This window comes from Hakea prostrata, chromosome 4 (genome assembly GCF_041222555.1).
Source record: "Hakea prostrata isolate BN-2017 chromosome 4, UWA_Hpros_2, whole genome shotgun sequence".
NCBI classification, from domain to species: Eukaryota; Viridiplantae; Streptophyta; class Magnoliopsida; order Proteales; family Proteaceae; genus Hakea; species Hakea prostrata.
This window is the reverse complement of record NC_142603.1, coordinates 18845471-18948152: the sequence shown is the minus strand read 5'-3', so window position 1 is coordinate 18948152 and position 102682 is coordinate 18845471. Positions and strand designations below refer to the sequence as shown.

The 102682-nt window shown below is 36.6% G+C and overlaps 9 protein-coding genes across 16 annotated transcripts; 3 read left to right on the top strand and 6 right to left on the bottom strand.

Annotated features, from left to right (window-relative positions):
• The first annotated feature begins 11774 nt into the window (after positions 1 to 11774).
• On the top strand, positions 11775 to 17488 carry LOC149018339 (glutathione hydrolase 3-like). Its single transcript, XM_089152634.1, has 7 exons — positions 11775 to 11967; positions 13779 to 14101; positions 14193 to 14711; positions 15355 to 15590; positions 16032 to 16296; positions 16420 to 16557; positions 16654 to 17488. Exons 1-7 carry the CDS (start codon positions 11850 to 11852, stop codon positions 16933 to 16935), a joined length of 1881 nt encoding a protein of 626 aa, XP_089008760.1. The 5' UTR covers positions 11775 to 11849; the 3' UTR covers positions 16936 to 17488.
• A 502-nt stretch (positions 17489 to 17990) lies between these two features.
• Positions 17991 to 23207, bottom strand: LOC149018338 (AP-4 complex subunit sigma). Its single transcript, XM_089152636.1, has 4 exons — positions 22904 to 23207; positions 22582 to 22668; positions 18688 to 18756; positions 17991 to 18513 (listed from the first exon to the last, which is right to left on the bottom strand). Exons 1-4 carry the CDS (start codon positions 23042 to 23044, stop codon positions 18379 to 18381), a joined length of 432 nt encoding a protein of 143 aa, XP_089008762.1. The 5' UTR covers positions 23045 to 23207; the 3' UTR covers positions 17991 to 18378.
• A 9275-nt stretch (positions 23208 to 32482) lies between these two features.
• On the bottom strand, positions 32483 to 37982 carry LOC149018337 (ATP-dependent 6-phosphofructokinase 6-like). Its single transcript, XM_089152633.1, has 13 exons — positions 37685 to 37982; positions 36928 to 36974; positions 36761 to 36800; positions 36379 to 36441; positions 36126 to 36263; positions 35406 to 35564; positions 35176 to 35229; positions 34877 to 34945; positions 34652 to 34781; positions 34058 to 34317; positions 33858 to 33906; positions 33592 to 33746; positions 32483 to 33049 (listed from the first exon to the last, which is right to left on the bottom strand). The coding sequence occupies exons 1-13, from the start codon at positions 37784 to 37786 to the stop codon at positions 32843 to 32845; spliced, it is 1473 nt and encodes a 490-aa protein (XP_089008759.1). The 5' UTR covers positions 37787 to 37982; the 3' UTR covers positions 32483 to 32842.
• Positions 37983 to 50557: 12575 nt separating this feature from the next.
• Positions 50558 to 56676, top strand: LOC149018336 (NAC domain-containing protein 75-like). 6 transcript variants are annotated; one of them, XM_089152629.1, is made up of 7 exons: positions 50558 to 50705; positions 51908 to 52057; positions 52288 to 52468; positions 52867 to 53423; positions 54215 to 54493; positions 54667 to 54771; positions 55810 to 56676. In XM_089152629.1, the coding sequence occupies exons 2-7, from the start codon at positions 51935 to 51937 to the stop codon at positions 55888 to 55890; spliced, it is 1326 nt and encodes a 441-aa protein (XP_089008755.1). In that variant the 5' UTR covers positions 50558 to 50705; positions 51908 to 51934; the 3' UTR covers positions 55891 to 56676. The 6 variants fall into 6 exon arrangements, with proteins under 6 accessions (XP_089008755.1, XP_089008756.1, XP_089008754.1 ...); XM_089152630.1 differs by lacking the exon at positions 50558 to 50705 and adding an exon at positions 50792 to 51105; XM_089152628.1 differs by lacking the exon at positions 50558 to 50705 and adding an exon at positions 50792 to 51505.
• A 4014-nt stretch (positions 56677 to 60690) lies between these two features.
• On the bottom strand, positions 60691 to 71854 carry LOC149018335 (phosphatidylglycerophosphate phosphatase PTPMT2-like). 3 transcript variants are annotated; one of them, XM_089152626.1, is made up of 7 exons: positions 71744 to 71852; positions 71226 to 71428; positions 70959 to 71081; positions 66726 to 66819; positions 65389 to 65471; positions 65090 to 65179; positions 60691 to 61376 (listed from the first exon to the last, which is right to left on the bottom strand). In XM_089152626.1, the coding sequence occupies exons 2-7, from the start codon at positions 71418 to 71420 to the stop codon at positions 61113 to 61115; spliced, it is 849 nt and encodes a 282-aa protein (XP_089008752.1). In that variant the 5' UTR covers positions 71421 to 71428; positions 71744 to 71852; the 3' UTR covers positions 60691 to 61112. The 3 variants fall into 3 exon arrangements, with proteins under 3 accessions (XP_089008752.1, XP_089008750.1, XP_089008751.1); XM_089152624.1 differs by having other exon boundaries at positions 60693 to 61376; positions 71654 to 71854; XM_089152625.1 differs by lacking the exon at positions 71744 to 71852 and having other exon boundaries at positions 60693 to 61376; positions 71226 to 71645.
• Positions 71855 to 75622: 3768 nt separating this feature from the next.
• Positions 75623 to 77683, bottom strand: LOC149018334 (acid phosphatase 1-like). Its single transcript, XM_089153879.1, has 3 exons — positions 77679 to 77683; positions 75941 to 76150; positions 75623 to 75800 (listed from the first exon to the last, which is right to left on the bottom strand). The coding sequence occupies exons 1-3, from the start codon at positions 77681 to 77683 to the stop codon at positions 75623 to 75625; spliced, it is 393 nt and encodes a 130-aa protein (XP_089010005.1).
• A 1916-nt stretch (positions 77684 to 79599) lies between these two features.
• LOC149018333 (acid phosphatase 1-like) lies at positions 79600 to 82921 on the bottom strand. Its single transcript, XM_089152623.1, has 3 exons — positions 82412 to 82921; positions 80126 to 80335; positions 79600 to 80003 (listed from the first exon to the last, which is right to left on the bottom strand). Exons 1-3 carry the CDS (start codon positions 82810 to 82812, stop codon positions 79826 to 79828), a joined length of 789 nt encoding a protein of 262 aa, XP_089008749.1. The 5' UTR covers positions 82813 to 82921; the 3' UTR covers positions 79600 to 79825.
• A 1890-nt stretch (positions 82922 to 84811) lies between these two features.
• LOC149018332 (uncharacterized) lies at positions 84812 to 87398 on the bottom strand. The gene is made up of 2 exons (XM_089152622.1): positions 86643 to 87398; positions 84812 to 86180 (listed from the first exon to the last, which is right to left on the bottom strand). The coding sequence occupies exons 1-2, from the start codon at positions 87236 to 87238 to the stop codon at positions 85499 to 85501; spliced, it is 1278 nt and encodes a 425-aa protein (XP_089008748.1). The 5' UTR covers positions 87239 to 87398; the 3' UTR covers positions 84812 to 85498.
• Positions 87399 to 94951: 7553 nt separating this feature from the next.
• LOC149018331 (profilin-3) lies at positions 94952 to 98914 on the top strand. Its single transcript, XM_089152621.1, has 3 exons — positions 94952 to 95221; positions 96124 to 96261; positions 98600 to 98914. The coding sequence occupies exons 1-3, from the start codon at positions 95090 to 95092 to the stop codon at positions 98732 to 98734; spliced, it is 405 nt and encodes a 134-aa protein (XP_089008747.1). The 5' UTR covers positions 94952 to 95089; the 3' UTR covers positions 98735 to 98914.
• Positions 98915 to 102682: the final 3768 nt, after the last annotated feature.

The window sequence follows — 102682 nt, the reverse complement described above, 5'->3', positions numbered from 1 at the left end:
GTCAAGACTTAATTGATGGGGTTCAACATTTTTTTAATGGTGGCCATATGTTTAAGAGCTTCAACAACTCAAAAAAAATATAAACCCAAAGAAGTTTCACATTTAAGACCTATTAGTCTTTGTACCATCCCATATAAAGTCATTGTTAAGTGTTTGACTAATATACTTAAACCCATCTTAGGGTCCAAAATTAGTCAACTCAAATTGTCTTTGTCCCTAGAAAAGCAATTTCTAATTAATGTCTACTGGATCATAAACACCTTCATTTCATCAAAAAATCTCAATCTGAAAAATGAGTATATGGCCTTGAAACTTAACCTTTGCAAAACTTATGACAAGCTTGAATGGTCATTCATTGAACATACTCTTAAATACTTAGGTTTTGATGAGAAGTGGGTTTGGTGGATTATGCACTGCATCACTACTGTTGAGGTTCATATTAAATTCAATGGGGCTCTTTTTGAAAAAATTATTCACAAAGGGGGTTTAGGCAAGAATGTCTATTGAGTTCATAAATCTTCATCCTATGTTAGAAAATACTTTCCCAGAGACTGTCTAGGATGCGTATTTTTCATCATGCTCTCATTATTAATCACTTTTTTTTTTTTTTGTTGATGATTGCATGTTTTTTTCTCCTGCATCCTATTGAAAATGCATCAATGATTAATGTTTTATTGTAGAATTATGAGTTGGTTTCTGGTCTTCATATCAATGCTAATAAATCTACAATCCTTTTTAGCCCTAGGACTCCTTCCCATCTTAGGTCTGACTACATCATACCCACATTAGATATTAAAGAAGTCCAAACCCATGGGATCTATTTGGGTCTACCTTCTTCCTTTGGTAAATCAAAAATCCAAACTTTCTCTTTCATCTTAGATAGACTAAAGTCTAAATTGTCAAGGTTGAAATCCAAACTTCTACCATAGGCTGGAAAAGAAATCTTGATCAAAGTTGTGGCTTCAGCTCTCCTAGTGTATGCAATGTCTTGCTTTCTTCTACCATTGACCTTTGCCATAAAATGGAACAAGCCATTAGATGGTTTTGGTGGAAGAATGACAAAGGTAAAGGTATAAATTGGGTAAATTGGTGAACCCTTTTTAGTAAGAAAAAACTGAAGGTGGTCTCGAGTTTCATGACATTAAGAATTTTATTAAGGCCCTTCTTACAAAACAATGTTGGCAAATTCTCACCAATCCTACTAGTCTTTGGGCCTGGATTGTTACAGCCAAGTATCATAGAAATCACTCTATTCCTGAAGTCACAGCTACTTCAAACTGTACCTAGGGTTGGAGAAGCATCCTTGCAGGGAGAGATCTATTACTCCCTAGTATAATTAGACACATTGGAAATGGCTTCAACACTCGGATCTACAAAAATCCTTGGCTACTCATGTCACACCACACCCAGATGGATCCGGTCATACCCGAATATCTGTGAGAATGATACACTACAGAACCAAGGTTCGGTGACAATTCCATACAAATATAAGATACAACATAAATCCAAGGACAAGAGTAAATCAAGTTTAAATATCAAATCATGAAATCTGAAATATTATGATTACATTCATCCATGTCTAAGATCAATTAAATAAACATCAAAGTTTAAAAGAATAAATAATTGTTTGTAGCTGAAAATGTTTAAGAATCTTGATAAAAGATACCCTTGCAATTCTCAAATGATATCAAAGTGTAAATATAAAATAGTACCATAAATGACACTAGAAAGTTCTTAAGCATGGTGAGGTCTCTACTAGAATCCAACTCCATAGAAGCAGTCTTGGCATGAGCACGAAGCTTCATGCACTTCCACTTCCTCTCTAGTTTCTCCCTTCAAATAGTCTCCCGACGACGGATCCTTCATTTGAAAGGAGTCCTCATAACATCATGAATAATCTCTCTCTCTCTCTCTCTCTCTCTCTCTCTCTCTCTCTCTCTCTCTCTCTCTCTCTCTCTCTATTTTTTTTTTTATATATATACATATATAAAGGAGTGAGTTCCAAAGAACTCAGTGAGGTCAACTAAACATTCATGTCATCCATTTGATCACAATTTTCACATCATATTCATAGGATGATAATATAATAAATGACAAAATATGATAAATGCATGGTTATGATGATGTACTGCTAATTCTATTAGGAAGTCTATATAGTAGACACACATTAAGTAAACACCAATCTCCTTAGGTGGTCTCAATCACTCTCTCACAACAAGATACATCTATTGGGTGATAAAGTCCTATCAAGCCATGGTTGGGGTATAAGTCACCACTCTCTCACATTACTATTTGGCATGAGATTTGGCGCATGTCAAAGGGTAACTCTAGGCCCAATGCAAAGTCATACGGTCTTATACTACATATGGTCTAGATATCTCTCCTCATGCCTAGTTCCTTTTTGGTTCGATACCCTCTCACCTATGAATGATATCCTCAATGGGAGGATCTGTTGAATCCCATTCTTTAACCTAATAGTCATCTACATATAATGGACATGATGCTCTCCATGTTCTCTCATGGGCTGGTTACCAGTCTTGAGCACCCATGGGCCTTTACTTATTATATGAAACACTACCATTCTATGATGACAATGGGCCTGCTTAACACACAAGACCTAGCCACTGACATCACTAGTTAACTGCTTTAATACCCCTACCGGAATGGTAGTAGCACTCATAGGGATATCTAGCCCAACACTTCTAGATACTTAGCATTCATGTACCTAGGTCTAGATGCATTCATATAAGGTCACTAGGGTAATGGGTATACCCACAACTCTAGTTACTAAGATAGAATAAGAGAATCAAATCTCAACCAATATCATTCACTCTCATTCATTCTCATATCATTTTCATATCACCAATATAAGATTCGAAAAGAAAGAACAATAATCATTCACATATTCTTACCTTTCACTAGGACAAAGTCACACACAATCACACAATAGTAGATATCAAAATAAAACAAGATATCATCAATGAATTTGAAATAACAATATTAAGCATACAAGACATGGTTAGTTTATTCCTCTTCCCAATTTCACACTCAAGAGTCGGTAATTATACTCAAAATAACATATAAGAGAAATAGTAGATATTAATTTGGGAACAAATTGGGTTTCAAAAGGGGTCAAAAATCATGCTTCTTGAACACAAACTGTTAATTAATCTCAAACCCTTCATTCTCAACTTAGTTTCCAAAAAAATCAATATTTTGCCTCCGATTCGAAGTCGAATCAAAACGAGACTTTGGGAGCTTCTAATTAACAGTAATAGGGTCCTAAAAGTATTAGCAATTCATCTCATTTTGGTCTCAATCTAAAAGCCCAAATTTGGCTCTCGTGAGTGCCCATGGGCGTCTCTAAGAGGCAAAATGCGAAATCGTTCACAATGAATTGCACAAACAACTTCCAACTAAAGGGAAACATGAATAGAATTCATTGCAAGCATTCAATGCATCTATTATACCCAACTACTGAAATCTATCATTTATTATGAAGAAAACATTACAAACCTAGGTTTAGAGAAGAGAGGTTGAAGAACACTCACTTTTCTCAACGATTTTGTGATGATCCGAGTCTCGACGAGTGTTAATGTGGATGGAATCCGGATTTTCCTTGGTTTCTCCTCCTCTCCAAGTCTTAGTTCCACTTTAGCATTAAAAAAATGAGTATTGGGGGTGAGTAGAGTCATAAAATAGGGTTTTAAACCCAAGTTCCCGAAATTGCCCCGAAACTAGGGATGGGCAGTCGACCCAGACCGGTCAACCGGTCCAATCAATCTGCCCTTGGTTGACTTCTCAACTAAGGTTTGATTTCGGTGTTTTTCGGCTTGAATGATGGTCTTCCAAATATCTACATTTGGGTATATTTATCTCGTTGTTTGGATTCCCCATCATCAATTTCGGACGTGCCAAAATCTCATTTTAATACCTTCGTGATTTACCTTTTCTCTCCTCTTAAATTCTAAGAGACATGTTGAGCCATCACTAGGGTCATCTACTAACACTGGGTTTATCTCCGAACCTTCGATCTAGATTTGAATGGCCACAGTTGTCACCAACTCGAGTTCCGGGTTCGTGGTCCTGAAACCATGGGTTAAAGGGTTAGAAATCCGAGGGATTTCACAACCCATGTCCCCTTTCAAGGGAATCTTGAGTCCTCAATGTCCCAATAGCCCTAATATGGTGGCTGATCTTATTGATTGGCAGTCAATGAGCTGGAATGTGCCATTCATTAACAATCTTTTCTCCTTGCATGAGATTCAAACAATTCAAGCCATCCACTTCTCACCTAAATACCCTAGATAAATGGGCATGGAGCAAATCAAGAAATGGGAATTTTACTATTAAATTTGCTTACCATTTGTGCCTCTCAATCTCTAATTGTCAAAGACATATAGCCTCTACATTTGTTGTCTCCCACATATGGGAAGAGATCTAGACAATTAATACCCTCCCAAGGATTAAACACTTTCTATGGAGCTTTGCCCATGAAGTAGTGACAGTATGTGACAATTTCTTTCTTAGTAGAAGTGCATTTACTCTATTGTACCTTATTTGTGCTTCAAATCATGAATCTTTGACTCGTGCTTTCTTTCACTATAAATATGCTCAAAATGTGTGGAGGTTATCACCTTTAAGAATTGATATTGTACTTTGTCATGGTAACAAAGCTGCTGATTGGATGTCTAGGGTGCAACTTGCCCTAGACCCATGGGCCCCCCGCCCCGGGTTAGAAGAAATCTTTGGTGGATGGGTCTTGTTTAAGTTAAGTTTTCTGTTTGTTCCTTTGGGTTGTTTAGCCCCGTCTTTGTACCGGAAAAAAAAATACTAATGATTTACCTTCTGTACATACTCTATGGAGCTCCATTTTATGGGCAATCTAGAAAGGCAAAAATGATGATTTGTTTAGGGATTTGTGTCCATCTGTAAGCCATATACTTAATTTGTCATCTATGCAGGCGATCGAATTATAAACTCTTAATCAAACAAATACTCCACAACAAACACATATTGTTGAACCTCAAGTTGCTTCTGCTGAAATAGAGGAGTATCATCCCTTATTTACAAATGGAGCATGGGAGAAAGAAGATGGTGTTAAATGCAGCCTAGGGGGGGGGGGGGGCTAAATATGTTGCAACTAGTGATTTTCCCAATTTTTTTTTTACTTTAATTGCAAATACAAGATTAAATATACAAATTTAAATATAATTGAACTTAAACAAATTTGTAAACACACAATCCACAACACAAGGATTTTATAGTGGTTCGACTTTACAAGTCTACATTCACTCCTCTCTTGGCCTCAAAAGAAATTTCCACTAGTGATTCTCTTTCCTATGGTAGATAAAGAATCAACCCTTACAATCTTTGTTATGAAGCAAGAACACCCTTTTACAATCTTTGTTCATGGGGAAGATCACCTTTTACAATCTTTGTTCACAAACAAGAGAGCACCTTCTATAATTTTTGTTCAATAGGGTAAGAGCACTCAAAACCAATTCTAATCTACCTAGACTTAGAATTGAAAAAAACCAAATACAATAGATGGAAGAATATTACTTAGCATGGGATGTGACAACCTTCCAATAAAATCCTTCAATCACCTCGAGCTTTGTTCTAATGAGCTTGCTTAAACGCCTTGGTATGTTCTTCAATGGTGGTGTAAGAGTGAATGACAATACAAATGATTTCTTGTAATTTGAGAGCTTAGGAGTATTTGGGGAGTGGTTGATCAATTTGCAAGGTTGTTGCTCTCATGGGGAAGATCACCTTTTACAATCTTTGTTCACAAACAAGAGAACACCTTCTATAATTTTTGTTCAATAGGGTAAGAGCACTCAAAACCAATTCTAATCTACCTAGACTTAGAATTGAAAAAAACCAAATACAATAGATGGAAGAATATTACTTAGCATGGGATGTGACAACCTTCCAATAAAATCCTTCAATCACCTCGAGCTTTGTTCTAATGAGCTTGCTTAAACGCCTTGGTATGTTCTTCAATGGTGGTGTAAGAGTGAATGACAATACAAATGATTTCTTGTAATTTGAGAGCTTAGGAGTATTTGGGGAGTGGTTGATCAATTTGCAAGGTTGTTGCTCTCAAATGGGGTGGATTGCACTTATATATATGGCATTCAAATGCCTTAACCCAACCCCCAATGGATAGAAAACAAATAAAGTTTAGCCCAGACGGATAACCATTTGATTCAGACGAATATATTTCTGAAAATATAGTCATTAGAAAATTTAGCCGCTATTGCATTTTTAACCAGATGGATCTCGTCTACTCAAACAAAAAATTCGTCTAAGGTTTTGTGTCTAGACAAAGCTCCGTCTGAAATTCGGTCTACGGCTCCGAGGCAAAGAATATGACTTTTAAGGGACTTTTAAGGTTTTTTAATGTCTTCTAACCAACCCTATGTTGTCATACAAACTCATATATAATTTGTCTTAAGTCAATCTAATGACATGATGCACATGGTTATGATGCAAATGAGTGCAATTACATATAAATGTACATGGAGGTGTCCTAAGTCCTAATTTGCTAAGTCTTCTTGTTTGAGCTTGAGTTAATGTTCTTGAATCTTTTTGTACTCCATTCTTCATGCTCATCTTAACTTAGATTTCACGTCTATCTTAGTTTGGTCTTGGGCTTGAGCATTCGGCATTGAGTTGGATTTGGTTTGCTTGCTCTTATAGTGAACAAGATATACTCAAAATAGCCATTGGTAATTCATGTTTATCATCATCAAAACTAACGGAGGTTGATGTGGCAATACTAACATGGCATTTTTCAATAGATCGCTCAGGTGGTAGTGGAAGCATTTGTGGGATTCATTAGGGTTTTATTGTTGCACAAGCAAAACAAGTCATGGACTTTCAACCACATTATTAGAGATTGAAGCACTTCAAGATGGTTTATATTTGGCTTTGTCTTTATAGGTTACTCACATAGTAGTTCACTGTGATTGTCTAGCAATAGTTCATGCTTTCCAAGGACTTCCTAGCTATCTGGACTGGGCTTCTTTGATTCAGATTCAAGAAGTCCAAAAGTTAGGCTCACATTGTGCTACTATGCATTTTCAGTTTGTAAATAGGTCTTTTAATTAAATATGCTGACTATATTCCTAGGGGTGCCAGGATTTTCTCTTTACACAAGTGTTGGTGGTGGCTTCCACCACTGTTTATGTTGAACTCTTATTTCTCTACTTCAAGGGTGGTCATCTTGGAGAGTTTAATCTAAATTTTAGGTTTTGAACCCAAAAAAAAAAAATGAAATTTAGATTTAGAATCTCAATTAACTCTCTTTCACATTAACCCTCTAAAATTTAAATCAATGATTTTTTTCTCTTCACCTCAACTTTCTAAACCAATAAATGACTCTTATAAACCTCAAGGGGTTGGTTAAAAGACCAATGGTTCGTAGTATGAAATCAATGATTTGAATCTCTTTAGGATCAAAGACAAAGCCTCATATATTTAAATTACATATAAAAAACTATCATGAGGATGTAGACTAGATACGCATAAGCTGCTCCAAATAAACCTCTAGTCCACACAAAAAGAAAGAAAAAAGTATACAAATGGGTATAAATCTCGCATTCATGAATCCAGGGATTTGAAATCTTTGGATTCATGTAACCAAACAGGCCCTATAGGAGCAAATGTTTATGATTTTTATCACTCCCTTATACTTAGGCTCTATTTACTGAAGGATAAATTTCTCAGATGGATTGATTTTTGAAAAATATTTACCTAATAAAATATATTTTTTTGTTAAAAATATTACTCAAATAGATTTTAGTTTTTGAAATTTTTTTATTAAATTCCAAATTTTGTGATAATTTGTCCCACCTAACTAATTTTCTACAATGAACTACCAAAATTACTTAAAGATTTTAGTTAGTCTTTCTTTTACCTTTTTAAATTATTTTCTTTTTCTTAGTTCAATTCTTGAAAATAGTTAGAAAATTGGAAGAAAAAAATCCCCTGCAATGCACTTAGATGCCAAATAATAAGCTGAAATTTAAAGCATGATTTCAAATTTAAGAAGTCCGAAATAGACTTGTAATTTTTTTTTTGTTTTTTAGTCTATTGTTTGGCATCTAAGTGCACTGCTGTACACAACAGAGAGCTGTGTATAACAGAGGATGTTTTCCCTAGACAATTTCACCTTTGAGGTTTTATATTAACTTACTCGTAAGAGTGAGTTAGTAACAATCAAAATTAATTTTTTTACTAATATACTCTTAAAAAGTAATCTATAACTCTCTCTCTCTCTCTCTCTCTCTCTCTCTTTTATCCTTAAAAAGGAATTGAATTAGGAAAAATTTTAAAATATAAAAATTATCACAAAATTTTGGAATTGTTATTTCTTTTCAAAAATAGAGTTCATTTGAGCAAAATATTTTTAAAAACATCTTATTAGGTAAATCCTTTTTTAAATCAGTCAATTAAAATTTCCCAAATGGTATATATATATATAAATTTACCCAATAAGATATACTTTTTTAAAATGTACTTAAATAGATCATGTTTTTGAAAATTGAAATCTTGTGATAATTTTCCTGCCCAATTAATATTCGACCATGAATTGTTGAAATTACCCTCAAATCTTTCATTACAAATGATGAAATTCACCAAATATAGGAGGACTAAGAGCTACAAAAGATAAGACATTGTCCACCCAAGAATATCAAGAGATTGAAGAAATTGATAAGTGCTTCTTATGGTAATATTAGTTAGGCAGGGAAAAAAATTTTGGAATTTGACAATTATTTTAAAACATAGGATCCATTTAAGTATTTTTTTTTTGAATATCTTACTAAATAAATCCTTTTTAAGATCTGACCATCAGGAAAACTTTCCTTACAAAAATCAACTGCTACTTGGGAATTTATAAATACGAAGGGAGGAGAGGTCAAAGTTTTTAGATTTTTGAGAATTAGATCTAAAAGTTTGAATAATTAAGGTTTAGTAAAATGAGCCTAAATACGGGGAGTGAGAGAAATTTGCTCTTCTTTCAATGCTTATATATGAGCAAATATCCCTGACACCCCAAAATGGAGGCCTTAAACTACTGACACCCCACTTTATGTTTAAAAAGCACAGAGACCCCAAAATTGGATTTTTATTTGATATGTCTGTCAAAATTATCATTGAAAACAGTTAAATCACTATTTATTTTAAAAAATATTCCTGTAATAAACACTGTCTGAGAAGTTTTCAATGACAAATTGGACAAATATATCCAATGAAAATCCAATTTTGGAGTCTCTATACTTTTTAAACATAAAGTGGGGGTGTCAGTGCTTTAAGGCCTCCATATTGGGGTGCCAATGCATCGGAAAGTACCTAAACATTTGAAGTTTTGACTAAAAGGGCCTGTTTGGTTACATGAATCTAGAGATTTCAAATCTTTGGATTCATGAATCTGAGAATTATACATGTTTGGTTGTAAAAATCTCTAGATTCATGAATTCTATAGATTCACCTTTTTACACTAAAACGTGAATCTGTAGATTTATGAGTAAGGGGTGAAATTCAAAGATTTCAAAAAAGCTATAAATTTGCACATTCACAAAAATCAACATCGATCAAAATAGTTTTTTAGGATGAATCCACATTTTTCATTCCACAACCAAACACTTAATTTTATAAATTATGATTCCATAGATTTGAAGTCTATATATTTGAAATCTCTAGATATTTGAAATCTTCAGACTCTCGTAACCAAACAGGCCCTAAAGGATTTTAATATTGTTGTACAAATTTGGATCAGACCCAAATCGACCAACAAGTTGGTCGAATCGAGTGGATTGGGGGTTCGATCCCATGTACTAGGAAAAACGGTGGCACAAGATCGAAAGAATCCATTGATCCCATAACAGGAAGTGATTCGTGAGATTGAACTTGTTGAATTCCTAGAAATATTGTGCATGATAGGAAACTACAATCCACTACATAAACCAGCAAGGATACCATCTTCACAAGGGAAAGTACGAATATGGATTAGGAAAGTAGATATCAAAGCCGTAACCTACCCCTACTAGGACTCTGATGTGTCAAGATTGGGACGAGTCATGAAGGACCCAATGACTAGGGTTGAACAGGTCAATCTACAAAATCGTGAACTAATCTCAATTTACTGATTTAATCATTGGAGGTGACTTCCCGATATTCAAAATTGATTTGCTCTTATATTTTGCCCAGTGAACATGTCTAGACCAGATGCACGGAGATTTATCCATGCTTCACCCAAATTATCAGTATTGGACGCAACAAACATCTGTTTGGCGCGATATGGTTGATTCCACTCAATACTTGTTGCCTTGCCAAAAAAAGTCACCTACAACTACAATGTTATGCAAATAAAAAAAAAAAGATACATTAGTCTATGTATAATTATGCATTATTTTCAAAAAAAGAAAAAAAGAAAATAAATTTTCTTATTCTACCTATTTTGATTCTCTATTATCTTGAGTTTTGTCGTTATCTGCCATTAATTATTTGAGATTGTACCACACAAGTAATAGAACTCATTTAATAATTGAACGAAAATAGGATAATTTAAGTGACATCTCAATGGTGGAAAATAGATGGCAACAGGTCAGGGCAATGGTGGTGTTTTTTGGGTGAGTTTTGCTCAAAGGATACCTTCACACTTGGTGATTGAAGCTGAGATGAGTGCTATAATTCATGGAATAGAGGTTGCGGTGGAGAAGGGATGGCAGCCCCTTGTGGTTTTGTCTAACTCTGTTAAGGTTGTTGCTCTCATTGATGATGATTCAAGGTGGCAAGGAACTCTTACTATGCTGATGGCAAGGATTAGGGTGTTCATGAATGTGGATGGAAGCATGTGTTAGCCGTGTATGCAGATCGCGAATAATGCTGCTGATTGAATGTCCAAGATGCAGTTCTGACAAAATGTGCAAGATCTGCATCTAGAATTGATGGGATCCTTCAGGCTGATCTAGCTTTATAGTTTGGTGTTGGTTTGCTTTTCTATTGAGCTTTAGTTGCTCGTGCACCTTACATTACACGGCCCAGGCTGGTATAAGTACAATACAATGCTCATACTAGACTGTAGGTAATATTCTATATAATTTTCAATTCTATAATTGATGGGGAAAGATTCTTACCTGGATTCGCTTTTTTAAATATAGAATATCTGCAGCGGAAGTAATCTGGATTCCATGTCCTCGTTCCTCCACCAAAGCTTCACTGGTGTGATTTTACAATCAATGGAATAAATTCCACAACCCAAATGCCGTGGAAGGATGGTAAGGAGATCTAAAGCAAGAACTCTTTTCCTGCATTTCTAGGAGAGGGAGAAAGAGATAGAACTGCCTTTTTCTGGAAAAAATCTCACGCACGAATAATCTCGTATCTCTTAATTATTTCAAATATATAACCCTATATTTTATAACTGACTTAATAGTAAATTTCTAATATCACCCTTGAACATATAATTAAATTAATAATTATAAAATTCCAAGACAGAAGATATCTTAATATCACCTGACCAAAGATAATTATTGTGTCTGACAGTACAATCCAAAATACAATATTCGATACACCATACCTTAATATTAATGCCACACCATGCCAATATTTTAAACGTTGCTTGTGAACACGTGCATGAAGAGCAGTAGTACTCCAGCTCACCAAGACACCAACTGCACTATCCAGTTGTTGGTGAGTACCCTTTGGTGTCCCCATTAATTTGCTCTAATACCTTTTTCTCTACATAATCAAATAGGCCTTCATTCTCTGGTTCTACTATTCTCTCTCTCTCTCTCTCTCTCTCTCTCTCTCTCTGTGCCTGCTCCGAGCCTCATATGGATCAACAGCAGTCGAGAATGGAAGAGAGATTGCTTTTGAGAGATCATACGACGGCAGACAAGAAGATTGGGAGAAGAGCTTGTTGGGTGCCCGTTGCAGTTATAGCATTTACAGGTATAACTTCTCTTTCTATTTCCTTTGCTTAACTTCTACCTCTGGGGTTTTCCTTCAACAATATGGAATTGTTTATCTCTTCCACACTTCCTCTTGTTCATCGGTTCTTAATTGTTTAATTCATATTCATTCCAGATGTTCAGAAAAGAAATGTACTTTTATTCCAACTGTTTGATTCACTTGCTTTTGATTAATTCTCCAGTTAAGTTTTTAAGAATCAATAGTTCTTGGATTTCAAGAACCATAAATGTTTCTGAGGTTTCGCTTTTCCAAAGACTCTTGATCGATCTTTGTTTCAACTTTCAAGTCAAAAGAGTTTCATCAATTCCAGACTCACTACCAGCAATTTCTTTATAAATCCTTTGCCTAAACGTGGGAATTCTCAACCGTCAGATTAAAATCTGAAAGACTCTCAACAGTCAACGCAACTCGTTTTCTAATTTACGAAAATACCCATACTATTTAAATTTTGTGCAATTGTGCTCATCCAACTTTTGATGAACTGCTAGCTGGCATTTGCTTTAGTTTGAAAAGAAAAAATAAAACCCATGGAACACGTGACTATTGAATTTTGCTTTTTTCTTTTTAAATAAAAACCCATTGAACACTGGATTATAGAATTCTACTTTTCTTTTTACTTTTTCATAAATCTCGGAATCAGTGATCAGTAACTTATAAGATTCAATTCCTTGTAATATTTTAATTTAAAAGATAATATTCATTAGATTTATCCAAGCCCTTGGGATGAAACAAATCACACGAGGGAATCTTACAATTAATAGGACACTAATGTAAGAGTCCTCTTAGAAGAGGATCCAAATTCAAGTTGGGGGAGGGTTGGGGTTCAAAGCCGAGCTACTCTTGAATCCAATGGATACTTGCAAGGTTGCCAATAAGGTTCAAAGTATCGGTATCAGAATATTCAATTAAGTGATTTTAAGATACGTATTGTCTCGTATAAAGAATTGTATCATATCCGTTAATGTATTGTAGTGCTATCTAATACGTGCCCTTTAAAACAAGAGAGACATATCGATATATATCACATCTGATATGAATACATATCATCAACTAATATTGCATAGTACCATTGGGTGCTTTATTGTTACTTATGCATTATAATTCTGCTAAAGAAAGAAAGATTATTGCCTTCAATACAGGACTATTGGAGCTACTTGCAAGTGGATAAGAGTTGATTCTAATTGAATCGAACTGTAAGTAGGTAAGTAGGTATCTTGAGGGTGAGGTACAACTACTAATGACATTGGAGCCCTTGATTCAAGATATGCACTATCTAATTGATAACTCTGAGTATTTAATTGATAACTCTGAGTATTGTTTCCTTGCTTATATTCTTAGAAGTTCTAATATAATACCAAATCTATAGCTAGGAAAACCCTTTCAGTTTCTAGTTCGAAAGAATGGCCGATTTCCACTCAGTTTTTGGTGGAACTTTGCTCACTCCCACCTCCCGCCCGCTTTGAATAAAGACTCTTTTGCACTCATTTTACGTATGTACAATCATGGAAAGTGCAAACTTTCTACTCGATCTTACCCCAAGATTTTTTTGCGAAAATGCTACTTTAATATCTTAACCTCAAACTACAAGTACGGTCTACCAACCATTATGCCAAGGCTTGCCCCTAAATATTGAAATGTTATATATATGAATTTTTCTTTTCTTTTTCTTTTTCTGTTTTTTCCTCTTGTGTTATTGTTTGTGGGGGTTAGAAATATCAAAATGGGCACTACATGGTAAAGAAAAACACTCACGAGGCCTTTGGTGGTGGTACCCCATATTATACTTGTAGGGCTTGTAGTATTCTACGGTTCAGCTCACTGGGGACTGAAAGAGGAGAAGTATGAACAAAGGAGAGAGACGAACGACGTTGTTGAATCGGAGCATGGCATCGTTGCAACAGATGACGGCCGTTGCTCTGACATTGGTGTATCGGTGCTTAGAGATGGAGGCCATGCAGTTGATGCTGCAGTGGCAACAGCGTTGTGTTTGGGTGTTGTATATCCAATGGCTAGTGGGATTGGAGGTGGTGGCTTCATGGTTGTTCGATCTTCATCAACCTCACAAGCTGAAGCTTTTGACATGAGAGAGACAGCTCCCTTAGCAGCTTCAAAGGTATGTACTTGTCTGTATTTCAACTTGTACAAATCAATGTAATTTACAACATTTGGACGACAACAAATTTATTCTGATTCTCTATGCACAGGACATGTTTGAAAAAAATCCTAAAGCCAAGTACATGGGTGCACTTTCAGTGGGTGTCCCGGGTGAGATTGCGGGCCTTCATGAAACATGGTCAAGATATGGAAGATTGGCATGGGAGGCTCTTTTCCAACCTGCCATACGGCTTGCCAGAGATGGGTTTGTAGTTTCTAAGTATCTTGGTTTAGCTATTGAGAAGACTGAAAAGCTGATCATGGCTGACCCTGGTTTAAGAAAGGTGTTTGCACCAAAGGGGCATATCTTGAGAGCTGGGGATACTTGCTACAATATTGAGCTTGGGCACACTTTAGAAGCTATTGCAGAACATGGGCCGCAAGTACTCTACAATGGGACCATTGGAGAGAATTTTGTGAGGGATCTGAAACAAGTTGGGGGGATTTTGACAATGGAAGACTTGAGGCATTACAAGGTGGAGATAACAGATGCAATGGTTGTCAATACGATGGGTTACACCATACTGGGGATGCCACCTCCTTCAAGTGGAACTCCAGGCCTGGCTCTTGTGAGTACCTCCACTATCCTCCATTCCTGCAGTTCTCTTCGGTGTTCTAGAGTCTCGTTCATGCAATAAAATATACCTCCTTTCCTCAACCATGGTCACAATGAATTTTGAATGAGCAGATGCTAGCCAGATTTGAATCAACTAAACTATAATACAATCCTTCCTATTTGGAAGGGTTCCTCCACCAGATGAGGTTTTTGGCTTTTGACACCATCCTTGATGAAAATACACAATTGTTTCCATAGTCTTATGAGGATTGTTAGTTGTTGCTAACAGAGATATCTGATGGTAAATTTACCTTATTTTATGGTCTTAACTCTCAAATACCTTAATCTATGCATCTTTTTTTTGTGTTAAGATGGTAACCTGCTAGTTTTTTTCTGGATGAATATAACCTGCTAAGTTGGTAAGTGCACTGGGACTGACTGTGATTCTTGGTCCTAACTTGTTATTACCAGCTAACCACACAATCAACCAGTAACTATTTCTAATGACCCCAGACAATGTCTTGATCGCATCTCATAAGATCTGAACATGAAAATGTTGTCAGCTTGTATAATATCTTTGGTCATTGATGTATATGTATTAAGAGTTTTTGCCTCTCTGTGCTTATTCTCTGCTCTTTTTTATCTTTTTTAATCAGGTTTTGAACATTTTAGATAGCTACGGATCATCAGAGGCTGTAAGGGGACTGTTGGGATTGCATCGCTTGATTGAGGCAATGAAGCACATGCTTTCTCTCCGAATGAACTTAGGGGACCCTGATTTCGTTAATGTAACTGACTACATTACTGATATGCTGTCTTCATCCCTTGCCAAGAGTCTTCAGAAGAAAATATTTGACAACACAACATTTCCTCCTGATTACTACATGAACAAGTACGTATTAACTAATGAATATTTAGTAAAGTAAACTAAGGGTAAAATACATGCAAAATACATGCATCTGCCATCACTTTATATCTCTCATATTTTCTTTGGCTTCGAGGAACTCTCCTCCATATCACCCTCGTCTCTTTGAAGGCTTAGAATCTAATTGTAAACTCATGTTTCAAAGAGTGCCTTGAAACAAGCATTGGATGATCACTTCCTCATCCGAACCCAACCACCTATTGCCCTTCCCCTACCCCCCCCCCCCCCCCAAAAAAAAAATAATAATAATAATAAATAAAGGAAAAGTTCTAATACCCCAATATTGACCCTGTGAGCAATATTTGGGTGCTGCATATATTTCTTCCCATGCTGGTCTTCTGGCCATTGCTTTTGTTGTGGGCTAAGTAAGTTTTGAGTCTTCTGACAGTTTGCAACCAAAATTTTCAGATATAGTCAGCTAAGAGACCATGGAACCAGCCACTTCTGCATTGTTGACTCAGAGAGGAATGCAGTATCAATGACAACAACTGTAAATGATTATTTTGGGGCAGGAATACTCTCTCCTTCAACTGGTATTGTAATCAACAATGAAATGGATGACTTCTCCACACCAACCAAGATCACTGTGGATAAACTCCCTCCAGCACCTGCAAATTTTGTAGAACCCAGAAAGAGACCTTTATCCTCCATGACACCTATTATCATTCTCAAGGTATTGTCAAATGTGAATCATTTGTTTGATTCGAGAAATAAATTTTTTTATTTTCATATAATCAATGCTTGAGCATACATGCAGATCAACCCCATTAGTAGAACTACATAATTGTACTTGCAGGATAATCAATTGGCCGGGGTTATAGGTGGGAGTGGTGGTCACTTCATCATTCCAGCAGTGATTCAGGTGTTTCTCAACCATTTTGTCTTGGGAATGGAACCTGTTGCTGCTATTGAATACCCAAGGGTCTACCACGAGGTTCCTTCTATGGTTCAAAGCTTTGATTTTGTTTCACTTGATCAATTGATAACCCTTTGTACTCTTAATGGCTGATACCATCAATCTGTGTTGCAGCTAGTACCAAACCAGGTCTTATACGAGAATTGGACCATAATAGATGGTGAGCATATTGAACTCTCCGATGAAAGAAAGGTCTTCCTAAAGGAGAGGAAACATGAATTGAAGGCTCAAGCATATGGGGCCATCTGCCAACTTGTTGTACAATCCTTTGCAAAACCCTTAAAGTATACCACAAGAAAGAGTACTGAGAGGCACTCTGACAATGGCCAAGTTTTCAATGGAATCCTAACAGCTGTTAGTGACCCCAGGAAAGATGGAAGACCCGCCGGTCTCTGATTGTCTTTGGGTAGGTGACTTTTGGGATCCCAACATCTGGTGTAATTCTCACCTAGGGGTACCCAATGCATGGAATTGTATCATTTGTGATAGATCACGTCCACCAGCCAAATCTTCTATCCAAAGTTGTAAGCCTCTCTCTCTCTCTCCAAACAATGAATAGGGTAACTTACTACGAATGTTGTTAATTTATTCAGGTCATCCGTTCAGGGTCTTCTTGGTATCAACATTGAAACTCATCCTTTAAATAAAATAAATGCAAGTTTGCTGGAAATCATAGTAAACAGGAAATCGCTAGCACACAAGAACACCCTATATAAATATTACTGAACCAAATAGAGATAAAAGATAAAAACAAACGTACGAATTTGAATGATTTGCTAACGTTAAATTATCCTGGAGAAACTTCAGGACCTCTGTGCCACACTTACTACCCATAATCTCAACCTTTAACTTACATTTTGGCCTGAACAGTACTTGCGATGTTGGTACATGAACCCACTTGAACCACTAGAACCATAATCCACCAGTTCCCAGCAGTATCATTATGGAATCCGCCCCCAAAAACAATGCCAGGCACATTAACACAGCTCAGGCACCCAAGCAGCTGTAGGTGGAAACTCTTAGGCATCAAGTACTTCCCATATGAGAGCCACTGAAGGTTCAGGTGTTCTGCTCATTTTTGGAGGGGCTTAGTAGATGTCTCATCTAAGGCTACATACCATCAGATCATATGATTTAGTGCAGCCTTTCCCATCTGGTTTTCGACCAACAACAGATGTGATCAGGCACAAATAGAATACGTCAGATGGAATGAAATGATTTCCTCACCCAAAAGGGAAAACTCCATCAAGTCAAAGAAAACAAAATACAGCCTCGGAAGCTAATAAACAGCATAAGAAAACAGAGCACGAGACAACCAAGCCTATTGAAGACCACTTAGCAAGCAACCAATTGACAGCCCAAGGAACCAAATAGCAAACATCAACACAAGGAAAACAAAGAGAAGCCAGCAACATTCTTCAATAAGCCAAGTAACAGCCCAAGAAGAACCATTTGTAAATCAATGTTGAAGCGATTACCCAAATGCAGATCAAGAGGAACACAATTATCATATACAAGTCCCTACTCATCCATTACCAAAAATGAAGGCGATGGTACGGTATATAGTTCCACTGTCAAGAGCCACATTTTGCTCCACACAAACGGTGGGGCAGAGGACAGAAAAAAGGAAACTTTACTCATGGGATACAATATAATTTTCATAAACAACTGTGAAGAAAAAAGAGTTGGTAAAGAGGGTTTTGCCTTGTTTGTGATACATCATGTGTTGTGCAAACATATCACTGTACACCATCAACAAAGGTAAAGGGAGTAAAAGAAAGTGCCATTTAATATCCCAAATTTGATGAATAAGAGCCAATCGTGACTTGATTGGAATCGCTAGGAACTTTTGTCCAACAACTGAATTGGCGCCAGAATGTTTGACTTGCTTGTTTCAACAATACACCCATTCATGACCATTTCTTCTAACACAAAATGTGCCTTCTCCAGATGCAACATTATGTCGAGTTCACACTGAATATTTTAATTTTCAACAAAAAAAAAAATTAGAAACCAATTAACTGCACAAGTTTTTTGTATGATACAACAATAAAAGGGAAGCATAGTAACTAAGAAAGAAAGGGGGTTACAACTTCCTTATCATGTGAGGGAGCTTATAACTTAATGGATTGAATTTTGGGGCCTTACCACATTACCAAAATGACGGTCCATAGTTTCCACAATCAGATGAATGAATTCCAATATAGCCAACTCATTCTGCACAAATGTGAAACGAGAAGGTTATTTATGCAACCACCATAATACTGTATCATTGATAAAACTGATAAAATTGCTAAATGGGCCAAAAAACAAAAAAACAAAAAGAGGAAGAAGAAGAAGAAGAAAAGAAAGAAAGAAAAAGAAAAGCATTGGAAAGTTCCTGCAGATGCTCAGAACACTACAGGGAAATGCCTACTGACAAACATTCAAACTAGTGGGAAAAAATTAAGGCATTAAATAAATGATTTTGCAGACCAACCACCAAGGCAGGTTCCCCTGGATGGATTGATCTCTTTGTTGGTATAATCTTGCATCTGGATCCCCCTTCAATGCCTTGGGTCTTGTATATGCCAAGACAACTATGCTCCAGATATTTACATAGGAAGCTTTGGTTCCACCTCCAAGACTGCAATGCCATTTAATTTGGCACTATCAGGTCTTCTAGGTGATTTTGGGCATCCAATGAGATGTCCAATATCATACTATATTACTAGTTCAACCATTAATCAGACATTGATCCAGCCCACAAACGCTATCCTGAAACATTAATGAACTCAGTGGTGTAGCAATCAATACTTGAATAAAATTTTGACCAGCAACCTTGTCCAGAATTAAAACCACTAGATCCGAAGGTGCAAATTAATTCAGTGTCGTGGAAATAAAGAGTTCAGGCAATAACCTGCCTTGCACCCTCCAATGCTAAGAGGTGAGATCATTCACTAGTATAGTTTATAGTTAAAATGGATTTAAACAGCGTATAAGTGGTAGCCAGGTGAATATAATGTTCTTTTGCAATGGTAATCCAAAAAACATGGATACATGTTCCTATCATGCTTTCAGTGCCAGGAGATCACGATGATTCTGGAAAATCTTCTGAATGTTAAATCTGCTCTGACAATGATGATGATATTAGATCCACAGGATTAGTTTAGCTTATAAACTGGCTTCTCTAGGTAGGGACTAGGGAGTAAGGGTGTCAATTCTGAAATGGATCAGATCAACCGAAATGAAACCATCTGTTAAAACAAAACAAATAATAATTGGTTCAGTTTTGTGTTAAGTCTAATAATCAGTTTCTTTTAACCATGATTCTGTCCATTGTAAACAGACTATATATTATTCCATATCAAGAAAGAAGCTTCCAACAGAGTAAGAGCAAGTAAATGAAAGTGCTAGGCTGGCTGCTATCTTGAAAGTTATTGGTGTTCAAATAGCCCCTTGTCTGTACTGGCCCCAACCTCTTGCTGTCCTTATTATTTATCTGTAGGAAATTAAGTTTCTCCATACTCCACGAGTCCCTCTATTATCTCTGTGACATCATGACCATCTTCATCCAATTCTCAAGAATGGGTGGGGTAGAGCACCTTAAAGCAGAAAAGGAGAAGGGGGGAAGGGAAGCGATCAAGAAAGCTCCAGCTTCAAGTTTACATTGGACAGTGAGCTTTGTTCCTGGAGGCTACAGATTGCATTCATGAGGAGATTATTCATCTCCCGTCATGAAGGAAATACACGTCCATGAAGCCATGAAAAGAAAAAAGAATGGAAGGTAGTCATGGCTCCCATCCCTTCATGACAGAACAGATACCGATTATATAGAACTGGAAAACTGACTGTGGGTACTTTTATAAGAATTAAATTCTTACCCTTCATCCAAAACACATTAATTTGATACACCTCTCCCATTAAAGCAATTAGACCATAATCACCAAAGAAACCCAGAAATACTCAAATTATTAGAAGCATATACTGATGTAGTGTAATATTGAAACAGAAAGACCCAAAACATTAGCCAATAGAAAAGATCATTAAACAAAGAATAATTCACGTTATATAGGACAATCCTGGCACACCTAGGAGAAGGTTATTAAGGTGATAATCACCAACGATGAACTGGAACCCAGAGTAATCAATTCACAGTAGTTTTTATATGATCTTAGTTTCCTCAAGTCTTCTATTAAGATATTCCTTGCGTGGTGTTGGTCTTCCCAAACTGAGCTAACCCCATCCAATTAAGCCTTATTTAAATTAAATAAACTTATTTAATGATCCAACTACATGAAACCTTTTCACTGAGATATACAAAAGCTACTGAGTCAACTATAAATAGACTTATCATGGTGGGACTGAGTGAATAGTATATTCAGGCTCTGTTCTTGACAATTGCCACAAAAGGAACTACAGACAATCAACCTAGATCCTCTAATCGCCCAACTGGATAACAAGCAACTGCCTTCGAGACCTAATCTTCAAGCTGAACAAATGCAAGATCTTCGAGCCAGTATTTACCCTATGTCTTTCTTCAGTGCGAATGCACCACAGTTCATAAGCCATGAAAATACTTGATGACTCAACCAAACACCAAAAGTCCCATAGTGCTGTATTATCAACTCACCTCTTTGCCATCCTTAAATGATACTCTTCTATAAAAGTCAATAGTTGGCATTGTTCTCATTTCTGCTTCAAACAGATACATTTAAACATGAACCATGTTTTGCATAGCCATATTATATCTATCTTAATGGCAACTCTACATTTCCGATAGATATATCATGGAAGTAAAAAGTCCAATAACATCATTCAAATACCTAATTGAAATGCTGTGCCAGCAAACTCATCTAAGGAATAAGGATAATTCTTAACAGCCACGAAGTGACAAATGAAATAAACAACACATGTCACAGCTACAATTCTCAAAATACAGGTCCTGAACTTCTTTGGCCTCTTTGACAAGGAGCACCTCTTTTTGATGGCAAGACTCCATCAAGCCTCCTTGTTCGGGTGTCTCTATGAGAGTAATTACCCCAGCAGTTTCTTCCTCTCTTATTTCTTCTTTGTCCCATTTTGGGATAGTTCCATTAGAGCTCTACCAAGTACTTTATTTACCATTCCTTTTGACAACACCCATCAGTGTGGCACCATCTCAATGGAAAAAATCCATGCAAACATCATCATTAAACAGATTAGCATACAAAACCTAGATGGAATCCCAAAATTTTACATAATTCCTTCGCCACATCTTGTTTTTACTATTTTAGAGACTCACCCTAACAAAGTGCCATTAGTAAATTCAGCCAACATAGATCATCCTTCTTTAAATATTAAACAACCATCATAGAAGTTAGCAAGTAGGAAGCCATGCATATATGCTCATGGATGTGTTTTAATCAAAAGGACTTGCATCACCTTAGCTGATTAATATTTATGCCATTACAATGCCCTCGCAGAGCTTTAAATCTCCACTAACTTCTATTTTCAGGGAACATAGTATTTCTTTGGTGAAGTAAATATGTAGTGATGATAACCAAACAAAGCATGTATGCCAAATGTGCTAAAGATTAATATCATAACTATTACCTATAGAAACCTGGGTTGTCTCTGGTACAGGGAACCTTCCTAAGGCACACCTTTCATATGCATATAATTAAGCCTACATGAAGGCCTTTTCAATTCCCATGGTCCATGAATCTCTTCTGCTACAGCATGTAATGCTAATATCATATGGATAACTGAGTTTCTTTAGCATCAAGGCTGAGTGTCAGGGAATACTTCCCATTCCTAGTAGAATAAAGGGTTTAAATGTTCTCGTTTGTAATTCAGATGCGCTTCCAATATGCTCTGGTGCTACACAACAGTGATAGACCGATTAACATCAAACAGAATTTAGTATGTCAGACAAGGGAGTAGAAGTGGCACAGAATTCATGGCGGATCAGACAACCACATTAGATCTCTTTTCAACAGCCAGTGCTTAGAAATTAAACAGTGTGGCTGAAGATTTCATTTTCCCTTTTCTTCTGTTGGGGAAGGAAGGAGAGAAACGTACCTCATCGTTGTCAACCCCAACCAAGAAAAACAGTGATGCATAGCGCCTGTAGACAATTTTGTAATTCCGATGCTCGACAAATGAACACTGAGATAAAGACATGGTTTGGCGTCAAAAGCAAAATGAGGAAAACAATCCCAATGTCAAAAGTAAAAACTCTAAATCCAAATTAAGGCATAGCGTGTCGTGTCCATTACAGAGAATTACCAATAACAAAACCCTCATAAAATTCAAAACCATGAAGGATCATCAACAAGGTGGAATACAAAAGGAAAAGCAAAATGAAGAAATTGGGTCAAACATGAAAGAGAGAGATAGAAACCTGTTGCTCATTACGGGCAAGGCATTTCCGGACGATTTCACCCTCAAGAGCTCTTCTCTGATCGATGGTGAGGTACTCATAGTACTGGGCAAGGCGGGTTTGACCTTGCTTGTTCACTAGCAGAATGAATCTGATCCCCATCTACCTAACTCCCTTTTCAGTTTCAGAGCTTTCGCACTCACCAGCAACAGAAACAACCGCTGTTCTTATATCCTATTGCGAACGAAACTAAAACCGTGACTCAGTCATCGTCTACGTCTACGTGCTTGCCAACGTTCCTTGATTCCTCAACAGTAGCGATCGCTGTCTGTCTGCGCGATCAGATCATGGTTCTATACATCTGTACATATATAGTCTGTATCGGGAGATACGTATCAGTTTTGGATCTCACCGATATTAATTTGATCCAATACCGTATAAAAGTTGCAGAATTCAAAAAATAGATGACGGAAATCCATTTAGGATCTGTTTGGTTACTTGAGTATGGAGATTTCAAATCTATGGAGTTATGGTTCATAAAATTAACTGTTTGGTTAATCTGAATTTGTGGTTCAGAGAGTTCCGTCAATGTGATTTTGTGAACGTGCAAATGTTTAACACTTTTATAATATGGGAGAGATTTCACCTCGTACCTATAATTCTACAGATTCATATTTTTAGTATAAAAGAATTCCTAGATTTATGAATCCAGAGATTCACAAAACCAAATAGGTATAAATTTCTCGTTTATGAATTTTGGGTTTAGTGATGAAAATCACTTTATCTTTGTTTTGAATTCAAATTTTGAATTTGGTGGGTCCCACTTAGTGTTTAACATGGGTAGGTGTTTGGTATCATTAAGAGGGCCTTGGGAGTAATGGGGAGTGGTTTCTAGGGACTTCTAAAGGGGTTTTTGTCCAAAACGGGATTAGCTTTTGTAAGTCTTCTTCTTCTTGTGGTTTTGCAAGAAAGGGTTTCTTCTCTCTTGTGTTCTTCTCCATTGCAACTCCATTGGCTTGGCTTGGATTGAGGGTTTTCTTCAAGGCTTGGTGGAAGGGTATTCTAAGGAGCTTTGAGAGGTTATGTGACCGGTTGAGGTAACATTGTATCACACTCAAATCTTGTACTATTTTGAAGATTAAAATAGTGAAATCCCTCCCGTGGATGTGCTAATCTCGAATATTTGGGATTAGTGAACCACGTAAATTCTTGTGTGTTGTTTGCATTTCCTTTTCATTCTTGTGGTGGTTTGTTGTTTATTTGCTTTGTGATTGTCTTTCAATTTATATTGCACAAGATCCTTGGTTTATTTTGTTACTTTGGGTGATTTGTTTAATCATCCGGTTCGTGGATAGGTCTTGTCTTCTACAATTGGTATCGAGCTGGTTTTGTGCATTTATTTTGAGACAATGAGTGCTCATACATTTAGGGTGGAGCCATTTGATGGAGACAAATTTTGAATTATGGAAAATGAAGATGAAAGATTTGTTGATTCAAAATGGTTGTCACAAAGCATTGTTGGGAATGTAGAACCGGAGGGAATGAAAGATGATGATTGGGAAGGATGGATCTCAAAGCCATGTCTACTATTCGGTTGAGCTTGTCCAATGAGTTTTGTTTAATATTGCACATGAAAATCGGCGCGGAGTTGTGGTCAAGTTGGAGCATCTACCAAACAAAGTCTCTCCAATGAATTTTCTTGAAGAGAATTATTTTCTTGTAGAATGAGGATGGTTCAAATATTTCTAATCATTTGAATGAGTTCAACAATATACTTTGTCAATTGGAAAGTGTTGAAGAAGATGAGGATGAAGACAAGGCGGTGATTTTACTTTGCACTCTACCGAATCTTATGATCATTTAGTACGACCCTATGTTGTAGTAGGGGATTCTCTTGACTTTGATTCGGTTTGTAGTACATTACTTGCCGATGAACTCCAAGGCTTCTTTGGGAGTTCTATGGAGGTGGGTTCGGGCTATATGACAAGGGGTAGAGCAAGACGTCTGATTCTTCAAAGGGTTCTTCAAGGCAAGTCAAGACATCGATCTAAATCCAAGGGGCATGTGGCAAGTACAATTGTTGGTTTTGTGGAGAGGTGGACATCTTAAAAGAATTGTTTCAAAAGAAAGAAAATGGTTTTAATTCGGGAAATGAAAAAGGTAAAGAGATTGTTGGTGAACATTCTAAGGAGGCAAATCAGTTGTGGCTACCACATCTAGTGTTATCGAAGATGAAGTGTTGATAGTGGGTTGCAATTCGAATTTCACCAAAATTGGGTTCTTGACACCGGTGCTACACATCATATGTGCCCACACAAATCTTGGTTTAGCACATATGAGCCATGTGAGGAGGATTGGTGAAATGGGGAATAACTCATCTAGTAGAACACTTGGCATTGGGCGGTACACTTGAAGATGTTTGATGGTATTGTTCGCACACTTGAAAATGTTAGACATGTTCCGGATATGACAAGGTTTGATTTCTTTATCTACTTTGGAGAAGGAAGGTTGTAAATTTTCGGAGGAGATGGAGTACTCAAAGTTTCAAGAGGTGCTCTTGTTATCATGAAGGGAATCCGGGTTGGTCTCTTGTACAAGTTGTTGGGTAGTTCCATTGTTGATGATGTTGCAAATGTGCGGTTGACAAAGGAGATGTTTCTCTTAGGTTGTGGCATCGAAGACTTGGGCACATGAGTGAAAAAGGTATGAAAGTTTTGATGGAAAAGAAACTTATCCCAAATCTGAATTTTTTAGAGAAAGAATTTTGTGAGCATTGTGTCTATGGAAGCATCATAGAAGGGCTTTTAAAGCGGGTATGCACACAAGTAAGGGATTGTTGATTATATTCACTCGATGTTTGGGGTCCATCACCGGATATGTCTTATGGTGGTGCTCAATACTTTGTTACTTTCATTGATGATTTTTCAAGGAAAGTATGGGTGACAATTCTCAAGTCAAAGAGTGATGTGTTAATGGCATTCAAGAACTTCAAGGTTGAGGTGGAGAAAACAACCGGTAGGAGCATCAAAGTTTTGAGGACGGATAATGGGATGGAATATGCAAAGAATGAATTTGGTAATTTTTGCAAGGAAGTAGGAATCGTATGGCATCATACGGTTGTGCATACTCCACAACAAATGGAGTGGCGAACGCATGAATAGAACATTGATGGAGAGGGTTCCTATGCTTAGCAATCAAACTTGGAGAAAGAATTGTGGCCGCGTGTTACGCATGCTATCTTGTGAATAGGTCTCCTTCAATGACTTTGGGTGGAAAGACTCCAAATGAGGTATGGCATGGAACTCCTTGTGATTATTCGGATTTGAAAATTTTTGGATGTGATGCATATGCTTTAATTCCAAGTTGTCAAAGAAGCAAACTTGATCCAAAATCCAAGAAGTGCATTTTTGTAGGATATGCTAAGAATGTGAAGGGGTATCGTTTATGGGATCCAAGTACCCATAAGATCATCATAAGTCGTGATGTACATTTTGATGAATCCTCTATGTTGATTAAGGGGGTGGAAAAGAAATGTGATGAAGAAAAATCAATTGTTGAGGATACCCATGAATTTCACATGCAACCTACAAGTTCTTCAAATGAGGATGCTCATGATGAAGATGTTATGGATCTTGATAATCAAGATGTACAAGGAGAAATTCAAGAAGAGACACCTTGGTGTTGAAGAAGAAATTGTGGTACCTTTGGGAGGAAGGCCAACAAGACAAACTCGCTTGCCGGAAAGGTACAAGGTTGTGTTGATCCAAATACTCTTAGAGCTTTGGTGGCTTTAAATGAAGAACCAAGTACATTTCTTGATGCCATCAATGCGATGATGCAAAGCATTGGAAGGATGCAATGAATGAAGAGTTTCAAGCACTTCAAAAGAACAAGACATGGGATTTGGTGGAATTGCCAAAGGGAAGAAAAGCCATTGGTTGTAAATGGGTGTACAAACTCAAAAGAGGGGTGGATGGCAAGGTGGAAAGGTATAGGGCAAGGCTTGTTGCCCAAGGCTTTCACAAAAGAAGGTATGATTTCTTTGAAGTCTTTTCCCCGTTGTGAAGTTGGTGACTATTAGATTGGTGCTTGGACTTGTTGCCATGCATGACTTGGAGCTTGAACAAATGGATGTAAAACAGCGTTTTTACTGGTGATCTTCTTGAAGAGGTGTACATGAGGCAACCAAGGATTTGTTGAGAAAGGCAAAGGGAAGCTCTGTGCAGTTGAAGAAGTCCTTATATGGACTTAAACAAGCTTCAAGACAATGGTACAAAACTTTGACTCCTTCATTTTAAGTCTTGGTTACAAAAGAAGTGAATATGATCATTGTTTATACATTAAATTCTTTGATGATGGATCATATGTGATTTTAGTTTTATATGTGATGACATGCTCTTGGTGTCCAAGGATAAAACTAAAATTGAAGAGCTCAAAGGATGTTTGACAAGAGGTTTGAAATGAAGGATCTTGGTCAAGCCAAACAAATTCTTGAGTTGAGATTCAAAGAGATAGATGATGGGACTTTATCACTTTCACAAAAGTCTTTTGTGAAGAAAATTCTTGAGAAGTTTGGCAAGTGTAAAGAAAAGGCGGTTTCAACTCCATTGGGATCACATTTCAAATTATCTTCCAATGATAGCCCAAATACGGAAGATGAAAAGACCAAGATGTCTAGATACCCTTATGCAAGTTTAGTTGGGAGCTTGATGTTTCTAATGGTGTGCACTAGGCCGATATTGCTCATGCGGTTGGTGTGTTGGTGGTTTATGGCAAATCCCGAAAGAAGCATTGAGGCGCAAATGGGTGCTTGATATTTGAGGGCCGTGACTACTCTATCACATTTAGCAAAGGTGGAGAGCAAGTTCAAGGCTATGTGGATGCTAGTTATTGTGATGATCGTGATAGGGGCGATCTACAATGGGGTATGTTTTCAAGTATGGAAATGGTCCAATAAGTTGGATGTCTAAGCTTCAAGCGACGGTGGCATTATCAACTACCGAGCGGAATACTGGCGGCAACCGAGCTTGTAAAGAAGCGGTGTGCTTCAAGGTTTGATGGGTGAGATTGCATTGAATCAAAAGGTATGCATTTGTTTTGTGATAATATGAGTGCAATTTACTTGGCCAAGAACCCGGTACATCACAAGAGGACAAAGCATATATTGGTACAATATCATTACATTCGAGAAGTCATTGAAGACGGAAGGATCCAATTGTTAAAGTTGGAACAATGAGAATGTGCGGATATGCTTACCAAGGTTGTCCAAGGAGAGAGTTGAATTGGAGTTTATCTTCTCTTGGTTTCAAGAAACATGACAAGTAAGTGATTTCCATCAAGGTGGAGATTGTTGGGTTTAGTGATGAAAATCACTTTATCTTTGTTTTGAATTCAAATTTTGAATTTGGTGGGTCCCACTTAGTGTTTAACATGGGTAGGTGTTTGGTATCATTAAGAGGGCCTTGGGAGAGGTAAATGGAGAGAGAAAAGTGAGTTTCTAGGGACTTCTAAAGGGGTTTTTGTCCAAAACGGGATTAGCTTTGTAAGTCTTCTTCTTCTTGTGGTTTTGCAAGAAAAGGGTTTCTTCTCTCTTGTGTTCTTCTCCATTGCAACTCCATTGAAGCTTGAGCTTGGATTGAAGGGTTTTCTTCAAGAGCTTAAGGTGGAAGGGTATTCTAAGGAGTTTTGAGAGGTTATGTGACCGGTTGAGGTAACATTGTATCACACTCAAATCTTGTACTATTTTGAAGATTAAAATAGTGAAATCCCTCCCCGTGGATGTAGCTAATCTCGAATATTTGGGATTAGTGAACCACGTAAAATTCTTGTGTGTTGTTTGCATTTCCTTTTCATTCTTGTGGTGGTTTGTTGTTTATTTGCTTTGTGATTGTCTTTCAATTTATATTGCACAAGATCCTTGGTTATTTTGTTACTTTGGGTGATTTGTTTAATCATCCGGTTCCGTGGATAAGGTCTTGTCTTCTACATTATTAGATTTAAGAGCATTTGCATATTTCAGAAATGAGCATGAAACTGAGGTGGAAGAATAATTATAATTCTGAGATAAATTGGATGAAATGGAAAACAATGTTTCTTCCAAGAAAGGAAGGTGGTATTGGGTTTTGAATGTGTACCAGTTCAACAAAGCCTTCTTGGCCAAACTAGGATGGAAGTCGCTCTTCACTCAACCCAATTTCCTTTCGGCAAAGAATATGGAGGCAAAATACTTCCCCAATTCCTACAGTTGATAGAGAATTCCTACAGTTGGGGCTGATATAGGGCATGAGGAATGGACTATATACCCACATTTTTCTTGATCCTTGGATTCCTGGCCTTCCCCATCTATCTCATAGGACCTTCGCCTCTGAGCCCCAATTAGTGCATGATATAATTCACTGGCAAACCAAGAGTCCTTTCCACTCACCCCTCAAACATAAATGCTTTATTTTGGGGACAAATTTGGAAGATCCAAAATTTGCCAAGGATGAAGAACTTTTTATGGAGGAGTAGTTCATGAGGGTAGTCCATGATGTATTACCCACAAATAATTCATAGAAACAACTCTTTTTCTCCTATGTGTTTTTTGTGCTTATTGGAAGACCTCTATATTAAGAATTGATCCCATAGAATTCCAAGGGGACAGGTATCAGCATTCCAACCAATTGGAATGGATACACTCCATCTAGAGTTCTATGATGTCGGTTATATGGAACACAGGAAATCAATTCTTATTTCGTGGTGTAACTCCTAGTATTTCTTCTTCTATGAATTTTCTTTCTAAGTTACTAGATGAAATTCAAAAGTTTTCTTCATTTCAAATGCAGAGGTACCCAACTTAGGCAATCACCTATTCAACTTCCACAACTTGATCAGTTAGATTCTTGCTATAGATTTCATTGTGATGCAGCATGGGAATCTGATTCAAAATCTGGAGACCAAGGCAGGATTCTGTAAGATGCCTAAGGCGGTTTTGTGATGGCAAGATCAGTCTCATGTCAAGGACATTCAACTTTAGCATTGGACTCTTTCTATATTGCAGTTTCTCTTCAGCTCTCTTGAGTTCCAGATTTCAAAGTTGTAATATATCCCCTTAATGGGTTTTCTCAATCGTTAGACTAGGTTGGCAGCAGCATCTTGAGAGAAATCAATTCTACTAGAACTCAATTTCAGTTGATCTACTTTTGTTTATAAGCAGGTCAAACAGTACATATGAGGATTATCTTGCTATAGGGTTAGGAAAATTTTCTTTGAGTCATGTTTGGTGGCTTCCCCCCTCTCTCCTTGTATTGACAGGTTTTAATACCTCCGGACTTGCTCTAGAGTGTCTAATATAAGTGTATTGTTGGCCAAAAAAGCCTTCGCATCTCTAATGACATGACTAATCTTCATTGCCCATGGTTCTTTGGTTTCTTCAATTTCAATTTAATTATTTTTCAAAAAGATTCCCATCTTGAATGTGGTTAAATGCTTTTATGTAAGTGCAAACTTTTTAAAAAAAACTAATAGGAGTTGAAAAGTAAATATTAATGTAGTAGGATTCTAATTAGAATTGTAGAAGTGCAAAGTAGTAAATTTCTAAACATGTTTGACTTAATGGTATACTTTATACTATCCTTGATTTTCATGCTTGCCAAAATCGCCCTTTTAATCCACCTGGGTTGGCTTTCTCTCTCCTTCCAAAATCATTTATGGTGGTCGGATCATCTCATTCATTATTCATGTTTATGGGTTCAACTTTCGAACCCATAATCTCTACTTGGATGGCCCACTGCAGCCTTCTACTGTCACTCCGGGTTCGTGGACCTGAAATGAAGGGTTAAATAATAATTACATTAGAATGAGATACAAATAATACCTTATGAATTGATTTCTAGTTATAAATTTATAGATTTAGTCAACCTTACTTTATAATTTCCAGAGCAAATTGCACTGGTACCTCAAAATTGAATTTTCATTGGACATATTAGTTCAATTTGTCACTGAAAACCATTAAACCACTATTTTTTTTTTTTTTTTTCATTCAATTCCAAAAAATATCCTTATTAGAATATGAAGGAATTCTAATTTTGGGATGTCTGTTTTTTTTCAAAATATAAAGTAGGGGCCAATGCTTTAAGGCCTTCATTTGGGGATGTCTGTGCAATTTGCTCTAATTTCAATTACGTTTTTGTTTCTAATTGTAACAACTTTACATCATTTCAATTACATCTTTGTTTCCAATTATAATTTCAATCAATCTTATTGATTTTTAATTATGTATTTCAAATTTTTAATCAACTTTACATTATGTTAGGCCGGTACAGAGTCCGGAGATTCAATATCTAGAGATTTCAAATCTAGACTTCAAACATGGAGTTAAATTTAAAATTGTGTTGGTGGGAATGAAACGAACATCCTAAAATTTATTGATCGCGTTTTGGAGACAATTGAGCTTTTGAAACCGGATTACCATCCATAATCGTTCCCTTTCACAAACGGAATCGGTTTCTGACGGTTTCCCCGGGTCGTCTGTCCGGTTGCGTTGCCGCCTTATATTTTATTCAATCAACTTTACCTTTCACTCTAATTTCGTACATAAATGACAAAAAATCGCTGAAAAAATTGTTTGACCAAAAAGTAAAAAGACAAAAAATAGACAAGAAATTGACTGTTGACGATGTATCAACGACTTTTGGCAAAACCCATGTCGGCCATCGGTTTCATGTCGGATTACACCAAATATATTGCCAATTTTTTGTACTGTGGTTTCATTAACCCTCGTACCAAAAAAAAAAAAAAGGTTTCATTAACCCTCACACATTGTCATAGCATGATTCATTGAGTTACCTCTTTTATAGTCATCGCATTTATGAATATCAACTTTGTTTTTGTAAATCTGTACCACTATGGCTTTCCATCAATTTTGTTTCTACCTTGTACTCATAATCTTACTTGGTTTGGGTGAGTCAACAGATAAACACATTCCTAAACTCTTTCTCATAAGAATGCAACATTGCAATTCTCCCCCTTTCTTTACTTAGTGGGATAGTTGAACAATGTTCCAATTCCGTTTGAGAGAGGTGATACTCATTTTCTTTAAACATCTCTCATGGTTAGAGAGTGGCAAGATTTCCCAAAGTTCAACAACTGTATTACCTTTGTTTATTTTCCCCTCTTGAATCATTAGGCGAGGTAGGCCCAAAAAAATCATTAGAGAGTTTTGGGAAAGAAAAAAAAGAAAGAATCATTAGGCGAGAAGGACCAGGATTGCTTGCTTCATTTTTGGGTAAATAACTGCTTTCATTATTAAAGCTAATTTAAAGGCATAAACATCAGGCCTAACCCAAAAAATAAAAGCACAAACAACAACTAAAAAGAAAAGGAATCTGCCCAGTATAGCTGGACCTGGTGGTCCTCATAGAACTGCTAAAGTGGAAGAATGTAATTAATTGTCTAACCCTGTAGACTGTTTAGGTTGTGTTTCATCCGAAACCATTACAACTTTTGTCCGAATAAGCATTCATTAACTTAAGAAACCAATTTGCAAGCCCTTTCCTCAATTTATGGTTTTGTTTGTTGGGGGAAAACTCCCACTCCCAGTACAAGACAAGGCATAGAGCTGATACGGCTGTGAATAAACAAAGATGGGTTCTGATAAAAGGTAGAAAACAAGGCAACTAAATTGAAAGACTATGGCATTAACATATTTCAAGGGCATTTGTATTATCTTGATTCAGATGATGTTTACATAGTGAAACTCCAAGGGCAAAAAAGTATAACTAAATAGAGTAAACCTGTGCAGGCAAATACAAACATCCCTTTAAATGTTACAAAGCTAGATTGATAAAAACAGCTCCACATAACATTAAAGAAGAAAAACATACTCACAATCCCACCAAAACTCAGGTGGAGCATTGTAGATGAATTGAACAGCTTCCTGAAGAAAAACAAAAGCAGCTCCACAAGATGGTCCACTAGTTCCTACAGATGGTGGTTCTCTTGGCTCTCAAACTTGTCATCTTTAGCCGCATGGCATTCACCTTCCAGGAGTTGTGATGGTTGTTCTTTGACTTTCTTGACTCGTTGAGTATCTACTGCACTCAAGAAGCTTGGCTGGTTTGTTGATGCCAACAATCTTGCCCACATCCTGTCAGTTATCACCACCTTGTTCTGTCTCTCAATCACACGCTGCATCAAACCAACAAGGAGTATTACAATAAACTACCATTATTTACTAATAATATTGTGGCAGGTATTTACTTAAGTCACTGGATGAACCAAGAAGACCCTGCCTACTGGCTAAAAGCAACTCACATTTTTACCTGCCACTATCTTCAAACTCCAAAATTTTTATTTTTTCTAATAAAAATTTAAAAAGATGTACAACAAAAAGAAAGAGGGATAGCCCTCGTGTAGGGAGACGTCTTTTTCCAAATGCAATGGTAAAGGTAAAGGTAAAGGCAACCAACTTCATGCTACAACTAACAAACATCATGGACCAGGAGCCCAGTGGTGAGTCTTCAAATGGTCTAATATGATGAAAAAAGCCCAATTTACTCAGACCACACTCCAGCAATGGCTCACTTATATAGCATATATATCCTCCATAGAGTATCAGGAGAAACTAATCTGTGTACTTGCTATTTTAAGTAATACTGAGTTTTTTTCAGTATAAAAAAAATGATGAAAAAAGCCCTCTTAATGATTATACGCACATAAAAGGTACCCACCTGGAATGGTATGTAAGCATGTCTAGTGTTTACAGGTCCAACTGTGAAGCCTGTGTACCCAGCCATTGCACCATGGATGGCACTCTGAGCAAGCAGTGTGCAGTAGACATTGTCGGATGCATTGCTAGGAATGGCACGGATCATATATGTAGGATCTGCCAGAAAACAGAGATACCACTTGCTTACATCAGACTCTTGTATGTATAGGTACTATAATTAGAGAAGACATTGTAAAAGAGAGAAACAGAAACTCTCACGTCACCAACCTATATATTTGAGGTTGATGGGCATCTTTTGTGTTTTTTTGAAATGATCCTACAATATGAACAAAAAGAAAAAGGATATAAGCCAGTCTGATTACTTAATCAAGAAATAGATCTAAGATCAGCAGCATGTACATGGCCACTCACATTTGTCAACAATGGGGATGGGATAAGACAGCAACTTCTTTTCAGAATAAACAAACCTTGATTTTCTGAGACATCCACAAACCAACATCTTGGAGTAACTTGTTTCCTGAAGCATCCTTCTGAGAATTTACGGCTTCAGAAAGAAGATCTTGTCCAGCACCTTCAGCTATCACAATAACCATGTGCCCATTTTCTTTTAGACACCTCTCCATATATTCAAAAAGCCCACCTGATCCATCTAGATAAAATGGTGATTCTGGTATCAAGCAACAGTCTACATCTCGGCTGGCAAGAGTTGCATACATTGCAATGAACCCTGTACCAAATAAAAGCATGTTCAATTGCAGCATTGGTTGTAAGATTACTTGGAAACAAGATCAGTAAACCACAAACTCAAAGTGCATAATTGTGTATATGCCTGGATCAACAAAATAATTGTGAGCTCTAAATCTTTCGAGTCGCATGAGCAACAGTGTTGTTACAAACTTCACTGGCATTTCATCCTACTTCAAGAGGTCCAAGCATAAAGGCCTCTTCCTCCCACAATTCATACTACAATGATTTTTTTTCACAATGACATTAATGGAGATGGTGACTTCTGGTGTTCCTTGACTTGAAAGTGGACGAAAACATTACATATCAAAACTCACCACTATAGCGACCCATCAACTTCACAACACCAACACCATTCTCCATACTTTCAGCTTCAACATGTGCTGCATTAATGGCACGCTGAGCTTCTTCAACCGCAGTGTCAAAACCAAATGACTTGTCAATAACCTGAATTAAAAAAATTCGACCATTGTTATTAATGATGACAATAAGGAGAGACCTGGAAGAATAAATTTCACCAATTGGCAAGGCAAGAGAAGTACCGGAATGTCATTATCAATTGTCTTCGGGATTCCAGCAACAGCAACTTTGAGACCACGCCTTTTAATTTCCTATGTAGCAGAAAACAAGGATATTAACCGATAAAATAGCCCACACACCCCACCTAAAAAAATAATAAAATAAAAATAATCTGTGCTAGCCTTTCCAAATTAGGTCACATATGCCAAGATCCTCATATAAGTGAGCCTAGATTGGGAAAGCAGGAGATATCCAAGCAATGATATGGCGCACCTTTCATAGCTAATGGTAGATGAAATTTCAAGTTTATCAAAAAAATTACCTCAAAAATAACAGAGGCCCCCTTTTGAGTCCCATCCCCTCCAATTATGTACACCTGGAAAACAGAAAGGTATCAACTAAAATCCAACACATAGCCCAGTGAAAAAGAAGTATCACAAATGAAAAGCTCTTATCGTCGTGAATGAAGAAACTGATACATATGAGAAGCATTGATCATCATGAATGAAGAAACTGGTAAGTGTATACAACAGACCCATATCCTCTATGTACCTGATTAATTCCACGGTCCTGAATGCTATCCACGATCTTTGAGGTATCATGGCCTCCTCGTGATGTTCCAAGCATGGTGCCACCTCGTTTATGTATGTCATTGACAATCTTTGGTGTTAAGGGAACAGTATTTCGAGAGTAAAAGCCACTGTATCCTCCCTACATACAGCACCACTTCCATTAGTTGAATACAAGCATTCACTAATTGAAGCTACAAAAGTATCTTTGGCAACGATGAATGCACCATCAAAATATATATGTTCTGAGGTGTGACAAAGTATCTACCTTTAGTTCATATGTTAATACGTAACACAGATGCGAGTTTAAATCCAGCTTTATGATGCTTCAGATAGGTATTTAGGCAAGAAGGAAAAGAAAGAAAAAAACAAATAAATACTCTTTAATAGTTCTTCTTTCGAGCTTCCAATATTAAGGAGTTTAGTAGATAATGCAGAACTATCATCGCAAGACAAAGCCAGTTATAAAATAAAATTGATATCTTTGTATATGAACCTGTAGCTAATCAGATTAAAAGACCATCCGCTTGTATCTAATATTTATGATTTAGCTTTCAGGAAAGACAAATATATCCAACTGCAATTTAAGGTTTCATTCACTCTGTGTGTCTGAATGTGTGCAGTATTCAATATTAACCATGCTCATCGAACAAGCAAAAGAATATGCCGTGAAGATGGAAATATTAAAAATGCAATGACTCACCTCTATACCAAGTACTTTATTGACACCATACATGTGGTAAAGGCCACACACTATTTCTCTGATCACTGTATTTAGCCCCGGGCAAAGACCACCACATGTTACTATACAAGCATGCACTTCATCTGACTCAAAATACACCTGAGCAATTGAAAAGAGTCTCAGCAATGAAGTGTTTCATAATTCAAAATTGCATGTAAGCGAGTGAATAAGACTTATCGTTAAAGGTATGTAACTGTTACTATACAAAGTATACCTTTTGACGTGGTCCAGCACGTCGAAAATGTATTCCTCTTGGACCATCTTTGTGAACCACAGCCTGCATAACAGGGAATGTTAATCTTAAATAACAGAATCAAGGCCTTTAATAAGTCAACATGCCATATCACTAATCAGTACTAGATATGACCTCCCACCCCTAGTGGAACTAACTATCACCAAAACATTAATGCGAACATGAGCATCATGTGATCAGGCAGCTTGTGCTTAATAAATAGTAAAAACTTTCCCATACTTAAACAGGCAACTAGTTAATTAATGAATCAAACGATAACCCAAGTGGATCTGCCTATGAAAAACAAAGATTTGGTGGGAGAGGGAGGCTTAGAAAGTGTGCCAGTGATCCGAAAGAGATTCACCTTCTCGGGAACGGTATCATCCACGTTAACAAAGTATTGCCTGTTGAACCCAGAAAATGCTATTAATGAATCATCGTTTTCAACAAAGATCATTCAAAAGCAAATTGAATAGAATGTCCAGCAAGAAGAAGAAGAAATTAGCTAGGAAGACAACATAAGAGCCTTACTTAACAACCGAGTACGCAGGATTGTCTTGCAATGGATTGTGAAAGGTCTGTAAGACAAAAGGCATACGAATAAAAGATTATGAGAATTTCCTTCCAGTTGTTCCAAAAGCAAAAACAAAAAGTAAGGGATTCATCTGCTGATCCATTCCAACATCCATTTCCCCAAATCTAGTAAAACTAGATAGTGAACACATTTATTTTAGGACAATTTCGTACCAAAGTAACAATACAAAAATCACACTAACATACGAGTTTAAAATATGAACAAAAACTAAAAATCTTCTTCAAAGGAGACATTTTTATGGAAACAGGATACAACTTTTCCAATAAACAAGTTCAGAAATCCGTTAAACTAGTTCAAGCTTGCGATGGAATAGAAAAGACGGAAATGGGGAGTGAAGGTAGTTAAGTTCATGCGGAACTCCAAATTTTCACTCCAAAAATAGCCTGCACGTTCCTTCTGATCTAAAAATACTTTTTTCCAGAGGAGATTTTAAAAAAAATATGAATTAGAAGCCTAAATCTACGAGTTCAACCAAAACGTTACATATTAAATCCATCCAGAGTAAATATATCTAAAAAGGAAATCAATCAAAAGAACATCTTTTCAATGAAGAAGAATACTCTTGACAGAAGTGAAAAATAATAGTTAAGGAGTGAAGCATTTACAGAATCAAAGTTAAGTGCAAAAGCAACAAATAGATCAATCACAGATTAGATAGAAAAAACATAGAGAAACAGAGAAAGAAAACTGTACAGGGAGATCCGGGATGTAATCACATAAGTGAGGAACATCTTCAAGAATGTATCCGGCTGGTCCGGTGACGATCTTGGTTTCCAAATCGCAGGACAAACCCATGGAATCTCCTGGAGTTTGAGTTTGAATGAAGAAAATGATTTGGAAAAAGCTGCGTTTCTGCTAAGCTGCGTGTCTGAAAACTCTTGGGAAGTGATTTCCTTCCATTTCGCAGTTCCTCAACTTTCGGGTTCGGAGTTTTGGTTTTCTCAGGAACCAAACGAGATCTGAACTCCACGTGGCTATTCTTAAAGATATGTTTTAGGAAATAACTAATAAGCGGTTTCGAGAAATGAAATCTGTCAAAGTGGAAAGCGGCGCAAGCTGTTTTCTGAGATCCGGTGGACAATGTCGAAAACCGCTGTCGTGAAAACTGCTGCCCAAACGCGGCATAACTGAGAACACCCACTGGACCGGGTGTTAATAAACAACTAAAGTTACATGGGCCAGAGCCCACGGCACAATCTAGAAATTTTGAGGTCAAATAGCCCATTGAAGTTGACAGGTTTGTTGTGTTGCAGGGCATTCCATGTCACAGGTGCATTACCTTATCCACTGATCTTGTTTTGAATCGTCAGATTTAAATTTTGGATAAAAAAATTAAAATTTTCTTTTTGAATTAAATCTATTTTTATAAGATGTGAATTGGGTGCTGCTTTGCTATGCACTATTTATGACGCTACTATAGAAAATACTTTATTCGAAGATGGTGATAGTGGAAACACATTCCGTGCTTTTAACCCGACTCAAGGTGGAGGACTTATTCCATGGTTACTGCTAACAACTTTTGGTCCCCAAATCTTTGAGGTTGTTTTTTCCAATAAACGTACTACAATAAAAGAAAATAAATAAAAGAAATACTTACTTTTGCCCTCTTATTCTATAGCCTAATTACTCATTTATCCCTTATACTTTTTTAAATTATTAATCCAATTTTAGGCTTTTCCTGTAAATATTGATGCCTCCCCTGCCATTAAGCTTCGTTAGTTAAGTAATGATATAGATTTTTGGGTATGATATTACTTGCTTAGACTTTATATTAAATTATATTATTTTCCTTAGTAATTAGGGAAAAAAATTAATCTTAGGCTCTCTTGAGCATAATTTATAGAGATTTTTATGACTTATTTATCAATAATGGATAATGATGATAGGTTATGAGTTATAAATAATAATCTTATGATATGGGATTGAGTAGTTAAGTTCTGTATTTTTACATTTTTCTTTTTTTATGTTTTTGAATATCAATACTCAAGTTGTAAGTGATTCTCCCTATTCATAAATGGGGTTTCAAGCTTGTGTGTTTTCGTGATGTTATATATAAAGAGCAAAGAATCATTTCCACTACCATTAATTTGAGAAATATTTTAGTCTTCAACTGTATGAGTTCTGTGAGAGATGGCATTAACTTCTCACTGTAAGATGTAATAGGAATCCATGGCATTCCCTTTTTACAATTATGTGAGAGGCCTAAGATATCTTCTATCTTCTTTCACTCTCTCATTTATAGGTCAAATGTCGAGTATTTCTCCATCTTATGCATTATTTTGATGTTTTTGTTTTATCCTTCGAATTGCAATTTCATTTTCTAACTATTATCATTGTGATGGGTTATCAATGACAGAGTCAGTAAAACTTAAAGAAGAGGTGAGAAGGAAGAAATGAGCATCAGTTAGATAGCATGTCAACTTGCACACACAAATCATCAGAAACATTAAAAATAATAAAATGATATATATATTTAAAACATAATAACTTGCAATTTAAACTAATAATGAAGTTGATCATTAAGCCATACCATTAAAGATGCATAAAAAGTATGGTTATAGATTTTCAAAGTGTCAAATTTCAATCAGATCTTCAGTTCAAGAATGGGGATTCTTATCCGCTCAAGTACCAGAAGCTCAAGTGCCTCCTTTGATGATGGACATGTCTCCATTTTCATCCTACGATCGATTATTTCCATTCCCTTAACCTTAGTATTTATTTTGATTTTGATGGCATGTATGTGTTGTTCATGGTGGCTTGATTTTGATTCACAGGTTCTTACTCCAAATGTTCTTGATATAAAGGTTGTTCTTCCAGAGGTTGATGAACACCACCATGTAATTGATATAATGGCTTTGCATGTTTTTTACGGAAGGTGTGCTTTTGAGCAAGATATAATGGCATATCATCCAAAAGCATTCAATTCTACTAGTAGTTTTCTATTTCACTTGTTTTGTTTATGATGAACTTTGGCAGTGTGTAGAACTTGAATGGACATTAACAGAACCCCAGAAAGATGAGTGAATATAATTCTTAGGTTTGTATCATTAGAAATGAACAAGATAAAAGAAGCCATGGATTTGCTCTCAGTAATGCTGATGTTGCACGTGAGGTATTGTTTTCCAATTAAAGCTTGGATTTCATGGTGCTTGGTTTGACTCCTATTAGTGATGGATTCTCTTAGGACATGCCCCGCGATTATACATGCCCTACTTTCAATACTAACCACCTTACTTGTCCATCTTGCCCCCCCGTGTCCGTGTGTGTGGGCTCTTTTTTCCAAACCCCAAATCCCTTTCTTTCCTTCTTTTCCCTTTGCGTCGGTCCCTTCGGGGCTCTTCTTTTCTTACCTCATGGTGTTTACTCTCGTCTTCCTCTTGGTTTCCCTTTTTTCTGGACTTTTTGGGTTTATGGGTTGTTTTTTTTTTAAGAGGCTAACTTACTTTCCTTGGCCTTCCGGGCCGTTCCTCGGTTTTTTGTTCCGGGCCCCCCTCTTATTATTTAGTTTTTTATTTTATTTTATTTGTACTATTTATTGTTGACATTTCAATTTAACACTACTTTGTTGACATTGATTATATTACCATTTTCACAAAATATGCCAAGTGCATATCTTTTTCCCCTATTAATTACGTTCTTAGGATTTATGTTCTATCTTGGCTCCTATATTTGCTTCCTCTTACACATGCAGATTTTTTAGGTTGTTACTGAATCCTTGACACATAAGGAGACCCCAATCCCTTCAAAGTTTGCAATACCCATGCCTGTTTTCTATGTATTCCGTAAAAGTAATGCTCCCAAGAAGAATGCATCTGCATACCATACAAAATTGGAGGCTATATTACCTGACATGATAGAGTGCTTCAATGATCCACTGCCAAGGCTCTTAAGGTATATACCTTGGAAATGTCTGCTTGTTTTTGTGCCAACATTTTCTTTGCCATATATATATATATAAAAGACACCAAAGAAGACAGATTTGAAATCCAATCCAAAATCAGTAAAGGATCCATCCAAAGGAGAAGAAAAACAAGAAACTGCAAGTTGTAGTTGCACAAAACTAAATGAAAGATCATGTTTTGATTGATTCGAATATGTCAAGTCACACTAAGATGATTCGTATTGTTGATCTCGACTTACCAGCGGAGGAGAGGGTTTGGCTCCTCTCCAAGGAGAATAGCTATCAGGGAGTGCCCAGTGAATTTGAGAGCTTGCCACGTAGATTATTCTGATCCAAGGGCTAGGATAAATATCTATGATTTACCCAAGTGAAACCCATGACACTCGTATTGAACTAAAATCCAATTAAGCTGCTCCAATGAAGACATAGCTGCAAACAAATCCAAATATGCAAAGGCATTGCAGATCTACGGCTCATTCTCCATGGTCTACCTTAGGTGTCGCAGATAAGATGAGACCCTTCCAACTTGCTTTCTTCTTCTTTGTCATTAATGGCATTTTCAGAATCCTTAGCTGCTCAGATTGATACACATGCATTGGAAACTAATATGTATATTATGTTACAAGGACTAGGGATGGGGGGATGGATTAACCTTTGATGGGTATTCTTTGTTTTTCCTTTTCATGATAGATTAGAGTTCTTATGTAGTTGTTTTTTATTTTTCGTTTTTGGGTGGGTGGAATAGAATAAGAGATTCAAGATAGTTGCAAGAGCAAAGGAAGAATAAAATGGCTATCCTTCTAAGGAGTATGGAATCAAAGACATCAATTTATTGAGACAAAAAGATGAAGACATTGCAAGAGCAAACAAAAGACAATGGAGTTAGAAGAATGACTCCATAAGGTTTCAATTTAACTCGAGTGTCATGGGTTTTTACTTGGGCAAAATATTGGTGTTTTCTCTAAGCCTTTGGATCAAAATAATCCACCAAGCTAGCTCTCATAAGTCATTGGGCACTCCCTGGGAGATATTCTCCCTAGAGAGAAGTCGAACCCCATAGGAGGAGATGGGGGTGTTTGATGCAGTTATGCTTCCTAATCGGACTGGAAAGAGGCTTGACTTCAAGAGAAAGAATTAACCCTGAGAAAAGGGCACACGGGTTCACGTATATTTGTGTTTCGTATTTTTGTTTGGTTTTAGGGTTTGCAACACCCTAGCAGCATTATTCCACACGTGGGAATCTCTTTTGGATGCACTTTAGAGTCAAAAGGGGACTAGCATGGAAAATTTTTCTTTTCAAAATTTTAAACCAAACAAAATATTGGTCATTGATCATTATATTTTCTTATTCATACATGCATTGTTGGTACCTTTAAAGGTGGGCAACGCCCATGCACTTTAATAGGACCCTTTTCTTTTCATTTTTTATTTTATTTTTAATCTGGTCATCATCAACCAGTCATAATGGCTGGGGGTCTATAGGCTCGGGAGGAGATTTGAACGTGTGGTAGAGGCAAAGGTCTAAACTCATGACTTCCTTGGACTTACTACCTCTTCTACATAAGGACTTCTAATAGTGGTAGTTTTACACCACAATTTGTAATAAACCCAATATGATATCCAATCCAAATAGGACCGCTTAATGAAACCATTGATTCGTCTATAAACCATATCAACAACAAATGGCAAGTTATGTCATTAGCACTAGTCAGGATTAGAAATGCACCTAGGTATAAGTGGGGATAAATATTCTTCCTTCATGGGAGTATGGGATCCACTAGATCTTACTTGTGGTGCATCTGACATGGTGGTGCTTATGGTGTCAACTGTTGGATGTACGCTACGTGGATTTTGTTAAATCCCAACCGCTCAAAACATGCTTTGACTCATGTTAAAGAAAAACTGGTTTTATTTCACTTAAGTTGGTTAAATGTATACATATTGTTTTGAGCGGCTGAAATTTAATGAAGTCATGTTACATGCATCCAACAGTGGGCACCATAGCACCACAATGTCAGATGCACCACACAAGCATGATCCAAATCCATTAATTTGATGCAGAAACTCATGATCTTAGGTGTGGGATTTACACCCAATAGATGGTTTAGGTTTGTCCCCTCACTGGCATTCATGGGGGAGCATGTAGAACAAGAATGGAGAAGAAGAGAGAGAATTTATATCATGGCTTCATTCCTCTTATTTACAATATATATTATGCTCTCCTCTCAAACCCTACAATTTTGATCATATCCTTACCCAGCATACCATGCCAAATCCTAACAGAATTCCCCTTTCTCCCCACAATTATTCACACATAACATTGCGGGTTGGTAGGCTGCATTCAATGGTGGGCACCATAGGCACCACATTTCAGACGCACCACACCAAGCACGATCCAAATCCCTTAAATAGATGCAGAAACTCATGCTCTTAAGTGTGGGATTTACACCCAAAACGTGGTTCAGATTTGTCCCCTCACTGGGCACTCATGGGGGAGCATGTAGAACAAGAATAGAGAAGAAGAGAGAGCATTTTTGCAATAGGTTCTCAACAAGCATTATGCTCTGTGTGAGGATGGTAGCTGACATGGCCATGGTGGTCTCCCTTGTTGCCACATTGGTTGCTGGTAGAGCCTTTGTGGTTGCAACTGGCACATCAGTCATAACAGGGATTTTTATTTGTTGCAGCGGTTGCAACATGCAGCCAACGGTTGAGATTTTCCACCTGTACAAAATACGATCAAACAGTCTCAATCAAAATTTCAGGGGTTTAATTATAAATATAATTTTCTTATTTTACATTTAAGGGTTTTATGCATTACAAATTTACAAAAGGAAATCCCATATTCTACCGACTCTAATCTCTCAATTCGCAAGCCCTAGATTGGGGCTTCTCGAGTACAATTCTTTCGAAGATTTATCTTTATTCCTGACAGAAGAAACAAAGTTCAGGCTTCATCACTACACCTAGAGCAATCAAAGTTATGATCTTTACAGTTCCAAATCCGTGGGGTTTTGGGAGAAAAATGGCCGGAGTTTGAAATGATTTCTCCGACTATAGAACAAAGCTAAAAATTCTCTATAAAAGGCACATACCCACTTTACAGAACGACCGAAACAAGTGCAGCTTGTACAAAACCTACGATAGATCCATCATGTCAAAGATCTGAATCCATCTTTGACCAGTATCCTCTCCCAAATCAAGGGCCAAGTTCCATAGACATAGGCAATAGTATGGCTTTGTCCTACGACGTTGTGACAAAAGCCTTGCTTATGGATTTTTTTTGAGTTGGGAAGGGATGTATCATATGGAATTCAATGTTGCCATTCAAGGAAAAGGAAGGCATTGGACAGTAACTCTAGCCACATTTTGCATATCTGAACCATGATAGCCCTAAAGAAAAGGGTTGTCTGGCCGTCGTTGAGAAGTTTCCGTTGCCGTCCAGTTGCTTTGTGTTGAGTGAGAGAAACCAGTGGAACCAGGAGTCATTGTTGTGTAGAAAAGCTAATGCATCACTGTTGTTGCATATATGTTTATATTTTTAGAAGATTTGGTGCTTGTAACTTGGGATATTTGGTGTTTTGATGATTCAACTTATATTCTGGAAAGGATTGGGTATGAAAAGGCAAGAAGTTTGAGTGGTAGGTTATTGAGGGGTACATTCCATGGTGGGAGATTACGTTCAGATTAGAGGATTCTTTGCAGTCTTAGAGGATGCTTTGTTGTTGCATATACGTTTCTATTTTCATTATGATTTTTGTATTATTTTCAATAGAAATAAGGCCATAAAAAATCATACCAAATATTTCTATTTATGTTTATTAGTCCAATGATCATAAATCTAAACTATACCAAAGAGAGTCTTATTCTCTAATCAAAATAAAGAGAGAAAAGAAAAAGAAAAAGAAAATCTTGTTTTCCTCTCTTACCTTGCTAAAAAAAAAAAAAACTTTCTTCCTCCTCCTCTCAACAACCCTAAACCCAACTCCTTCCCTTCTTCCTCCCTATATGAAAATCGAAATTTTATTTACTTACTTTATAATTTTGTGCTATTTATCAATTTTTTTTATTTACTTTTCAATTTGATGTTATCAATTTAAGTAGTTTTTACTTCCAATAAGTTTTTATGCATTTATTTTCTAATTTAACATTATAAATGTTGATAATATATATTTTTTTAATTTCTTAATTCTAGAGGGGTAGAATAGACATTAAACATCTAATAATCTCAACACTATTAGAACTAAGAAGAGCAACAATAATTTTATAAAGAATAAGGTCTCTTTAGTAATTAAGCTATAGTACTAGGGACAATAGTAATTATCCTTAAATAAAAATTTGGCCCTATGAACTCAGGTTTGTTAACATGTGGAACAACAATCCCAGGTGGGCCAGGCCTCGGCTGAAGTCTTGGAATTGCCCAGTTTACTATGGACTTAATACTTGTCTAGTTCAACCTTAATTTTTTATCTTTTAATTCATGTAATATTTTAGGAGTCCCAATCCCAACTAATATTGAATCTCGAGTGAGTTGTACTCTTCTCACACATTTACATCATATATTTAGGAGAGCATCCATCTCTCTTTTTTTATTTTTTTTGTGGAAAAGGCAATTCTTATATATTGAAGATGGAGGTACTCTATAATATACCACAAGTCAGGATCGAACACATAACTTCTTTACTAAGAAGTATTGGTCTTATCAACTAAGGCACCCATGGTGGTAAGGCAATCCTATGGTGGTAAGGCACCCATCTCTTAATATTAATAAAGTCAAACATAAATGTTCAAAGATGGACCATCTCCTAAATATGTTGCTAGAGAAATGTGAAAAAAGGGAGGGGAGAGATTGGGGATCCCACCTCATATTTTAGGGCTTCAATATAGTATGTTATCTAATGCCAAAAAAAAATAATAACAATAAATAAATAAATAATGTAACATGTTATCAAAGCAAGGCATATTTTAAAGAATGTATTGGTACACACCTTGCCCCGCCCTTAAACTCAAACAAGATTTGGATTCAAAATTTTGATAATGACTAACTCCGGGTGGCCTGATTAAGGTTAGGGAGTGTGCCCATGCGAGAGGTATATATGGTAGACTTTTGAGTCTAAATTTAATAAGCGACCTATCTAGAGTATCAATATGATATATGCAGGGGTGCCAATCCTGATCAGCCATTTTGGATTGGTTTTGATTTGATTTACTTAGGGATTGAGTTACTTAAGTGAATGAGAGGGCATTTTAGTCTTTTTACAAGTATAAGGTTATATGAGTCATTTAACCATCAAACTTAATAGTCAATGGCTGACTATTAATTTTTAGGTAAGTTGCATTTTTTGAAGTTGAGCAAAGTGGACGCCATTCAATTTAGCCCACTTAAGTGGGCAATTAGGAATTTGAGGCTCACTTAAGTGGGCTCTCTCCAAAAAAAACTCTTTAATTTAACGAAATCTCTTCCAGTGGGCGGTGAGAAACTCTATCCATAGATCCAATAGAAAGTTCAAATCTAGTGGTGGGCATCTTGTGAACGGACCCTGGCCAAGGTTTATGGGAAAAAGCCCATGCTGAGTCTAACCTGGCTTGAGATTTGGGTTTGGCTAGCCCAAGCCCAAGCCAATCAGAACAGTTTAGGCCTGAAGATGGGCTTGGTTTTCTTGGGTGATGTTGGGCTTGTTAGAATGTATTAGAATGAGACATCAAATCCTGATAATATCATCATATCATCAATAAACCCGCATAAATTCAATATATTGGCTCTTGGATTGAAGAGTTGTTAACGTTGGTCACCCAGAAGCTATCAATCTAAGCCCATTCCAAATTAACCTGTTGATATTGTGAGCCCAATAAGGGCCCAAATTAACACCATAGCCGCCGGCAGCGATTTGGAGATGATGGCCAAAAATACCGGTAGAGTAAGGGAGAAGCAACTAATAAAGCCTGCGTTAGAATTAGATAAACCTAACATCATCTAATTTTGGGGGCCCACCTGATTCGTATAAATATGTCTCAAAATCAATTGAATAGACTAATAAAATTATGTGTGACCGCAAGTTGATGCGTGTCAAACAAAAATACAATCTCTTTAAAAAAAAAACGTGGTCCTATGAATAAAAAAATACATCTATAATAGAAAACTATTAAGGGCTTTTTTTGTTTGATGGATAAAAGGAGAGGAAAAAGTGGTGAAACCTTGTGAGTTTGTGAGTATAGATCTTATATATTGTTGGGGAAGAAATTTTACGTGTCTTTGATCCGAGCATCTTTACTCCTATTGCTCTCCTCGATCAAATAGATATTCGGGAAAAAATCACCTAAATTAATAGGCATTGCATTTCATAGGCTTGGGAACCATTTTGATGAGCAATTACTATTCTTTTTTATTTAGATTTTGTCTATTTCTTATCTTAATGTTTCTCTTCTAAATGTTGTTATGTTGAAAGTTGCGTTTTTAACGAGGGAAGGCTCTTCGTATTGCAGAGAGGTATTTGCATAAGCATGCAGTTGATTATAGTATACTTCAAAGTACTATTAATTTCGTATGAGATTTTTGCATATCTGAAAACACATTGATCATTTTAATCATTGTAGGAAGTTTTGGCAAATTTCGGCCGAAACTTGGCAAAATTGGCCCTGTTTGATAGGTAGCGAAATAAAAAATGAGGCGAAAGAATATTTGCTAAAGTTGCTCGAAAATCGGCGAGTTTTTGGCGAATTGATAAAACACAAGCGAAAGTCGCCAAAACTTAACGAAAACTGAGATCTAGTTGCCGAAATCATCGAATTCTTTCTTGATAAACCACCTCCTTCCTTTCTCTCTCTATGCAATATCTCGTGGATTTCCATCACCCAACGTCATGTTTGGCTGCCCAAAGTAGTTGTTGCCATTGCTACTGTTGCTGCAATTGTACTCGAAGGAACTGTTACCGATGTCTTCTTTTCATTCTCCTCCATATCTGATGTGGCTTTGACGAGATCAACGAAGAGATCAACAAATCAATCCGATGTTTCTTCAACAAAGCTTTGTCACCAACTACCTTCTCCTCCAACAGCTCTCTTACTCGGAAGCATATAGTACAATAAACTGCTCAAAACCTTGTCTCATCCCGTGAGAATTAAGCACCTTGCACTTTATATGAGTTACCGAAAACGTCAGTAAAATCTTGCTGAGATTTCGCACCTTGATTTTACTCTGAGTTGTTCTAACATGAAAACCACACTGCCAGATGTGTTGTTTTTCCTTTTTCTTTTCATTGTTGAGCAAAATTGCATTCTAAAAGATGATACTTCTCTGACAAGAATGAAAAACCGTATTTTAGGAGAAATTTGCTTTTCTTATTGTTTGAAAAAAAAAATAGAGAGCCTTAAGAAATAATTTATGTAAAGCAGCTTTCATTATATTGCTGACCCAATGACCATCTTGCAATGAGAATCAAAGGGTTGATTTGTTTTATATTTCCAGTGAAGATGGCCATTTCAACATAATTAATTAACCAGAAGTAAGCTTTCAGAATCCACCTCAGATGTTGATTCCCAGATTTTTCAGATTCCACAAAGAAGCTGAATTTGTTTGTTCATGTGATGCTCAAAATTTCCAAAAAAGGAAAAATCTTCAAATGGATCTCAAAGACTCACAAAGTTTACAAGTATCTAGCCATCTGATACGGTTTTCTTAGATTTGTAGTTTGACTCTTGACACACCTTCAAAGAAAGTAAACAAAGGGAGGAAGAGTAAAGGAAAAGAGAGAATGAGATCTACAAACAAAAGGAAAGATTGAATGGGTGAGAAAAATCTGATTCTGTGGATATTTTGTTTTGTTTGTACCCTTTAGCCTTCTCATCTCATCATGACCATCCAACTGGTGGGCTTAATTTGTTCCACCTCCATCAATTTTTATTTCATTTCAGGGATCCTGATCCAGTTTCTCATTAATTAGAATCTCATTGTATAATCAATGAAGTTAATTTCTACCCATCAAAGTTTAGCTTATCCTATACTCCTCATGTTTTTCAGCCATGAAAGGGTTGAGTTGTCTTCTTGTTTCTGTTCCATTCTTAAACGGAAGGTGGTGAAATGTTGATGTAAAATTTTAGACCCTTAGAATAGAGAGGAAGTTGGCAGATTTAGAAAGAATCTTGCATATCAAACCAATAGAGATCACAAAATAAGATGGATGAATTCAACATTGAAGGCTTCGTATAAACAGTGTGTGTTGGGATTAACAGTTTATCTACACAACCTTACCTCACCAATTTTCATTGAAAGATTGTTTTGATATAAATCATATCTAAATCTATAAAAAACAATCTTTTTGGATGTAGAGTCATCATGAATGAGAGCAGCCACTTAAGTCATTTTGTCTAGACCAAAATCATATCTAAATCTATGCTTATATTTTTGAATCAGTACCTCCATGTGAGTTACAGTAATCCAGAATCATCATCATCAATTTTAATCTGAATTGCATTTGGGGACCCTATAAGACCTATGGTTCGAATTTGTATCCAAACCATCAACAACAAAACCAGCTTCTATAAAGAAAAGAAAGACAAAACTATAGGAGATGATCTGATGTGCTCAACCATGATAGATTCACACTGTAAGGATCAATCTTGGGATGTGCATGCTTTTATTTGTAAACTTGTAAATACAATTTTAATATAAAACTAGAAACCAAAACGTCTAGATGGATAATTCTCTCCCAACTCCTCTTTAACTCTACTAGAAATTAAAAGATGCAATAAGGAAACCTACAATAAAATACTCCCCCTTAAGTTAAAATTAACTAGGGGTATAAGTTTGACCCTAGTAGTTAGAATCTATCTTGGATCCAAACAAGACTTGGGCTGAGCTAAGATCCGATTCCTTGACCCCAATTAAGGCCAAAGTTGTGATCACCTAGGGTTACGATCTTGAGCTAAGCCTAACTCACCCTATCTAGGGTTTCTCCAAACTAAAACCTTTCTTCTATCTGAATTATGAATTATGGTGCTCAGGCAAAGGTGAATTTTGGACTGCGCTGAATCTCGAAAATTATAAAGATCCAAAGAACCTACCCTCTCTCTTGACAAAGAGTACTATTGGTACATAGGTTTCAGTATTCGTATCAATGCATGTTTTGCTGATACTTATACCATATATGGATCAAAAAGAGCATATGTTAAATAATCAAATCACTTTTTGGTCAATACCATATTGAATATTTGTAGCATACGTTTCTCTTTTTCTCTTAATGTGTACGAACATAATTAACCAACATCCAATGAATTCAACTAAGTACATTTGATTCATTCTTAGGTGCGGGGGCCATAGGATTGTGGTCATAAAAAAGTCATGCATATGAAAATAAGGAAATTTTTTTCTTTTTTGTTTTTGGGGGAGACGTCTTAGGCAACAGAGAGGGAAAGAAATGACTGGCCAACTCTCTGAAAGGTGAAAATCCTAATCCAATGACGTTAACAGACTCTCTCTTATTGACTCCAGTACACGCAGAAGCCACGGAATCCATAGAAAACACGGAATGATAAGATTATAAACAAGAAGTTTCGAAATGATAATCACTTTTCCTAAATTAAAGAAGTAGAGCTTTTCTTCTTCTTATTTTACCTGTTAGTCTTGGAAAAATGGTGCTTCCGACCTAAGTCATCTTGTCAATACTTATAAGGAGTGTTGGGGGGTCCATCAAGTGTCTGCTATTTTGCCTTGCATATCAAGCAACTTTGTAATTCACTGCCCCTCTCTCTCTCCCCCTTCCTGCAACTCTCATGGCAAAAGAATCATGATTTAAGCAGCACTCTCTCATAACCCATGTGAGTTTTTTTAAATCTCTTTCCATCTATAGTTTTCTATTCTCGCATCCTCTCTCTCTCTCTCTCTTTCTCTCTCTCTCTGGTAAAAAGAAACAAAACAAAACTTCCTCAATAGGGTTGATTTTTTGATTTGGACTCAATTATTTTCAGTGGTTTACCAACTTAAAATCATGAAGTGGGGATCCCTCTTTGAAAAGAATAAAATCATTTTTATAAGGATTGTCTCCCTTCATTTATGAACTTCTTTCTAATATCAATACACACAAACTGTCGTTTATTTTTTCAATATGGTTATTAAATAGGTTCACAGATGGGTTTGCTATGCTTTTGAATGTGTCTCTATGTAACAGCTATGAAGGCCGTTTCTTGCTTTTGCTTTACCAGTCAAGCTAAGACAAAGGTGTGTGGGAGCTATACACACCTTTACAAAACGGAATAGTTTATCTAACTTTCTCCTTCTTTGCCCTCTCTCTCTCTCTCTCTCTCAACCGCCTTCATGAGCTCTACTTAAATTAGCAGACTTAAAGGTGGTATGTTAAGACAGCTTTTCCTTTTTTTCTCATTTGCTTCGGTTAAAGTAGAGGAAATTCTGGTGATTTCCAAGGTTAAAGCCGTCTATAGCTCAAATCCCACAGTGACAGTTACTTCTTTTCTCTCTTATTTGCTTCACCTCGTCTTCTCTTCTCGTCTTCTTACTCTCTCTTTTGCTTTCTTAGATTAGGTTTGTCCTCTTATTAATGTTTCTTTGTCTCTTCTCCTCACCGCAGTTGTGGATTGAATTCGATGTACAGAAGTTGAAGGTTTCAACAATTTCTTCTTCTTCTTCTTCTCCTTCTTATCTTTATTAGATGCTCTGGTTTTTTCTTGCTTGATTCATCTTAATTTCAACATTAGAAGAAAGAAATATCAGTATTCATTTGGGTTTTTCTATTTTCTGGTTCTGATTCTAAGTTTCTAACCTACCCAACAAAACTATTTGATTTTTCTCCCTTTTCTTGTAGTAGTTCACTGAACCACCGAAATTCTCAGTTGGGTTTTAGAATTCTATTTCATGGTATTGCTTTGAATGCAAATAAGTATAAGATTCAGTTTTTCTTCTTTCCTTTATTTTCTCCTGGAAAACTTGGACCGTAGAGAGCTGCATGAGGACATGAGTTAATATATATAACAGATTCTCCATTTAATTCTTTTGGAAGGAGCAGCAGCAGGAGAGAAAGTAAGGAGAAGCCATGAATAAAGGTCAGATGGGTTCCATCAGTTGTTCAGATCTGATTGATGCAAAGCTTGAAGAGCATCAGATGTGTGGATCAAGGCAGTGCCCTGGTTGTGGACACAAATTTGAAGGAAAACCGGTACGTAAGAGAATTCATGAATGAAATAATATTCTTATTGGCTTCAACTGCAAGATTGCTTTCTGGGAATCACACATGATAAGATATTCTAGCTCTTAATTTTTTGTCTGTTTGATAATGTACAAGCTTTTTTCCTTCAACAATAACATGAGTGCAAGTGAAGAAAGATTAACGAAAAGTATATGTTTCTCTTATTATTAGAATCTCTCGTATTTAAATATGATTTGCAGGACTGGTTGGGTCTTCCAGCAGGAGTAAAATTTGATCCAACAGACCAGGAACTGATAGAGCACCTTGAAGCCAAAGTCATTGAAGACAAAGACTCTAGATCGCACCCCTTGATCAATGAATTCATCCCCACCATTGATGGAGAAGATGGAATTTGCTATACCCATCCAGAAAAACTTCCAGGTAATTACAAGCCTAGCTTCCAAGTCTCTCTCTCTCTTTCTCTCTCTCTCAGAACTTCCAGGTAATTACAAGCCTAGCTTTCAACTTTCTCCTCTCTCTCTCTCTCTCTCTCTCTCTCTCTCTCTCTCTCTCTCTCTCTCTCTCTCTCTCTGTGTTTTACGATCATATAAAGACAAAAACATATACAATCAATTGGATAAATTAATGCAGATATTTATTATAACAATGAAAACTGTTTTCCTAGTAGCTTATAAATATATGCTGTTTGCTTCTATTAATTTCTTCTAAAATGAAGCTCAGGAAGACCAAAATTCAACTATGTGCGTTTGTTATTTTAGTCTCATCTCCTCCAATGGTTGTTGCACCTAAGTTAACCTAACTTTGATTTTGAGCTACAGGAGTCACAAAAGATGGATTAAGTAGGCATTTCTTCCACAGACCCTCCAAGGCTTACACCACAGGAACAAGAAAGAGAAGGAAAATACAGACCGAGTGTGATCTGCAAGGTGGTGAAACTCGGTGGCACAAGACCGGAAAGACGAGGCCGGTGATGGTGAATGGGAAGCAGAAGGGATGCAAGAAGATACTAGTTCTCTATACCAATTTTGGGAAACATAGGAAACCAGAGAAAACCAACTGGGTCATGCACCAATACCACTTGGGTCAGCTTGAAGAAGAGAAAGAAGGAGAGCTTGTTGTATCAAAGATATTCTACCAGACACAACCCAGGCAATGTAATTGGTCGGACCGCAGCGCAACCACCGGGGAAGGGAGCGGAGAGCCTAATAGAAGAGATAGTGGCAGTGGAAGCTGTTCTTCTAAGGAAGTTAGTGCTCAAAGAGATGATCAACTCTGTGGTGCTGCGACTGCAATTTCTAGCTTCACTGCCATGGACATTCAACACATGAAATCTGACCATTTCAGCTTTGTTCCCTTCAGAAAAAGCTTTGATGAGGTACACATCAACTCATATTTTTATCACTATTCAGTTCAATATGTTTTCATTTTTTGCATGTATTTAACAATATTAGATCAATTTAATACTATATAGTAAAGAGATAGCCACAACAATATAGAATAGGGTATGATTTAAGTAACCCTAGCTGACTGGACACCATAAAATGTGCAAAAAGAGAGATTATTGCATGGTCAAGCTGCTGCTTCTCTTCATGGATAGGACTACGAATGTAAATTTCCGTGTTAAATTTTTAATGAGAGCGAGCAGACGAAATAGCTCTATCAGAATTGCTCCATTTTCATTATCATCTAACCTAAACTGTGGTTTTTACCCACCTAAACTAAATGTGGTTTTAACTCCTTTAGTGAACAAATGGAAGAGATATTTCCATATTAAGAGAAACAAAGGGACAATTAAAGAAAAATTAGGTAAAGGAAAGAAGCTCCATCATCACTGTCATCATGAAACCTAAGCTAAACTTGGAATCAACCTATTCAGTGATCAAATGAAAGAGATAAACCAAAAAAATAATAATAACTGAGAGAAAGAGAGGGAGAAAGAAAATGTAAGGTAGGGAAAGAAAGCTCCTATCAGGATAGCTCCATTATCATTGTCATCCAACCTAGACTAAATTTGGTTTTTACCCATTTAGTGACCAAATGAAAGAGATATCATGAAACCAATTTAAGTTATACCTAAGAGAACCAAAGGGAGAAACAAGGGAAAGAAGAAGGAAATAGACTTGCCAGCAACTGATTAAAACTGACAATATTGTTTGTTTGTTACAGGTGAGGGTCGGATCAGAAGCTTTAAAAGCAAGAGAACCATCCACATCTGGCGAACATGAGGAACCTGATCACCAAAGAGCAAATCGCATGACCCATGAACCACAACATCATCATCATCATCCTCATCAGCACCAAATGGCAGCGACGGCCTTCCACATCAGCAGGCCTATTCATCCAATTTCTACACTAATCTCTCCTCCTCTTCATCACTCCTCTATTGTTCTTGAAGAAGACCCATATCAAGTTTCAAGAATGATTCTCCAAAATGAAAAGTTTCAGGTATAATTCAGTTACAAATCCTTTATATATCTGTACAACTTCTTTTTGAGTTCAAGGTCAAAAGTTTGGCTAGCTGAGTCAAATCGACGTGGCTGAGTTGTCCCATTCCGAGTCTAACAATGACTCATAATTTTCAGTTTGAATTCGTCTTGCTAATGAATGAATGATTTTAGCAGCAACAACAACAGCAACAGCAACATCCAAAGCTGGGGGGAAGGTCTCCTTCTGGTTTGGAGGAAATGTTGATGGGTTGCACTTCATCAGCTGACATAAAAGAAGTAAGCTCTCCACCTTTTGCCCCTGAAATCCATGAATTATGTGCTCTTTTTCTTTAGCGCAATAAAGGATGTAGTAGTGGCGCCCTTGTGTCCCAGGCAATGTTCGGACTTTTGAGTTCGAGTTATCCAAGCATGGCTCCGTCAACATAGTCCCACCAGAGGCCTAGTACATCCATAGAAACCGGTAGTGATCCCATTCCGAAGTCAAAAAGCACACAACTATCCAATGTGAGGAACCGATGAGTAGAAAAGATTCGAACCTGACTTAAAATGAACTAATGAGCTTGAGACCACTAGACCACTACCTTCAGTGCTGAACGTTATGTGTCAGTTCACATGTTTCATCAAGTCTGGAAAAACAGAAAATTGGCTTCTTTTAATATTTTTATCCTAAAAGATGAGTTAGAATACCTTTTTTTCTTGTGCTTGTTCTTCTTCTTCTCTGCATGCATAATCTTGGTTTGAGGAGTAGTGTGATATCAAATAAAATAAGAACAAAGAAAAGCAAAAATATACAAACATAGAGGTACCCCACCAATTTTGGCCTATGAGAGAAACAGAACCTTCCTTTATTTTTATTCTCAAAGAACCAAAAGGTGAAAGCTGTGCTTTTAGCATGCACAGTATGGCTTCTTTAGACTCAGAAACTCATCATAGATCAAAGACTGAAACCAACTAGCTACTATTTTGAATGCAAAAGAAAAAGAGAATGGACTGGGGGAAGCTTTTCACCATGAAATTCCAAGGAAAAAGATGAAATTGGAACACCCAAACATTCTTTTGAGTTGAGAAAATCAAATTCAAAAGAGAAAAGAAGAGTAGGAAAATCTTCTGTTAAGTATGGACTGTGGACTTTTTGTTCTCATTTAATAGGAAAAGTTAAGTAGAAGATAGCTTGATTTGCTAACCTACTTGGACTAAGACTTAGAAAAGGCAAAGAAATAGACAATAATTAAAGCTTTTCAGTAAGTAGTTATGCAGTAGTCATAGGAGTTAAATCCTTAATTAACCCTAATCTTTGTTCATTTGTCCTTGCAGGAGTCTTCAATCACAAACCCTCAAGAGACGGAATGGCTATCCTTCTGGCCAGACCCTGACAACCCGGATCATCATGGGTAAACCAAAAATAAAAGAAAATAAAAGAAGCACAAGTAACTTAACAGAGCAGACAACACCATGCAGAGATCATCTTCATCAGTACTGAGATCCCTTCTGTCAGCTCGTTTTCAGAAGAAGCCAACAACCCACGAAGGTTTTGCTCTCCTTTCTTTCCTTGGGGTTTGGGTAATTAAGTTGTCTGATGGTTGATCTTACTAACTCTACAATAACCTAATGTTGAAAAGAAGTAAAGAAAGAAGAAAAGGGTCTTCTTCAGTCCTCAGAGAAAGAAAAAGGCAAGAAAGAATAAGGATGTTCCTGCTCACAATGGAAGGATAAACCGAAGCTCCAAAGTAAAACAAAGTCATGCATGAAAATCATCACCATCATGATTACAGGAAAATCTTTAAGTTAAAATTATTCTTATTATTTATTTTTTGAATCTTCTTATATAATTCTTCTCTTGTTTCCAAAAATACAACAACCGAAGGATCTGTGTAAAAAAATGATCTTGATATAATAGTTGCTTTTTGATTGCCACATACCAAGTTATATAGACACCATGGAAGGTGATGTTTAAATACCATTTTTGGAAGTGAATTGTGTTTATTTTATTTCCTGCTTCAATAAGTGAAACCGGTATGGGTTAGGCTGTTTTGTGCTAGTTCATCTTATTGGTGCAAAATCACTTTCAAAAGTAGGATTAATATATAACAAGGGGAGCTTGGAACATTAGCCTTTCCTACAATTTGCACATTATTATTGGCTGTCCTTTGGTTTATAAAGCAATGCAGATTCTTAATAATATGTTTTTTTTAACCAGGAGGTCCAGGACCCATAGTAGGAGATGTCTCTGAGAGAGAAAGAGAGAGAGATTAAAGGTTAAATTAGATGGCATACAAGTGAATTTAATGTTGTTCACACGACCAATTTGATGTGCTATATTTAGGAACAAAGTTGAAGATGATTTATGTAACCAAAGAAAAACAGTAAAATTTTTCAAAGGCACCCAAAAGTCAATCCAGAACTCGTTCTCAAAACCCCAAACCTGAAATCGTCAATTCTCAGATCATATGCTTTTCTCTTACTTACCTAATAAGAGGATAACCTATAGAAACTACTCCATGAAATAAGGTCGTAGGTATACCATTGGAAATTTGACCATGTACCCAAAATCCTTCATTATTATCACAAACCTTACAAAAATAAAATCATATATAACTTTAAGGGGGAAATTATCGAGATATACAAGTCTTCAAAGATACAAGAATTCAAAATGATTTAACTTGACAGATTAGGTGAGATATTTTTCAGTGGGAGGGTCATATCCTCTAGACATGGAGATCAGTGACTGGACCCGATGAAGGTAGCTCTACAACCACATAGAATAAAGTTAAATAAATCAAAGATAGAGATGATCACTGGTCAGCCAAAAGTAATCAATCGTAATTATAGAAGCGAAATTTCCTCTGAAAATGCGAATGAATGACCTTATTGAGTAGTGGTTGGTGGGTTGGTCTGAAAAGGGTTATCATCGAGCTGACAGAAACAAATTTAAAAATCAAGGTGCAAGTTGAACTGAAGAAAGTAAAGCCCTCTCCCTATCACTTCCCTAGTTCAGCTAGCTAGTGGAGTTAAACTTAGTAAAGTAAAACTTCCTTCTCTCCTCTACTTCCCTAGTTCAGTTAGCCGCTAGGTGACTTTGTTGTTACATTCTAGAAAGAGAATATGAGAGTTCACTCTCTCTCTCTCTCTCTCTCTCTCTCTCTCTCTCTCTCTCTCTCTCTCTCTCTCTCTCTCTCTCTCTCTCTCTCTCTCTCTCTATCTAAACCAATAATTATTATTGCAGTGACAACAGAAATCACATTTTAAGTCACTCATGTTTTCTGTTGGCACGGAAAGAGAGGCTCGATCTTTATTCCTTTATTCCATTCTAGAAACGAGCTCTTTTAGCAGCAAAAGTGATTAGTACCATTTCATTCCTAAGATGATATGAGAGAGAGAGGGAGGGGGGTCATGACAACTTTTCTAATCTGGGACCTGCTCACCTGTATGAAATAAAAGGAAGATCAACATGGGTCACACACACACAGAGGCAAACTTCATCGCAGTTTCTTAAAAGGGAATAAAAGGAACAAAAGGACCAGCTAAGAACATGAATACTCTTTAAGATTGGAAATGACCAACTTCTCACAATTCATTATTGTGTCTTTGAAAGAAAAAAGACCAAAAAAAGGTGGTCTAAGAATGGGTTAATTGTTGAAGAGGCAATTAGCCAGGGTAAAGATTCAGGGCTGTTGGAAACTGAAAAAGGGCTTACAAATGCTTGGTAGCTAGGTGCTAAGGTGCACTGTCTCTGTGACTTTTTTTTTTTTTTTTTCCTTTTTTCCGCCAGTGTCTGTTTGTTAGTAATCACAACTTTCCTCCCATGCACAGCTATGAACTACAAGGACATAGACAAGCCATGCAGATTAGGCTTTCTTAATTATCAAGTAACTTGCTAAGGTGAGGTGATCAGATGGTTTTTTTGGTCATTTCACAATCTGCTAGAGAATGAGAATCTGGAACGAGGGTATTAGATGCTTTGAAGTTTTTGATTAATTATATCTTAACCTTTTTTTATTAATATGTCGAATAAGTTGGAATAAAGTTAAGTAATTAAAAATTTTCACAGGGAAGGATATATGGTGAATCCAACTATTTTTGTTAGGTATTTGATTGATATGTCCAAAGATCCACTGTTGATAAGAATAAATTAAATCTAGTCATCAACTTATCTTATTATGAATTTGTACTTATACCAAATGCTAAGTACTTCAACGAAGCATACTTTATTTTATTTTTATTTTTTTGGTATAGTTATTGCTTGTATTATATGTCTCATTCTGTTTAGACTGAAACTTAATATGTGCATAAGAGAATTTAAGATCTCAAAACTGTAATCCACACAATCTATCTCATAAAAATTCACACTAGTCTGTTGGTCAGTTATATAAGCATATGTACATGAATGCTGTGAGGTATTCAAATAGAATCTACCATGTGAGATCCACCTCTAGTGGATTCTATTGATGCCTGAATGCATTTGCATATATTCAAAATAAAGAACTCCAACACTGTGTGTAACTATCCAAGATCTACGAGTAGTTATACTTGAATGAAGAAACAAAAGGGGATATTTATGTGGTTTTGATAATAAGTTGTATGGAATGGAATGAAATGGAATATGAGGGGGATGAACTGGGGAAGGTAGGGTCTTTTTCAACATGCAATAACTTAAAAAAAAAAGAGGGATGAAAAGAGAGAAAGGGAGAGTGTGATGCGATTCTCATTAACCTAAAAAGTCGATATTCATTTCTTTCACTTTATGAGAAGATCTCTAATGCGCCTTTTAAACTAGAATTTTATTTTTATTTCTTTTTCTCTTGGTTTTGTAAGAGGTGGGGAAGGGTTCAGAGAGACTGTGATTTGTTGCCATAAAGGAGTTGCAGAAGGATAATTGTAATATTTTGTATAGTGGGAGTGGGAATATAACAACATGGGTTCGTAGCCTTCAATTCCTTCTTTTTCTCATCTCTTTCTCTCCTTCCTTTTTTCCTTATTGGATTCCACAACCAACAACCCCAACTGGTACCTAGCTAGCTAGCAAGCTAGTTGCTGCTCATCCTGAATGATCTTGTCCTACTTTCTTGTCAATTCCTTCTTTCCAACTTAATTATATGCTTCTACGTGAGGATGCATGCATGAGCTTAATTCCAAATCCTATAAAGTTATTCTGTGCATCTGGGTTCATGGAGTTTTTTAATTATAGTTGGAAGAATCAGAACTCTTTTTGTTGTGTCCATGGATTACTAATTGTAGTTGTGTTCGAAGATGCTTAATTTAAATTGGTTCTTCCCTGGATACTGGATAATAATACTGCATGTACTGCTTGACCACTATGGAATTTTTCCCCATTAATGCTTCCTTTATTTCCTGGTTTGAAGGTGTATCTTCCAACAACTACATGTACTTGGTATCTCAATCTCAGTATATAATACCAAAAATATAAAGTAGCTTTGATTATACGGAGATCATGTACTGCTTGTACCACTACTGATGTACTTGGAAAGGATTGCCCACTGGGTAGCAGGGATTCCCATTTCTCCATACTTTCTGGCCCCAAAAAAGGAATGATCAAAAGGAGAGAGAGAGAGAACCTAACCACAGTGTCAATACTATGACCCTTCGAGTCTGATACTAAAGAAAGAGTGGATCCAATGTCAAAAGCTTATACCAAAGCAGAATGGGAGAACAATTTTCCAATGTCAAAAGCCTTATTCCAGCAATTTTTCGCTGTGAAGCTATAATAGTTTCAATCTTAAATGCCATGCAGTTATGAGTTTGATAAGCTGCTTAGCTGCACTGTCCCTCCACATAGATTTTGAACCCAAGACCCATTAGCTGAAGGAATATTATTTGGCCCAGATGGGGTTGGTTAGCTTGGCCTGTTCTGTTTAACCCTTAATCAAGATTCATGAGCTTAGAGCCCAACCGAAGGCTAAGAAATTGGTATTGGTAGATTGGCTTGAACACTCGATAAAAATCATAATAATACAAGGGCTCATGGCTCCACGGGGCCAATCTACAGTGTCGAACACCTGCAGCTCTAACTATCAGAGCACCTGTCACTGCTTCTGTTTTTTTTAAGTTCAACATCAAACAACGTAGGCACCTCAAAGCCCTTTGCAAAAGCTGTTGGATTTTCAACCCTACTAAAGAAGCCTCAGAAGCTAAGAATCTTGTTTTACCGGGTTTCCCCTCAGTCTCTCTCGCATGGGATCAAGCTCCATTTAGATTGAGGAAAAGCATGTCCAATTTTCCTGGGACTCACTTCTCCATACACGATTGAGACTTTTAAGCCACACACAGAATGATACACCACAAATTATTAGTAACTATAACTTTGCGCCTCCTCTCCACTTGCATCACAGTAGATGACCCCCAAGCAACATTTCACTAACCTGTGAGCGAATCAAAACATTGCTGTAGCATTAATGTCGGTTGAGGTACTTTCATATTTACAAGCAATCTATCCCAAAAGGTAGATCTGATGCAAGTATAATATACAGACTTGTCATAACTCTCCACTTAAATATTTTTCAATCATACACAAACTTTGCAGGTTCTCTCAGAACACTGGAAACCCAAGGTACACCAAAATTTGCCGAAGATGTCCTGCCACCATCTCTCTTTGTTGGGGCCTAACAAGCACGGATCTGTGGCACCCTTCCAACATGTGATGTGCAGCAGCCTCCTGAAACTTTCAAGGATGCAAAAAGGCAACAAAGTCTTGCTATCATGGGCCTAGCTCCTGTTGACCTGCAACCGCTGATCAATTCCTTACCAGCAGCATCATTGCGAGGTCCATGGTAACCTTCCAAATCGGCCTTTGTTATTAGAACTTCATCCCCTACTGGAGAGTGTGCAGAAATATCACCAAGACACCTTCCATACTCTTGGACAGCCTGCATATTATCATGTGTCATGAATAAGTAAGAGGGGGCAGGGGGCTTGGGAATTAAAAATGGCAGAATATTTTCAAGACGCTGGCTCCATGTGGGTTAATGATACAAGCAAGGAGCACATCACAGACCCCCTTCAAGAAAATACCAGAATGAACTGCTTGATGGTGTCCCCATCCAGTTTGTGGGCTTAGTTTGTTAGTTTTTGACTCACCTGCTATATGCAATTTAACTTTTCCAGTCAGCAAGCAATTATTATTTCATTTTTATAAAGCTTGTACAAGCTAAGGCTCAATCACAATTTAGATGAATAAAATTTTAGAGCCCTATTCAGTGTCCTGCTATTCGATTCAGTAGGTTTTGAGAGCTCCTGGTGCAGGTATAGGGTTTGATGACCCTAAGATCACTCTATGCTCACCAGAAATTTCAAAATATATATTTAGTGTAAAGCAGAAGTGAGGCTTTAAAGTGGAATAGGAAACTAGAAGAGGGCTATACTGAAATCTGAAGAGAGGAATTATGAAGTAAAACTTAAAGACTAGTAAATACTGGTGAAGTTCGATAAAACAAAATACTGGTGAAGCAAGTCTTTAAAATCAAATCAACGGACTCTTCTTCCTCACGATTAAAGACTATGCATGGTAAGCAGATTTGGTCACAGATCCAAGAATTCTAATACGGAGCTTGATTGACTAGAAAATTTAGTGATGGATCATAGCTCATATCCCTCTCTGTTGCAAATGACATTGTCCCAGAAATTGCACAAATAACTGTCTATTGAGATCTGCATCTGGCTCTGGAAGATTAGATTCAGAAATGGTTGGCTGCAAGTGTTCCTGGAAAATCAAGGTGAATCCAAAACAGCTCAGGGAAATTGGAACACTGTCAAGGCACCATTGAGGCATCCAAGTGGATTTTGGTGATCTAGACTACTATGATTTAGTGGTACTGAACGCCTTTGTTTTATGCAAAATATCATTAATATAAATGTTTCATTTACTTAAGATATGTTCATACCCAAGCAAATAACCCTTACTTGAATGCAATAAAATAGTAAAAAAAATAATAAAATTCCAAAACGGATAGAAAATCAACTGCCACTCTTAACACCAAAAAATTGTATTTTACAACTTTCTAACACTAGAAAATTTCTCAGATTTTATATTTCCATAACTCTTAAAATGATAAGACACTTCCAAAAACCAAAAGAGCAGTAAAATAGTCATTAGCTTTGACATTTAAAGAAGACTATTTCCATTTGAAGCAATTTTAGCATTTCATGCACACCAAATAAAGTTTGAAAAGAACATAACTCGTTCAACATAAACCAGATTTAACAAATCTTGGAACTGTGGGAAAGCTAGTTTTTTATTCTTTAACTATACAAAGGTCCAACATCAAAAACAAAAAAGGGGGAATTCTTACATGCAACCCTCAAGATTTCAAACATTAACAAAAGACTAAAGCAGATAACTTCGGACAGTAACCTTCAGAATAAAATTTATTTTGACAAAATTGGCCATCCTGCAAACACCTGTTAATTAATCTAAAACTAATTTTTAAAAAAAGAAAAAGAGGGAACCAGTTAGAAAACCCCCATTATTTTCCCCTATATGCAAAAACAGAAAACCTTCAACTGAAACCAGTGTCACTTCGTGTGGTCAACTCAAGGGTCAAGTTACTGGCAAATACCTTGTATTCAACTCTAGAGAAGAAATTCTTGCTGTTTTGTCATTTTTCTGCTGGACAGTGGAATTTCCAATGAAGCATTTCTTTGAGTGATCCAAAGAATGACCTATATCACTTAGCCCCCATTGGATCTTGTAGATCAACGTTTTACAATTATATGTTAATTCACAAGTTAGATCAGCTCAATAGTGGTCACAAAACCACATCCACCTAAATGAGCCATGGTATAAAAGAAAGGAATCCATCCTATCAGGTTTTCTCCTAAAGGAGTCATCAAACAAAAATAAAATAAAACAATAAAAAAAATGATCAAAATAAAACAATTAATTTAAAGAAACAAGAAGAGAGACATGGCATAAAAGTTTGAAGCCCCAAACTCAGGGTAACCATCCACTTTTTTAGATAGATTCAAGTCCCAACTCAAGGAAACCAACATTTTGTTAGGTAGATATTAGATTCCACAGAACTAGTTCCCAGTGCACCTAGATTGCAAAACCAAAGCATGCTATTGCAGAATTACACAACCAAAAGCTTCCTTATGCATTTAATGATTTTGATAGCCTGTTCAATGAATTCCTTATGCATTTGTTTCCTCTATTTTATTTCTTAAAATTTTAGACCCTTGATGATTCACTCTCTCCCCTCTTGTTTCTGGTCAAAGCTTATCTCATTCTTCATGCTCCAGCAATCTGCAGTGCTTTAATGGTTGAACTGAATTCAAAATTCAGTGGCAAATTCTGGAAACACAACGGGAAATTTTGGGATAAATTCACCCTGGAAGATCAAAGCTTCTGTCTCTGCATGAAGCTCAGGCCAAGGGGCCAATCTGAGAGAACATCTATTGCCTCAACAGAAGGAGATGATATGCTGACCGGATCTCCTTAGATCCCCTTGACCGATCTCAGGAAGACAAAGCCCAAAACAGAATTGCCACCAGAACAGAATTCAAAGACTCTGGTGGGGACTTATCTCAGCTGTGACAGTAAGAAAGCACATAAAAGGGATGATAATCCTTCTTCCTCTATCCCCTCTGTTGTTGCCCTCTCCAACAGGAGGCTTCCAATGTGGGACAAGTTCATACCAATATAGGAAAGAAATCCTCTCAACAGGTAACTGAGAGGTACTACTCTCAAATGACCCTTGATTTCCCTACCAACAATAGAATATTGAAAAATGTAGCCATCATCCCTTCCATGCATCCTCATAACAAGGTCACTGGGTTCTCTACCCACCTCATGTAAGCACACCCAAAGAGGCCCAGTTCGTGGAATCTCTCGAGATGCTTCTGAGTATTTTTAGAGTATGACCTTCATCTGAGAAGGCTGACTTCCATTGACTTATAGGATCTCCAGTTTGAACCAAGGATACATCCTACCTACTACTCCCAAACCAAGTAAAGATGTGGTATTCCTGCCATTGGATGCTAGTGGAATTCCATAAATGGGATACATAAAATCTACGTGGTAAACAGCATATAACACCTTCAGCCTTCTAGTTAGCAATCTTTGGCCCTTGACCAGTTTGTTATATGACTTCTTGAAAGGACTTTCTTCAAGCATTACAATAAAACTGGAAAATTGTCCACAAACTAGACTACAGTTCAACATGATGATTCCATGACAAGATGGATAGCATGTCAACTGAATTTGGTTGTTAACAGGCTGACAGTTGGGAGATGTGAATAGCAAACAAAATCCCAACTACATAGGTATTTTAAGAAATATAAAAAAGAGACAGGAAAAAAAGAAACTGGTTACCAATAACTAAAAAGAACTATAAATCAAGTTATTGCCAAAATTAGAGTTGGGTCAAAGTCCCAAAGAACAGACAGGAAGGCAAAATATATTAAAATGGAAAGTTCTAATAACCACAGCAATAACTAGACCACAGCCATACTGAAGCAGAGTTGATGTCTCACCAAGTAAGGTAAGTCTCAACAGGTTCCCTCACCAGAACAAGGACTAACGAAAAAATCTTGAAGCAAGAGTGACAAGACAAAGATTTTGTGAAGATGGAAAATAGCATACCTTCCATTGTGAAGGAGCTAACAGTACTCTAGGTCTTCTTGATCTCACATATTCCAATGCAGCAGCAGGTGTCATACTCTTATACCTCACCTATAACGTCATCAACATTGACATGCATACAACATCAGAATCTACCCAAAACAAATGAAGACAAGTTTCCATTTGACTACCTCTTTCTGGTTAAATAAACATTCATGAATGCAAAATACACCTTTTTGAAGAAGGCATTGATTCCTGGCACTCAAATATGAACTTAACCAGGGCAGTAGTTAAAAAGTGTCACAAAGAAGGGATCTTACCAAATAGCAAAGTACGATGGTTGTACTCCTACCCCTCCCAGCTTTACAGTGAACATAAGTTGTTCTTTCACATAATGCATTCTCTAAATAATATCACAAAAAAATTCCATTTCAAGATCAGAAAATACAAACAGCATCATCAAATTCAATACTCTAATATTCTACAAGCATTACTGAGTCATCAACTGCTTGCATCTGTTTGACAACTACAATAAATACAAATTTAAATGGGAGGAGCAAAAGCATAAATATAAACTAGTACTCCTAGGCTAAGGCACATTGCTAGAAATTGACAATGGACTCCAATTAAAATGTGGCTTGTCACACCCATCAACTCTAGAGCACCTATCACAAAAAGGTTCTGCATACAAGGCTCAGGTCTTTCTGAGCCAGCACAAGGAAAAGGGAATGATATACAAATCATAATTAAAACTAGCACACTGATAGACTGATAGTTAAGAAAGCAAGGATTCAAGAAGTTAGACATCAGTTTGAGATCCAGACGATCAGCTCAACCACCAAGAAAGAAGTTATAAATCAGCTCAACATTAGTAATTCAACAGCAGGTGCTCATAGATGAGGATGATTATAAATCAGCTCAACATTAGTAGTTCAGAAGTCCAAGCATCCAAACTTGCGAGCCTTTTAACAGGAAAATCCATTAGAAAGGATGATTATAAATCAGCTCAACATTAGTAGTTCAGAAGTTCAAGCATCCAAACTTGCGAGCTTTTTAACAGGAAAATCCATTAGAAAGCCCTACCTATGCTTTGACACAAAACCCGTTTAGGCAAGCCTTCTAAGGAGACAATCCAGCCAGATTGTCTGAAAGTGTAAGGAACCCATATTGAAAGTGCAACCCATTGCACAAGACTCCCGCTGCTGCAGGGTGTGGGAGAGGGAAGTGTACACAGGCTTACTTCCTGCTCCATGGGAGGGCAGATGAAAACTAAAATTAAAATTACTCACCTATACCATAGAAAAAGGGACGAAAAAGGTCAATTGATGGAAAGACAGTTGCTTGAGGAAATGAACCACGTAATGAACCAAAAAGTGCAAAGAACTAAAGGCCCTATCAAAGCTACCCAAGGTTGAGACTTAAAAGGTATTTTAGAAAAACGAGAAGGCTTTTGATTGAGTCGCCTAGTTGAGAACTGTGCGAGGTGGTTGAGGAAAACCAGAAAAAGTCCAATAAGCAGACACTCACTGTAAATCACCTTTCCTTTGTCATGCTTAGCCCATTAGTTTAATGTATTAAAGTAACTTTAAAAACAAAATCATGTTATAGCAGCAAAAGCACCACTATGTTCCAATGAGGTTATAAAAGATTTACTTACCATGAATGAAGTCAACAGCTCGGCTAATATCTGCATGCGACGGGGCAAATAAGTAGTCCCTTGTTGGAATCACCAAATGGTCAATCCCATAAGCCTGAAAACCATAAAAGATAAATGTTAGATCTCCAAAAGAAAGCTTGAAAATCAATCTATCTCCAAAAGAAAACTTGAAAATCAATTTATCTATGGGATCTATAGTTAGCTTTAAGGGAGATGAGCTGAATTTTCTGGTATACTATGAAACTGATGCAAATGAAATTTAAAACAAAAGTAATGCTAGTATTCTATATAGATATTGAAATAAGCAAACTCAAAGCCTGACTGACGGAACACTAGACAATCTCTAAGTCATAGCTGCCCATTATATTCTAAGTTTAGGCACTAATCCTAGGTACATCCAAAATACAATTCTATGGAAATACTCAACAAAACAGATTCATATTGATGGGGAAGAGACAAACAAATCAAAACTGCGATGGTTGACAATAACAGTGGAAACAAAATTAATCTTCCCTCTTTAGTGAACCTGTTAGGAAACAAACAAATAGAGATTCTATGTAGCAATCTATCAAACAAAAAGTGGGCAATATCTTTTGCTAACAACTTGACAGCAAATCATGTCACAAACACATCCACAAATTCACATGCACAAAACACAAACAATTTATGTGGAGAACCTCTCCGGCGTGAAGAGGAAAAACCATGAGACTTTAGTCCACCCAAAAATCCATTAATCACCAAATAAATGAAAATACAAGGAACTTCACTAAATAAAACTAGAGGCAAACATCAACAATCATCAAGAACAATAATTCTTGGCATACACCATCAATCATATGAACTCCAAAATGAAATCAAGAAAACTGAAATAGATCTCACCAAAACAGAGGCACAAGTAACGTCCCAAACGCATTGAGTTAGGGAACTCACATGCATGATCCAACCATTGGATTTGAAGAGAAATGAGTCACAAACATGTTGTCTGAAAATCAGCTCAATCAGAAACCAAATGACCAACCGATGAATAAGTTAATCGAAACTGGACAGCACTTCTCAAAAACGGGATTTTCACTTTCCTTCTCTATTTTGGGATTCTATTTTCTTCCCTTCATTCACTATTTCTTCAGCAACAAGTAAGCAATTAGACCCTCTTTAGAAATCAAAAGGAAAGATGAAATTGCCCTTCCATAAATAATATGGGTCATCCTTCAAGCAATGGGCCATTTTCCATATGGAGGGAAACCTAACCCAACAAATCTCCCCCTCTCGACTATGTGGAGGGATTTGCTAGCCAGATGATCGAACAACAAACCTCAAGCTTCTCCCTTTGGTAAACCCTTCATTAACATGTCCGAACTATTGTGATCAATATGGATTCTCTCAATTTCTAATAACTAGGAATTCAGTACATCCCTAATCCAACAGTATCTCATATCAATATGCTTCAACCTAACATAAAAAGTGAAATTCCTACCAAGGTGGAGAGCATTTTGACTGTCAGAAAATAACACATAGCAATCTTCCTTAAAAGCAAGTTACTGCAAAAAATTTCTTCATCTGCTCCAATTCTTTACAAGCTTTTGTGGCTGCAAAGAGTTCCATATGCCTCTGTAGTATGCAGTTAGATGTATACCATGGTTTGCACAAGGCCAAACATAGCTTATGATATCGGTGTAGTAAATCACTTCTCTCAAATCCAAGAAGAGAACATCGAAATGTTGTCAAGTAAACTTTGAGATATATTGGTGGTACTTCAAATTTGAGGCTTGGTTTTGGAAGTAATAAACCTCTTCTTATTAGTTACACAAATGCAGAAATGGTTGGGGATATTGATTCTCGCAAGTCTACCTGAAGTTACTTGATTACTTTCGCTGGTGGTGTTATGGCATTGCAATCAAGATTACAGAAATGTGTTGCCCCTTCAACTACTAAGGTAGAGTTTATTGCAGCAAAAGAAGCTTGTAAAGAATTGCTCAAATGAAGAAATTTCTGTAGGAGCTTGCTTTTAAGTAAAATGGATATGTGTTGTCCTATGACAGTCAAAATGTTATCCACCTTAGTAAGAATTCAACTTTGCATGTTAGATTAAAGCATATTGACATGAGATACCATTCAACTAGGGATGTGTTAAATTCCAAGTTACTAGAAATTTCGAAAATCTATACTAATCACACACGTTCCAACATGTTGACAAAGTCTTTACTAAGGGAGAAGCTTGAGATTTGTTGTTTGATCATTAGCTTGACAAATCCTTCCACATAGTCGCGAGGGGGAGATTTGTTAGGTTTGGATTTCCCTCCATGTGGAGAATGGCCCATTACTTGAAGGATGGTCTACATGGTTTATGGAAGGGAATTTCATCTCTCTCTCTCTCTTTGGATCCTTAAGAGGGTCTAACTGCTTACTTGCTCTTGAAGAAGCACCAAATGAAGAGGACAAAAAAGAATTCCCAAAATAGAGAAGAATATAATGAATCCCGTTCTTGAGAGGTTCTGTCCAATTTTGGTCAACTCCTTCATCAGGTGATCATTCAGTGCTCAATTGAGTTGATTTTTTGATAGAAGGTTGGTGACTTCTTATTCTTCAAATCCAGTGGTTAGTTTGGGCATTTGAGCTCTCTAAGCTAGTGACATTGGAACGTCAATTGTGACTTTGTCTAGTGAGATCTATATTAATTTTTCTTGATTTCTTAGTTCTGGAGTTTATATGATTGATAGTGAATATCAAGAATTGTTGTTATTAATGATTGTTGATGTTTTTATCTAGTTTTATCTAGAGAAGACCTTTGTATTTTCATTTATTTGGTGATTAATGGATTTTGGGATGGACTATGGTCCCATGGTTTTTCCTCTTCACACCGAGGAGGTTTTCCATACTAAAATTGATTATGTTATGTGTGTGTGAATTTGTGAATGTATTTGTAATGCGCTTTGCAGCAAAGTTGCAAGCAAAAAACTCTACCCACTTTGTGTTGGATAAATTGCCAAATAAAATCTCTATTTATTTGAATATTAACAAGTTCCACCAAAGAGAGGGAAGATTAATTTTGTTTCCATTGTCTTCGTCAACCATTAGGTATGATTTATCCTTTCTTCCCCATCATATATAATCAACAAGAACGGAGTATAAAGTGAGGAATTCATCAGAGGAGTATAAAGTGAAGAAGCAAAAATTAACTCCAAAACCCGACAAAAAGCATCTTGAACAGATTACCAATATCAAGAAATATACTACAGTAACAACAACGACAACCAAAAAGCATCTTGAGCAGTTACCAATATCAAGAAATATACTACGGTAACAAGAATCGGCTACATGGATTCTTACCTTCCAACCAACTTTGTTTAAGGTCATACTAGATATAAAGCCTAAGCTATGCATATCATTTCTCACCACTTCTCTTAAGGTCATTTTAGGTCTTCTAATTCCTTCAATCTAGATTAAATCACTTCTTTGTACGTTACATTTACAGCCCTCCTTTGAACGTGACCATGCTACCTCAAACGGCTTTCTCAAATCTTATTACTTAGCGGAGCTACTCATAGACCAGTTCTGATATGATCATTCCTTATTATCCTTCCTAACTTTGTCATTCATCCATCTTAGCATCTTCATTTCAACCACACAGAGTTTATCTATATGATGCTTCTTAACAGCTAAACATTCTACACCATACACATAGGTGCTCGCAAAACAATCCTGTAAAATTTTTCTTTGAGCTTTCAAGGAATACGTCGATCACACAAGACGGATGCACCTCTCCACTTGAACTACCCTAGTCTAATTCTTTGGGAAATATCATCCTCTACATCACCTTTTTTTTATTTATGATTGAGTCAAGATACCTAACACAATCGCTTTGAAGAATCTCTGTCTCATCAAATTTTAACACCTCATCACCAATCAAGACCAAAGTTACAAACTAGATATTAGATTTTCGTTATAGTTAGCTTAAAGCCTTTTGATTGCAAAGTTGTCATCCATGATTCTAACTTGGTACTAAACTCTACTTAAATCTCATCTATCAGGAAAGAAAAACATACACTAAGGAACCTCTTCTTGAATGTATTTGGCTAATTCATCCATTATAAGTGCAAATAGATACCGAAATAAAGCTGATCCTTGATGTAGTCATTGATTAATCAAACGCAAGAAGAGACCGCTTCGCTTTAAAACAAATATCAACATTGGACAACAGAAAGAAGATAATCATGATGTTCAGAAATTACACACGTGGTACAAGGAGGAAGGAACCAAAGTCTCATATGGTTCATTGAGAGTGATGACACCTCCGACACCAAGCTGCTTCAAGCGTGGAACATCCTTAGGGAATGGAACAGCCCCCAGCAAAAGAAACTGAAACGGGTACAGGAGACAAAACAGCAATTAAGACAGAAATCACCGCCTTCAACAACAAATAAACGCTTGTTAAAGAGCATCATCGATCAAGGAAAACGAGGGAGAAAAGGGGAGAAAGATCAAATTGAAGGAAAGCAAAACCTGATCGACTTCATCCCACCATCGGAACTCGGCTTCAGTCATGTTTCTAAACACATTATACAAAAGAGTCGGATAGAAAAGAATCCGCGCCCCAGCTCCAACTAACGCTCTCTTTGCATCCACGCGAACAATCTGCCTACGTGAAACGAGATCTTTCTCATCACACTCCACCGCTCCTAATTCCACGATTTTCATTTTACGATCTGCGAAAAGTGAAATTCAGGTAGGAATCCAATCCAGACCACCCGGTGCCGATCCCTAATATTTCTAAACAGCAAATCGACCCTAACTACAAACGATTATCGAGTGGTGTTCGATAATCGTTTGTAGAGAATTAAGGTCAAAGATTCAATGAAAATTCAAGAACCCTAATTCAGGAATTGAATCTCTTACGCCGGAACCGGAGAGTAAATCGAACGTAGAAATACCTTCTTGATCAAAGGCGCGAATTATTTGAGAAAGATTGATGTCTCTTTCACTTGTTGATTAAGAAATTAACTGGGAACCTTGCAACTTACGCTACTGGACGAAGACTATCTTCAATAAAGCAACAAGACTGTCTCTGCCCAAGTGCCCGACCTTTCTTCTCCGAATCCTCAAGTGCTTGTTCCAAGCAGAAAAGGTCTAACGCAGCCAATAATCATACCCAGAAAAGTCAAAAATATCCAAAAAAAATGAACAGAAAATGTTATCCTCACTCGCGTAGTATGATATTATAATGCTTCCCGGACCCACACTAGTCGACATCTGCATCTTTAGCGGAATTCCTTCGGTACAGCGTGATTTACCCGCAGGACCATCGTGCAGCCGTTGGACTGTCGCCATGTGGTTGGCTATAAATCCCGACCACTGGTTAAGCAAAACCACAACTTTATCTCTGTTTATGAAACCATTGACGGTGATTCTTGTTTCTAGAAACGAAATAAAAACAATCATAAGTGCGATTATTCATCTACTTCTCACCGTCTCACGTTCCGTGAATAATCAGGACATTGAGGAATATCTAGAAAGGCATTTCGGGAATTGGTTTGATTCTATCTCTGTGAAGAAGAAAGAAAGGATTTTAAATAATCCATCTTTCTTTTAGTTGTTGAATCTTTCTTTGATTGATCAATGTGTAATATTTCGAATCTCATTATTAATGGAATCGAAACGATCATCTGGGTTCGAATCCTACTAAGAGGTCCGTTTGATAAAAAAAAAAATTTGTTTTCAACAATCTGATTAACATAAATTGAAATTTATACAAAAAACTCGCTTCCAGAAACATTTGTGATGCAATAATAATTGTTATTTTTTCTATTTTTGTAAGTAGAGTGTTCATGGAATATCACATCTTAAACGTAAGAACCCTATTAAAATCTTCTCGTAAAGTCTTCTATTGTTATTTATCAATAAAAAAAAGTCTTCTATGGATTACTTCTTCCATTCATCTTTAATCATGTTTTTATTTTTCTACAATTTTTTGACTTTGAACTTATTTTATAGTTTTACTTCATTCACCAAATCTCTCCGAAAATCAACGGCAAAGAACTACATTTTTTATGACATTATATTCAAAAACGAACGAATGGATCAATGGTGGATTAGTAGAGCGGTTACAAACCCAGACTCCCATGGGGAGGTCTTGGGTTCGCATCCATCCGGCGACGTTTAATTTCCGGTATTAAAAAAGCACAAGTACCACACACACAAGAAAGAAAGAAAAAAAACGAACGAATAGACCCCAAAATTGGGTTACGAGTTGATAAATATACTTTTACTGAAAAGAGTTTTCAAAATGAATTAGTGAATTAAATTTATTCCATAAACTTCATCATTAGATCATATAGTTTTGTGAGTTAGTTGGGTTACGAGTTGATAAATATACTTTTACTGAAAAGAGTTTTCAAAATGAATTAGTGAATTAAATTTATTCCATAAACTTCATCATTAGATCATATAGTTTTGTGAGTTAGTTACGGTTTCCAACTAGACCACAATTGCCTATCTCAAGTTTGACGGTATCACGTCTCCTTCTGTAACTGTCGGCTTCCTTGATGTTTACGATACTTCTGGTATTAATTCTAGAACCGGTCTCAACCAAATGGCTGGACCGACCTTGGTCCGACCCAGTTAATTATTTTTTACTCATCACCACTAGACCTTAGACAAGCCCAAACAATGGGCACCCTTGACTAACAAATCAGCTAGATTATTAGCAGATCAATCTATATAACATTCCTTAACAGTACCAAACAAATGAAAACAATCTTTAATAAGTTGAACTAATTTAAGACACATCCAGTCCAAACTAGAAGACACCTCATTCAAACCAAAAACGGCAGCCTTACAATCTGAAAAAAGCTTTATATGTTTGATTCCAATGGTGCTAGCAATTTGGAGAGCATCATAAAATGACTTCCAATTCGGATTGAGCAACAAATGATGCCCACCCAATTTCACACGAGCAGCGACAAAACTACCATTCGGACTCCAAATAACCCCTGCTCTACCACTTTTAGAAGATGCAAGCGAGTAAGCCCAAGTAGGTATTGAAGATATAATATCCATTGAATGAAAGGTTTCAGTCGAAGATGGGGTTAATGCATTTATAGGCCCTGATAAACAACCAAGTATATCCGTTTAAAAGAGAAGCCAAAGAGATTTGAAAACCGAAATAAACAAGTTTCAATGCCTTCAAATAAATAGAGATTCCTTGCCTTCCAAATTATCCAAACCACTAAACTCCAAATAGCATGCACCAAAGGAAGATTTCCAAACTTTTTATAAATTGACTCAACAAATTGCCACCAATTCATAATATCATTACCTTGAAAGAGGTCAAAATCAAGTCGAAGAGGAGATGCTCTCCAACATTGTCGAGCAAAAGAACACTTAAATAGCATATGAAAATAGATTCATGTGAGCTTTTACAAATAAGGTATAAAGGAGTTGAACTAACACCTTTTTGAAATAAATTCAAATTCATTGACAGAACATTATACCCAGCTTTTCAAAGGACATTTCTCACTTTAGGTAAGGTGTTGATATTCCAAATATTGGACCAAAAGGTTGAACCCGTAGAAGAAACTCCTCTAGAAAATTGACTACCAACAAAAGTTAATTACATGTAATAGGCTCACTAGAAAGAAAAATTCCCCTTTTAAGTATGTTTCCAGACCCATGAATCATTTATATGCTATGATAAGTTAAGAATCTTAATAATAGCTGCTATTTCACAATTCATAAACCATGATCTCAAATTCAAAAAGTCCCAAGGCCTTGAAGGCCAGTCAATTAATTCATGCACCCAAATAGGACTATCCAAAGTAGGAGTACTACTAATGTGATGCCTAGGTAAACTACGAACCCGAGGATCATGAAATACTAACCTGATTAAAATCAACACACCAATATATGTCCAAAACACCTACCGATAAGAGAAATGATACATACTAATCATATTAAAGATAAATGTAAATATGTATGGGTCGATACACAGTTCCAAAACCCAATCAATTATATCAGAGATACGAGTTCCATATCCTTGGAAAATTCATAGCTGCCTCATTCACCATAAATCATTAATTAGTTCAAGGTTTAAATTGGGACCAGATTGGGCTAGGCCAAGATCTCAACCCTAAGCCAGCTTTGACCCTGTTCAGACTCAGAGCATGCCAAGGAAGGTTTGGCTCGTCAAGGCTAAATATATTTTTTTTAGGTAGAAGAGAGAAGGGTTGTTAAGTTTCAGAACCATCGACCCTGATTTGAGAAAACTCAAATCTCAGTCAAGGCTAAATTTGTACTCCTAGCAAGAAAGCATTGTCAGAATGCCACATCAATGCAAATGCAAATGCTGCTCCTAGTGTCCGAGAAGTGAGCTTAACATTTAGATGCCAAAATTTAAATTTTAGATGGTAAAATTTCAGTGGTAACCAGATGTTTGTTTATAAAGTCGAAAAACATAGATCCATACGCATGAGAAATTATTTTCAGAACAGAAAACAGGGGTGGTAGTCAAAGTGTTATCGTGTCAAGCATTACAAAGGCCCAAGAAAACCTGCTCAGTTCGCCTGGAATCATATCCCAAAATTTTCCTCTTGGCTAATGAAACCCAGCTGATTGAACAACAGGCACAATTTTCCTCTTGGGTAATGGAAACCAGCTGATTTGAACAAATAATTTATCCAGACAGATTTACAGTTCAAAAGAACGATAAAACCTTAAAAGTTATTTCACTTTCTTGTAGCCACATGATGTCCTGGTTTAAACACAAATCCAGCCACACATTACACCAAATAACAATTAAAACAACAACATCAACTAAGAATCGTGATCCAAAGCTGGATCAGATTCAAATTCCAATTCCAATTCGTGGAACAATGGGCTGTGTAGTACATCAGTTTCTGATCATATCAAGCGATGTAGTACATTGGGTTGGGAAGCTTAAAGCTGCGTTTAGCCATCGCATAGCCCAAAAGATCACTCCACTGATCCCCAGAGCTTCCATGGATTCTGTAACCTTGAGCTTCCAGTTCATTTCTTTTCCCAGATTTGTAAACAGTTGCATGTGTGCCATGATCAGAAGCTCCCCTGTTTCATTGCCACCGAATAATCAATTAATCATTGATACCAACACTGAGCCTTAGTTACTTGTGAGTTATGAGGGAAAAAAGAAATCCAGTTTAAATTTTAGAGACGTTAGGTTCGATCATGGTAGAACATAAACTAACCTTAGTATGAGCTTCTCCCAGTTGCGGTAACCAGCATTTAGTAGATTTTTCTCAGTGTAGTTTCTCTGTTCCTCGGACCTCCCAGTTAAGAAGAAATTTGTAAATCCCAACTTTTGGAGGCCATTGTAAAGCTTTAAACTTGCAGGTAAAGCCGGTGCATCTGCCTGTTCTACCCATGCATCAAAAGAAGCTTCATCGAAACTTTGTGTACTGTAATCCAAATCCAAAGGATTCAAATTTTAGAATTAGAAAATCACAATGTAACTCACGTATTCTGAAATGGAATCTATGGTCGTTCAGTCATATTCACATCTTAGCGAAGTCAATAGAAGAGAAGTAATTAGCAAAGCCTTGGAAACCGAGTTGGCAAACCCCAAAAAAAAAAAAATATTACATAATGAAAAAAGAAGAGAGCATCATTAGTTAACCTTTAAAGAATTATAAATGCACATGACCATCAAGTGCGAGATTTCTGTCCGTGTCCAAATCTGGTCGAGATTTCGATCCATCCAATACATATGGCTTGATGGTCTTGCACATTTAATGCTCCGCAAGACCCCTTATTTTAGGATCTTCACCCTTGGTCACTCTGGTACCTTCGTCCAGGGTACCGTAATATTTACGTTATTTATAGGGTATTCCCAAGAATAAATAATATAACATGCGCAGGAACAGATCAAGCCTAGGACGCCCACCCCCAGTCCCACTCCGATATCTTCGCCAGGTGCCTTACAATATTATTTATAGATATAACCAAGCATTGTAAGGCACTTGGGTATATAAAATTGGAAGACTCAAAAAATCTCCATAAACAGTGGAGATATCGGAGTGACGCGGTGGTGAGGCGTCCGATGATAAAATTAAACAAATAATATAAAATCTCTGTCAACAGTCCCCAGTCCCCGTTTGGATTACCTCTCACTGCCGGCCTGATTTCACTATCGAGGATGTTGTTTGTCCGGTCACAACCGAGGAACATTAATGCCGCCGTGCCGGCGAAATCGTGGAACGCAGGAGAAGGAATTTCAAAACAATGAGTTCATCCAATATCCTAAGTTTTGACCTGAGAAATTCGAAACAGATGAGAAGAGAAAGAAGATGTAGAAGATTGAAATGCGTACCGAATCCATTCGGTTGGCATAATAGGGCAAATTTGGGGGAAGCGTTTCGTCGATGTCGAAGACCCAAGCATCCTTGCCGTCGCTCAACCGAGATTTTGTTGAGATTTTGATCTCGACCATCCATTTCGATTTATGAACACACCAAAATGGACAGTCGAGATCCAAATTTCGGTCGAGATTGTCCGCTTCACATTTTACGTATTAAATGTGCAGCATTGAAGTCACTAAGAAATATTAAATTTATATATTTTAATAAATACATAAGGACAAATTGGGTCATTTTTGTACATTTCCTTTAATAAATGGTAAAGATGTCATTAGATAGTCGAAGACTTGTGTTCAATTTGTATTTGTACCAATTTAAAAGAATCTACTAAGAAATTAACCATCCGACTATCATCCGAGTTTGACAAAATCAATCTGATAATCGAAAGGATATTATCCAAATTTGAACGAACATAATAGGATGTGGATATCGTATTATCACTATCCGATCCGAATCTAATGCGTTTATGCCCAATGTTGTTGAAAATCCAATATCCAATCCACAGTTATCCTTCATATCAAAATCACCTAATAAATTTGGCATCAATAATCTAGTTTTGCAAAATCTCTACCCCATTACGGTTGGAGGACCTAATAATTTAGATAAAGGCCAAGAATGAAAACAAACTAGATCAAAGCAATTGTAATGAAGAGATAAATGGATTGTGGAAGACAAAAAGAAAGAAGGTCAAGTAAAAATTTCAGTAGGGAAGGAGAGACATATAAGCAAGCAAAAGAGCAATGCACTTAGAGATCTACGAAGAAGGTAAAGAGAGACGGGAGAGATGGTGCTTCCAAACCTAAAGAGGAGAAGATGGAGAAAACGAGAGCTTGGAACTGATAGAGGAGAGAGAATAAATTAGAAAGATGAGGGAACACCCATGCATGGTTGGTTAGAAAAAAAATATTAACCATTGGATTAAAATATCACATATGTCCATCATTTGACAGTGTACTTAATGAAACTTGAACATGTAAAGATCTGAGCTGATAAAAATCAGATTCCTAGTTCTATAAACGTGCAAACAAAAATAGTAATAGCACAACTTAACAATTGGATCAAAACTTGTTCGAAACTTGTTCGTACATTTATCTCATACTCATGCTCGATCTTTTTGCTCGATTTCAGTCTTCTTTTTTGAAAAAAAACAGCCTATAAATATTATATCCAATTGTTCCAGGATAAATATTGGAGTTAATCTTACCCCAGCAGAAGCTTACCTGGCCCTATTACTTAGTACTTAAACTTAGTCTCTCTAATCTTTAGTTGCAAAAATGTAATTTTCATTTTCATGGTTATTGCATCCAAAATCTGCTCAGCCTTAGATGTGGCCCGACCATGGGGTCGGGAAGCCACCTCCAAAGGCTAAGTTATTAATGGAACTGATCACAAAGCTCTGATGAGTTGAAGAGTTTAAATTGAGTATAACAATGGAGGCAAACGATTTAGATATCTTTCACTGTGCATAGATTACTCGTTTGTATAAGTTTTACCTTTGATTCCCATTGTTGGATTCGTTTGTGCCTTCTTCTAATGACCGTTCGATCTTAGGGTTTTACCCCTTTTTTCGGAGACGAGAGTATAATATCAGTTACCATGATTAACATGATCGCCCACTTCGCAAAGTGGTAGTTGTCATTTATAACTCGATCATGCACTAAAAAATCTTCGGGATAATGCTTTATCCTTAACCATAACATTCCTTTCTTTTTACGTAACGGTCTGGTTCGAACTCCAGACAAATCCCAATCAGATATTTGGACCTGATCATGGTTGAGCTGTATTCGACTAGAGTTAATGATTGAACTGAGGGTAGACCCGGTCTAATATAATTATTCCCTTATTAATGTTGTTTTTGCTATATCAGCCTATATGTGACCTACCTTGCTAACTTGTAATTTTGTTTTCCTTCTTTTAATAATCAATATTATTATATAAAGTATGTACTTTTGTTTGTGGCAAATCTTTTTATTGGACAAAATTGTCCTACTTTTATATTATAAAGATTTTTTTCATATAATTATTGGAATTGCATATTCTAATTTTTCTAGCAAGAAAGCATTGTTAGTATGCCGCACCAATGCAAATGCTGATTTAGTGTTAGAGAAGTGAGCTTAACATTTAGAAAAAAAATTTTGGGTAACCGGATGTTTGTTTTTAGATTCAAAAAAATAGGTCCACACGCATAAGATTTTTTTTTTTGGTACTGGTGTTTTTTTAATACTGAGAAGGACATGAGAAGCATGAATCTTTACCACTCAATCAACCCTGAATTGGCCATAAGAAATCATTCTCAGAACAGAAAATAGGGGTGGTAGCTAGTGTGTTATCGTGTCAGGCATTAGCCAAAGAAAACCTGCTCAGTTCGCCTGGAATCAAATCTCAAAATTTCATCTTGGCTAATGAAACCCAGCTGATTTGAACAACAGGCACAATTTTCCTCTTGGCTAATGAAAACCAGCTGATTTGAACAAATAATTTATGCAAACAGATTTAAAACCTTAAAAGGTATTTCATTTTCTTGCCTAGCCACATGATGTCCTGGTTTAAACACAAATCCAGCCACACATTACACCGAATAACAATTAAACAACAACAACTTTATCAACTAAGAATCGTGATCCAAAACTGGATCAGATTCGAGTTTCAATTCAAGTTCCAATTCCAATTCCAATTCGTGGAACAATGGGCTGTGTAGTACATCAGTTTCTGATCATATCAAGCGATGTAGTACATTGGGTTGGGAAGCTTAAAGCTGCGTTTAGCCATCGCATAGCCCAAAAGATCACTCCACTGATCCCCAGAGCTTCCATGGATTCTGTAACCTTGAGCTTCCAGTTCATTTCTTTTCCCAGATTTGTAAACAGTTGCAAGTGTGCCATGATCTGAAGCTCCCCTGTTTCATTGCCACCGAATAATCATTGATACCAACACAGAGCCTTACTTGTGAAATACTAAAGAAAATCCAGTTTAAATTTTAAAGACTTAAGGTTCGATCGAGGTAGAACATAAACTAACCTTAGGAGGAGCTTCTCCCACTTGCTATAACCAACATCTAGTAGATTTTTCCCAGTGTAATTCCTCTGTTCCTCGGTCCTCCCAGTTAAGAGGAAAATTGTAAATCCCAACTTTTGGAGGCCATTATAAAGCTTTAAACTTGCAGGTAAAGCAGGTGCGTTTGCCTGTAGTACCCATGCATCAAAAGAAGTTTCATCGTAACTCTGTGCTCTATAAACCAAGCCCAAATGATTCAAGTGTTAGAATAAGAAAATCACAGTGTAACTCACAATAACATTTTTCTGAGATGGAATCTATGGGTTGCTCAGTCATATTCACATCTTAGCGAAGTCAATTGTAGAGAATACATGGAAAAAGAAGAGAGCATCATTAGTCAACCTTTCAAGAATTAATCTATTATTTTCTGAGGATTAGGGTGACAAATCCTTTATTTCCTTTGTTATGAATATTGATGTTATTATCATAAATTTGGGTTTGGGTAAGAGTGATATTTTGTATTTGCCTTTCCAATTGTATCACAAAGGTTAACTGAGAACATATCGTAATTTTTAATAACAAAAATGTTGCTTGAGCCCTTTCAATTTCCTTTTATCAAGATTCTCCCACTACAAAAGCAGTTCTTGAGACTATTTTTCTCACCAATTCATTCTTAAAAGATAAAAGAACGAACCCACAAACACTTACCATCCCTTTCTTGTTCTCAAAGAACACAAGAACCCCTTTCCAATACCATTATCAAGCACATCCTACAATGCTACCAAACACATCTAATGAATTTTGCATCCTAAGTAAATGATCTAATAATAATTAAAGGTGTCAATTTGATACCAAAATCAAAACCACCAGTATAAAATCAAATCATCCCAAAGTGTTTAAAAGACAGAATGTTAAGATTTTTAAAGCCTGGTTTCTTTTCTAAGTATGGTACGTTAACAATTTTCAGTGCAGTACTACTGGTATATGCCTTTTTTGCATTGTCTATCATTTTTGCACAATTTTGTAAATTTCTGTACCGATTTATACCACTTATGTACTCACAGTATCGTTTAATATTGTATACAAACTGTTTTTTTTATGGCGAAATCATACCATACCATGACAATACGACACTGGTTTGTAAATATAGATACAAAAACAATGGGATGCAATTTCAATGTTGTGTTATCTAAGTCTCTCTATTGTATTGACACCTTGACTTTTTGACATTCTTACTAATAATGATACTTTATTTGAATAGTTCTAAGTAACGATCGTAAGCAATGGTGGTGGGTTGCCAAAAAAAAAGACTCCGAGTACCAAGTTTTAATCTTTGAATGTTCCAAATAACAATGGTGTTGGTATTGAAATCAACGTGATTGAAAGCAATTGTATCATGAAAGGATTGACTCAGTTGTCATGATCATTATTTTTCAATGAAAAGATTTGTTATCACCTTTTAATGAAAAAGTCATGATTCTTTGTGATACATGTAATAAATGGTCAAAAATCCTCTACTGTACACAGTAGTGCATTTTTGTACCAAATGATTGGTTGAGATTAAAATCTTAATTTTAAATTTAAAAAATCATCAATAGTATTGTATTTACTTTATTTTCACAACCAATTATTTGGTATATATGTGCACTGTTGTAGTCAGTGGTCGACAATCAACGGGAGAGGATCTGGACCCAATATTTGTTTGGTTTCTTTGAAAATGTTTTAAGGCCCATTTGCCTTTGATACAGTAGGATGCCAATGCAATTATGTACTAACAATTCCCCCTTGGTCATTTTCTTTTTGGGTAGACCCCCTTGGTCACTTTGGTACCTTTGTCGGGTACCTTAGATTATAGGGTGTCCCCATAAGCATGTGATCCATAAAACAAATAAGATCTTCTTTCGAAGTCTTCTTGGTTCCACTTTAATGCTATTCCTTACTGTCGAAATTGAAATCCGCCGTATATGAAACAGATGATTGAGATTAAAAGGGTGTACGTGCAGCAGCGTATTTACTACGCAGCATTTAAGTTCATTTCCCCCCTTTTCCCAACGTTCCCAGTGGCTAGTTTAACAAAATCCCCCCATGAGAAGAAACAATAAAAAAATCTCCGTCAACATTCCCAAAATACTAATAAGAGAATATTTAAATGTAAAGATTCTCCTCTAATGTCGCCCGTGCCGGCGAAACCGTGGAACGCATGAGAAGGAATTTCTTCACAAAGAGTTAATCCATTATCCTAAGTTTTGACCTAAGAAATTCGAAACAGAAGAGAAGAGAAGAGAAAGAAGGAGAAATTGAAATGCGTACCCGAATCCATTCTCAGCATAATAGGGCAAATTTGAGAGAAGCGTTTCGTCGATGTCGAAGACCCAAGCATCCTTGCCATCACCGGCGATCTCCACCGTTTTGGCGAAAGCCAACGCTGCCTCCGCCACAGCATCGGAATCCGAGAGGTAACGATCTCCAGTCATATAATCCTTCACGAATCCCTCACACTCCGCCGGAACTGTCTGCCAAACCCCTGCGTCATTTGTCTCCACTGTGAACTTCCAGCTCTCGCAAGCCGCTCCGTTATCCCCACCGATCTTCCGGATTCCTGGTAAGATTTGGAGTATAGATGGACTACTCGTTCCAGTGTTCGTGATGCGACTCGCCGACGCAGAAGTCGAGAGTAGCAATATGAAAAAGAGTTTACCGGCGAGATCCATTATCGCACTACTCAAAACCTCCAGCTCAGTTTGAATTAATCTCAGAGCCTCAAACACTCAAAGTCTCCCCTGCCTGGAGATGAAACTCAAGTTTTGTAGAGAACGTCCACGAATAGAAATTTATAGTACAGCTCAAACCAATCAGATTAGAACATGTGGTGGTCCAACACTCTAACCATGTTGTCTACTTTATTAAAAAATTCAGATTTGTGTGTCTTCGGTCAAGATGTGATCAAGTGCGCCACATAGATTCTGCCAATGCTAAGCGTGGGTTGGGATGTGCCTTTCATAGACTATTATAGGCTGGGGTAGTATGAATGGGTTGAAAGGTGGCTATTGCTGGGTAGTACAGATGGATATAACGGATTAATTTCATATTTCCTATTAATGCCTTTTAGGGATAAGGATAAAATTGTCAAAACGGGAAGGAAGAGGGTGAAGGGATTTTTCCGTTCACCCATCTCGATGTTTAAAGTTCAACTTTCACAATAAGAGTATTTAAGTCATTTGGTTATTTTTTATTTTTATTTTTTTTTTATTTTTTTTTTTAAATTCTAGTTAGGTTGAAAATGGTCCCCAATGGTATTGGTACCTAATGTTGTGGATCCTTTTGTAAGGTTTGCAAAGTGGTGCAAAAGGGGAGGGGACCATGCAAATCAGAGGGTGCATGTGAAAATTTCAAAAAGGAAAAAGTGTAATAGCAAAGTGCGTAGTTTCACCTGGGGACTTATGAGTGAGTTATTGGGTCTACCTCTCCAACTATTTTTCCAACTCATGCTTCTTTTAATTATGGGCTTTTCGTTTCTAGCTAGAAACTCCTTTAATATTTGAACGGCTATTGTGGCTAGAACTAGATACTTCTAGCATGGTGGTGGCAATTTCTTATGTAGAGTCCTAACAACATGATGATTAAAAGTTAGAATCAAACCCTAATGATTTAGAGTTGAAAGCCACTAACTAAATCTTCTTCATCAATGTCATCTATTTTATTTTCATCATTAATAGAATCAAGACTATCGTATATAGAGTTTACCTCAAGGTCTTGATCTTCATCGGATTTAACCATCAAGGCTAAGTTGATATTCTCTTCATCAATGCTGACATGACATTACCAACATAACGGTTTCAAGTAGGTTTTAGTTTGGTGAAGTTTAGATTTGGGCTAACTAACGCTTTGGGCTAATGGTCTAAACTTGGGTTGACTAACAGTTTGGGCTAACAATTTATGGTATGCAAGAAAAAAGAACAAAAGAAATAGTTGAGTATCTTGCAACAACAACTAAAATTCTATGGAAAGCAAAATTGTTATTGATCAATTTCCATTAAAAAATGAAAAGTCATTTCACGTTGTAAAAATCACACTCGTCTTATAGAAATCAATAACCCAGATAGTAAGTAGTAACATAGAAACTGCAAGCTCCACCGGATAGTCCTCTTGAAACAAATCTTCAAACCAAAAACCATTTTAAATTTCAATTTGTGCTATAATTGATTGTCTTGAAATTGAGTTCTTGTTTTGTGACAATGTTGATTTTTTTTTTTTTTTTTTTTTTTTTGCCCTTCTATGAAATCTTGTCTTTTTTTTTTTTTGTTGGTATTTAGTTTGATATGCAAAAGAAATACCCCTGGATTGGATAAATATTTACTTAATTTAAACAAACTTGGTATATTCAATTGGGCATTCACACTTAATCCTTTTAATTGTCCCTTACAAGTAGTAGAATGACAATTTGATCTTTGAATTCATACTCAATTTTTTTGATAGTCTATATCAACTACGTAGTAGTAATATAATGATTCAAACAATATTTAATGTAAAACTATAAAATGAATTATAACGGGTTGCGATTTGGCTGGTGCAGACTCTGCCATCCTCACCCCAAACACAACCCATTAAGGTTCGGTTTAGACCGATTCGGACTATAACGAGCCGATACAGTTCAGTTTTAACGATTCGGACTGCAAATTGACACCCCTATATGCAATACTGTAATCAGATCTCTAAACTTCACAAAGCATCTAAAATATTTTGTCTTGTAGACAATTGATGTGGTCATTATTATCCATGATAGAGAAAGTGTTATGGATGACAACTAGCTTCTACAAAAAATGTTCTAGATTAATCACAAATCAAATTTTTTTAGAGTATAGTTAAATCAAATATCCCCTGATATTGGCATACCTCCAGTATATATGTCTTTACATGTGCATGAGTATTCTAGATATTATATAGTACATGATTTCAACTCTGAAAAAGGTATACACATTGCACAAGAGGGTACACTACCAGGAAAAAAAATGCACCCTCTTAGAACACTTTCATTAGATTGATGCAGCCAAAATAACTTCAATTCAAAATAATCTCAGAAACCAAACAAAAACAACCCGGAAAAAAAAAATTACAATCAATAAAAAGTTCCATAATTAGTAAACAGTAAACAAATACTAGAAAAGAATGTGACACCCTTTGATCTACAATTCTCTGTACAATTCAATTATGTGTAAACTCTAAACTGATTCACAAACAAAGTTTCTCTAACTTCTGATCTGAAAACCCAAACCCAAGGATTATGATTAATGATAAAGTCAGCCACTCACCATAACAAAAACCAGTATGGAAGCAGAAAGAATGAAAAAGAAAAAAATTAGAAGGGTTTTGAAATAGGATATGAAACTGATCTTCGCTCTAGGAGAAGTAATCCTGCTCATCATGACAAAACTCCTTTCTGAGTTTATGAGAGAAGAGCCTACAAGCGTCCATGCTAAGATCAATGGCAGCAGATACTGCAATGAAGAGTGCAGCATCAGCAATGCACTTCACATGCTGCACACCCACTTCCACCATTGGTTTACTGATCTTCCCTTCACCTTCTACTGTAGAACCCATAACAAACCCTCTAATGGTTGCTGGCCACGAGCACAAGACAGCTTCACCACCACTAATAATTGCATTGCTGGTACTGTCGATACAGAATTTTCCACCCTTTCGGACGCTCATGGTGCCCTCAGACATGGGAATTCCACTGTTTCTGGTTCCACTATCAGTGACGAGCTCGAATCTGTAACCCAAAGCATCAATGGCGCCTCGCTCTCGCCATGCTTCAAGGCGTCCCCATGGTTTCCAGGTGCTGACGGATGAGCCATGAGGGCGTAGGATTAGCCATGCTCCTGGGTTTGAACGTGACACACGATCAGAACCAGGAGAAGGGACGAAGGGTGTGATCATAGAAGCAGCAGCAACAGGGGAGCCTGAGAGATCGTGTACTATGATCATCCACCCTTTTCTCTCCCTTCCTGAACGCTCTTTCTCTGCTTCAAAGGAACTCATCCATCTTCTTGTGAAATTGCCGGAATCTAGTTGCAGAGATCTGATTTCACAATTCACAAATTAAACAAAACCCAAGTTTTAACAAGGATATAAAGGTGATTTCTCTTGATTAATCAAATATTACTTTCTACGTAGCAATCATTTTTGAGATGTTTCTTCACCAAGCATGCTTAGGAGTGATGTAAGAAACAAAAAGAAAATCCAATCATTTAACCCAGAAACATATATTAAATTAAGGAACGGTTGATCATGGTTGGTGATATAAAATCCTAGGATTTCCCTTTACCTAACATCAGATTTTCTTTTCGAATGTTAACAGCAAAGCAGATCAGAACAGATATGATTTTGGCCAAAAATAGAACTGCTGAACCCTGTTCAAGAAATCTTCAACTACATTTCATTCATTTTCTTGTTTAAACTATAACAGAACCTTGACTAAGCTTTAATGGTGATCCACACGGATACCCAGTTAAGAACAGAAAATGGAAGTTGAAGGGATTACCTTGATCTGGAATTCCGATCAGAGCTAAACTTGCAACTAAACACAGGTTGTCTGATATTTCCCTGGATCTGAAAAACTACCGGACTACATTCCGGTTCACCACCGAACTGAAAGACGAACCGCGGGTCAGGTTCAGCTCGGACCACCAAATGTAACTGGGCCGATGGTTTGGCTGGCTGTTTGCCTAGCTTCATCCAACCAGTCTGAAACACGCAAGCGCGATTCTCTGATTCCTTTAAATCGATACTGATACGAACCCGGCCGAGTAATTTACCGGAACTAATACCGCAATTTCGACCCATGCGACCCGTGTAGACAGACAAGGATAGGGTTGAGGGTTTGGCCGTGAAGCGGCGGAGAATGGTGGGTTCAAGGCTGAAGACGGCGGAAGAGGTGGCGGAATCCGACGGAGAGTCATCGGAAGAGGAACAGAGTGGGAGCAGAGTTGTTTGCGATGGAGAGAAGTTCTTGAGGCGGATTTTGCAGAAGCATGGAGTTGAAGATGGATGAACACCTGACCCAGCTGGTTTTTTGGCTTGTGGAAATTTCAGAGCTAACGATTCGACGATTAGTCGAATGAATGGGCATGGATCCATTGTCGTTATCCTTCTTTCTGCAAGTCTCTAATGGAGAGAGTCAGAGAGATCTCTGAGAACGATTTAAGATGAAAGACTTGTAGACGAAGAGATATAGATACATAAAGCTTCTGGAACATCTGTCTTCATGAAGGCAATGAGCCGATGTCAGCTCAGCCGCTTCCCAGTTAACTTCTAAAAATAACGGAAAATTTTTCATTTTCTCTTATAACCTTTTTCTCAATTATATGGGCTGATGACATAGGAAATACGTGTGCTTCTTCGTCAGTATTTGTACTTATCTTTCTACCAAAAAAACAAAAAAGTATTTGTACTTATCGTAACAAGTTGATTTACTAGAAAATTGATTTTGAGACGTCAGATTGGTATCTGAGAATGACGAAACAGTGGCTAATGAACCAGTCTTAGCTGTGAAAAAGCTGTCAGAAGAGTGTTTCAAAATATCCTGAAATTCCTTGACCAAAGTAGAGGTCGGTGACGTGTTAATATTGTAAAAGGATTTTGATTTAATCGGGAATGATTATCTGACAGCCGTTCACTGACGGCGCCAATTCAGAAACAGAACACGTGGGCCCCACTTTAGCCAGGTTGTATACTTGTATGTATGTTTGCTTGCTGGGGGCCCACGGAAGCACTTGGGCTGTTGTTTGGCTAGTAGACAGGGCTTACATCCCCATACGTAGTAGGACCCGCGTATAGGGTCCAGTGGGCCCCACTAGAGAAATGGATTGATATGATGGTTTATGGTATTTTGCTCATAAGGAGGGTGGGTCTGTTTGTTTGATTGTTCGATGGTTTTTATGGAATTTTGGGAGTCTTTGCCAGCTCATACTCTCATCGTGTGACGTTGTAAACTTCATCACCCATGTTCCTTCTTCATGAAGTTAATTGTATTTTTTTACCATAAAAAAAATAAGTTAATTGTATTTCTATCCAAAGAAAACAAACTAATTGCTTTAATTTTCTTTGACCGAATAAAATTTATTTTATTTTATTTTCTAATTAGTACGGTAACTTAATTAAGAAGAAGGTTGACTCCTGTGATTTTCCCTTTCTTTGGGTGAATGATTTAGATGATCTAAGTGTTTGATTTCTTCCCTCATCAAAGAAGAGCATATACTAAGAATTTCAACTTAGTATCAAAATTGTCCATACAAAATTATGGTATTAAAATTAAGGATATGAATTTCAAATTATTATCAAAATTGTCCATACAAAATTATGGTATATCAAATTATTTTAAAGAATGATATGGTATGCTTTTAGGTCGGATACCAATACTATATATTGAACATTACAATTTTTTTTGTAGTATTCAATATATAGTATTGGTATGAGACCTAAAAGCTCCCTGTGAGATGTAATCGAGGTGCGCGCAAGCTGGTCTGGATGAACCTCAGACACAAAAAAAAGAAAACACTATAATTTTTTGAATCTAAATTTTATCATAATGTCTACATATCAAAATCGTAGTGAATCATTTTTATATTAACTTTGTACATTTTACATACCAAAATCATACCACACCATTTTCATGCCACTTTCGTATTAGAATTGTATCAATACAATATTAATATGCAAATACAAGTACAAAATAGTACAGTTTTGGTTTTAGGTAATTTTTTCAATGTGGTACTAAATTACCATAGTTGTACCATTTTACATCCTTAGATATCACTATCTTGACTTTTCACCACTCTACATTTAGGGAAGATTCATCTTGTCATTATTTAGAGATGAATTTCTCTCTTAAATGTATATGAAGAGAACGTTCAGATCATGGAAGGAAATTTCGGCGAATTTCGCCGAAATATCGGCGAAATTCGCCCAGTTCGCCGGTGGGCGAAATAAAAAATGGATCGAAATCGATATTGCAACTTTTCGCCGGAAAATCGCCGATTTTCCGGCGAAACAGCAACCTTTCGCCGGAAAATCGCCGTTTTCGCCGGAAAATCGCCATTTTTGTTCATTCTTCTTCTTCTCTCTCTTTCATCTTGGTGCCCCTGAAGCTCTGAAAAGCAACTAAAGATTAGCGGAACAAGTTTGTTTGGTTTCCTATTTTTCATCTCTGATCTCATCGTCGGAACAGAAATGCCCTGCTGCAAGGCTCCATGGTGGTGGTGTGGCTGTTGCGTTGTTTCATCTTGTGGGAAACTCCCTGCTGCTGCTGCGTCTGCAAGAAAAGAGAAGAACTGAAGAAATGAAAGAAAGAGAGGAACACAAGGAAACTCCCTGCTGCTGCTTCATCTGCAATAGAAGAGAAGAAGTTAAGAAATGAAAGAGAGAGAGGAACGAGTACGACCAGCTTTTTAGATTAAAAAAAGATAATAAAAAAATGAAATTTAGGATGGGCTTTTGTAACCATCCACGTGGTTGCTCATTCTTCTTTTTGTCAAATCAGCATTTAATGCATTTTTCACTTTCCCCAGCCATTTTGCCTTTTCATATTTTGTATTTAATGCATTTTCCCCATCGCGAGACTTTCACCAAATTTCGCCGAAATTTTCGGCGAAATTCGCCAATTCGTCTTGTTCGCCCATGAGCGAACCACCGAATTCAACCGAAATATCGTTCCTTGGTTCAGATAATATATAATATATTTGACCTCTGTGAATAGAGGATACTGATTCATCAAAAATAGCCTTCCTAACCAGTCATACTAAATTGACATATAATCTTGGTTGTCCATTGAGTATTTGTGAGACTTTGGAGTACTCTAGAATTATTATAGGATTTTCATTTCCTACCTTTTGATTAGGGGTATCAACGATGCGGTTTGGGGCGTTTCTTGGCTAAAAAACACCTAACCCAAACACGACCCATTAGCTAAATAACGATTTCGGGCCAATTTCGGTTTGGGCTAACAGTTTAGATTCGAGTTGACTAATGATTTATGGTGTGTAAGAAAAAGAACAATAAGAAACATTGAGCATCCTACAACAAAAACGAAAATTACATGGAAAGCAAAGTTGCTATTGGTCAATTTTCATTAAAAAAAAAACCCATCAATTCTATAGAAATCAAGAACCTAGATATTAAGTAGTAAAATGATTATTTGATATTGAATTCATGTTTAATTTTTTTAATTGTCTATACTAACTACCGAATGGTAATATAATGATTCAAATATTATTTAATGTAAAATTACAAAACGGATTGTAAATGGGTTATAACGGGTTGCGGTTCGGTTTCGGATTGGTACGGGCTCCACAACTCTTAGCCCAATTACGACCCATTAAGTTTCGGTTTGGGCCAATTTGGGCTATAACGGGCCGATTTTAACGGTTCGGGCTATAAATTGACACCCCTACTTTTGGTTATGCAACTGTTGCTAAAAAATTAAAAAGGCAATAAATGGTTTGGTAAGAATTTTATTTTTTTAATGAAAAATAAATTGACATAATAAGGTTGAAACACAAAATATACTTATGAGAGAAGAACTAAAATCGAAAGTAGCTACTCAATGTCATATTTGAAAGGTGAAAGTGAGCAAAAATTTTGTTAGATTGTGGGCTGGAAGTACTGATTTGGAAGCTTCTAATGGAGGTTGCTTTTCATGTCAAACCTACAGTTTCACAGTGAGAGCCCTTTTGAACCCAAAAAAACAAAGGGAAAAAAAAAAAAGGTGAGGGTCCTTAAAATCCTCAAATTCAAATTTTTGATGATCATACTCTTAGAAATGAATTACTTATCAACGTTTTTACATTATAGTTTCTTCAAATTATTATGATATGTGTAATTGTTTATGAATGTAAGCTTCGCATGTAGTATATAACATTATCTTGTATTTTGATGTATAATATCATCAATTATTATTTATTAATCACCAAAATGAAAGGTATTATCTATTATTTATATTTGTATTATTGATTAAGATTTGTAATCAAATATTATTGAATTCTGTTAGTAAAATAGAAAAGTACACACACACACACAAAAGATTTACATGATTTACTAGAAAATTACATCTACCATCAAATAGAGATGGTTTTTTTATTTATTATGAAGTACATATACAGCTAAAGTACATGAACAGCCTTGCCATCCACTCAACCTTTTAATAAGTTATATAAATATAGAAATAAGTGAAAATATTACTTCAATAAAAGGACAAAATGCCCCTATAACATAAATATCTAAAACATAAAGACACGACCTTCAAACAGCTTGGGTCTGTTCACCAAGGAAAAAAAAAACCAGCTTAGATCCACAATGGAAATTGCTTGGATGTTAAATATTAAATGCACAATATTGTGTTGTTTACGATTAAGTTTTAGGGTTTTGAGTCATTGAGAAGTATGGATTTTATCACTCAACCAACTCTGTGTAGGTAATTTTAGAGATTTATTAGATTGAATTCTTAATTGGGTTCTAATTGTGACCCTTTAATAATTAAGTGTCACATGTCACTATATTAAATAGAAATTATAGGAAATTACAAAGGTGAAATTGTAGAGGATGTTGATCCCTCCACCCCATTGTGTTTCAAAAGAAAACCTAAAATACCCATCTTTAGGTTTTCTTTTTCTCCCTTTTGTGGGATTGTGGGGTGGTGGTTTAATCCAAGCTTGCAATTTGTTTTAACAATGCTGGAATGACCTAGTATGGGCAACATGAATGAAGAGATTTGGAGTATGAGACCATGATTTTCACCATAGAAATAGAAGCTCAAAGTGAAGAGAAACAAAGGGGAAATAAAGAACCCCCTCCCCTTTCTGGTTTCACCAAGGCGAAGGAAGAAAATGGGTGAAGCTATTCCCCTTTCACCTTTGATACGATAGAGTATAGGGGTATATTTTTGTCATATTGATAAAATTGGGTAGGGCTATTTTAATCGTATCATATTTATTAAATCAATTGAGAATTTATTTTATAAAATAATATAAAATATTTGGAATTTGAATGAGTAGTGGGGTTTTTTTTCCTCTTTCCGGAATGCGAATTAGGTCAACGCTTGGAGAATTTTTTTTTTTTTTTTGAACTGAGGTTCATCCAAACCATTTTGCGCACACCTTGACTACATTTTCAGGGGATACGCCTCAATGAGAGTCGAACTCACAACCTCTTCACGAAAAAGCGTGGGTGTTACAACTAGAGCAATTATACGTTGACAACACTTAAAAATACTATAAGGTAGTTTGGAATTTATACATAATTTTTTTTGCACCAAGGAGACCCATAGTTTAGATCTCAGATACATCTGCAAATTTTCATCTTATTATATTTGTCAAATACTTAGGTCTGTCTGGTTACATGAGTTTGGAAATTTCAAACATCTAGAAATTTTAAATCTATGGAGTCATAATTCTTAAAATTAACTATTTGATTCGAAAATGAACTTTGTGGATTCATTCTAAAAAACTATTTAGTCGATGTAAATTTTGTGAATGCACAAATATTAGGGTTTTTATAATAGATTTCACTCCATACCTACCAATTATGAATCTCTATATTTCATGAATCTAAAAGTTTTCACAATTAAAACGGGCATAAATTTTACATTTACGAATCCATAGATTTGTAGTCAAATAGGCCTTAGTGGTCGAACACGGTTACCCAAAAAAATAAAAAGAAGTGGTTGAACACTCTAATGAGATCTGCGTTGGAAATGGCCAACCGAAAACGACACTCTGGTCTGAGCGTGCAAGTGCGACCCCATAATTACAACTAACCCAAATACTCATCAAACCCTTCAACCCCATTGTAATGAATGGAAGTGATGTTGCAACTTGCAAGCATTATTAAGACTGTGGAACCGTTTATCATTGCCCATCATTGGTTTATCCCAAACCCTAATTTTTTTTAACTAATTAAATTAATTTGTGTTAAACTCCAACTAATCCTTGCATCAGCCTTAACTCATGTTCTCCTCTTTCTTTATATTCCCCCTTAAGAAATGCTCTGAACTTTATTTGGGTTTTTAAGGATGAATTGAAAACTAAAATTTACTTTTGTTCAAAAAGTTAATTTAATTAGTAATTTACTTTTGTTCCTTCGCCATCTAGATGTGCTCATAATATTAAGATTATTTGTGAGCAACTCAAACTAGTCTAGGAAACCTCATCTTAAAGGTGCTATTAAACTAATTTCAGATAGAACACTCAAAGACAAGAAAGGAGGTTTGAGTTTTGTTTTGAGAGATTATAAGGGAACTCCTTTAGGTGCGGTCTCTGTCCCTTACTCTTTTTCTACATTTCTTGAGGGAGAAGCTTTGGGAATACGTGAGGGTCTTCTAAGTGTAGCTGCAGAGGGGTTTGATCATCTCATGGTAGAGAGTGATTGTCAACAATTGATCAATGTTCTAAATTATAAATTACATACTCTTGTTGATATTTGAATATTGTAGAGGATATCATTCATCTCTCTTCTTACTTGATGGATGGTATATCACTTTGTTCCTAGGGGATGCAACATTGTTGCTCATTCTCTAACTGGGAAGGTTACCTCGATAGGGAGGACTAACTGGCCAATTCCACTACGTAGTTGTTGGATCTCTGTAACTCGGACACACAACCTTAAGGAGTTGTTGGATCTATGTAGTTACCTTGTCTTCTTTGTGTTCTTTGAAATGAATGTTGGTTTACAAATAAAAATTAAAAAAAATGATCTTTGTAATCTTCGTCGATTTTGATTTAATTATTAGATACATTCTATTACTAATGTGTCTCAATCTCAATGGTTGATAACTCATAAATGTAAAATAATGGCCGACAGGGTAGGACCATGGTCAGTTCAATGGCTTTGGTAAGGAACGGTTCGAGAATTGAACCCAAGAATACCGTAAGCGTGAAGAAACCCGACAACTATAGAAGGAGGTGTGATCCCGTTAAATTCAAGATAAACGATCATGCTCTATATGGAAACTATAACTAACTCAGATTGAAGGGGAAAGAACCCTACGATCGGACGGCCGCGAAGGAGAATTATGAATGAATCCAACACTCGAGAATAAGAGATAAACCCTATATAAACTAAAGTATTATACAAAGTAGAGATAATTGAATCGTTTCCCTCCATTATCATTTTCAATTAAATTCTACAACTAGCCAAAGTTCTGTGGTGATTCACTTATTAACTTAGCTTTCAAAGGTGACTTCCCTACTGCTGAGTCGGCCCACATCTAACGTTGTTTTGCAGGAATCTGAAAGTTGATCAATTTTTGGATGCATCAATAACAATGACAATAAGATACCCAAGCAATCATAGGATCAAAATTGCAATTTTTTTTGAAAGAGGATGCTTTTTATATATAGCGGATAAAGATACAACTTATATCATCAACGAGAGTCGAGTCCTCGAACTCTTCACCAAGAAGTGTTGGTCTTACAAATCGAGCAAAGACGGCTGACACTTGCTCAAGCCAGTACACTTGGCTAAATTGGGTGGCACCAAATGTCTAGGTGTGGTTCAACGATGACCATGAGCCAAGGTCAGCCTAGATTTAGACCATAATTGTCAAATTGAACCAAATAAAACGGATAGCTAAGTATGGACTGGACCAGCTAAAGAACTGAGACAGAATGGGTTGCATTAAGGGGCAATTTGGTAATTCTGTTGAAAAGGCTTGCGCAGTTTAGATCATGGACGCATGCCATTTCCTCCTTAAATAATGGAGGACGTGAATGACACTCATTTAATCGGGAAAAATGGACGGTGGATAGAAGCTCGAAAGGTCCAATCATCGCTTCTTCTTATCTCTCTATTTATTTTGTCTCCATCTGGTCTGAGAGACTGAATTCAATTCGAAGGAGCGAAAAACAAGAAACCGAGACCTCGTTACAGGGAAGAGAGGGTGAGAAAGAGAGAAAAATTATCAGATAGAAGAAGAAGAAGAAGGTTGCAGAGAAGAAGATGTCGTGGCAATCTTACGTCGACGATCACCTCATGTGCGACATTGAAGGCCAGGAAGGCCACCGTCTTGCAGCTGCATCGATCATCGGTCACGATGGAAGTGTTTGGGCTCAGAGCGCTTCATTTCCTCAGGTTTACTTCATTTCTCTCTCTTTCTATCCTTCTCTCCTGTATTGATTTAGTTTTCATTTGATCTGCTTTATTTTTGATTCCATAGTAGCTGATCGGATTGTTTCTATGATGGATTATATTCTTACATATGTGTTTGACAGACAGTTGATTCGATTAATTGACTACCGTCTTGATTTAAATGGCTTTGATCTTGGATTAATCTTAATACATTGGATCTTACATTGTCATTGGTTCATTTTGTATTTTATTCATTTGTTTCTTTTTTGAGTTAGAAATTGGTTCATTTTGTATTTGCTTTGCTGACTATCAATGTGAGATGGAGATTTCCCAAAATTTTCAATTCGATCGGCGATCAATATGACAAAATTTACCTCGTTCTATGTAGTTTGCTTTGGAAATGGAGGAATGAATTATTTAATTGATTTCCCCTGATTAGCCAAATTTATCAATATCTATCTTTTTGATTAATTTATTTCCTTGTCTTGTTAGATAAATTACTCCATTTGTAGTCCTTTCTGTATTAGGGATTGCTGTGATTTGTTGTTGATTTTGTATTTTGTTTTATTTTTGGTGGTGAGTATAATGTATTAATTGCTCCATGTGGTTGTACTTTCTTTCATTCATTTCAAGGCATTAGTTTGTTTAAGAATGCAGTTAGTTCTATTCTTAGTTGTTGGAATGTTTGTAATTCTAATACTCCATTTTTTCTTAATGCATCTAATTAACCTTTTTCTTTTTAAATTGGAAATATAACACACTTTCTTCGCTTAACATTTGCCACATTAGTTTCTTAATGTTCACTGACTTTGATTTTAGAGATAATAGCTCTGTTCATATTTTCTTTTGGGGTGCTGCAACTGAGGATTGTGCTCTTTGCTTCTTCTTTTTGTGCGTGTTTGCAGTTTAAACCCGAGGAGATTACAGGTATTATGAATGATTTTAATGAACCAGGCTACCTTGCTCCTACTGGCTTATTCCTCGGGGGAGCTAAATATATGGTTATCCAAGGAGAACCTGGAGCTGTGATCCGTGGAAAGAAGGTGATATTCTGCTACCAACTTATACTGTCCATCCATTATCACCTCACATCCTCTTCTGTCTTCTCCCCCTCAAGTTAGATGAATATTCCGAGTTTATTTTCTTTCCCATTATATAGATGCATATGTACACACATACATCTTTCTTTTAATTGTCTATGTCTGCAATTATGTTAGTGCTTGTCTAGGACATTTAAATCTATACATGTCACCAAAACGTAGGTGTAATCTGCTACTGGTTCTCATTTTGTTTTTGTTAGATTTCCATATGCATATATGGTCTTTAGTACTTGCTACATAACACATCAACATGGTTGACACGCACTCCACTTCAATAGTTTTGTATGCCACCAATGAATGCATTTCATGTTCGTAAGTTCTATCCGTTATTTACCTTGTTCGTTTGGTATCTATGGCAAATTAAGGATTTTAATATTTTATTTGAATCGAACAGAAAAAAGGAGGAGGAGTTGAGAATGAGAAGGAAGAGAAGAATGAGAGAAAAAGCTTTGAGAGTCTCCATCTCAATGAGAGAACCCTCGAGAGTTTTCAGTCTTTATTATAGGAAAATTACAGCTACAACAAAGGAAACAAATACCCACGATTGAGTCTAATATGGACTCCAATCTCTCGTTGGGATCTTTCCTACCCTAATTTACCTTATTGCCCCTATTACTCAGACCTTGTTACTTTTTCTACTATGTTATTAATCCTCTAACACCCTCCAATGGGCTCTGTCTGAAGTCATCCTTGACACAAGACTCAGACTTTGCATGTCAGTCTCCATAGCCTCAATTGGTCATTTTATGCCTCCCACCATCTCTTTTGGGTCCTTTAATCTGAACCAATCACTCCTCACTAAGCATCTACCAGCATCTCTTGTGCAGGGCTAAACCACTTCAGATGATATTCTTGGAGCATGTGGCTGACTGGGGCAAATCCCACATCAGCAGTTCTAATACATGTCTTCTTTACTTCATCCTTGTTTTGCACAGTCACTTTGAAATCCTCATCTCAGCAACAAATAGCTTAGCTATTTGGGATTTCGCCATTTCATTCATTTGAGTCCCACCTAATTCTTTGTCAGACATCATCATTTATGTCACCTTCTTTTATATGATAAATCCCAAAATTTTGAAATAGTCACTTGGCAATCTCTCTCTCCTCTATTTTATCATTTCATCACCCATCATAGTGTGACTACAGTTACACATCCTGTTCTCCATATTTGATCTACTTATCTTAAAAGTCTCTTGTTTTCAAGTCAATCTTCACATCTCTAACTTAATGGTGATCCTGCTTTTGTCTCATCAACCAAAACGATATCATTGATGAAGAGCATACACCACTATACGTTGTCTTGGATGTGTTCTTGGTTAATATCCATGATAAGCAACAAGCTAATAAGGCCTTAGTGCTGATTCTGTATTTGATTACATCTATATACTTACTTGACTCAACTCTCTTTGCAAGAGCATGCAATATTAAATACCTAGGGTATATGTCATAGACTTTCTCCAGGTCAATCAGAAACATATGAAGATCCTTTTTGCTAGCTCTGCATCTTTCCATGAGCCTCCTTAGTAGGTAGATAGCTTTTGCCGGAGCTTGGCTTTCTGCTTATCATTAATTCTTTACTGAGTGAAGCCAAGATCAGCTACCACTTGTCAGGCCAATTTTTGGCTGCAAGCTGGTGCAACCATTTGCCTTTAAGTTAGATTTAAAAGCAAAAGGGATGACTGCACCATTGCTTTCTACCATAGACCACACAAGTGTGCCCTGTTAAGCACCAAGAAATGATACTGTTTGTACCAGGCAAGGTTGACAAACCAGGTTTTTATCCAACTGCTCTACCATGAAGTCAAGCTGGTTCCAAAATTCACAATTATGATATACTTAGAATTTAGAATACTAAACTATGAAAGCATAAGAAAGATATTGTAAAATTTGAGGAGAATGTCTAAACTAAGAGAGCCTTAATCAGAAAAGTTTCTGGAAAACTTGTAGGTTTATATACTGTTCTTATTTTTCTGATAACAAGACATCCCACTTCTGTTGGTCAATGGTGTCCTTGAATCATGATCATGTTATGCCTGAAATTCGACTGAGTTAAGTTAACACCAGTCAAGAACGGATTTTCCAACCATGCCTTCAGTTTGCAAATAGTGTTCAGTAGGTTATCTTGCTTTTGCTGGAGCTTGTTAAGAATTACATGTCTGGTGTTTTGGTAGAATCAATACATTTATTAGGTTTCTTTGGCATTATGAAACAATAAACACTCTATGTAGGGAAAATGCTTTTGGTTATATTTATTTACCATTGCATTTTATTTATTCTGCAGGGATCTGGTGGTGTCACTATAAAGAAGACCAACCAAGCTCTAATTTTTGGTATTTATGAAGAGCCTGTTGCCCCAGGACAGTGCAACATGATTGTTGAGAGGCTGGGGGATTACCTCATTGAACAGGGTCTGTAGGTCCAGAATGCAATTTTTTATCCAATTTTCCATTGGACGTTTTTTGTTTTTGTTTTTTTAGCCTCTCCTGCCTTCTCTTCATCAGTCATTATGGCTTTTGCTTCTTACTCTTTTAGCTATGTATTGGCAATTTGGCATTGATGCAGACAATAATCGTGTGATAAATTTTTTTTCTTTCTTCTTTTGGTATCCTAGGGTCTATTCAAATTCTTCTTCTTCCTCCCTCGTATTGTTATGTTTGCAATTTGCACTTCCGAATTTCATGATTCTCAAGAAGGCTTCTGTTTCCAAAGCTCAGAAACTCAGACCTCTGGGTAGCTTGCTGTCCAAAAGTTCAATACCAAACATGTAATGTTTGTTTTGCATTTTCTGGTGTTTTGGACGATAAATATTGTGCCGGATTGGGGTTAGGATCGATTTAGATTGGAGTCCAGATCTTCTCCACCCAACTGCTCCTCCTCCCATCGCCCCACCCTCACACATTGGCTTGCCCGTGAATTTGTCAGCCCAACTTTGAGGGTGGGAGGACGAGGGACAGCCCACCTGGGTGAAGAGGATCTGTACTCAGATTTGTTTGGGGAATTCAATTTGAGAACCAACTTGGTCAAATCTGGAACTCACTTCCACTGCTTGTTACCAAACTGGATCCAAACAAAATGCAGTAAACCCAATTAGACCTGACCAAAACCTAAATGGAACTCTTAACCCACCTTCAAGATTAGAAAATCAAACCACATGATCAAAATTATAACCAATTTTTATCTCGAAAGTGACCTACTAAAGAGAGACAAACGTATGGCTGAATAGCAAAATACGAAAACCTATTTCTACAAAATTTGTTAGGTCCACTTCTATGCGCATAGATCTATAAATACATTTCTTGAGATGCTTTCTCTTCACACAAGTTTATGTTAAAAAATTCTATATATATAAAAAAAATTCAGATATATAGTTAAACATATGATCTCTTTTATTTATTTTCATAGTGGTTTTTATTTCTTATAATAAAACTAAAAAATATATAAAGATCAATTTTGGTTATTTTGGAGTTAATTATTTTTTTTGTTTATGGGAAGTTAGATTCGGAGGATTATAACAGTAATGTGATTCTAATATCTAAACTCATTCAAGATCTTTATTAAATCATCAGATAGTGATTCATAAAATTAAAACTTGCTCTGATATCACTTAATTGGAAAAATTGGATTCGTAAAATCTTAACAACATGATACTAGTATTTAATTAATTCAAGCTCTAACAGCAATCTAACAACTACATCACATCACCGTCTTTGAACAAAAAAAAAAAAAAAAGATCACTGAATTGTGAGAGTCGATACACCATCTCCTTATTTTTCTCTCTTAGATGGGGAAGAGAAAAAAATTGTCTGTCTGGCTTTAGGGACCATAACCCCTTATGCATTAAAAATTTCAGTTGTGAGCAAAGTTCGACATGTCGACTCGTGTCGCCGTGTCGGACTCTGGCGACACGGCGACACGGGCGACATGTCGCCAAAAGTCGCTCGACTTTTGGTAAGGGTTCGATGAAAAATCGAACCCCCTTTTTCAAGGGTATTTGGGGTCATTTTGACATGAAATTTGACGTGTAACCTAATTTGAGGCCAATAAACACATTGGGGGTATTATTTTGACCTAAAACATCACCTAACCTAAAGTTTATAATTGGCACATGTCCAACTATATGCGGGCAAAACTGGAAGTTTGGAAAATTCATATAAACTAATGTAAATATGCAAAGAGAACACAAATACACAAGTAGTAAAGAGATGTACTAAAGTTTACAATTCATTATACAACTATGTTGAGTATGGCTCATGCTTCACATATTGTTGCCGACGGATACGGGGGTCCCGCTCCCCGGTGAGCGGGCGGGGGTCCGAGGAGGCCGCCCCGGCGGAGGTGTGGGGGCCCTACATCACTTTGGCAAAAAGCGAACGAAAAATCGGTGAAAAACAAACGAAAGGCTGTTATATATGGCGAATGTAGCGATATATCGCCGATTTTTCGGCGATATATCGACTTTTCGGCGACATATCGCCGACACAGGGCGATATGTCGCCGACATTTGGGAAATATCGTGTCGCTGGGGGGAGTCGTGTCGCCCCCAATGACACATGGCGACATATCGCCTCAGAAACATATATGACGATATGTCGGCGATATGTCGCCGACACAATGAACTATGGTTGTGAGCCATCAATCACAATTGAAAAGTAATGGGCTATACATGGATTCATATTCAAATAATGATATTTCTATAAGCTCAAATAGTTTTAATTTAATGGACAGCAAACCTCTGTACAATTATATTAATCCATGAATCCACCAAAAGAAAATTGTTAATACAATTTTCATGTATTCTGTTTCCCACTTGTCATCTTCGTTTTCTTGTTTATCACAGTACTCAAGCACTTTCATCAATATTTTAGAGATGATATTTGGTAATGGTATTTGTGTTCCATTGTAGGCAACTTTGATAATGTTCTTATGGTTCTTGATACCATGAAAGCTCAATGATCAAATTCGAAAGTCTCATCATTAGAACTCTTTAAAACTACCTTCATGGAAGACATCGTAAGAGCAAAAACAAAGAAGGCTCCAAGTAACCAAACATGCCCTTAGTGATTAAAAAACAATTCTAGCAGAACTTACTCTAATATTAGTTGACGGAAGAATTAGATTCTCATAATTCTAACAATATGATTCTAGTATTTAAATAATTCAAGATTTTTGGATTCAAGTAACCAAACATGTCCTTAGTGAATCATTAGAAAGTGATTTATAAAATTAAACTAGGATGGAAGACTTATCGATCCATTGCAGAGTTGTCAAGCAAAATCATTTATGTTACCAGTTGACGGAAAAATTAGATTCGTAGAATCCTAGCAACAATCTAACAAAACATACTCTAATACCACTTGATGGAAAAATTAGATTTGTAGAATTCTAAAAATGTGATTTTAGTATTGAAGTAATTCAAGATCTGAGTAAAATTTGTCTGTTTTCCTATATCCCCTCTCCTCATGAAGTTGAAAAGTTACCTAGGTTATAGTAAAATTCAGATTTGGTTTGAATTAGGACTTTATTTATGATTGTAGAATGATTATGTGTCATATGTCACAATCTTAGAAAAGAATTGCAAGGAAGGGAATTGTAGATGATGTGCCTGTGCAGCTGTGCAGTGTGCCCCCACCCCAAAATAAAATTTTCATATTTCTTTTTCTTTTGTTTAGTTTTTTGAAATTTCATCTATAATTCTCTTTCTATGTGTGAAATATATCAGTACCTGGCTCTCCCATTGAAGAAAATTTTAAATTCAGATGATTATAGATTGGAACCTCTTTCCCTTTGAAGCTCTTGCTTCTCTTTCTATGCACGGTAAAATCGTAAAGACAAATGGGAGAAAATTTCACTGTAAACTATCTGAAATTTTGGTAATTGACTCATTTCAAAGTTAAATCTTTGCTCCACCCCTATGCATATAAATCTTTAGATATTTTTTTTAGTTGAAAAAAATATATTAAATAATACAACTACAAATACAACATTGCAGTGATATAAGTTTTGTTCTTAAATCTTCAAATACTTTTGTTGACTTTTTAGCCACTGGTTTCTTCGCTTAACCTATCTAAGTTTGGGTGGTTATACCTATACTAGAGTCTTTTCTTGTACAATAAACTTTTGTATCTTTCAAGGTTTCTCGTTGAATACTTTCTCCACGCCTAAAAAAAGGTCACCCAAATATGTATATAAATACATGCTCTTTTTTTTTTTTTTTTTTTAAATAATAGTTTTTATTGCTTCTAAGAAGACAAAAAAATATATAAAAATCAATTTTAGGTTTTCTAGCATTAATTATTTTTATTTTTTTAACTTTAAATATCTTGTAATGTACAACTTTTTGCGAATCATTAGAAACCGTAAATAT

Bases quoted from the DNA above. Each gene is read 5' to 3' on its own strand.
- LOC149018334 (XM_089153879.1), bottom strand. The intron at 75,801-75,940 runs GTTAGTTTATGT...GCAATGAAACAG, and splicing joins TGGGAGAAGCTCATACTAAG to GGGAGCTTCTGATCATGGCA.
- LOC149018337 (XM_089152633.1), bottom strand. From the start codon at position 37,786: ATGGGTTTGTCCTGCGATTTGGAAACCAAGATCGTCACCGGACCAGCC. The intron at 34,946-35,175 runs GTAATTTTTTTG...TCTGCTACATAG, and splicing joins GGGCCTCTGTTATTTTTGAG to GAAATTAAAAGGCGTGGTCT. The intron at 33,907-34,057 runs GTTTGTTTATTC...TTCATATTGTAG, and splicing joins GGATGTCTCAGAAAATCAAG to GATCATTTCAAAAAAACACA.
- LOC149018338 (XM_089152636.1), bottom strand. From the start codon at position 23,044: ATGGGGATCAGATTCATTCTGCTAGTGAACAAGCAAGGTCAAACCCGC. The intron at 22,669-22,903 runs GTTTCTATCTCT...TCTTTATCTCAG, and splicing joins TTGCCCGTAATGAGCAACAG to TGTTCATTTGTCGAGCATCG. The intron at 18,757-22,581 runs GTACGTTTCTCT...ACATTTGTGCAG, and splicing joins TTGGGGTTGACAACGATGAG to AATGAGTTGGCTATATTGGA.
- LOC149018331 (XM_089152621.1), top strand. From the start codon at position 95,090: ATGTCGTGGCAATCTTACGTCGACGATCACCTCATGTGCGACATTGAA. The intron at 95,222-96,123 runs GTTTACTTCATT...GCGTGTTTGCAG, and splicing joins AGAGCGCTTCATTTCCTCAG to TTTAAACCCGAGGAGATTAC. The intron at 96,262-98,599 runs GTGATATTCTGC...TTTATTCTGCAG, and splicing joins CTGTGATCCGTGGAAAGAAG to GGATCTGGTGGTGTCACTAT.
- LOC149018336 (XM_089152629.1), top strand. From the start codon at position 51,935: ATGAATAAAGGTCAGATGGGTTCCATCAGTTGTTCAGATCTGATTGAT. The intron at 52,058-52,287 runs GTACGTAAGAGA...TATGATTTGCAG, and splicing joins ACAAATTTGAAGGAAAACCG to GACTGGTTGGGTCTTCCAGC. The intron at 54,494-54,666 runs GTATAATTCAGT...GAATGATTTTAG, and splicing joins TCCAAAATGAAAAGTTTCAG to CAGCAACAACAACAGCAACA.
- LOC149018339 (XM_089152634.1), top strand. From the start codon at position 11,850: ATGGATCAACAGCAGTCGAGAATGGAAGAGAGATTGCTTTTGAGAGAT. The intron at 14,102-14,192 runs GTATGTACTTGT...CTCTATGCACAG, and splicing joins CTCCCTTAGCAGCTTCAAAG to GACATGTTTGAAAAAAATCC. The intron at 15,591-16,031 runs GTACGTATTAAC...CAAAATTTTCAG, and splicing joins CCTGATTACTACATGAACAA to ATATAGTCAGCTAAGAGACC.
- LOC149018335 (XM_089152624.1), bottom strand. From the start codon at position 71,420: ATGAAAATCGTGGAATTAGGAGCGGTGGAGTGTGATGAGAAAGATCTC. The intron at 71,082-71,225 runs GTTTTGCTTTCC...TACCCGTTTCAG, and splicing joins GGTGGGATGAAGTCGATCAG to TTTCTTTTGCTGGGGGCTGT. The intron at 61,377-65,089 runs GTATGCTATTTT...GATAATATGCAG, and splicing joins TAGCTCCTTCACAATGGAAG to GCTGTCCAAGAGTATGGAAG.
- LOC149018333 (XM_089152623.1), bottom strand. From the start codon at position 82,812: ATGGATCTCGCCGGTAAACTCTTTTTCATATTGCTACTCTCGACTTCT. The intron at 80,336-82,411 runs GTACGCATTTCA...CTTGGTTTATAG, and splicing joins TATGCTGAGAATGGATTCGG to AGCACAGAGTTACGATGAAA. The intron at 80,004-80,125 runs GTTAGTTTATGT...GCAATGAAACAG, and splicing joins TGGGAGAAGCTCCTCCTAAG to GGGAGCTTCAGATCATGGCA.
- LOC149018332 (XM_089152622.1), bottom strand. From the start codon at position 87,238: ATGGATCCATGCCCATTCATTCGACTAATCGTCGAATCGTTAGCTCTG. The intron at 86,181-86,642 runs GTAATCCCTTCA...TTGTGAAATCAG, and splicing joins GATCGGAATTCCAGATCAAG to ATCTCTGCAACTAGATTCCG.